Here is a 108,550-nt window from a genome sequence, read left to right on the forward strand (position 1 = left end):
GAGATAATTGTCATTGGACAATTGTCATCACGTGGTTGCGGATTGTCGGAGGCCAGTCCAGTTGAACGAGAAGATGTTTATACGGGGCCAACTATTGCCATGGCAGTAGGCAGCTAAAACATGGCCGACTGCTCGTCATCTGTTATGTCCGGTGAGAGAACTGACAAAAAACAAGACAGCACTACTGCCTACACCGTTCACACGGCGCCAATTGTCGCGACAATTGAGATTTCGAGTGGTGGGGGGCTCACCGGACACAGCTCATTGTCCTCAGTCTACTCCCGGAGACAACTGAATTTTGGGCCAATTGTGAGGGCAGTTGGCAAGGCAATTGGCCTGAAGTGTCTAGACGAAGACAATAATTTCATGCCAGTCAGTTGTCTTCTGACAATTGTCTCGCCAATTGTCATTGTGTAAACGCGGCTTAAAGGTGAATATTTTGATGAATGAAAGGTGAATGTTTTCTTTCTATAATTTGTCCAAACGAAAATGATAGTAACATACAGAAACAATAACAGTTTTGTATTAAATAGATATAAATAAAACACACTGTACAAGCAATTATTGGTAAAATTCGTATATATACAAATGGAAATTATTTTTAAATCTTCTGATGGAATCATTTAACAATAATCTATTGTGATTTTATTCTTTACAAAAACATAAATTACTAAATCAATACTATATTATTCCATTATTCGGAATTTAGTGAAAAGGTCTATTATGCATGACGAATAATTTTCTTTTGTAATATTTGAAAATATCTTCTTTATTTTTCTGTTGAAGTAAACGCTGCTTTACATATTTATTAGAAAATCAACAACAAATTTCACTTGATGTTAAAAAAATATCACCAACAGTTTTGATATTTTTGGTTTTACGATAAGAACAACTACATAACCATTTCACAGAGTTAATATGGCTTACAAACGGAATAAAGCTAATTCAAAAAAATGGAAAGAAAGCTTTAAAACTCAAGGAAAATTATTTTTCGAGAATTCTACATTACACGGTGTGAAATATGTCGCAGAAAGTGGAAGAAGTTTTATGGAAAGGTAAACATTGTTACAGTATCTAATGACATGAATACAAAGACCACAGGTAAATAAAACATCCTTAGAATATAAAGTTTTTAAACAGGTTTTTTCTTCAATCATTACGTTCTTATTGGTTACACTTTTTAACTTTTGGAGCAGCTGTTCTAATGGGTAGAATTTAGCTGCAATCGTGCTATTCTATTAGGTTTCTCAGCTAAGATATTCTCAACCAGCTTTGCAAAAATTAACGAAATACAAGTGAAAAGAAATTACGAACAACTATGCAATGAGAAAATGGACAAATCATAAAAAGAAGAATCACTTACACCATTTTCCTTCATGGCAGGCCACAATTTACTAAAAATTATGCTAATCCACCAGTCTCACCAGAACGTTAGTTCCTACTTGGTGAATTCAGTCATTTGCTTTTCTTGTGCAAGCCATTTCCCAAATAATTAGGGAGTTCCATACTTTAAATTCACCCTGTAGATTAAGAATAAAGAGAAAAACAAAAGCATTATTTTAAAAGTATAAGAAAAGTCCCTTATTTTTGTTCTTTAAAAAGATTTGTAGGTGCTTTTGAACAGATTCTACAGTCATTGACAGTCATGACATTTTTCACACGAAAATCACTATTATTTCGCTCATTTGTTTTTGAAATCTCGCAAAAAAAGCACAATTATTATACCTTCGTTTCGGGTGGTGCTACTATTTTTGCTTCAGCTTTGAGTACTAATCAATAAAACAATATTGGCCTCAAGAGTGTGCTCTCAAATTTCTAAATCAATGTTTTTGGCATCAAAAAAGTGGATATTTTCTGAGGAATTCGTCATGCACCTTGTAGAAATTTTGATATTTTTCCATCTTAAACAAAAACTAGTACATAATGATGGTATTAGATTTTTGTTTCGATACAGGACAGCGCAATTACTCTGCAAGGGAATCTAAAAATTGCATTCCACCTGCCGTTTATCATGGTCCAAATTGATACAGGGCAGTGACAAGCTGCTTATACGTATTTTGACCTCTTCAGGTCTCTTCAGAGCGGTAGAGCCACTGCTCTGAATCAAAACAAAAATCTTTCCCGTCCTAAAACAATAGTTATCAAAATAACTATTTACGGACATAACTACGCCATCTAAAAACAAAAAGAGAAATCAAACGATTTCTACCTGGCGAAACCCAATTCAAATTTTTACCACTGTGCTTTCTAAAACTTGCAAAGCAAACAGCTTGATAAATTACTCGTACTCGTAAAAACTAGTAGTTCTTATAGTAGTACTATACCACTTAAACAAATATTAATTTTTTCATTCTAAAAATATATTTTTAACAATCGTCATCTAGATTCATGTGGTTTACCTGGATCACCATCGGCATAGTAACAACTACAGTAATTATAGTTAATCTGTGGGAAAAGTTTCAAACCAATCCAACAATCACGGGATTGGATACGGATTTTCACAATTGGGATGTGGCTTTTCCTGCTATAACGATTTGCCAACATGTTCCAACCAGCGAAGAGAAGATCAGGGAGTTTATTGAAGTTCATCAACATAAGTAAGTTAATTATATGACGATTATAATAAATGAAATATTTGATATAGTCTATTTTGGCGTTTCTTAGACAAGACTTCTGGTCTGCGTTTACTTTGATATTGCCGTTACCTGACAGTAAGATATGACTGTTAAATTTTTTTTATTATCCAATTTTTATTGTTAAAGCCCAATCTTCAAAACCTATAGCATGGAATTTCGGTTTTGATTTTTGGCAACAAATGTGAGACATTTGTAATATCCCTACAAAATGACAAATTTAAACTTTCACATTACAAACGATGAGAATCGTAAAAAATGGCAAAACTCGCGCATCGTTTATTTATTTAACACTTTTATAGAAACTGACTTTAATTGTGGGAAAATACAAAAATTGTATAAGAAAGATGCACCCCTCACCTTCAAAACGCTTTTTGATTTTTATCGATAGGATACTCTGATCAAAAGATATGGAAGTTTTACAGTCAAATTGATACAACTTTCATTTAAAATTGATTTCGCTCACATAGCTGCGTCCCTTCAAGCGATATTTTTGAGAGAACGGTTTATTTTACACAAACAGTGTTACTGAACATTTTTATTCAAAAGTGTCTTAGCTACATTTTTTATTTAACACATTCAGTGCCAACCAATTATATTAGATGTTCGCCTGAGCCCGAAACTTAACAATGCTAATATGTATTTGAATGTAAGAGCTGGAATTTTAATACTAAAATGATACAACAGATACTGAACAGAACATTTATAAAAAAAAATATATTTGACACAAAAAAACAAACAAAATATAAAAATACAATATCTATAATTTTTTGTAATAATCTGCGAGGCAATTTTGTAAATAAAGCCCTGGTTCTCCTTCTCATGAAGAACAATACCTTTTGTTTGCTGCATTCCCTACATCTTCTCCTATGCGTTCTGTCCAACTTACCAGGTAAAAGCGTAGTGTCCAACTTGTGTGTAGGTAGTAAAGATTTTTCCAATAACAACGTCTTTATAACTTTCAAACTGTAATTATAATATGTAAAGTTTACTGTTAAACCTCTTCTGAATAAAAGAAAACTGTTGAAAAACATAATCGACAAAAAATGTATTCCGAGCTTCTTATACCATCTCAAAGTCTTCCTTTCACTTGAATAGTATGAAAGCATTTGATTCTGTCGACCAATGCCGGATATATTTGCGTTATATTTAGTTATAGCCTTTGGTTTCTGTACAATGTCCCCTCTTTTTGTTTGTCTCTATCATTTCTTCCTCAAACTCCGTTGACAGAAATATAATCTCTCTCTTGTCTCGCCAATTACCAACTGAAATCTCCTCAAGATATTTGGTAACTATTTCGTCTTTTTTAATATTTGCGTCGATAAAGACCTTCGGATATTGTTTTCTGTCTCTTCGGAGAGTACCGGTAACATAAGTTTTTTGCTCAAGCAATTTCCGACATAAAAGAACACTATTATAAAAGTTGTCCATATATAAAGAATGTCCTTTGTTCTCGAAACGTTTTATCAGTGACAATAGCACTTTTTCAGTATGACCTGCACTATACCACCAGTTTCACCTTGAACACCACTGTATACATTACCTTATCATCTGGTTAAGCTAATATGTACAATTTTATGCCGAACTTGTATCGTTTACTTTTTAAAAATTGGCGAAAAGACAGTCTTCCTCGCCACAGCATCATGGACTCATCTAAGGATAACGATTTTCCAGGGTAATAAATTTCATCCATTCGTTTATTGAAATAATCTTGAAGATTTTTGTAAATGACTACCATAACCAGGATCTCCCCTATGAAGTGCATTTGTTGAAAAGTGAAGGAACCTCATAATGATCATGAATCTATTTCTGCTCATGTATGTAAACCAGAAACAGCAAAGATTTCATCTTTTTTCCAATAGTCTTGTAGCCGATTAAGTTGTACATTTCCCATTTGGAACCACATGCCCAAAAAAATCTTTAACTCTGTTAAGGAAAGTGGTTTCCACTCGGTTATTCTGGAGTTTTCGAAAGTAGAATGACTTAAAAAATTCCTCTGCATAAATATTCGTTGGATCTACAGTGTAACTCATCAGTTACAAGCAAACTGAAAAAATCGTATGGGTTATTACTAACAGGTGGTGGTATACGAAAGCCAGGTATTCCAGTGAAATTAATTGTTTTTAAATTAGGAGTATTATTCCAGTCTGGAAATAATCTTTTTGAGGATATCATCATCATCGTCTCAGCCTCAACTCTATCGTTGTCAGCATTATCATCCGCCCCCGACCAAGAATCATCTGATGAAACTACTGGATCTTCCTATGAATTTTCCCACAATGAATCTGCTAATTCTTGAAGCTGTTTATCTGACAACGTTACGATCCACAACTATATAACAGATCACAAAATTCCGAAACCGCTAATGCACATATATATTTTAGACTAGGTATATCTGAACGGCCAACGAAAACAGAAGCCAGAAGAATAACTCTAACGAAGGCCAGAGCCATACCAGAGAACTACGAACTAGGAAATGTCTTCACAAGAGAACCTAACTCTGAGGAAGAAATACAGAAAAGAGTTATGTCTGGCAACCGCGCTGGATATGCTCTTACTGTGTTGTTAAGAAACAAAAAATATCTTGAAGAGCAAAACTAAGGACAAACAAGACCGTAATAAGGCCAATAGTGACATATGCTTCCGAAAAATGGGTCACAACAAAAAAATACCAAGAGTTTTTATTAATTTGAGAGCGCAAAATCTCGTGGGAAAAACTTAAATGGACAATGGATAAGAACAAACATCGAACTAACGGAGCTCTATCAAGAACCCAACATATTAGCGGCAATTAAGGTTCAAAGACTTAGATGGTTTGCATTTCCTTGCAATTTGCAGGGAATTCCCAGAATGGTACTACCTATTGCATTGGCAGGCAAAAGACGAAGAGGAAGACTTAGGTTAAGATGGAGCAACGGAGTTTAAGAAGATATGAGAAGTGTAACGTAACGAACTGGGAAAGAAAAGAGAGTGTTTAAAACATTGTGCAATATTGTGTGCCCTCGCTACACTCATATTCAATGACCAGCTAGCTCATCCGATCTAGATAAAGTTGACTTTATCAATATTTATTTTGGTTTTGTGTTTAGTTCAGTATATACGTACAAATTTTGTGTACCTAAATTACAAAGTGATCATTAACAAATTAAGAAGTGGGAATAACTTGTATATTTAAAAATAATTTTAAAACTTTTAGCTTTAACCGGTTATTGCGAAGTAAAAAACCGGTTTTCGGTTAAAACCGGTAGGTTTTTCCCATCCCTAATCCACACTGGTCTAATATATTATATTTTTTTAATATAATAAAAATATCAATTCCACAATATTCAACGATAGTTGTAGCAGCTAGACAGGTTTATTATTGACTTAACACAAAAAGCGGTAATTTGCTACTCGTACGACCAACCTTCAAAATATTATTGAACGATAAAAATGAGATGAATCACATGCATACACAGCAAATAATTAACATTGACGAATAAGAAATAGTGTAATTAATTTTAAAAATCCATTGGCCAGGTAAGAACCGCCTCCTGGAAACTGATTCATTTAAAATTAAGTAGGTGGATCATTTAATGAACTTTGGGTGAACGGTTATATTTTTATAGGACTCTTGTTAACATTAGAAGTAAAGGGCCAGAATTTCCGAACATTTTTAACACATTCTGAATTGTTGTACGGATTAGACTTAATCGATAAGGATATTGTATATTTAATAAAGTAGTGAGTGTTACATATGCATAACTTTATGATCTTTAAATGTTATATACATTCAATACATTCTGGTAATTTTTGAAAGTACTTAATTTGGAAAACAATTGTTTTCCAAAAAAAGATTAATGGATTTACAGTTTATCAATTTAACAGAATATATTTATATTACAAAAATCCAAGGTAGCTAAAGACTAAGCTTCAAAGACAGCACGCGTATGTGTTTTAATTTCTCGTAATGTTTGATAACGTTTCAAGTATTCTCTCTTATGTTTTTTTTTAGCCTCTTTTTATACAAAAAAAAAACGCTGAAATAGACTTACATTACATTACACGTCTGTAATGGACGAAAAAGTGTCCATTTTAGTCAAAGTTAGTTTTACAATATTAAAAAAATTAATTATCTTTAAACTAACAACTATTTTATTTCATAGAAATGAAACAGACATAGACGATTTAGACTTTTATATGAAAGTTGCTCAACTTTCAATAAATACTTGGAATCAGTTCTCGCAATCGTTCTCCCAACAGACTTTTGTAGACATGGCGACAGATATGAAAGAATTGATATATAATGTAAGTATTGTAGCGAGATTAAATAAAACGAGCGGTTCGAATTTATATAAATATATTTATTTATAAGTTCACAGTTCGATAGTATGTTTACAACTCCCACTCACTTATAACATCGTTACATATATTTACCAAAAAGTACTATTCTCGAATCTTCTAGGGTAGTCCCACCTAGGTAGTCCCACTAATTCGTTGTTTGACAAATGTATTTCTACAGCGCTCGATACATCGCGAAGGTTCTCGATGCCATTTCGAGATGCAACCGATACATAGGCCATGCTGAAAGCATATTCCTAGCAGTATAGTATATTATGATAGTAATAATATTATAATATACGCGGAAAATCTGTTCTTCTTTTCTTTTCCAGACTGTATTTTGCTATTAAGTCTTTAAAAACAAGTAGATATGCATTGAAAGAGTTTTTATATTGTTATGAAACAAAATGCAGCCTTTAAAAGCATATCAGTCTTACATTACTTGTTGTGTAACATAGGGGAGAGTTTGCCAATATTGTACCACGTAACATACTTATTTCGAATTTTAATTTAAATAATATACGTCACATTTAACTGAACGATGATTTGGATAAATAATAAACATTTAAACACACATCATACTTTTTGTTTCTTGATATAATTGATTTTGCAAACTGGTAGGTTGCAAGTGGTATAATTTAGAAAACTAGTTGGTTTTTTAGAAAACATGGGTGTCCTTAATTGTACCCGTAGTAACCTATATAGAAGAATTAGTGTATAATAAAATAAATTTTAGTGTGAATACCATTAATCATGTTTTGTTTAATACAATTTAGTTTCCAATATCAGAAATTACATTTTCATCATCTTTCCGAGTTTCACTGCCTTCGCGGTCATTTCAATTTTCAGCCGCACAAAAGTCATGATCTTTAAAGACCATCAAATGAATCAAGCCAGCTACGTGAAGTTGTGTAACACATAATCTGGGGTTAGAACGAAGCCACTTTTCAACTGATTGAGTGTAGCAGCCTTTGAAAGGCTTAAAGAATGATCTATCCAAAGACTGCACGCGATGGGTCGTATGTCCAGGCAATTGTAGCATTATTACACCGTGCTCTCTAGCACTCAAAATTGCTTCAAGATTCTTGAAGTGCGTTGTTTGCCGTTAAACGTTAAATATGCGAGTTGCATCAATATTATTCTTATCAACAATTTTTTTCAGAAGGCCGAAAAAGATGTAAACATTCCTTTTATTGAATCCTTTTGCGCGCATCATGGACATTGCTTAAGGCTCTCTCAGTGAGATTATGTCCTTATGACGAGCTTTTTTGAATTTGAAATTCAAGCCGTCGAACAACATTGATCGTGAGGCCAAACAGTTTTAAAATGTGTTCAACTAGCTCCTTCTCCAGTGCTGTTGGTAACACACTGCCTCGGCCAAAAACCTTTATTTCTTCATTTGCCTTGACATTGGCCCCTTTAAGATTACGGAGCAAAGTAGGCTTAGGGACTCCATACTGTCTGCAGTATTCATTTAATCCCATGTTTCCATTATGAAATGTTTGCAGAGCCCTGCTCATGTCATTCATATTCCAAGTCCCATATTTTTCTTTGAGCATCTAAAATACACAAGAACGGTGTGAAACTCGGCGCGGAACAGTATAGGAAACTTGCACTTTATGTAAATGAACTACGATTCCTAACCTAAAAATGGTCCGGCAAAGGGAAACAACTCAGTTTTATACACCTAAATATATGCTTGACTTATATTTATGAATCAACATGGTTTGCACATAACTTTACAGATGCTGTAATCCCACGTATGGAACTATAAAACTGTACTGATAAAATACATCACCATGAAATAAAAAAAATTCGATAAAACAAAATCGACAAATGTGAACGTTGTAAAACTTTAGCAAGTAACTCGTTCCACTATACGACATAAGAGCGCTTTGGCTTCCTCATAAAGGATAAATACAGCGGTGGTATAATATTCGATTCTTTATACAATTCAATAGCAGTGAGTCGTTTTTTGTTATATTCTATTATCTCTAGGTTTCTGCATCACAGTGTGCGATATTTTATGATCGTATTTTAGATGGTTTTTCTTCCTTTACTGATATGTCACCATATATTATTAAATCTATTTACTGCTCCCCTTTCTTTCTGCGATATTGTTTCTTTAATCAACGGGATGCCTGTTCCTTGTATGTCTATTGTTGCTCCAAAACTATGGCTCCCAGGTATTGATAATCTTTGCAGTTGTCAATTTTATCGTTCAGATCTTCGCCTAACATAAGGTTTTATACACAGATATTTTGTTTTACTTAAATTTATAGTCAGTTCCGCTTTTTGGGACCCCTCTTTTTTTCTTGGAAATGCATTTTAAGTCATCTTTGTCTTGTGCCAAGATAATTTGGCCATCAGCAAATTGCAAAGCATATTATGTTTCTGTTGTTGAGTGAAATAAGAGAAACATTGTTTAAGGTCCTTTTGCGTAAAATCCTTTTGTTACTTTGTTTCCCAATCTTATTTTGATTGTTATGTTTCCGTACATTTTCTTTCCTTTATTAAGATATTGCTTATATACGTTTTTTCTATTGCTTCTCACAGTTTTCCTACTGGTATACTGTCATAGGTATGCTTTTGTTAGATCTATAAAGATTAGGTGGAAGCTTCCTATTGTGTCCACTTTTTTGTCTTTTATTTGCTTTATGGTAAATAAATTATCTACACACGCTCGGAATCTACATTGTTCCTCAGCTTCTTGTTGCTGGTATGGATTTTCAATAAAAGTGTTTTAAAATACGTCATTTTCAATTAAATATTTGATAACTTTTGCAAATAATCTATTGAACGTTGATGCTGTAATTCCCTTGTAAAATTACTTATAGGCAATGCTACCTACCAATTTTAGACCCTATATAAATTCTATAAATATCAAACTATTTGAAAATAGTTGAATAAAAGACCGAATCACATAATATGTACGGTTGTAATATAGGAATGCTGAATGCTGAACGTGAGCCTTCAAGACCATATATATCATTCAATCTTCGCTTATCCACTGCTGGACATAGATCTCCCTCATAAGGCATCCCTAGCCTCTCTTGGCTAACTCTTGTTTCTTCCGACCCCGAATGGCGATTAGGTTTCCGAAGGCAGACGGGTCACTATATTTCCTTCTACTACAGCTCTAAAACTCGCCAACACGCTTGGCCAGCGCGGCGATTTAAGGCCAAATTTCCCCTCATGATGGACCATATATAACAAACCAACAAATCAGGCAAAGATCAGGAGTTCAAGACGTCATCGAACGAACCACGACGCTTAAGTGGAACTGCGCAGGGCGTTTAGCCAGAACACAAAATGGACGGTGGACAAGACGTATTATGAAATGGAGGCCCAGAAACTATAAAAGAAGCCGAGGACGACCACCGACTAGATGGACCTATGATATAAAACATGTAGCGGTAAACTGGCTACAAGCGGCCCAGTGTAGAGAACACTGGAAATAATTGAGGGAGGCCTATGTCCTGCAGTGGACGCGATTGGCTGATTGATGAAGATAAGAATACTAATACTGGGATTAAATCAAAAATATTTCATACACAAATATTTCAGAGTACCCTTCAACTTTGCATATTTTGGTACGACTATGAACTTTCTTCATCTGATTTATTTATTGCTGTTCTCCTTTTATATTTTTTTAAGCCTTGGGCCTGTTGTTCCTTCGTAAGGCTATAGTCCTACCTGAAACACTGAGCCAGCTATCTCGCGATCTGTTAAGACGTCTTCCAGAAGGTTTAGGAATTGTTAGTAGACGCAAAAATTGTCAAGTTGTTGTGAGCTACGTGAAATTGGCTGACTCGGATTTTCCTACATACTCTCACGGACCGCGACGATGTTTTCAACAAATCTTGCGTTTCGCCGATGTAGGAATGTTTGTTGCTTGTTTACTAAATCAGTGGACTCAATTTTTTTCACCACACTGCGAGTAATCCTCTCTGTACATATATACGTATTTTCCCATCTAATCTGATATCCCCATTCTCAAGATATCAAATATCTTGATACATTTTTGACAATTTGCAGGTATAAAATTGGTGAACAATGAACTAAATGGAATAAATAACGACAATTCAAGGTTGTTATTACTTTTTATGTACATATATTTTTTATAGATTTCAAACAAATGTGACGACGTATTCCAAACTTGTTACTGGAAATCCACTGCTTACAATTGCTGCGATATATTCGATTTCGTCTTTACAGAACATGGATTTTGCTATACGTTCAATTCTAAACATTACGATAAGCATTTTCAAAAGTAAGTTGTCCTAAACTTATAAAAATATTGTTTGTAGTTTGTATAAAAAGTGCTTTAATTCTTTCATGGACATAAGAAAATACTTACTACGATAAATATTCTTACCAAAAGTTAATTTGAAAGGTACGTTTTAAAATCTGATCATTTAACTTTTTATTTAGCTCCAATTTTTCAAAATTTTTTGGAGGTGGGAAATATTTTTCCCACCTCTAAAATCCCAACTGATGAAAAAATCCCAACTGTCACAATTAACATCAGGACACTTTAATAATATTTGGTAACGTGGCAGCACTGTTACCGTTTGGAAATTCTAATTCCCATCGCCCATAAAACAAATATTTGATGGTGGGAATTTATGTTCCCACCGCTCATGAAACGGTTAAAATAAAAGGTGGATCTCTCGTAATCTTAAGAGAACTGCTACTAGAAGATCATTGGTAATGACAGGAGCAGAGTTGTATCAAATATTGATAGCGTAAGTCATCACACATAAATAGAATATTTAGACCAAAATGATACGAATGTTCGTAATTTGATCTGTTTTGATTATTTGTGTTTTAGGTCTGCTGACTACGAATTTAAAAAGAAATATATTCAGGAAACAGATTTGAAGTGGTCATTGACGTTTCAAGTTAAATCAACTGCATCACATTTTTCTGTACGTATGTTTTTCAATATAATAAGGATATTTTTTAACACAAACTTTGCTACTTTTGATTATTGTCTTCTTTGATGATTTTATTAATATATAAATGGAAATTATTTTCCAAAAATATTTCCGTTACTCTTCCCCAGTTTTTGCTGTAATTTTGTTTGAAAATAAGACATTGCAAATGTTTCTACTTTGGTGATATTTGTCTTTTAGATATTTATAATAAACTCCAATGAAATCACAGGAATCGATTTTAAGCCACAGCATATATGGGATTTTAGAATAGACACCATTTTATTTTCTGTTAAACAGACATACACAACTGAGGACACATCTCAACTTAACATAAAACAGAGACATTGTGCTTTTGAAAATGAAGTGAAGATACAGGTAAGCCAATACCTATTTGGTTTATTATGAGTGTTGCGCAACCTTATCATTAATAATTTATATATTCTATTCAAAATACCAGCATAATGGCAAAGTTCTGAAGACTATTTCTTCTTCTTCTTATGGTGCCGTGCACCTATAGTGCGTTGGCGAATTATCTTAAGGTCAGACGTCTGTCTTTTGCGGCATGCAAAAGTTCGCCAGTGTTAGTTACGCCTGTCCAGTTCTTTATATTTCGCAGCCACGACATTTGTTTGCGACCTACTCCTCTCTTGCCCTCAATCTTTCCTTGGATAATTAGTTGAGGGATTGCGTATTTTTCCCCTCTCAGGATGTGGCCCAGGTATCCAATCTTTCGTGCCTTGATCAAGCTGAGCAATTCTCTCTCAGTATTTGCTCTTCTTAGGACTTCCTCGTTTCTCACCCTATCTGTCCATGGTATGCGGAACATTCTTCGCAATTTCCACATTTCGAAGGCTTCCAACTTGTTAATGGAAGATATTTTCAACGTCCATGTCTCCATGCCGTATAACAATATGGACCATACATAGCACTTAACCATTCTGTAACGGAGATTGAAGGAAAGATTGCGGTTACAAAGTAGCGGTTTAAATTTAAGAAAAGCTTGTCTTGCTTGTTCGGTACGGCATTTTATTTCTTGTTGAGGATCCCATTGGTCATTCACCATCATTCCCAAGTATTTGAATGTTTTCACTTGCTCGATTGGAGCATTATCTACGTGCAGTTGTACTCTGAAAAATGCGCCCTTTCTTATTGTCATGCATTTTGTTTTTCCAGCATTTATCTTCAGGCCATATGTTTTTCCTGTGGTGTTTATTTTATTTAGTATCAACTGCATATCATGTTCGTTATCTGTGATTATTGCGGTGTCGTCAGCGTAACGAATGTTATTTATCGGGTACCCGTTGACCTTTATACCACAATCAGTGCCTTCAAGTGCCTCTGCAAAAACATTCTCCACATAGAGGTTGAACAGCATAGGAGACAAAATACACCCCTGTCGCACCCCTCGTAAAATTTCGAATTCCTCTGTGTTTGTTGATTTGTTCAGCCTCACACGTGCCTTTTGATTCCAATAGAGATTCTGGATAACTCTTATATCTTTCTCATCAATATCAGCATTGTGTAGAATTTTTATTATTTCATCGTGTTTTACGGTGTCAAAAGCTTTTTCGTAGTCGAGGAATGTGATGACTATATCTTTTCGTTGGTCCATACAGTTTTGTACCAGGGTATTCAATCAGAATGATGCTTCGCGCGTCCCGTGTCCCTTCAACTATAAAAGACTATTTATAAACAATATATTGTTGTGAATCAGAGACTCATTATTGATGGGCGTTAGAGAAATTGAGAACTTCTTTCTTTACCAAAACATTCCACGAATTCCGATAAATAGATGACCTTCAAGAATTTTTGAAATTCCCGATTATTTGACCGTCGTTTAGCCAGCTTCATGTCGTGTTGCTCTTAATCTCTGAATCAACGAAACAACTCAACAATATTATTATTTTATTTACAATAGAGCTCTTAGGTCGAATGGAAGGGTGTTTGAGCGCTCTCTCATATTAAATCTAACCTATAATAATTTTAAGTTTAGTTTTCTTCCTTCAGATAGACGATACATATTCTTATACAGGCTGTACTACTGAATGTCGCATGAATAATGCTATGAAGCTTTGTTCTTGTATTCCATTTTTCTATACAATAGTTAATAAAAACTACAGACACTGCAGGTTTGATGAAATTAGTTGTATCAGTGAACATTTGGAGGAGATCAAATCTGTGGATAAATGCAATTGCCATTTAGGATGTCTGCATACGGTTTATGAAATTGAAAAATTGGACACTTTAATGTAAGTATAATAAACAAAATCTTAGCAAATCCAGATTATAACACTTTGTTTCACGTTCACATTCTTTTTATATGAATTTTATGAAGCTGATACAGTAAGCGCCACCTACACTGTAACGGGATTTACATGAGTTACTTAGAAAGCAACACAATAAAATTTGCATACATGAATAATTGTTTGAAATAATCATTTATTTGAAGCAACTGATGGTTTAGAAAACACGAAAATTCGAAAATATTTGGTAGAAATTAAATTTGGCCACGTGTTGATAGCTGAAAGCCGCCATATTGACAGCTGACAATTGTCATGTTGACTTCGCCAACTCAGTTGGTTTTATTATTAAATATGAATTCCCATCAGACTTGTTTATTTTCTTTTCCTATCGAAGATTCCTATCGAAGATTAATTTAATAAATTGTGTGTTTGCTTTACTACGTAGTTATTATTCAGCAGGCCATTGAAATTTGCAAATTTAAGGATTCTTTCTATTCCCATATTAATTTCATTAAGAAAGATACTTTGAAATAATCGATAAATCTGGATCATTTGACCCCACCAAGAGTTAGATTAATCAATAACTTGAACAGTCGATATCTTCTAGCAAGATTAAGGGAACCGGATATCTTAAAAGCCATTAAGCTACTGTTTTTGTAACGAAGAATTTACAAACACAAGCGTTAAACTCTTTTTGGCTTCCGAAGGACTTCCTACTAAGACTGAAGATCTATGAAAAATCCTTCTAGAATTTATCGATGCCTATGGAATTGGTCCAACTGAGGTGGAAGCTGATCACAGTTGCTAGGTACGATCGTCCAAGTTTAGCTCATGGTGGCACCCTAATTCGTTCTCCAAATAATGATTTCTCTTCGGTAACAAAATATGACTTTCTGTTGAATGAAGCCTTCTTTGAGTTTTCGTTAGTTTATAACAAGAATCTTAATCTATTCATTATTTGCATTTATAGCTCACCTGACTCTTCCGCTTAACTATTTTTTTAGAATCTGCTAAATTTGTTATAGGATCTGCCCAATAAAAGCAAAAAAATCTACAAGCTGCTGCTTGTACTACCAAAGTGTTCTTAGTCAATATATTTGAAACGTATAGTCATGTCTATAACAGACATACAAGATAACGATTTATTTGTCTTAACTTTTATAAACACTTTTAGGACAGATGAAGAAGAGGAAGGCAACTCAAAACTAGAAAATAAATTTGTATCTTGGCCAATGGTACGCTATAAAAGAGAGGTACTTTTCGGCTGGGTGGATCTATTAGGTACAATATTGTCGTTGTATATAGTGTGCCAATCTAATAGGGGTGAACATTATTGGAGAAGCAAATAATCATGATTCAAAAGATGTACTTCTTTTTGAAAGTAGCATCATCAATCCGGGAGTTTTTTTTGCAAGAGGGAGTAGCGCGTCCTCGTGTTCCCTTAGCTATTCCAGAAGTTCAGTGTTGGGACACAAGGAGTCACTCGTTTCCCCGGTGCAAACTCTTCACAAGAAAAAGTCTAACTGGGTCACCTCAACGTGCTCCTATAGACTGTGAAATGTAACATGCTTATCCATTACACTGCGAAAAACCCTGCCGCTATGAAAATGTATACCATAAAATAGGCGAAGAATCCGTAATAAACTATTTATAATCTTCGTAATAAAAAACAAGCGTTTGTATGGTATTCATTTATTTTTTGAGTGGAGAATCTTCTAAAAGCAAGATTTCCTAATATATACGACCTGATTGACCTGATCAATCAAATTTGTATTTTAATAATGATCACTGGCTATACAGTATTCCTTGGTTTCGACTGAGTCCTTATAAAATATGAAATTTTTTTAAGTATTATTAAATATTGTCTATGTCACATTTTGAGACATATTAATTAATTGTTTCTCTGCTATGGTTCAACCTCTCGACCTTGGCACTTTATATACGTTAGCAATTAATACTTATAGTCGGTTCGCTATATTTACGCGGGCTTCGGATTAAAAATTTTATTGTAAGTACCCAGTTTTAATTACCTGCTCTTTGGGGAAATATCAACTGGTCAAATGAAATGAAAAATAATAAATTTTTTTTAATTAAATAATAATGGAAAATCTTTTATATAATTGACAGTATAATAAGGAGAATTACTTCATTAAAGGAGTCTAATGTGGCTAATAAAAACCTAATTATAATTTTATATTACACTTCACACAGAAAATATGGTCTATGTATACTTGTAACTTGTATGTATGTAACTTGCCAACAAAAATGAAAATCAGTCATTATCATCAAAAATATCATAATCGTCATCATCATCACTGTCATCACCATTAATTGTTATTATGATTGGACTTATTTAGTTTATTTTATTTTCACGAGTCCACCAATCTTCTATTAGTTTCTCGCACCTGAATATACAGTTGCACCCCACTTCTGGAGTTACAATTGAAAGTGCCTTTCGCCAAGTTTCTCGAACTGCGTCGTCGCTATAACCGTTAGGCCCAATATGGTTGTCATAATATTGTTTTGCTATTCCCCATATATATTCGATGGGATTAAACTGGCAATGATACGGTGGCAGACGTAAAACTTGATGACCGTAACTTTCAATAATCTGATCCACAACAAAGGTTTTTGGTTTTGCATGGATATTTGCCAAGCGTAATAATTCTGATTTTAAAATATGTTGTGTAAATGGTATATGTTCCTTTGTCAACCATTCTTTAATTTTATTAACAGTCCAAGAATTCGTTGGACTTTTGTTTAATACTTCAGAATGGTAAGGTGCATTGTCTAAAATAATTACGCTGGGCTCACTTAAACCTGGGAGAAGTTTTTCATGTAACCATTTTACAAACATTTCTGTGTTCATATTATCGTGATCGTCACTTGATTTTGATTTAGATGAAAATATTAAATCAGCACCTTCTATAAAACCCGATTTCCCTCCTGCATGTAAAATTATGTGTCGCTTCCCTTCTCCATCAGTATGTTTGATAGACTTTACGTTATCATTTTGCCATATTCTCTTGGTTGCACCCCTAGAAAATATCCATGTTTCGTCTAAATATATAAAATTTGCCCTTTCTTCTTTAAATTTAGAATATTTTCTTAGAAAGTTAATTCTTTTATGCACAACAGAACTTCTTTCACAAAGGGCTTTTCTGTTATCCTCCTTTTGAAATTTGAAACCCAAATTATCTATCACTTGCCATAGACTTGTTCTGCCAATTTCGTCAAATTTTCTATCTTTTAATTCCGAGAGAATTGTATTTAAGGTCACATGTTCCTTGTTGGCTCGCATTCGATAAATGGTATCACAAATTTCAAATTTTTTTCTATCTGGAATATCTTTCGTTTTCAATGATAGGCGAGTTTTTCGGTGATCTTCTTTCGGCCGTTCATTATTGCGATTTTGTAATACTCCTCTTAGTTTGGTTTCACTAATTCCTAGAGCATCACATACGCGTTGTTGAACAGACATTGCCGATTTTAAAGGACCGCCATTTTCTTTTTCATCCGTAAAATACTTATGTACACTACAAATTAGATTATCTACATCTAACACACGTCTAGGCATTTTTAAATATTTCCACCAAACATACAATGTCAACACTGGCAAAGAATCAATTCAACTGCAATATTGTAACAAATTTATACCTACCCTAATGTTATTTTAATGTATTTTAAAATATGACCAATAATGCAGTTTTTACCTAATTTTCTGGGAAGTCGTTTACGGCAACTGGTTATCAATGAGTCATTAGCATAATTTTGTTAATCCGAAACCCGCGTAAATATAGCGAACCGACTATAACTGTTTGTGTAGTGTCTTTTGGGGGAATAGCAGGATTGTTTTTGGGATTTAGTCTTCTCTCCGCAGTGGAAATTTTGTATTATTTCTCCATAAGAGTTTACTGTACCACAAGGCAACAAAGAAAGACGGCATCTGAAGATAAGTTCAAAAAGTACAATGAGGTAAAGAATATTTGAATTATTATCTTTTAACTTGAAATTTTTTCTTTATTCTAATATAATATTGCACTATATTTTGTTGAATATATTTTATTTTATGATTCATTATAAATATTTTTGGTGTAACTCGTTTTTGATCTAACAATTTGACTATTTTTTTATTGATGCACATGTCTTTCTCGCATTTGTGCTCAATGCAACCGATATATCGCCAAGTAACGAGTTTATATTCGTTTTACGTCGTTAAAATCAAGCCACGGTTATTAGTGCAATATGCCAATGAATTATACTCAATGAATGTGAAAATATTCGTAGATTTGTTATGATGATTGAGTGCTCCATATATACGGAGCTTTTGCTAAAATGTTTGATCTTTTCAAGCCGTGTGCTAAAAGAATCGATTGTTGCGATAATTTCAGGGTTCTTTTAACATTATTCAAATAAAATTGTGTTGCTTCAGTGACTGCACGGTTTTTCTTAAGTTTTTCCACGAATTTAAATTGCGGTATCTTTAATAATACTAGTCATATGTTTCCAAGTATTTCTTTCACATTTTAGCTTGTTTTTTTCCTGAATTAACCTTTTTTTGTCATTTTTTAACATCCACCCTTTGATTTTTTGTTGTAATGTACGATATTTTGGTTTCATTTCACTTCTTAAATTTGAAAACGATTAAGTAAGGTTATGTTAGATTAGGTTTATGTGTCTTAGAGAAAGATTGGGGGACCTCAGAGGTCAGACGCTGTGGAACCCAGAGTATGTGTGGGGGTATTACCACCTTCGCATTTGCGGATGATCTAGCTATGCTAGTACAGGCGCGGAACAAAGACGACTGCGAAATTACTTGTTCGTGATAAGTTCTCTCCAGAAAGAGGTAAGGAGTCATTTTTGAATGTGCAGGTATACAGCTCGCTCCTAACGAAACAGATAAGTACTTGAATGGAAGCTGCGTCGAATATTTTTGGGTGGTTACCCGCAAGGTTTGGCAATTCCCAGAGAACAAGGTCCCTTCATGATGTTCTGTAGTCAGTCGTCCTTCACATGGTCCTAGTCTGGTGTGGGGCGGTAGAAATACCGGCTTACAAAAAGCTCATGGTGCGCGTGGACAGAATTATTCTGCTGCATGTAGGATTACCTTAGCAAAATAATGAATGTTTTGACTCTAGGATCGGAACATAGAAGAAAATGAAATGTGTGACGAGAGAGGATGCGGAAAGCTGAGTGAGATGCAATGTTGGATGTGATGCAGTGTATAAAGTCGTTAACGTGGGACGCTGGATAGACTATGAGCGCAAGTGTGTAGAGGAGGTGTTGTGACGCAGGTCGGGGTTTTTGTATTTGAATAAGGTTAGATTGTGTGGGGCAAATGGTGAAGAGAATGGTATCAATGAAAGGTAGTTGAAAGTGATCCACAGCTATATAGGGATGTCGCTGTCGAAGAAAAAGGAAGAATAAAAGCTAATTGAATTACAAGTAGCTTAAGCTTAAGATGTATAGATGAAGGAGCGAACTGACTCCTGAGAGTGCAACGACTGAAAGGGAGTGATTTCGCTGGAGGCCACTGGTCGCTGTGTTTTACGAATGAGAATATTTGAAGCAAACAAATAGAGCGGGAAGCGAAAGCTGATATCTGCTTTTCAAGTAGATTATCTACTAATCAATAAATTGACTATGATACTAATGACTTGACTATGACTATGACTTGATACTAATCAATAAATTAAATTTTAGTTGTTCTCATTCTTTGCTTGCATTGATCTGTGTAGCTTCTTTAATGTAACGGTATACTTTCTCTATATACTCGTATGTGTTTTATTGTAGTGTTTCATCTAGCCTTCTCTAATATAATGAATAATCTTGCACCATGTTGATACAGACTCGATAAGTTATTAATACTTGGAAAAGACGATGGCATAGAACGAATTAGTTTAGTGAACGAGATATAAAAATCGGTTCCAAATATTAAGAATAGCACAGAATCTAGTCAACAATATAATTTTTTCCAAATCTTTACACTTTTTAGAAAAAAAAAAAATTATATTTATAATTTAAATAAATACTTGTTTCAGAAATTTCTGGTTCCTGTTCCGGTATACTACAACCAGAGAAGATTATCTGACTTAGTGCTTTCGAGAATGACAAATGACAACAAATAAATTTGTTAAAAAACTTTGGGGCACAAATATTCATTGCATATATCTGTTTAAAAAATAATAAACATTTTAAAAAAAGAAAATAGTAAAATAAGTTTTTTATTTATCTGAAAATATTAAGATGATTTTTATTTTGACATTGTCAAAAAATGCGTATTTCTGGCAACAATAAAGCAGATTTTTTTGTGTCTAGGAAAAACTTTTTTATTTAAAAAAAATTAAATCACGTTAATAATAAATGAAAAAAAAAACATTAAAGCAACATGCAATGTTTGACCACTATATCAGGCTGGCAAATTGAGAAATGCGATCAAAGAAATGAAAAGACTTAAGATCAATGTATTAGGCATTCGTGTCATTAGAGGGCCTGAAAACAGAAAAACCGGAACAGAGGGAGCAATGATGTATCATTCAGGAAACGAGGCACAGGACCCAAATCATCGTTATGGTGTTGCTATTAGTGATAAGCAAATATGTTAATAATTTCGTTCCATATTCAACAACATGTAGGGGAGAGTTGGACAAAACTGGGTACCAGTCCAAAAACATACTGTATCTTATGCTATGTTAGAGTAGCAAACGTTTGCTGCTGATTGAAATATTCTCAAATGACTAAAGTTTGATATACCAATGTCAGTTTTTATTAATATACTTAAATTTTTTATTTTCTTTTATTTTAATGAAAATATTGCAAAATACTTGGATTTGTCTAACCGGTGTGATAAAACCGGGTATAATAGTAACTTAATTATCATGTAAAGAGACTGATGGGCAGAAAATAAAATATTTATTGATAATATGTGAATTAAAATCGAAAATCTATAAACAGAAGTCACAAATAAAAACTTCTACATCATTATAGGCAGTACAGGCTTCATGAGCTCATTTTGTTGCTTGATAAACATTTTATCCAGCCTTCCTTCGCCTTAGGCCCTTGTCCCACCAAAGATACGCAACAGCGACGCGACGGCGACACGGTTTCGATTGGCACAAGCAGGCGACATGGAGTGGTCCCATCAAAGCAACCTGTTTTATATATGAGGGTCCTAGTATCAAAGTCGGCAATCTCCACTTTTTACCAAAATTGAGTTAGTTACACCAAATTGTTCGTATTTTAAAACACTATACATAAATAAAGAGAATAAGAATCAAAAACGGCATTATCCGCCTATAAAATAGCATATAAATTTAGCTTAAGAATCAAACACGGCAATCTCCATGAACGGTTTAGAATCACAGTCGGCAATGTCGTGTTTGACCAATGAGAATCCTCGTAGTGACCATGTGATATACCACTAGGAGTCGTCTGGAGTCGCTGTCGTTATAATTTCTCGTAGTTTCTTTTTAACCAAGGTGCCAAGCTGTTTGTTTTTTATTTTGTTACTTTTTTAAAATGGAAACTATTACAACTCCTGTTGAAAACAACAAAGCTCGCAAACGAATTCGCAATCCGTCCACATGGCAGCAAAATGTGCGGAAAAAAATGAGGTACGTTCTTTAAAATTTAGTTGTAGTTTTTACTCGAAAGGTTAGGTTTAAGAGCACATGTCATCCGTATTCAGATTTTATTCATATAATTTTTTGATTTATTTTATTATTAAAACTATTTTACATATTATAAAAAACTAATAAAAAAACAAATGATTTGTTCAAGCTACTGTTAATTTTATAAGGTCAGTATTATAATTAGTTTTTTGAAATATGTTATCTTTTCAGGTACTCTTCATCACAGTTACCACAATTCCCTACTTGCGGCCACAAAACGAAGGCCTATCAATGTTCTTCTCTAACAATGAGAGATATCAAGTGTTTTCATGATGCGTTTTACGCAGTTAAGGACAAGCTTAGTCAAGATTCCTTTATTCTAAAATTTTGTACAGTTTAACTACCTAAACGTCACCGTCCAAAAAACTCTAGACATGAAGCAAAAACAACGTCTGTGAAATGCTTTGTACGGAATAGTGTAATAAAGCAAAATATTCCAGTGTGCCAGAAAGTTTTTTTAAACATACTAAATATTACGAAACATCGCCTCACCTACATTATGAAATCATTTTTAAAAACAGGAGAAGCACCAAAGGAAAAAAGAGGCGGTGACAGAAAAACTTCAAATTTTAAAGGAAAACAAGAATCAGTTCAAAAATTTATTAATACTTTTAAAAGTATTGAATCGCATTATTGTCGTTCTGCCACACGTATGCGCTACCTTTCTTCTGATTTGTCAATACAAAAGATGTTCCAAATGTATATTAATCAGTGTTCTCCAGAGGAGAGAGTAAAACCATCATACTTTAGAATGATTTTTAATACTAAGTACAACCTTAGCTTTACTACTCCCCGTACGGATATGTGTTCCCTATGCATTGACTTTGCAGAAAAAATTAAAAGATCTATGGATGAAGAAGAGAAGAAAAAATTGATTGTTGAAAGAAAAATTCATAAGCTAAGGGCTAATGCATTTTTTGAGTTGCTTAAAGAGTCACGAGATGATTTGATAACACTATCTTTTGATTGTCAAAAAAACCTTGTACTTCCTAAGGTCCCCGACCAAAGTGCCTACTACTCTAGGCAACTGTATTTATATAATTTTGCCATAGTCCAGGGAACCTCTCAATCAAAGCTTACTGAAAAAAATGTATTTTCGTATTATTGGACAGAGGACGAGTTTGGAAAAGGTTCCAACGAAATTTCTTCCGCCGTTTTTGACAGGCTTAACAAAATTGACTTTCAGTCTGAAGTAACCACCATTAGACTAATGGTAGATGGCTGCAGTGGCCAAAATAAGAACACTACGCTAATTGGAATGTGTTGCAAATGGCTTTCATCAAGAGCACCAACACATGTACAAAACATCGAGCTAATTTTTCCGGTGGTAGGCCATTCTTTCTTGCCAGCTGATAGGGTCTTTGGTAATATTGAGAAAGATATTAAAAAACTGGAAGTTATATCGCACCCAAAAACGTATTTGGAATTGTTTTCAAAAATAGCTACACTTACTCACTTAGGGCAAAATTGCAAAGTGTTTAATTTGAAAGAAACAATCTCAAGTGTTTTTAGACCCACTGGTACATGGCATTTTTCTTTTAAAAATACAAAGCGCTTTTTCCTAAGAAAATGCAAAACTGGAAATATTACCATTAGAGGAGAAATTAATTACAGAACTGATTTGCAAACATTTAAAAGTGTTTTAAAGAAAGGTTGTACGATCTATATGATTGACCCCGTTATTATAGAAAGTGGTCTGCAAAAAGTAAATTCACTTAAGCTTAAAGATGTTGATAAACTTCTCACCAAGCACTTTGGAAATACTTGGAGAACAATGGAAGAACTCAAATTTTTTGAAGATATTATCTTTAATAATAATCAACTAGAGCAGCTAGCAGTTCAGGAAGGAAGTGCTGATACAGTTCCAGATACTGAAAAAATGGAGGAAGCAACTTGTGAGTTCTTTGAAGAACTTCCTTCTATTTTAGTATAATATTTATATAATATTTTGTTTCTTAAATTACATTATTCTGAAAACAAAGCTGTTTTATTTTTATGAGCTATCATAAATAAAATTACCTGTAAAACTCTCCAAGGTAACATAAATACTTATTATGTTACTTTTATTATGTTCTTGCCGAATTTTAGTATCAAAACCGGCAATATACACCTCTTAGTATCAAAACCGGCATTCTCCATCATTTTTTTCAATTTAAAAAAAAACTGTTAATAATTTAGTTAATAACTTCTTCACCATTTGCTGTCATTTGCCATTGTCTTATATATTAGACTATATTTGTTTCGATATCACCTAAAATACAGCCGTATAATTGTTTTGCGTTTTACTCAAAAGTCAAAATGATGGAGATTGCCGACTTTGTTACTAGGACCCTCATATCTCTGTTACGAGCGAAGCCCGAAATGGACAATCCTAACATTGTACACAAATTTTTGTCCACTTCTAGCATTGTACCCCCAAAATATACAATGTCCGAAATAATCAAAATAGTTGTCGAAACGCTCATCGGTTCGAATCGATTATTATTGACAAGCGACACACCAAATCAAAAATTGAAAAATCGAATCGAAGAAGAAATAATTGTTCTACAATAGAGATATTGTTAGTGAAACATTTCAAAGCTTCAAGAGATAGATACATCACTATAATATAGGGAAGATGTTTGTAAAACATCTTAGATTTTCAAGAGAGATGTATGATAATTTAAAATAATTTAATTCTACGAATCCAAAAGTCAAAAACGCTGGTTAATTATGGATTTATAATCTCAGTTGATGCTTGTTTGTCGTTAATAACAAATGGGGAATAATCGTAAAAATCGATATGAATCGATATCTGATATATTATCTTAAACTTTGACGCATGGCTACTTATTGAAATTCGAACATTGTACAGCAATTCTTTTATACAAAGTCCGCCGATTATATATATTTCGGAGATTGTACAGTAAAGGGGTACAATGCTAGAAGTGGAGAAGATTTCTTGTACAATGCTAGGATTGTCCAATTTCGGACATTGTTCGTAACATTTCTACTACATTCAATTCAGTGAACAATGTCATCGAGTGAAGACGATGATGTGATTGCGATGTACTGGTACTTACGAAATAGAAAAAATTGGAAAAAGTTTGGAAAAAGGAAATGGTGGGTGCATCCTTTTATTGCAAGAAATCAAAAAAATAGAATGTTTGTTGCTTAAATTATTTTACCGAATGTCAAAAGAACTGTTTTTCGAGCTGGTTGAAAAACTCAGACCTTACGTCCAAAAGAAAGATACAAATTTCCGAAAAAGTGTGAGTGTTGAAGAAAGGCTGTTAATAACTCTAAGGTAAACAAATAATAATTACTTTTATTGCTGCAAATATGTATAATTTACAAACTTGGTCTAGCTAATTAATCTTAAGTAATCTAGTAATCTTAAGTAATTAAGTGGAAGGTCTGTTGCGTTTCTTCGTTAGAGAGAGGCCATGCATTTGACCATTGATTTCCACTGAAATTATTGTTGGGCTCACGGGAATAGGTGGTGCTAGTGTGGTTTGGCCACCGATTTTTGACATGAGGGTTGCTAGGCGCAGATAAAGGTGTGCTGGAAGTATACTCATTTTCGCCGTGGGTGTATGCAGTTACAAGAGGTGCAGGAGAAGGAGTTGTGCTCAGATTACTTCCGTGTGTCCATGAATTTGCGCTACCGGTGTGGAGAGATGAGAACGCAGATGAAGGCCTGCTACTAGTTGTAATGTAGCTGATTGTTCATCCGTTGGTAACTAAGACTGAGAATATAGTTTTAACTTTTTTACGACTGGAGATTTAAAACTTTTTTTGTCAGACTTATAAGAAGATGATGTTATTAAAGCAGCCTTTCCTCTTCTCCTTTTATCGTTGAATGCTTCCAGGTTGCCTTGAGGATCAGAAAAACCTCTTTTGGTGAGTCTGAAAAATCACATGTTAGAGTTTATCAGTAGAAAACACTGCGATCCTGAAGATTGAGACTGAAAAAAGTATGAAAGATTTGGATACCAATCAAAACTTTCAAAACTTCAGCACCCCACAAACTTCTGAAATTTATTTTATGTGAGGGAAACTGTGGAATGAATCACCTACAATGACGCCAAATCTAACTTACGTTCTTTCGCAAACATTCACCTTCGATACTGAATTAGAACCTGAACCGTAGGCGTGGACCATAAAAGAAAATGAAAAACCAATAGCTGGAACACAACTTTTTAAATATATAATTATGCTCAATATTATCTCGCTTGGAAATTGTTAGTAAATTAGTCCTAATAGGGGCACGAACCTGCCTCCAGACTCTATCTCATAGGTGGTCGGTAAAAATGTCGATAGTAAATTAATAATATCATAGGAATGTTAACAAAATAATAAATTATATGAATAAAAAAATATATAATAAAAAACTAAGCCTAATGGTTCGTTTTTATCGTATTCTTACGAGTATTCAAGTACCTGGTCAACTTCGGAGTACTGTAAAACCCAGAGAAATGAATAAAATTAAACACATTTGTAGTGATAATTATTCGTTGTAAACACTTTATAATATTGCTCTACTTTTTTTCTGGTAAAATGAGCAGAAAAAAGTTATAAGGCCCAAAATTTGTTCAAAAAATTTAATTATTTTTGTTAATAACTTTTTTATTTTCAATTTTATGATAAAAAATAATAGAAAAAAATCTAGAAAATTTACTTTGCTATAAACAATGTCTTATAACATTTTCTGCAGGGTTGCTAATTTATGAGATACAGGGCGAAATGTAAACTTAATCTAACTTTTCAATGGACCATACAGGTTTAGGCATGAACAGCGGATAAAAGGTGTGATAAAAAATGTGTCAGGTTTTGTCTCCGCCGTGTATGTTAATATAGGTCTAATTGCTGCTTTATAGATTCTTGTTTTTGTGTCTTGTCTTAGGTGTTTGTTCTTCCAAATTGTGTCATTAAGAGATCTCGCCGCTTTACTTGCTTTTAAGCTTTTTTTTTATACTTCTTCAATATCTCCGTAACTAGTTATACCGATTTCCAGATATCTAAAACTTGCTTCCTGCTTTATTATTTTTCCATCAATTTTGATTTGACATCGTAGTGGGTATTTAGATGTTGTCATACATTTGGTTTTTTTCTACTGATATTGTCATATTGTATTTTTTGGCTGTTGTATTGAAGATGTGAGTTAATCTTTAAAGCTGTCTTCGGTCGCGGCGATTAATGCGGCGTCGTCTGCATAACATATAATATTTGGATTTCTTTGTATTCTGTAACCCTGACCTTCACGTACTGCTTGTATTATTTCGTCCATTTTTATATAAAAGAGAAGTGGGTTTCACGAGTTACCCTGTCTGACTCCGCTTTGTACTGGTATACACTGTTAGTTTTCCACTTATCTTTGCCTGTTTTCGATTATGGAAGTAGATGTTTTCGATGGTTTGTATAATATTGATTGGTATGTTTCTTTTAATCAGTAGGTGTAAGACGATTTCGACTTGGATGCGATCGAAAGCCTTTGTCAGGTCTATAAAACATAGATATGCTAGTTTATTGTACTCGATGGCCTTTTCTGTGATTTGTCCTAGTACAAATACGGCGTCTACGAAGGATATTTCGGATCTAAATCCTTGTGATTAGATTAGAATAAGAAAAGTGGCCTTTCGGCCTATTCCACTGCGACCTTTTCAGATCTATTGTGGTCCTCTAGTCCTAGATAACATTCTCTAGCCTGAACCTTTTTATAAAGTCTAGTAGCTTCGAGACCGTACCTTCCATGTAATTATTTGCCGGTGGATTTTCTTCTCCTAATGCAAAGAACCTCACATTTGCCAGACTGTCACACTGACATAAAATGTGCTCTGCTGTTTCTTCTTCGAGGTGACAGAATCTGGACAGGTCATCATCTGATAATCCTTGTAGTTCATCTGATAAAGTTGTTAGTTTATTGATTTTGTTGGTTAGGACTTTTGTGGGAAGCTGAAGTGCGGTTTTTAGTAGATTTATACCTTTATAATTGTTGGAGTCTTCTTTATCTCCTTTTTTGAACATTGGTATCATTATGCTGTTTCTCCATGCGTCTGGTAGCTTGCAGTGCAATATTAATTTTTGTATAAGTTATACTTTCTCCCCCGTGTTTTAGAAGTTCGTTGGGTATTCCGTTTGGTCCAGGTGACTTTCTATTTTTGAGTGAATTTATGGCTATCTCTGCTTCCTGAAAACTGATTTCTATTTCGTGTCTTAATTCAGGTACATTATTGTGTTGATTATTATTTTTCTTTACTTCAAACAATTTCGTCAGCTATCTGTCCCATTCGTTTGGTGATATGTTATTGTATTCCTTCACTTCCGCCATTTCTTTCCGTTGGTTTCTTATGAATCTCCATAAAAAAAAAAACGATTTGTTACAATATACAAAACAATATATAATAATATACAAAATTTATGTATTAAGACATTCAAATGACATTGCTACATATCTCACTATTTCACCGGAAACACAAACATACGTAAAAAATAGTTTCCTTCGGGATCTTTTTCACTTTTTCGAATTTTACCATTTGTTGAGCTGAAAAGCTATAATTTTATTTTTACAGTGCCATCTATGGAATATGTTGAAAAATTTTCACCATGTTGTCATAAATTGACGTTATGACAAGTTTTCAATGTTCAAAATCAAATGTAACCACCAAATTCAAGTGAATAATTATTCTAATGTTGGAAAGGATACTATTTAAAGATGGATATCTAGATTTTGAAACACCCGTAGCTGTAGCATTCTTTGCGGTACTATGTCGGATTTTATATATAATTGTGAGAAAAATAATACCAGATAAATCGCCGGAATACGCTTGCAGAGTTATAAGTTTCATCCATGGATTCATAACTGCGTTTGTTGGCATAAACCAGTGCTTTCTCGTCGACAATCCATTCTATCATCCCTACTGGCGCACCACCTACACACAATCCGTTCTCTTAGCCTTCAGCGCCGGATACTTCATCCACGATTTGATATGGATGCTGGAGCACACACAAGATGAGAGGGTATTTATTGCACATCACTTCTACAGCGCGTTTTCTCTGGTTAGAGTGCTTTTCAAAGGTACTTCTGGAGCTCAAGCCAGCTGCTCTTTAGGAATATTGGAAATAACGAATCCCTTTTTACAAATGCGGTGGTTTCTGAGCGCGGAAGGCAAGTACCCCTCTGCGTTGTTTACTTCTATAGAAATAATGTTTTTCTCGGTGTTTCTCATCATAAGGATTATGATAGGAGGTTATTTACTAAAGATCGTATTGATGCATCCTCAAAATGACTGGGAATTTAAATTTATGTCATTATCAATGTATATTTTGTCATGGGTGTTTTTTGTTAACATGCTTCAATATATATTTGTTAAACTTAAGGATCCTAATAAAGATAACACGTAATAAGAATACAACTTATTTTTATTTTTGTGAAGTATGACTTTAATAATGAGTCTGCAATTGATTGAACAGAAAACAGGTTGTTTAGATCGATCTAGACAAGCTATTACATGGCGCGAAGTAACCAAACTGGAACAATACTACGTGGATTTTGTAAAAAACACAGTAAACTCTGTAGTTAAATGTTTAAACTGTGAAAAGTTCTACCATAATGGTTGCGCAAATCATCAAAAAAGTGTCGCAATATTCAAAATCTTCAAAAAGTCATAAGTACTTCTTTTTTCTTACACTCAATATATATATATATATATATATATATATATATATATATATATATATATATCTATATATATATATATATATATATATATATATATATATATATATATATATTATAGGATCCAACTTGTAAATACAATACATTTTGGAGACGGTCATCGCCGTATTCCCGTTATCCTCCGCCAATCCTCCAGGGCCAAGGCATGCTCTTCCTACAAACCAATCGAATCCATCGCTATTCTAACTCCTTCATTCCATGAGCGTCAAGGTCTACCCCTTTTTCTTCTTCCAGGGGGCTTATATCTGTGAAGTTTTTGGGGAAAAAGTTCGTCAGGCATTCTCAATAGGTGTCCAAACCATTTTAAACCTCTTCTTTCTATTCTGTCAATGACCGTTTCTGTAGCATTCATGTTATTTCTTGTAGATTCGTTAGTCTTTCTTTCCAACCATGATGTTCTAGCACTTCTTCTCAAATAATCAATTTTAACTGCCAAAAATCTTCTCTTCAGGTCTGCATGAATTGTCCTTACTTCAGAGCCATAATAAAGAACTGATTCAACCATGATTTGTCCTATTCTTTTTTTGTTCCTTTTGGAAATGTTGCGATACCACCATTAGGAGTTCAGGCATCCTACAATTTTGCATCCCTGATTACTTATGTGTTTATTTTTGGTTTCTCCCAAGCCGTTCTTATCAATGAGTGCACATTAATATTTAAATTTTTCCACTTGTTTGATTTAAATGTCCTCGTCTATCAGCACTTCAAACCCCCATTTTAATGTAATTTTTAATTTGTAACCCCCATTTTAAATATTCTCTATATAGACGCTTTATCATAAATTCTAGATCATAAGAATCTTGAGCTATGACGACTTGGTCATCCGCAAAGTTCAGGGAGAACAGTACCTCATTTCCTATGGGGATTCCCATTCCCTGGCAGTGGTTTCACCAATTTTGAAGGGCTGCCTCAATATATAAATTAAATAGTCTATGTATAGTATACTTCTGTGATTATTCCTAAAAGGTATGGACTAATGCCGAGTTGTTGTAAAGCTCGCCACAATTTAAGTCTTGGAACTGTATCATAAACCTTTTCTAGGTCGATGAAGGCTAGATATACTTCGGTACCAACCGCTATTCTTTTTTCTATTAATCGTTGGAGTATAAACAAGTTATCAGTGCAAGATCTACCGGGCGTAAATCGACTTTGGTCTTCGCTAATTAGATGTCCTACATCATCTTGTATTTTTCCATTTATTATCTTTCCAAACAATCTCCCGAAAGTAGGTAGGACACTTAATCCTCTGTAGCAGTTAGGATTTTTTCCATTAACCTTTTTAAAGATGGACACTTGGTGAGGGGTTTTCCATTCAGATGGTACTTTAATTTGTTGGCAGCATTGATTCATTAGAAAAGTTATTCGTTCTATTAGGAGTGGACCTTCTGCTTTAAGTAACTCTACAGCTATATTGCCAGGTCCTATAGATCGCCAGTTTTTTATTTTAATTAACGCAGTACGGATCTTGTTGTTAGTGGTATTAATTAAATTAATTAATTAATTATTTGTTTGCCTCTCCATACTGTATTTCTCTCCCATATATTCCAATCTGGTCTCTTGGAGTAAATTTTCAAAATGATTTTCCCACTTTTCTATAGGAATTAAGTTGCTTAAGGAGTTATGGGTGTTTTTCTTTAGATTAGTGATAGTTTTCCATGCTTTCGTAGTCTGAGAACCACCAATTAAATTTTCAACTTGAACACATTTTTGTTCCCACAAATTGTTTTTTGCTTCTTTTATTTGATTGCGTACTTCTCCGTTTTTCCTTTGTTTTATTTGTTAGCCATTTTTTATACATTTTGTTTTTTTTTCTTGTATCATTTTCTGTCATCCATGGTGATTCGTGGTGTTTTTTGTCGTTGTTCTCTGTTCCTAATACTCCATAAGCAATTTTTTTTATTATTGTTTTGAGGTTGTTGTATTCTTGTTCTACATCCATATTTCTTTCCAACTCATTTAGTTCCTTTTCTAATCTAGATTGAAAAAGATGTTTAATACTTGGTTAGAATAAAAGCTGCAATTTATATCTTCCGTTTTGTACTGTGTAGTATTGTTCCTCTCACTTTCGGTGTTCTGTTTGTAGAATTGTTTAAAGGGGCTCAAAAGATTAGCTAAAAGAAAGTAGTGATGTCTCCCACAGTTAGATCCTCTTTTTACTCTGCAGTCTTGGCACTTAAATTTTGATTTCTGTCTTATTATTATATAGTCTATGATCGACTTCTGTAGGAGTGAAGGTCATTCCCAAGTGTATTTATGAATATCTTTATGTTGGAATTGGGTATTCATTATTTTTAAACCAAAAAGTTGACAGAACTCAATTAAGCTGTCCCCTCAACCATTTTGACTATTTCTTTGTATCGTCCCACTACGTCATCGTCTATTTGAGAACCTACTCTGCCATTTAGGTCTCCTAACAGTATTACTTCTTGATAACTTTTTATTTTATCACAGATGTTTGATAACTCTTCATAAAAGGAATCTTTATCTTGTTGATTTGAATCGTCTGTTGGCGCCTAGATTTCAACAACTATTGTTTCGATGACGCACAATGTAACAGTTACTGTCAGAATTCTTTCAAAGATGTATGCATTGTCTTTTATATATATTTGTTAACGACTTTTTTATAAGAATTGAGACCTTTGATTTAGCGTGTACGTGTTTCTCTACTCTTGACCATATATGAATGTAGTCTTTAATCTGTTCATTTTCTTGGCCTTTCTTTTTGGTTTCAGAGAGCATATGATATCTATTTTTTGCTTCGTCATTTCAGTCAAAATTTCCATTGTCTTGTGAGTCATGCCTTGAGTGTTCCAAGTGCCCATTTTCAAAGTCCTTTTCTTTGTCAGGTGTCGTCGTAAGTTTCCATCCATATTTCGTGGCTCGGCGTCAGAATTTTTAATCAAAAGAGTTTCTTCCAGATGATGAGGAACTGATCTATAGCTCCAACCTCCAAGCTTGGAGGATCAGGATTTTCGGTTGGGGTTTATTCCCTTAGTCGACATGTTCCAGTTTTAAGGTGCCATAAACTCACCTTTCACCCTTTCTCCGCTGCTATATAACGCACATCCATTGTACGTCATATACCCGGTAATTACGCGACATATATCTGAGGACGTGAGAGTAGGATTTACTGGCAGAGCCGAGTTCTGATTACAGAACCCCAAACATTCTCGTTGGGAAACGGGTGGACATTTCTCAGAGTTTTATTGCAATATAAGAGTCGACATTTCATATTACCTCCTAGGTCCATAACCAGCCTTTAACCACCAATTTCGATCCTAGAGACAATGAAATCCAACGATTCCGGCATTTGGTGGAGAATATTTTATACTTTATGGATTTACAAGTAAAGTAAAAGCAATCATATACACTAAGTCATCTTATTTTTTAAAATATTATTTTAATGTACCTATCGTTTATACCAAGCATTTTTAATGCCATATAATAGAAATAGAATCAAAGCTCTAATAATTTCTTCCTACATTTTATTTTAATTCCATAACAACTTAAAATAAAAACCGAGCACTTTCAGACTTATAACACGTTTTTGTGAACCTACTAATAAACAAGAGAATATACTTGTATTACCTAGTTTCACAACGAATACACAATATTCTTATTATTATTTATTTTATCCTTCTGAAAAAAAAAACAGTTGTTCCAAATGATAAAATCTCACAGTCCATTTGTAATAAAAATTTAACATACTATCTAACTATTCATTTATCTGTAGCATTGGGGTTTGTATAGCTGAAGCCTTGGAACTGAGATTGGTCGATGGTCTCTAAAATTTGTACTTCTGTTATTGGCGTTATTTTCACAGCTTCCTTTGTAAAATTCGTGTCGAAGTACTGTGTATCTAACGGATGCCTCTGAAATAAACGAAAGGAATATTACTATATATTTTTAAACTCTGCTTAAAAATACTTTAACCCTTTCATTACTGTGGGGACATGTATATCCCAGCAGATTTTAAAAAATCTGCTGGCATCTGTTATTTCAACTTTAATGTTAACTAAACACGTGCATCAACAACTTGTAAATAATACAATTTTAGTAAAGAAAAAGGCTGCTCTGTTTTCTTAACCGATTATATATAATTTAGTTGCCGATTATATATATATATATATATATATATATATATATATATATATATATATATATATATATATATATATATATATATATATATTCGTATGAACTTTACACATTGCGGTTTTACATTAAAAAAATAATGACAATAACAGTAATAAATAAGAAAACACAAACATAGAACACATAAAATAAAAATTATAAAAGTCGAATGTTACAGCCTCGAAGCCAATCTCTTGCCTTGGAAGTGAGTTGGTGGATTTCTTGAAGACTGCCAGCGAACTTGGTGGTTGGCACTCGAAGGCGATGTGGTTAATTGTTTGTTCAACAGCGCTGCATTTGTCACATCCCGGACTGGCATTTATATTCCACTGGTTCAGAGACTTGTTACAAACTCCATGTCCAACTCGTATTCTATTAAGATTGCACCATTCACGACGAGGAAGAGAAAGGCGTCTGGTTTAATTGTAGGGTTTTCTATGAGATTAGCATTTCTGATGTCTGGATTCCATTCGCCCATCCAGTGCTCCTCAGTAGTGAAATCAGCCAATCTTGTAGCAGTTCTAGTAGGTGGATGTCTGGATTTCAGTCTTAACTCTCTTTGGTCTAGCTCAGCGATGTCTGTATTGGTAGTGCTGGGTTTTGTTGGCATTTTTGGACTAGTGTGTTGAGTGCGGCTAGTCGTCTTGTTGCTGGTGGAGCGATGTTGCATAAAGCTGGAAGCCATTGGGTTGGTGTGGGTTTTATAGTTCCCGTTATGTGCCTCATTGTTTGGTTTAATTGGGTATCTATGGCGTTTGTGTGATGACTGTTTAGCCAGACAGGAGCGCAATATTCTGCAGTAGGGTATACTAAGGACAGCGCGCTCGTTCTGATGACCTCTGCATTAGTTGCAGATTAACACAGGTTAGTGATATATATTGTTTATTTTTGATATTGTTTTTAACGATTTTACCATAATTTCTAAACGGGACTCTAGTGTTCTAGACGTTTTCTAATACAAACAGAGCTTCAAGAAGAAATTGAAAACCTCTCAAATATTTCTGAAAATGAATCCGAGGAAGAACTTTATGCTGCTCCAGAGTCTGATTATGTACCTGGTGACGGTTCTGCCTCAGATTCTGATGAAGTACCTGAGAATACTCCTGACCGTGTGGATGTAAACATCACTGCTTCCGACGAAGAAAGTTCTGATAACGCGTAAATATTTGAAGATGGGTCTGAAAGGCATGAATTGACTGCACGATCATCATCATCATCCAGCCCCATTTTCACATCCATTGTTGGATATAGGCCTCCTCCAAACGTCTCCAGTTCTCTCTATCTCTAGCTGCTGCAATCCAGTTTGTTTCTATTTCCTTAGGTCGTCGGTCCATCGGGTGGGTGGTCTGCCTCGACTTCGCTTGTCGGCTCTTGGTCTCCACTCCAATAATCTCTTCGTCCATCTTCGGTCTTCCATTCTAGCAACATGTCCAGCCCACCTCCACTTTTGTTTATTAATTCGCAGTATAATATCGTCTACACCAGTTCGTCGGCGTATCTCCTCATTTCTCACGCGATCTTTCAAGGTCAGGCCCAGCATTGATCTCTCCATTTGCCTTTGTATTACCCTCAGTTTTTCGGCAGTAGCTTTCATTAAAGTTAGGGTCTTTGCTCGGTAGGTCAAGACTGGTAAGATGCATTGGTTAAATGCCTTCCTTTTCAGGTGAATTGGGGTATTTGTTTTAAAAATGTCTCTCATCCTTCCATATGCCGCCCATCCCAACGTGATTCGTCCATTTAGCTCGCAGGTTTGGTTGTCTCTGGTTATTCTAATTTCACGACCCAAGTTTGTGTATTTATCGATTAATTCTACCTTGTTGTTATTGATCTGTATCTCTTCGCTGGGAACCAAATTGGTCATCTTAATATTGTTCTGAAGCTATTTTCTTGTGGCATTTTAAATTAATTACTATTTAAATGGGAATAAGCCACAATTAAAGGTTAAAATACGTTTATTTTAACTTTTATTTTTATAAACGTATTTTATCCTTTAATTGTGGCTTATTCCCATTTAAATAGTAATTATTATTGGTCATCATTTTGGTTTTCTTGAAATTTATCTCCAGCCCAGTTTCTGTAGTATGTCATTCAGTTCTTGGAGCATGTCTTTGATCTCTCCCAGATTATCTGACAGAAGCACGATATCGTCCGCAAAACGTAGATGGTTTAATCTTTTTCCATCGATGGATATTCCTTTCTATTGCCATGTTAGTCTTTTAAATGCATACTCAAGAACGGTAATGAACAGCTTTGGTGACATGGTACCATGTCACCATGACTGCACAATGGAATATACCAAATACAAACTTTTGTCTGAAATAAGAAATTCCTACCCAGAGAAATGGGATAACAATACTAAATATTAATCAAGGTTCTCGTCCTGTTGATCTTTTTCTAAAATTATATCCGCGTAGTTTCTTTATGCATATTGTTTCCTGTACATACCAAACAATAGCAACACCTCCAAAAATCATAAATATAAAATTAAACACAAGAAAAACAGATATGTTCTAAATGATGACAGTAATTGGTTGTACTATGGTTATGTGTTACATTAAAGTACCATCTATCTCACACTACTGGTCACAAAACGAATCACTTTCGAATTCCCTCATAAAAAAAAGCTATTTGAAGAAATCGCTGCTTATTCCTGCTATCTAAGTCCTACTATAATAATCCTAAAAGAAATCGTAATACATTAAAAACATACTACATCGATGAAGTAATTTCTTGTTTGAAACAAACTGTTATAAAGGCGAGAACTGAGAGTTCCCATCAGTCCATCGACGAATCAATGACTAAGTTCAAAGGAAGATCTGTCCTAAAGCAGTATCTTCCTATGAAGCCAGTAAAAAGAGGTATAAAAATATGGCAAAGAAGTGATTCTTTCACAGGTATATATACGATTTCAATATTTACTCAGGAAAAGAATCTACACCAACTACTGGAACTCTACAAGAATGAGTTGTTGAAACTCTAGCCAACACCATACGGTCACCAGATGTGTGTCTATGCTTTGATAGATTTTTGGCTTCGTTCAACCTACTTAAACACCCTTAATTTTCCATGTTTAGGAACTTATGTATATGGCCAATCGGGTAAATGTAGCCAAATTTGAAAATAACAAAATATTAAGGGGTGATATGGAGTTTTTAGTTTCATCCGAAGGAATTTTATTCTTAATTTAAATGGAAAGATACAAAAGAAGTGATTCTGTTGTCCAATTATTACAGTACAACTGTTGAAATTATCAACAGAAAGCTAAAAAATGGAGAAAAAGCTGACTTCACTTGTCCAGAAGCAATTATTTTTTAAAATAATTTTATGGGAGGAGTAGATCTCGCCGATCAAAACGTTAGCAAAATGATATGGACCGAAAATTCGCGAAATGGTGGAGAAAAGTTTTTTATAGAGATTAGTTATGTACGCTATTGTAAATATACATTCATAATGTTCTTTTTGTGTAATGTACTTTTTTCTTATTTTGGATACAAGTTTTTTTCTTTACTGATGGGATTTATTTATCCCACATTCAACACTAATGGGACATATATGTCCCATGTCCTTTCTAAGGATACAAGGACACGCAACCATTTAAAAAACCAATCGTTTTGTTAGGTCTCTAGGTATCAATGAATATAATTAAAGTCATTAAAGTCATTTTAAACAGTTTAATTTAGCTACAATGAAATCTGTAATGAAAGGGTTAAGTAATTTTTATCAATTTTAATATCCGAGCTAGAGAAAGATTTCATGTCGCTATTCCTAGATGATTTGTCTCGTTATGGTGCATTTCCTTTTTACTGTTTTCTTCTCCATTACTAGTGTTATCTGTTATCTCCGTTATTGGTTTTATTACCATGTTTATTTTTAATACTATTATTTAATTTTTCCCTACCTTCATTACTATAGCTATGCTCATTACCAATATTCCCCCACACATAATATTGCGCCTACTGTTAATCTGCCTAATACCCATATTCCCATCATAAGTCATATTATTAATACAGTATCATTTATATTCCTAATCCTCTTCTTATTACTACTTAAAAGTACTTGTCCGGCCTATTTAGAAATTCTTATTTCTCTATTCGGTTCATGGGGCCTCCCCTTGGTTCCTTTTATGCGGCTCAGGTAGTTTTTTGAACTCGCTATTTCCACTATTTTTCTTCTTTCGAGCACCATCTCCATTCCTTGCTGTTTTCTGTGATATTATCGTATCCTATTTTAATCATTTTTCCATTTTCACTTATCTTTCTCGTCTTCACTTATCTTCCATTTTTCTTTATCTCTTAAAGCTTTAATTTTTTCGTATTTCGAGTATTTTTTTTAAATATGTGTTATCTGATTTTTATCGTTGATAGTGATTCCATTTTTGTATTTTATCTGATTAATTTGTTGTTGGCCTTTGCTATTTATAGTTTTCACTTTATGCTCGTGTTTTTCTCTATGTAAAATTCATTAACCGATGCAGGAAGATTAAACATTACCACGTGTAGGCCTGCAACAGGGCCGCATTTGGGATTATCTTTTTGTTTAGTCAGAATATATATTATTTTATAAAATACGAAATTTATATTTTAATTTTGCAAAAGTGCTCGACAAAGAACCTGATTGTTTTAGTTGATATCCGACAATAGGAACCATTTATACGGGGCGAAAAACCCAAGAATTTATTTTTTTTGCCAACAATTTTATGTACAGAGTGCCTGCAAAAAAGTTTTATTTTTAATTTTTACTATACTTAGTTGTTTGTACAATTTTAAAAAGTTTCATAATAATAATAACAAAAAAAATACTCATTACTCAATTATGTTGAAATAATATAATATATATAATTATATAATTATTAATATGTCGTGACTCGTCACTGTTAAATTATCAAAATTGAAAATTTTGGGGAATGCATATGTAGGTACTATAAATATGTTATCAGAACAAAACGTAAAGTCTATAAGCTCTTATCTTTTGAAGATATTCTCTTCGCCACATCACAATGTCGTCTCTATCTAGTAAAAGAGCGTTTCTTCCCCTACGTTTGTATTGAAAATTAAGTTTTTCAATATTCGGTAAAATGTGGTTTTCGAAAAATTTGGCAAATCAGGGTCATAGTTCACCTTCTTTAAAACCTTATCAACGGTGGGTATTTCGTTGCTCATAAAAAAATTATGAACCAGACTTCTAATGGCATTTTTGTCCAAATCATCAATTTTGTCAAACTTCTTTTTCCGGGCCAGACATACTTTTGTTCCAGCGAATTGATAATTCGTTTTGTATTCCTTTATCACCGTAAACACATTTCTACCACAAACTTCAACTTTATTAGCTACTTTTTTCACAATATCTTCAACCACCAACCCGGGATTTTCTTGTCTTTCACATTTAAAAACATTTAAAATGATTTCTTTAACTTCAACGCTAAGAGGGCTTCTTTTACTTCGTTTTCGAGGAGGACTCCATGTATTTTCAACCAGTTCATCAGCAGAATCAGTGGATGACATTTTTGGTTTCAATGTCAGTTATTGAAATACGTGGTTATTGTTACAGTAATCACAATCACGTATAGATAGGGTCATTATACAAATAAAAATATATACTTAAATAGTTTTAAATCGCACAACAAATAATTGCTAATTCAACATTAACAGCATAAATATAATTTATTGTCCTTTAACCATCAAGATGACTAAAAATATACTCACAAATTGATTCAAATTACAAAATTTCAATACCGAAATATAATACCTACTTAAATCGTGTCCGAACCTGTATGAGTTCCGACGACGTCGGCAGTAACGAAATAAAGATGGACATTTCGGTTAGTTTTTAAATATTCTTGAAGAACTGTTACTGCATGTATGCATAAAATATTCATTAATTTTATGAATCGGATTATTTTTTACTTACTATGTATTCAGTGATAAAAATAATTTATATACTATGCAATAAACACTAATAGTTGAGAAAATAAAAAAATTAATAAAGTGTCATAATTATACTGTTACTTATCGGAACGAGTTAGACTCATTTGGAACATCTTTAACAATCATCTGTTAAATTTATCTTTGTTTATACGCCCTGCATCGCTTAATGAAAGTAGGTATAGAATATTTTTGATCTATTCAATATTGTTGTCTCTGATGTCCTGTCCTTTTTTTTTTCTTATTGCCTTATTAAATTCCTCATATTCTAGTGAATTTATATCCATACAGCTTCCGTCGTTAATCATCTGTTGTATTTCTTGCGTTAATTTATTAGTTTTAAGTTACAGTTTCATATTTTTTTTTATCGCAATAATTTTTTTTCTTATCCTTTCGTCCAAAGCATGTATGTCTTTTTCTTTTCGGTACTGTTTTTCATTCTTTATTGAGACACTTAAAAAGAAACTTTTTCCACACAGCTACCATATTTTATACTGCATAAAAGTAGATATTTCAAAAGTTACTTACCAAATTTGGTTTGAATGGTGGTTCCAGCTGTCGTGCTTCCAAAGCGTTCCAATCTAAGTGTCGGAAGAAATTGTGATCTCTAATAAGACCATGTGGACTGAATCTAGTACCTAGTCGTTTCGACTGATCTTTTTCTAATAACTGAAACAACAAAGAATAACATAATAAATAACGAAGAAAATAAAAAATTAAACAATGTAAATGAACAATTTTTAAGCCAATGGACAAATTATGAGTCTTCTAAACAATTTACATATGCCAGGAATAAAACTCGTATTAATACCGATTCCTGAGGATCATCTGTCACAACTGACAGCAATTTCGAACTCTCAGACGACATTTATTTGTGAAATATTGTTCTTGTTTAACAATCTTACCTAATGACTTCTATTTGACGTAGTTTTGTATGTGAAGATCCAAGATAAACTGGAATCTTTTATTTCCTATTCTCTTAATGAAGCTGTTAATACGGGATAGTTAACCGAGTCAATACTACTGAGATCACAGAAAAACTGTGACACTCTTCCTCTGTATTCAACGTGTTGGTGAGTATTATACTAGGGAATGAATGAACTGTTGTTATGGTAGAGTTTCAAACTAAAATCCATGCTGGTTGTTTGAGAGAGTCGAAAATCGATCCATTTTAAAATGCCCATCAATACAATATTTGCTACAGAGTTTACAGTATTATTACCAATATCTGAGATAATAATTTATAATATAATAGTCTCCCGTTTTATACCGCTGTCGCGGCTTTGGGAGTATAGCAGGGTAGTCTGCTATATCTAGGGCCTACGGTATACAGGGAAGGTAACATGGCCAGTGCTACGCTTCAACCGTCTATTATTACCCCTGGTTTTACCCAAGGTACTCATTTTTATTCAGGCTGAGTCGACCTGGGGCCTATAGACATTTTTAAAATGTCTAGATGTTCTCGCCGGCGGTGGGATTCGAACTCCGGACCACCGGCTTGCAAGGCAAGCATCCTACCGCTTGCGCTACGCAGGCCCTTACGCAGATAATAATTTACGCAGATAATAATTTGCCGCTGAATAAAAACCAGGTATACAGGAATTACGAAAAGGTATCACAAAAATAGCTTACCATTTATAAGGGTTTGGAGCCACAACACTTGTCGAACTACATATTGGCTTAGTAGAAAATGAAAATACAACAAAGTATTCTTTTTTATAGAAAAAAATAATCAAAGAGGGAGATAACGTTTTTTGCGCGTGGTCCTAAATCAGACGGAAACGTTAGGCCAGTGTTTCCCAAAGTGGGGGTCGCGACCCCCTGGGGGGTCGCCATGAGGTACTAGGGGGGTCGCCGAACATTTCCAAAATTAGACAAAAGCACCACTTTGTTAGATCATGTATTTTTATTTTAACAACGACGTAAATAGAAATTAACAATTAATTATCAGACGAAATATAAAACTAAATATTAAAGTCCGTAAAAATAAAAGAGTAAAACAAAGTCAAATATTATAATCTTAATGAGAGCTATGCGCCTGTTTCTGTGAAACTAATCTTTCAAATCTAGGCTGTGTATTTGAGATACACACAATTATTATATCATTTTCAAGTACGAGACTATTTCTAACTCTTGTTTTAATGGCAGTCATAGACGAGAAATTTAACTCACACAAACATGATGTTACAAATGGAACCAAACATTTTACAGCTTCACTCGCCAACTGGGGGTATTCCTGCATCTTTTCGGACCAAAATTGGTCCGAGTTCTGGGAAAAAAATTGGAGCTTCAACATTCCATCACTTGATATTTCAATAAGTTTTTCTTTCATGTTTATTGGTATTTTAACATGCTGAAAGGAATCGGCTAAAAACGGATTTAGTATCCATCTGCAACTGTCGTAACTGTTTTGAATTTCTTCGGGGAAATAATCACAGAGCTGTTGTTTTAAATTGAGCAAAGTAACATGCATGTCAGCAAAAACTTGTTCAAAATTTGTAGAACTGTAATTGGATACATTTTCCATAATTTCCTGAAGGCACTGGAATGAATCGAGTTGTTTTTTGCCAAGTGAGGTCGACCATAAATCGATTTTTCTTAGAAACGCCTTAATTTTATCTGTGGCTGTAATTATATTAATGTCGCGACCTTGTAAATTACTGTTCAACATATTTAATTGCTCGAAAATATCAGCAAGGAAACCTAGTTTCAGAAGCCAAATAGGATCGGAAAATTGATTTTCATATGGGGACTTCTCATCTTTCAAATACATTAAAAGCTCTGCTCTTAAGTAAAATACTCTTTTTAAGACGTTGCCCCTTGAAAGCCACCTTACTTCGGTGTGATAGAGAAGATTTTCAAATAAAGCACCCATGTCTTCGCAAATTTTTCTAAAAAATACGGGTCTGCAAAGCTTTTCCTTTAATGTAATTTACAACTTTAATGATGGTTTTCAAAACACAGTCCATTTCAGGAGGTAAAGCTTTGGACGCAAGAGGTTCTCGATGTAAAAAACAATGTCTCCATTTGGCATTAGGCATTATTTCTTGTAATTTGATGACAAGACCAGATTTATGTCCTGTCATAGCTTTAGCGCCATCTGTGCATATAGCAATACATTTCCCCCAGTCAATATCATATTTACTTGTACGTTTCACAAAAGTGTCGAGTAAATATTTTCCAGTGGTATTGGTCTCCAATGGGGAACAAAATAAAATATCTTCTTGAATGCCATTATTTGTATCATATCTTACAAACGTAATGAATTGGGCACAGTTAGATATATCTATGGATTCGTCCATTTGAAGAGAGAAGTACGTGCATTTATTAAGATTTTCCACAACTTGCGCTTGAATATCTTCTGCCATATCACTAATTCTTCTTTGGATAGTATTATTTGACAGAGGTATTGTATTTAATTTTGCAGCCTCTCTTTCCCCACATATTATATGTACCATTTCAACTGCTGCTGGAAAAATCAGATTTTCAGCAATTGTGTGCGGATTACTAGTTTTGGCAACACGATAAGCAACTTTATAACTTGCTAATAATGCTTTTTCATTAGTAGTGGTTGCCAAGGGAAAACTATTTTGCTGTTTGTGAAGGACGTTCAGCTTTCTTTCAAAGAATTCTACGGGCTTGTCTTTTTTATCTGGATGTTTGCTATTTAAATGTCGAAGTAACTTTGATGGCTTCATGCTTTCTTTTGACAAGACTTGTCCACAAATAACACATTGTGGTTTATTGGAAATAACGGTAAAATAATATTTAAGATATTCATCAATGTAGAATCTGTTTTTCTTTTTATTGCTGCTACTGCCTATGAATAAATGAGTGGGAGGAAATTGGGGGGTCGCGAACAAATTTTTTAGCAAAAAGGGGTCGCGGTTTAGATAAGTTTGGAAAACTCTGCGTTAGGCTATTTCATAGCGGGATTTTTTCAGTCAAACTTCTAAAGAATATTTACTATATTTGCAAATAATCAGAAATAACCGGCAACCTTAACGGGACTATCATATCAAAACGCGGGAAAGGTTATTATATCAAACCACTGTTATGTACAGAAGATTTACAAAACAATCATAAAATACAGAATATTTTAGGTACATCTTCGGTAGAGTTTCTAAAGAATTAGTTATAAAAGAATGTTATTTCAGTAAGTCGTATTTTTGAAAAGGTTCTTCGAAGGTTTAACGGTTGTCTTATATAGAGAAAGAAACGACAAATACTTTGGTGACAATTGCTAAAGGTGGTATTTTATTGGTACAGTCTAAAATATTTTCTCGGTAACTTTTACAGAATTTTAAATAGGGATATTCACTAATTTTTAAATATTGTTAAATTCAATAGGTTACACCATATATAAAAACATAGCAAACATAAAATTGTTTAAAAATATATATTTCTTAAGATAAATCAATTCTTAATTTCAATTCTGATGGAGGCTAGAAAAACGGCTCCTCGCAGCGAGGCTACGGTGTGTGACGTCAGCAGTCGTATCGACAACTTGTTGTGTATACGTATTTACGAAGTGTGACCAGTTCTTTAAGTATTTAATCACTGATAATGAAGCCAAATAAGTGGTGTTTTGTTCCTGGGTGTCTAAATACATCTAAAAACAATTCTGAGAAGATTTTTATTACAGTTCCAAACAATTTAACACCATATTCATATAAAATTGTCAAACCACAGGTTTTCATATCTGTACCTCGGAGGGATACAACACTATGTCCATTTTTCAATTTTGACACTTTTACAGACTAATAATTAACTTTTTAAACTTTATTTAAAGGAATAGAGCACTAGGTCCTAAACCATTTGCTGATAAAGAAAGTGACCTTTAAAAGAACACTAAGTCAATTTTTTTACTTAAAGGGATAAAACACCATGTGGACATAATATTTTGTCTCACTACGCATGTGAATTACCGCCGCGCATATCTCTATGATGAGAGGTAGACTGTTAGTGATCTAATAATAATACTTTTGCCATTTATGGTGTGTTTACAGTGGTTTGTTACTAATAATAAGAACAATGAACCATAATTCTCGTAGAAGGAAGATTCTTGAAGTACCTACTAAAAAGTTCTGCGAATTCTACTGCATTTACAGGTAAGCTACCTTTTTGCTCATTATTTTTAAATTATTAAAAAAACATAACCTCAAAAGGGTAATGTAGTGATTTGATACCAACCTTAGACTAGCAATATTATTAAATCTTTTACAAACAATATTATACGCCTTGTTTAATTTCAGAATCAAATAATACACCAAGCAATGATGTTTTAAATGAAGAGCGTATTATTAGAGATGCCTTGAGTTTTGATTACGAAGATTAGTCTGATGTAGACAAAAGTTCTGATAAACTATTCGTATTGGAAATGAAATAAGATCTGCATTACTAAAATGGGCAGATACCATAATTCCTGACAGTAACATAGAAGAAATCATACTACGGTCTTACAAATGTTACGGCCAGAATAAAAATGTTAGCATTAATACTTGTTTAAAAAAGTAAAAATTATCATCCAGAAGTTTCTACTAAATAGTAATACCCACATGAAGGCGGACACTGTCCTTGCGCTGATAGAGCGAAAGAGAAAAAACTTAACATTTCTATTTACACGCCCTGGGACTGGCAGCAATTATTAGTCAGACAAACCTCAATGAAATATACCGTACATACTATGGAACTAAAAGATTTTAAAAATTTAAGGTCTTTGTATGATGTCAAAACATCTTAAAATCCGCCTTTGATTAATAGAAAAGAGACATCAACAAACAACAAATTCTTCTGTCAAACTGTGTTTAACTGCAAGTTAAACAAAACAGCATTGGAACTCTGTTTTTAAAAAGTAATTTTCATGACGAAAACCAGAAGATTGACCTTGTTAGGTTTCGAAAGCGACATCTTACATTGCCAAAAGATTTGCAACTGGTATCACAAAGTCCAATACTTATATCACAACAAAAGTATAACGATCTATTGGCATTACTGTCAAATGTTCCTACATTTTTCCATGATTTTTATCATAACTTAAAGCATACCTACTAGTAATACTAATAGTGACTATTTGTATTTGTAAAGGAAAATTGTATGGTTAAATAAATTTTGTCAGTAAAAGTCAAATAGGATTGTAGTTGTTATTGAGTACCCCATACTAACTCTTACAGTACAATAACTTTATTAGATGGATACAACACCATGTCCGTTAAAAGGGTTAAAAACACAGGAACAAATTTGTTTTTAATTATAACAAATGTATTATGTAAATAACAATAAACAGAATGTTCTAGTAAAATATTGTTTCGATATCTCAATAAATAGCTGCAGCAATAATACTTTTTGGTGAAAAAAAGTTTAAAACTGCTCTTCTCTAAAGTTTTAAATATGAACATAGTGTTGATTCCTTCCGAGGTACAGATATTTGCATTTATTATTTTTCTAACTTGCATAATAACTGCCTTTTCTAGTTTTTCCCTCTCTTTGTAGCAAACACCACTTATTGCTTCATTATCACTGTATAAATAATTAAAGAACTGGTTACACTTCGTAAATACGTATACACAACAAGTTGTCGATACGACCGCTGACGTCACACACCGTAGCCTCGCTGCGAGGAGCCGTTTTTCTAGCCTCCTTTAAAATTAAAATTAAGAATTGATTTATCGTAAAAAATATACATTTTTAAACAATTTCATGTTTACTATATTTTTATATAGTTTATAATCTATTGAATTTAACTATATTTAAAAATTTGTGAACATTCCTATTGTGTATTGTGAATTTAATATTGTTTTTATGATGTTAAGTCAAAATACCTTTACTATAATTACCTTGGTTAAAATATCTGTCGCGTAAGTAGAGAGCTCCTTTGGAATTACTGGCTTTTCATTACAAATCGACCAAAAAAGTTCGTCTTCATCGCAACCGCTAAAAGGAGATTGACCGAGGAACATTTCGTATAACAGAACACCAAATGACCACCAGTCTACCGCTTGATTATAATGTTGTCCTTTGATAATCTGTAAAAAAGAAAATCGGACGCTGTATTGTGAGCGAATTGGAGCAAATACATAAAATTTAATAATTGTTAGTTTTCCTGTGCCCGAAAGTACGTACGAATTAGGAGTATAGTTTAAAAAGTAGGTACAAATAACAGATAAAAAGAAAGACGCTTTCAGTTGATTTTATTATAACTTGGACGACTCCGGTTTGGTCTCTACAATTTACAACTGTAGCATTACCTCTCTCTTGTTTTAGTAGGTAAATAATGTTTTACTGGGGACCTGAAGATGGACTGAAATTTAGGAGCCCGAAACCGACCTTCCAAATTACAATAAAACCAATTATAAGACTTTTTATTTTTTCTTTTTACCTTTTGAAAATAAACTTCTAGAAATTACCTTTTCTTTGTGTTATTAGTACATACCTCTGGAGCCATATAATCAGGGGTTCCACAGAACGATTCAGCCATCCTATCTAAAAATATTTGAAGCTGGCACATTCCAAAGTCTGCCAATCGGGCGTGCCCATCAAAGTCCAATAGTATATTATCTAATTTAAGATCCCTAAAATGTAAAAATATAGCTTGATGTAAGAAACAAAAAAAGAAATTAAATTTTATAACTACTTCAAAACAAATTTCCAAATATATATTTATATATTTTCTGTGGTATTCCGGGTTATAGGTACTCCGCATTAAATAATTTTCGACTCACACCATATTCGGAAGATATTCTAGGCGACTACCAATGCGGCTTTCGTGCTGGAAGGTCAACTATAGATCAGATATTTACCATCTGAGAAATATTAGAGAAAACTGGGAATTCAACCGCGATGTTCACCAAATTTGCATAGATTTCCAGCAAGCATATGAGTTCATAAAAAGAAGCAATTTGTGGATAGCAATGTTAGAAATTTTTCCTCTACCGCAGAACTGCAGTAGAGGAAAAAAGGCAAGCTAGGCTTAACCAACTTCAAAGAAATACGAGAAATAGCAGTGAGATTTATAACGAAAAAAGAATACAAGCGACTAGAATATGCAGAAGAAAGAAAAGAGAGGCTATGAAAAAACAAGTACAAGAAATCGTAAAGCATAACAACAGACGCGAAAGCAGAAAATTCTATACTTAAATGCATAAAAGAAAGCACACAGTCATTTAGACCAAAATTAACGATATGCAAAGACAAGGACGGAGAACTACTAACAGAGAAGCAAAAAATTATAATGAGATGGAAACAATATTTCGAAGAAAATCTAAATGCAGACAACGAAAATGATCAGAACGAGACAATATATTATACGGCTGAGCTGCACATCGAAAATCCAAGTTATGAAGAAGTAGTTCAGATAATAAATAAACTAAAAAATAATAAAGCACCAGGAACGGACGGAATTTCGGCAGAATTATTAAAGCATGGAGGATCCGAACTCTGGGAAAGAATCCATTACCTAATAACATTAATATGGACGAAGGAGCAAATGCCAGAGGAATGGACAGTTGGCCTCATACAGCCAATATATAAAAAAGGAGATAAGAGGGAATGCCAGAATTATAGGCCAATTACATTGCTAAATGTAATATACAAAATTCTTTCTGGTATAATCTACAATAGATTATTAGAATACTCCGAAAATATAATTGGTGATTATCAAAATCGATTCAGACCAAATAGAGCCACTACAGATAACATATTCATACTAAGAACGATACAAGAAAAAGCTTATGAATACGACATAGACCTATATAATATGTATATAGACTTTAAACAAGCTTTTGATAGTGTGAAAAGAGACAAAATGCTGGAAGACCTTTGTAATCTAGGTATACCTAAGAAATACATCAGCCTCATAAAAATGACATTGCAGGGTTCAAAAGCCGCAGTCAGAGTAGATGGAGAACTGACTCCCTTGTTTAACATCAACATGGGAGTAAGACAGGGAGATGCCCTATCAACCATGCTATTCAACCTAGTTCTTGAGGCAGTCATCAGAAAAACCAATATAACCGGCCATATAAACACCAAATCAGTACAAATTACTGCATATGCAGACGATGTAGCCATCATTAGTAGGAATAAGCCACGACTAATGGAAGTGTTCAAACAAATTGATCCTGAAGCAAGTAAAAGAGGTCTCAAAATTAACGAAGCAAAAACGAAGTATATGACAGTCAAAAGAATAACTGACAATGAAAATAATATCACAATAGACAACTATACTATCAAACGAGTGGATGCCTTTACATATCTCGGCACAGAAATCAATCAGAATATCTCCGTAAGTAGCGAAATTAATGCACGTATTTCCAGCGGGAATCGTACATACTATGCTAATAAAAGATTGATGACATCGAAATTATTAGACAAAAGAACCAAAATGACTATCTACAGAACACTGATTAGACCCGTAGTAACCTATGGATGTGAAACTTGGGTAATGACGAAAAAAGATGAAGCCCAACTCAGGACGTTCGAGAGAAAAATACTGAGGAAAGTATCTGGCCCGGTACAACAGGAAGATGGCACATGGAGAATCAGGAGAAACGACGAGGTTAATGAGTCAAATGAAGGTTATGACATTGTAAGATTTGTGAAAAGTCAAAGACTGTCATGGCTGGGACATGTGCAGAGACAAAACGATGCAAAAACAACAAAGAAAATGTTACAATGGAAGCCCATAGGAAGGCGAAAAAAAAGGAAGGCCCAGAACGAGATGGTTGGATGACGTGGAAGACGACCTGAAAACAATGAACATAAGACAATGGAGAAGAAGGGCACAACAGAGATCTGAATGGAAGGACATAGCCAGACAGGCAAAGACCCATCCAGGGTTATGATGCCAAAAGAAGAAGAAGAAGAATGTTAGAAATTTGAATAATTTGAATTAACGCAAATGTACGTGACAGACTCATATGCGCAAGTAAAGATAGGAAGCAGAACATCGATGCCATTTGGTATAAATTTAGGACTTAGGCAGGAGGACCCCTTGTCACCGTTGCTGTTCAATTATGCTTTAGAATATGCAATAAGTAAAATATCGTCTGAGCTGACAGGAGGATTTGCTGATCAAGGATCAAAACTGTTGCTGGCCTTTACTGATGATATAGATGCATGCATTCTACAAGAGACAGGAGGAGGAAACAGTTAGTCTGGGTCTCCGAATAAATAAAAAAGAGACGAAATACATGGTAGTAATCAAAAATCCAAGACCAAGAGTTAGGCAGAACATTGGCCCTCAAAGGGATGAATTCACAGGGTATTGGAGAAGACGCCGCAATGCTGAATTGGTGACTCTGTATGGAACTGAAAACATAGTTAGACATATCAAGGCAAACCGAATAAGATGGCCAGGTCACGTGGTACGATCAGAGGATCACAGAGTGTTAAAGACAGTGTTTTTTGAAAGACCAGATGGTAGAAGATCAGTAGGCCGACCGAGAAAAAGATGGAAGGATGATGTTGTAGCCGATTTATCTGGAATTGGGGTACAACAATGGGAAATAGAAGCGCAAGATCGTAGAGGATGGAGGGCCATAGTGTATGCGGCGAAGATTCACCCCGAGTTGTAAAGCCATTGAAGATGAAGAAGAATAAATAATTTTGGTTTTGAATGTGACGCATCTGGCTGGTGCTTGAAGTACACTGGCTTTCACTCTTTCACGTTTGAAAAGCGGTGTCATCGCGTGCCTTGGTCGTGGACTAATACGCACTCCAATGCGCACTGCCCCGCCTCAAACCTCTACAATTTTCACTAGGCAGGCAAGTTACAGGCCAAGGCACACACAATTTTTCGACACGGTAAATAATCGTGCAGGCATCCTCCTCTCAGACCCGCTCCTTAACCTTCCCCTACACCGATTTCGTAACCGTGAACCGACTTTTATGGGCCCCATAGGCATATCGTCCTTACGATCTGATTGATATACTAGGCGACGAATGCATTAGTGACGACCCGATTACCTTCCTATACTGGTTAAAGAACAGGTACTAAATTCTCTACCCCCTAATCCTCCTCAAGCAATAAGAGACTACAAACACGCCGACTGGAACCTTTTGAAAGACTTTTTGTCAGCTAATATTCCACAGTTAGCTGAGAAGCACAGTTAGAGAAACTCCTTGATTAATTAATAATATCCCCCCATTAATATCCTGGAGGCAACTCCACTCTATTATCGCCGTAATCACTAAATGTTCACTTCGAGCTTGCTAGACAGGGAGGGATCGATTTTTTGTGGTTTTTAGATGCCATTGCACAATTATACCTGTCTATTGTCAAGGCTACAGCAACAGCTACCCTCCCGCGATTCATAACATTTATACACTTATTAATTAAATTCAGTCACAATTCAAAACCATATAATTTATTAATAAGATTCTGACAAGGACCACTTTAGTTCAACAACCCTTTCACCTACATCGCAGGACAACATCCAACGAAGCGTACCACCGGCGAACCCAAAAGCAGCGACAAAAGCCAACACCAATAAAAACAAACAACGTCCTGAAGAGGCGCTCCGCTTATAGCAGGACAATAAAATCGCCAACTAAGAAACCTCATAATCAATATACCTTTTTATTTAATTTAAAAGACATGCATTAAGAGATTAATATTTATTAAATGCATAATAGAGATATTAAAAGACTTACCTATATATTATCCCCCTATTGTGGAGAAATTGAAGACCAGAAATAATTTCTGCTGCATAAAATTGAGCTTGTTCCTCGGGAAAACTACCTCCCGTCGTTATATGAAACATCAAATCTCCACCATTTAAATATTCCATCACAAAAAACAGGTGAGACTAAAATAAAGATGCGTTTTAATATATGTACAAAACAGTTTTCCTTTTTCAATAAAATGTTTGCATTTATGATTATGTTTAAGAAGTATTTTGATACGGTGTGATAGGTGAGTGTGTGTGTGCGCGCACGCAGAAGAAAGGAAGAGCTTTAAGGAAACAGCATTAATTTTTATCGGTATATAACCTTTCGGTCATAGATTTTTATCAGAAGCTTTTTCAATTATCTATTCTATGTATTTATTTATCGTAATGCAGAATAGTTTGTCAGGTTACTGTGCAGTTAAAAGAATATTTGGTAAGAAGTATACTGTACTTTCTAATTTTGACGGATATCAACCAGTAGAACAATCCAAATTTAGAAAAGGTTACAGCACCTGTGACCATCTATATACTTTAAGAATCATAATAGAAAAGACTAACGAATACAATCTCCCATTATGTCTGGCTTTTATAGATTATGAAAAAGCTTTTGATAGCGTAGAACTGTGGGTAATAGAAGAAGCATTAGTCAACAACCGGATCTACTCCAGGTACAGAATATTAATACATAATATTTACGAACAAGCTGAAATGACAGTGACGTTGGGTAATGGAATCGAAACAAGACCAGTAAAAATCAACCGAGGCGTAAGACAAGGAGACACAATATCTCCAAAATTATTTACAGCTGCCCTAGAAGATATCTTTAAGTCAATAGACTGGGAAAACAGAATGAAAACTGAAAATGAATTTCAGCAAAACTAAACTAATGTCAAACAAAGATGGCCAACCTATGATAAACATCCAAGGGACAGTAATAGAACAAAAGTAAAAGATGTCTGTCAAAACGACAAGACTTCACAAATAATTAAAGAAATATGTATTCAGAACAATAAGAAATTTGAAGAAATTTCTAAAACATTTGATAAAGTAGAAGAGAAGATCAAACAGTTAGAGAGCATGATAACCAATACAAAATTGCTACCACCAGTTAATACAGTGGCCTTATATCCGGTAGTGAAAGAAGAATCACCTAGAGAGGAAACGACACATCATATGCGATTCAAATTGTCACCATTTGATGGAAAGTCTTCTTGGTACATATACCTTAGACAATTTGAAGCTATTGCGACAGCCAATCAGTGGACAGAACAAGAAAAGGCTGTTTCCTTGACTGCTGCTTTACGAGGTGATGCTGCAGATATCCGAAGATTGATTCCTAAGGCAGCTAAACTGAAATGGAAATGGGCTGGACATAATGAACGTCTTAAGGATGGCCGATGGAATAAAGAAATCGGGAATTGGCGGCCATATGAAACCAAAAGATCACGAGGAAGACCGCAAATGCGCTGGAGCGACGATATTAAAAGAACTGCACGATCAATGTGGAAACGTCTTACAAGCAACAGAGATGAATGGCGAGAATTAGGAGAGGCCAATATTCGGCAATCCAAATAGAGAGAAGGGCTTAAAAAATACTGTACTTTTATTACATTGCGGTTGCGGTTTTACATACTGCATAAGCATACTATTGAAGTTATTATTTTTATTTATTTAAATACTAAATTTTGTATAATATAATTCAATTTTGAAAAACCGAAGGACGCTTATGTTAGTTTTGCAGACAGACACCTTATACCCTAGCACAGGGACTGGATACTGGCTACTATCTCAAATATATAGCAGCAAGTATTGCAGGAGGTATTACTGATTAATTTGTGGATTTACAATGCCGTATTTGTTAAATTCAGAATACACAATAATCTACTCTACTTTACACATAACTTCGAAATATTAATTAATCAACACCTGTCGCAAGTCCCATTAAATTTCACATACATTAAAGAGACGTGTAATTTAATATGAAAATATATCCAAAATTACTTGCGTGGTCCAACTAATTGAAAAACATTCATTTTAGATTTAGTTGAGACATAATATTTATATCAGCAATTTGTCATCGATTTAATAAGTACGTAATTACGTACACCGTTGTAATTTAATAGAAATAAAAATCATCGAATGAAAGTATAAATTTAGACCCGGAAGAATTAAAGGAATGTTATTGTTAGATGGGTTATAGATTAATTATAGCCGGTTTTAAATGCAGTGGCAAGAATTTCTCAAAACAATAATGCATTACCCAACGGTCGGCAACAGGCGGACCGCGGTCCGAATCCGGACCGCGAAAGGTTGAACTGAGGAATGAGGATCAAACTGCGGAATATCGATTGCCGAGTCAATCAACTTCAAAATAAAACTGCTTATAATTTTCAAATAGGAAGTGAAATGATAAATAAACATAATAACAATTATGTATAAGTGATGAAATATTGTTTTATAATAATATTGTATGTTTACAATAACTGAAATATATAAATCTGGGGAATTCTGTTCAAAATCTGGCAATTTTTAAATCACAATTTGGGAAATAAAATTTATAGGCCTGGCAACGCTGTCGCCCACTGACTGACAGTTGACAGTCGCTCACTAGTTGGTCAGTGACGTACACGTAGCGCAGTACCGTTAATTTGTTTTGTGATTACTTGCGTTTTCGTTCGTTTTATAAAACATCTTTTTGTACCTACGTTTATATGGATCCGAAACGGAGAAAAGTGGACAGTGAAAACAGGAACTTTCTGGCAGAATGGACTGAACAATATTGTTTTACACTGCCTGGTAGGCCGCAAGCGGTTCCGGTGTGCCTTATATGCAATAAAACTGTCGCCTTAGTTAAAAGTGGAAATTTGAAGCGACACTAGGTAACAACTCAACATCAGTTCCACAAAACTTTCCTCTTGGCAGCAGACGCATAAAGAAAAATTTCGGGTATAGCTTAATTCTTACTAAAAAAGCACAAAAATCCTAGTTCACTGCGTGAGCGACCAAGAAAAATCTACAGAGGCAGCGTTACGTGTGTGCTGGATACTTAATAAACACCAAAAACAATTGTCTGATTCTGAGATAGTGAAAGAATGTACGCTGACAGTAGCTAACTCACTTTTTGAAGCAAAAAAAGATGTTGCCTCAGCAATTCAAAGCATCTCACTGTCAGCGCGAAGTAATATACGAAGAACTGAAATTTTAGCTGCGGATATTAAAAACTCTCTTCTTAATCTTTTATAAAAGGCACCTTGCTACGCCATAGCACTTGACGAATCATGTGACATTATTGATGATGAACAAATGTCTGTTTTTGTAAGATTTCTTGATATTGAGTATTGAGTGTTAGATTTTTAGGGAAGAGTTGCTAGCAATATTGCCGCTGAAAGGCAACACTCGAAGAGAAGATTTATTCAAGCTTATTGATGAATTGATTTCAAAATCTAACATCAGTTATAATAAGATGATTTCGCTTTCTACTGATGGGGTCCCAGCAATGATTGGCAAAGAAAAAGGTGTAGTAAAGAGGATCAGCGATAAAAATTTAAATTTAATAACATATCAGTGCATAATAAAATAATAACAGTCATGGAGAGTTTAGTGACGTGAATTAATTGTATGATATCTCATTCTGCTCTTTAGCACCGATATTTCAAGGAGTTTCTTTCTGAATGTGATTTAACATATTTTAACTTACTACAACACAATAATGCTCATTGGTTAAGTAAAGGTCAAGTTATTAAACGTTTCTGGCTAATAAAAAAACATGTGATCTCCTTCTTACAAAATATAGATACGCAGGGAGCCAGGGCACATTTTGAGTATATAACAAACAGGTGCAACATGCTGGTTGTGGCTTTTCTAAGAGATATTTTAAAATATTTGAATGCTCTTAACACAGATTAACAAGGAAATGGAAAATTAGTATGTGATCTGATATAAAGCATGTCTGCTTTTCGTCGTAAGCTGGATATCTTTGAAAAAGATATTACACAACAATAATTCATTCATTTTCCAACGATTCTTGAATATAATAAAAATAAGGAGTAATCCAAAGAAGACAATGCCGTGTTTGTAAAATTTCTGGGTGATCTTACGAATTTGCTTCAAGATTTCAAGACTTTGCACAGGTAAGCAAACTATCTTTATTTCTAAAATCACCATTTGAAGTTGATGCAGCGGCAGAATGGACAGATGTAGCTTGTAAGCTGTTTAATCTATCAAAAGCATTACTTCAAATGGAGATTATTGAATTACAAGAAGATTCGTCCTTGCACGTTTATAAATCGGTATCCGCCGAAGAATTTTTGGCAAAACATGTGCCAGCAAAATATGAAAATTGCCGACAACTTGCAATCAATTTGGCCACTATGACTCGAGAACCAGACCACAAACAACTAGCTCAAGACCGTCGGTGCAATTTTTCGCATTAATTTTTGTTTTATCATTAAGAATGTACCAAAATAATAAAAATCTTGTCATTAAATGTTATCATTTTTTTTTTCTGGATCTTGTTCAAATTTTCTTCTAGTATCCGGACCCCACATAAAATTACTTGCCGACCCCTGGGCCCTAACCTAACAATCCCAGAATATGGTTTCTTCTTCTTAACATGCCATACACCAAAGTGCGTAGGCGACTATCTCATTACTAGAATTCTGTTCTTGGCGGCGTGACACAGCTCGCCTGTATTGTGTATTCCTGTCCATTCTTTAATATTTCTTATAACGATAATTGTAACCACGATAATTGTTTGCGGCCGGCTCCTCTCCTACCTTCGATCTTCTCTTGTAGGATTAACTGTGGTATTTCATATTTTGCTCCTCTCAATATGTGCCCAAGGTAACCAATTTTGCGTTTTTTAATTAATTCAAAGAGTTCTCTTTCCACGCCGGCTCTCTTAAGGACGTCATCGTTTCGAACTCTATCCACCCAAGGTATGCGCATCATTCTTCTCAATGACCACATTTCAAATGCTTCAAGTTTGTTGATAGATGTTTTTTTCAAAGTTCACGTTTCCATGCTATAAAGCAAGATGGACCATATGTAGCACTTCACCATTCTGTAGCGTATTTCGAAATTTAGGTTTTGATTACATAGGAGCGGTCTGAATTTCACAAAAGCTTGTCTTGCCATTTGTATTCGGGTTTTTATCTCTTGTTGTGGATCCGATTGGTCATTGATTGTGGTGCCAAGGTATTTAAAAGTTTTCACGCGTTTTATGCGATCGTCACCTAAGCATATTATCGGGTTTTCTGGAGGGTTTCTGCTAATGAGCATATATTTCGTTTTCAAAATGTTGATTTTGTCACACCATATCAAGTAATAACTGCTGATCTTCCAAATTATCAGTTATAATCACTGTGTCGTCCGCATAGCGTAGGTTGCTAATTGGTATGCCGTTCACCTTAATGCCTAATTCCGTGTCTTCTAATGCTTCCGCAAATATATTTTAAACATATAAATTAAAAAGCATCGGAGAGAGTATGCAGCCTTGGCGTACACCTTTCCTGATTTCAAATTCATCCGTATATTGGTCTTGATCAATACCCACCTTTGCCATTTGGTTCCAGTATAGATTCTGAATAATTCTGATCTCCTTCTGGTCAATGTTGGCCCTATGTAGTAGTTCCACCATGATATCATGTTTAACATTGTCAAATGCCTTCTTGTAGTCGATGAAGGTGAGGTAGACATCTTTTCGTTGATCTAAACAGTTTTGTATTAAGGTGTTCAAACATAAAATTGCCTCTCTTGTTCCTAGTCCTCCCTTAAAACCGAATTGTGTTGACCCGCTAAGTTCTTCTAGTATCTTGTACATTCTTGAGTGTAATATCCTAAGGAAGAATTTCAGCAAGTTATTCATTAAACTGATTAAGCGGTGTTCATTACATTTTGTGGCATTGTGTTTTTGGGATCATCACAAAGGATGACTGCAGCCATTCTCGCGGAATGTAACCAGTATCATAAATTCTATTGAACAGCTTTACCAAGATTTCGATATTCTCCTCGTCTAGTAGTTTTATTGCTTCTATATTAATTTCATATGGACCTGTTGCTTTATGCATCTTTGTGGTTTTAACTGCATATTCTATTTCACTTCGCATTATTGATGGCCCTGATAAGTTTTCGGAAGGAAGTTTGCGCGTTGGTTGTGTTGGTCTTTCGTCATTAAAAAGTCTCTGCGTATTCTTTCCACGCCATTGCTATCTCCTCTTCTGAGTCTATGTATTCGTTTCTGTCGTTGCGTATTCTTGTTCTGTGGTGGCTTTTGTGTATATTCGATATGTCTTTGATCTTCCTATGTAGTACAAAACTATCTCCTTTTTTCTGCAATTGTTCTATTTCGTTGCACCTTTCCACCATCCAACGTTCTTTTGCTTTCTTAATTTTCTGGCGAATTTCTTTGTGCATCTGTTTGTATTTGTCATGATTACGTTGTTGTTTATGTTGCCTTCGCTTTTCCATGAGATCCATAATTTCGTCCGTCATCCATTCGTTATGCTTTCTCTTTCTGATCTGTGTTTTAACTTCCCTGTTTACTGCCAGAATCGTTCCTTTAATATCATTGACCATCTCTTCGATATCATCATTTTGTTCTATTATTTAGAGAATATGGTTTACAATAGATCAAATTGTTGAAGACAGGAACAAAATTGACACCATGTACTAATATTATTAATAATAATAATATTAGATTATATTTGGTAACATTTTTTTATATTTTAATTAACACGGTTTACAATATTATTACTCATTGATAAAGATTGTTTAAAACGGTTATTGTTAATAGTATTATTACTAAAATAACTAATGAATAGAAAAATGTTAGAAAATGAAATTAAAAATAAAAACAATGGAAAATGTAAACACTTTTATGCAGTTATATGCTGCTGAATGTGGGAACTCTAGCTCATTTGACGAAGGTAGAGATGGAATCTGCCTGATTTGTGAGAAAGATAAACAACTTTCTAATAGACAATTGGAATAACTTTTAAATAAATAAATATTTAAAAAAAAATTTATGTGTAGCTTAAGGGTATTAAAAGACATTTTTATGTAACTTTTGTTATTATTTATGCCTATTTTTTATGCTTATTGCTCCTATAAGTTTTTGCAGATTTTGGCAATCGTTTAAATAAATTATTAAGCAAATTTAATTTAGAAGATCTCATATAAATCGCTTTTTTGTAACCTTTCAAAAAAACAAAAATAAAAAATTTTATTTAAGAAAGAAGTCTTGGAAAAAATTAAAAATAATAATTTTTCGGTGATTTTGCTATAAAATCAATGTTTAAACAATGACGCCGTTATTTTAAATTTTTGACATAAATCCATGTTTTCGTACTAAAAATGTTTTCAAGGATTCGTTCTGATTATTACCTTCTAATTACCTTACATTTTATTTTTTGTTTATTGGACCAATAGTGTAGCCAACTCTACCGAAGTATATAAAAGAAGATCGGGATACCTTTAAGACAACTTCTATCGACATACTAAACAATTTTCAATGTATTGTATCTTTTTGTCTAAAATGAGTATTCTGCTATAAAAGATTCTCTTCATTTGGCAGTTGTATCATTTTTTATGTAGGCAGTCCGAGTAATTTACTGACGAAAACCGTTCCACTCGCTGACGTAGATATTAACAGTTGTTCCATACATCAATTCTTATGATTTATTTGTTTCATGAAATTCATATTTATAAACAAGCTGTGGGATATTATTAACCGAGTGTAAGGTGGTAGACATAATTTTTGTATAATTTTAAAAAGCCGCGGTTATTTTACTCGCTGATTCGCTGCATTTAATGATCCAGCTATTTTGTACCGACACATACTTCACTCATTAATTCTACATGACCGTGAATTGTCTGAGTCGTCGTCTTAAATCAAGTGGGTTCTATAATTAGACAATAAAAATACTATGCGGAATAGAAAGCGATTATTTCATCGAATAAATAAATTTTGCTTTATAGGCAGACGTCCAAATTTATAAAAAGATATTTTAATATAAAAAAAAACGTTTGTTTATTTTTCAGCTATGATCTGTTTTTTGTTGTTTTCAAAACATAAGGTAAAACTATATAAATATAGAATGTGGGATATAAATATACACGAAAAAATTTAAATAGATATTAAAAATGTGAAGATTTTTCGACAACTTTGTGGCCTGGGAGAGAAGAAGTTTTTTTACGAAAAAAATACTCCATTTGTTCACGAATTCTAATTGCATCTACTAATGTGAAATTTGGCATAATATGTATAGGAAATAATATGTTCATAGAATAAAAGTTTTATGGTGCCTTTGCTGATTGTAAGCTTAGGTATAAAAATTTAAAATAACTTAGATGTATCAACATGTAGGAAGTTATTTTTTTTTTAATTGAAATATTGGCATTTTTAAATAAATTTAAAAAAAAATACAGTGTCCTACTATCTTAGAACCCCATTTAGCTTTTTTTTCAAACATTCACCAGTGCTTTATTTATAAATTTTACAAAATGTTACAAGCACTATTTGAAAGATTAAATGTTCAAGTTTTGACAAAAAAAAATTCAAAACGATTCCTTTGAAAATGAGCCATCTATGATGCGCCAAAAATGAAGAGTTTAAAAGCGAAGCGATTTGGAGCCTCTCGATTTTATTCTTATACAAACTGAATTCATACCTTCAAATTTATAAAAGTCGCAATATCTCCTGTTCGAATCAACTAAAATTATTGTTTTTTTTTTAATTTGGGGTACTTTGTTACATAGATTATAAAAAGGCAATTAGTTAGTTTGTGAATTGTTTATTCAGTTACGTTATGAATATGTTATGTATTCAGTTTTAGAAATAATAAAATCGAGAGAGTGGAAATCGCTTCGCTTTTATACCTTTCTTCTTCGTGGAAGGCTCATTTTTAAAAGAATCATTTTGAAAAATTTTTTTTCACAAAACTTGCATTCAAATCCAAAAATACATTCAAATAATAGCATATGACAACTACAGTTGCTCGTAATAAAATAGCATGAAAATGAATTTTAAGAAATGGAATCCATAACCAACAGTGAAATATATATTATATAGGTATACTCAAGCTCATCTGTGTCATAGGCTTGACGGATTAGGGTACTTTCGTCTTTCCTAATAAATTTCTGAAGTTATTTTAAGCTTTTGACCAGGAGAACGGTATCATCGGCATAATGTTTGTTATTAATTATGATTCCATTAATTTCAGTAGAGAAAGAGACATTTATGGTTTATAAAATGAGTTACATTTATAAAACACAACGGGACACAGCACAAACAAAGTACAAGATACATTAAAATACTAATTATAAAATTTTTATAAAAACAAAGCTATCAATTAGCGCAACTGTCCTCAAAAAATTACTCGATACTATAGTAACATTTAGATAATATAAACTTATTGATTGCTCTACGGAATACAAGGAAATTTCTTAAGGATGATTGTGATCTAGAAGGTGAAGTGCTTAATTAAAATCTGTTTTTCAATTATTGAAAACCCTTTTGTGTTCTGCCAACCGTTTGTTAAAGATTCTATCCGTTTGACCGATGTAAGTTTTCGGGCAGTCGCCACATGTAAGTTTATATATACCCACTGAGATGTAATTTCTTACCTCTGTCTGAAAAGTGCAAAGTAAATGGCACAAAAATGGATGCCTGGTTCCTAGAGCTAACACTTTTCTTTCAATTAAAGTGCACTCAACGTCATTGTCTTCAACAATCACATCTTTTTTAAGGCATTTTACTGCATAGTAGTAATCAGTATCTGTTAGTTTGGCTAAGAGTACCTGAAACAAAATTTTACAGTGTAAACATCACATTTTAAACAGCATATAATAGAATAATTTAAAAAATCGGCCCTGCTTTCTGTTAGATGTAGACTAGGGGAGACTTGCCCACTACCGGAGACCTAAGGCTTTTCGAAAATAAATTATTTTAGAACCACGTATAAGAAATAAAACTGCAATAGGTATTTTAAAAGTAAACATGTTAACAAATAAAATAAGTTTATTTTTTGTTGTGCTACACAAACACTTGCCCAGTACTGGACACATTAAAAACGAGTTAATCGCATTGGTAGCATATTTAATAACTTTTTATATTTTGTGAGTTATCTAAATATTTAACCTAATCTGGTTCGGACATGTTAAAAGAATGCCAGAGTACAGATGGCCTAGGAGAGTACTGGAATGGATCCCTCCTGAAAGAAGAAAGAGAGGACGACCACGGAGAAGTTGGCGCAACGATATTGATGAAGCAATGGCGGCAAGAGACTTAGAAGAGGCAACTGCATATGACAGAAAAAGATGGAAATTGGGGGCGGAGAAGCGGCGACAGCCGTAATAAATCCGTTATTATATATATCTAAATATTTTTGAATTTTATTTGCTTACAAAGGTTCATGTTGCGCAATTTCTACACTTATAAAAAATAGACTTTCTTGATCCATGCACGCCTCGTGCGCCTATCCCTTGCATGTAGTGCACTCTACCCAATCTTTATTTGTAGTTTCTCCACAGATAAGACACTAAGTAGTTTCTTCTTCTTTAGTGTTCATTTCTAAACTTCCACTACTTGGTATCGTTGACGTGAAAAGTTGTCTATTCACATCAAGACTCTTATTTTGTTTTTTTTCTTTGTTCAAGCTGTTTGGTTTGGTTTTTTTGTGTCTGGTTGCATTCTATTTGGTTTTTCTGTGCTGCCTTTTTGATACTCTCTTGTGATTCCTTAAACATTTTCTTCAACATAGTTTTATAAGGAGATCCAGTCAAAATCTCACTCTTTTTACTTCGTCTTCTTCTTTGAATAATTTTCTTCCTAGCCTCTTTTGTTACAGGAGAAATTTTGTCAGTCACAATTTGAAATAAGGGAAGCTTGAGGCTTCTAATTCCATCGCAGAATTTAGAAGTGTTGGCAATATCTAAAGGCAGAGCTATCACAGTAGAGCTATTTGATGTCTAAGATGTTCAGGAAGAAAATACTGAAACTTTGGAACTGCATCTTTTGGATAAAACTGCATCAAACCTGTCTGTTAAAGCCAATGGTAATGTAGATAAAGGCATTGTTGTGCAGGAGAGTGTGTCACTGTGTGCTTCATTGTCTTCTGAAAAGTAAGCTGCAGCAAGATAGTCTAGATCTGTAAAAATGGTCTTCTGCAATGGGTACAAACAAGCACATGCAAACCTAGATTTTGCAAGTCTCATTATACAAATAGCTTGAAAAGCTGTTTTAGCCAATCCAGCAATATCACTTTAGGTTATTTTCAACAAGCAATATTAATTGTCGGTTGTGCGATGTGGGTATTTCGTCGTATGCTGAAAATTCCATGGACCGACTGCGTTAGAAATGAAGAAGTTTTAAGGCGTATGAATAGATAACCTGAACTCACAGAAATTGTCAAGAAGCGTAAAGCGTCTTATTTTTGACACATATTGAGACACCACATTTATAACTTCCTTCAGCTTATTATAGAAGGGAAAATAGAAGTCAGACGCGGCCCGGGTAGACGACAAATGACCTGACTGCGCAACATCAAAGATTGGACAGGATTAGACTTTCAAAGTTTAATAAGGAAAGCCCAAAATAGGAAAAACTTTGCAGAGGTCATCGCCAACCTTCGCTAAGAAGACGGCACCTAAAGAAGAGGAATATTAATTCAATCAATTTGCACAAGTCTCATTGTACGCAGCCTTAAAGGGTCTCATTATTGCTCGGTCAAAAGGCTGAAGTTTGTGGGTGATGTGAGAGGGTAGACTTATCATGTGAACATTGTGGCCTCTCGCATATATAATTACGTGTAGTTCCATGTAAGAACTGTGGCCATTAAGTATAAAAAGAACCACACTTTCCTTAGTGGGATTCACTTGAGTAACACACATTTTTAGGCAAAGCAAAAATGAATTGGCTGGGATGCAAAGCAAAAATGAATTGGCTGGGATCCACCCACTTTGTTTACAAGCAAGAGGACTTTCCTCCGGAGCGTCCTTCTTTAACTCTTCTATTTTATTTCTTCGATTTTACTAACGTGTTTTTTTTCTTTCTGTGACAGAACTGTTGAGACATTATCATTAACCACAGAAACTTACGTCTCATCGCAGTTACACACTATATGGCCCGACATGATGTTGAGGTGTAGGTTGTTAGGACATTGTTAGATATAATATAATCTCATAAAGTTTTCATTAGTTAGCTAATCAGATTGCAATAATTAAAAATGCCGATAAATATTTTTTAGAAAAAAATTAAATATTAACTTAATTCAATGAATAAAATATCAACTGATCTAAGATGAATCTAAAGTACTAGAATATGCTTTAATAGAAAAAGGTGATAACATATACTTACTTTACCAAAACTTCCCTTGCCAAGTACTTTAAGGAAATCAAAATCATCTACAGCATATTTTTTAAACCTAGGAATGGTTGTAGCAGGTGGAATTATTTTATCGGTAGGTGGAATAAATACTTCTTCTGCTATGTCCGGTTCGTTGGTGTTCGTGGTCACCGCCTCCCTTTGAGAAACTGAAAATACAAAAACAGATGTCAAAACGACAAAATTAACAGTATACGAGGTCTGGCTATTAAATAACGAGACTGCTTATGAAAAAGAGTTTTATTTTAAAAATTATTCTACAATAGAATGCTCTCCCTTAATATATTCCGCTTCCCTCGCCACACACCGTTCCATTCGTTTTTTCTACTTCCACTAGTTAGAGCTTTTAGGAGCTCCGCCGTTTTTCGCTTCACCTCTTCCATCGACTCGAACCTTATTTCTTTTTAGGCAGACTTGATCTTCGAAAACAGGAAAAAGTCACAGGGTGCTAAATCAGGCGAGTACGGTGGGTGTTCGAGCACTGAAATGCATCTAACGGCCAAATAACACTTCACAGACAGCGCGTTATGGGCAGGTGCGTTGTCCTAGTGCAAGATCCACGGCTTGTTTTTCCACAACTCCGGCCGTTTCTTACGAACTCGCTCTCGCAGCGTTGCCAAAACTTTCAAATAGTAAGTTTGGAACCAATTCAGTCATCATGATGCCGTTAATGTCGAAAAAAAAATTATTAGCATGGCTTGGATGCTTGGTGCATGGATTGTCGCTTAGTTTCAACATCGTATTTGAATATCCAGGTTTTATCGCAAATGGTGATGCTTTCCATTAATTCAGGCTCTTCATGTAACCTCTCAAGAAAATCTGAGCAGATCTGTTGACGGACGAGCTTTTGGTCAGGGGTCAAATTTTTTTGGACTAACTTCGCACAGACTTTCTTCATGTTCAATTCGTCATGCAAAATTTTTCTGACAGTTTCTTTATCGGCGTTTACAGTCTCAGCAATCATCCGAATGCTCATACGACGATCTCCTCGCACAATTTCATTTATTTTGGTCACTGTTTGCGGAGTTGAAACAGAGACAGGTCGACCTGGACGTTGGTCATCTTCGGCGCTCTCTCGGCCTTCAGAAAACCGTTTATACCATTCGAAAACACGCGCACGAGATAAAGAATTTTCCCCATAGGCCTCTTTCAACCAATTATAGCACTCAATCGGAGTTTTTTTTTATTTAACGAGAAATTTCACATTAATCCGTTGCTCATGTTTTTCCTCACACATTGTTATCCGCACGAGAAAAAAACACGTTCTTTTCTAACCTCTACAGAAAAAATATTACTACAGCGACAAAAACGTGTTTTCGTACTGAACGAGTAGACGTAGACACTTCCAGCTATCCAATACTGCATTCGTTTTCTACTCTTCCCCTCTAGGACGCCTTCTGCGCGCGCAGTCTCGGTATTTAATAGCCAGACCTCGTATAAGTAATATACTCTAGTCATATATGGTAGTACCTGTTGAATGAATGATAAAATAACGCGAGAATAGGATAGAGGCAGGAACGTCAATGAAAATTGGGACCATTCTTTAGAAATAAAATGTAAGATAGAGAAAGCAAGATCTGCATTTCAAAAAATGGCTAAGCTATCCAAATGCCATGATTTATCAGTCCCCATAAAAATCTGGTTACTACGATGTTATATTTTTCCAATACAGTTGTACGGAGTTGAGTCGTGGACTCTCACAGACGCTTCTGCAAGAAAATTGAGACTGATAAAATCAACCCTGGTATTCACTAACCTGCTTGCTTATGTGCCTTTCTCGTTTACTTTTTATGACTGGCGAGTACGTTATATGTTACATTAAGAAGAGTGATGCGAAAACTATAGAGGTATCACCAGACGAGCGGAAGAACCCGGAGAGAAGAGTTCAAGACCAAAAACAAGCTGTGAAACTAATATCAAAAAAGAATTGAGCTCGAAAAACTTGGATGAAAGAAATAATGTGCCTAAACAAAGATAGTAGATATGGCCAAATAAAAACCTTTCTTACAACCCAAAAATTTGCTAAATCGGCTTTTTCTAAGTGGAAGCCATAATTTTAAACGAAGTCTAAGCAAATTTTCTTTGATATTTTAAATTTAAAACGGTCACGTAAAACGATCTGCCAAAAGCAACAAAACAAACATAGAGCACCTTGACACTAACATATTCAACGGTCTGTGTTGTCGTTGTCTCAATTTTACACCGCGTCCTAACTAGTTAAGAGCAAGTCAAACAATTTATCATTTCTATTTTTATCTGGGTTTGGCCAAAGCCGAACTTCGAAATTCTTTCCGAAAACAGCAAATTATTCCAACTTACCTGTATTGTATTAAGATATTTACAGAATATTTAAAAAATTTAATTTATGGTTTAAAACTCCGCAATTGCAGGTCCCAAGCCTGAATGAATTAATGATGTAAAATATAGGCATGTACAGCTGGTTCCTAAAAAAACTGATACGACTCTTAGTAAGATTTGATCATTTTGAGCAGTGTATTTGATTGGTCTGACATTATATTATATTTATTATGACAGACAAATAATAAAATAGACAAACAACAAACAATTAATTACATATGTTAAATTATAAATTGTAATAATTATTAAGGTATAAATTTTGATATATTGAATTCCTGCATTTTATAAGAGTATATAAATGATAGTTCTTACATAAAATAGGATTGTTGTTATTATTTTTATTATTATTAAGGAATAAAACAAACGACTTAACTCAACAATATATTAAAGCAAGAATTGTAACCAAATTAAAAGGGGCACTGGGCACTATCAGAGGCAGTAAAACATTTTAACAAAAGCATAACCACAGTTTTTCTATTTATAAAAAATGGAGAAAACAAGAAACTCCCGAAAGAAAGCGATGGTCTGGAAAACCAAAGCTATACTAAATTAGGGTATATAAAAATAAAATTAATATTTTGTAATATCTCCATCAGCATTGATAACAGCTTGTAGTCTTCAATCCATCTGGGTGAAAGGAACTATGAAATTTTGTTCTGTTTAGAGAGCTGTTCCCAAACCTGTTGTATAACGTGCCACAGCTCTTCAGTATTTTGAGGTATAAAATTACGCTGATACAACCGTTTTATAACAACCCCCCACACATTCTCGATTGGGTTTAAATTTGGACTGTAGCTTTGCCATGGTAAGGTTTCGATGTTGTTATTCTGGAGCCACTGGTTTATTATTTGCAATATGAACAGGATAATTATTTTGTTGGAGGATCAAATTATTTTCTGGATACAACTGTTCCACACAGGGAAACATGATGTTTTCTAGAATATTCAGATAAGTCTGCCCAACAAACCTGCCATCAATACGCCATACCATTCCCATTCCTCTAGATGAAATCCATCCCCGTACATTGGCGCTAAAATTACGTACATATAGAGGATTAAATCTATTATTATCTGGTTTATACACTCCAATTTTGTAGAAGATTGAAAAATTTTCTCATCTCTAAATATTACCTTGTCCCAAAAATCTTGATTTTGTAGCTGATGATTTAAAGCAAATATAAATCTTGATTGCTTCTGTTGTCGTGTAAGAGCTTGTTTTTACAACAACTGAAATTTTACAATTAAAATTATTAGAAATATCTATTTTTGGAGCATCACAATTTGTACTCGTTTGCTTAAACACTTGATTCGAGGTATTGGATTGATTTTCTGGTCCGCCAAGTATACACTTGGATACAGCAATCTTATTGCTTATTGACTCTTCAATGTAAGATTCTGCAACAGATGGCGATTTCCATCCACCTAAACGTTTAACTTTTACTAGATCAGCTCCAGAATTTGCGAACATGGTAGCTGAAGAACGACGGAAACAATGCCCCGTGTACATTTCTGAATTTGCAAGTTTCAAAAAATCTGCAATCTTCTTGGGGATATTATATATAGTGTTAGTCCCTACCGGTTGAGTAGTGCACTTTTGCTGTCGGTAATTTACAAAAAACTTACTGTGAGGTACGTATTTGGGGCGCAAGGCAATATACTTTCTCACAATTTCCAAGAAACTCAGTCCACTTTTCTTGTCAGTAATACAAAACGACCTTTCCTGCTTGGTTTTAGTATCAGGTAATGAAACGATTATCACCGATTTTCTGTCATCCACGTTAAACACTTTTAACTTGTACAATTCATCGGACCTAGTCGCTCCATGCACACCAAAAATAGCAATAACCTTGATCAACAAATAGACGTCATCAGGAGCTTTTGTCAGAAAATTAATAATGTCATCTGACTCCAGGATTTTGGACTTTTTAGCTTTGTATCCTCCACTCAGGTTTTTTAGTAAGGTAATTAACTTGCTGAATTTAGAAATGTCACAATTTTCATTCACCAACAACGTACGCTTCAGCATCGAATAATACGACCATAATGACGATGGCATCGCTTTCTTCGACTTTTTAGAAAAATACGCCAGAAGTATTTTTTCACTCACACCATTGATATTTTTAATGTTTTTCCACTTTTTAAAAGACTGGTATTCTTTCTCATACATCATCCTAGATTTTTGTGCCAACAATAAACTTTCTGCTTCCAACGTTGCATTTTCTACATCTGATGGCAGGTTTTCCTTTTCTTGTGTCAATTCTTTTCCGTCCGTTTCGTATTTATTCACTTTGTACACAAAACGCAACAATATTCTCCGCAAAAACCAAAACGTAACAGTTATTTGACATTTGTTGACAGAGTAATTCATATCCCTAGCAACGGAGCAACACAATTGCGATTTTTGAAATTCTATTTTTCACCTGAACTTGAAGTCTTGCTATAGAAAAAAATGTTGTATGCACACGACGATAAAATCGCATTATCTTCTCGAGCATAATTAGCGTCTCGACTGACGTCTCGACGCTAAAAAACGCTCTCGAAGATAAAGTACAATTTTATCGTCTTGTACAATAAATAACTATTAATTTATTTATCCCTGAGGCTAAATATTTAAACTATTGAACTTGCTCTATTAATGATGCTAGACACATTTAGCAAATTTCATAGGATTTTTAAAACTTAAACTATCTCAGAAGTTAAATGCATATTTCGTTTTCATCGAAATTATTTACAAAATAAACGTTTGAAAAAGGGGTATTTTTTTTACTTATAAACAATTGTAATAACTTTTATATTTTTCAAGCTATAGACTTATACGTACAACCATTGGATAGCTGGTAAAAAAACTCATTAATAATACATTTAAAAAAAACCTCCTATGACCAATAGGAACGGAGTTAGGGACTATTTTTTAAAAAATACAAAATTTTGACTTAATTTTGGCATTTAATTAAAGGAAATGCCTTATTGAAAATACAGACAAGCTTTTTTTAAAAAATTACTGAAATTATAGTCCACGTCCACAGAGGGAAAGTGCCATCCAGAAGTCAAGCACAAATTTTGGAATTTACGAAAGTTCTGGGCTGAAAAAATCCTACCTAAACTTTGGGTTTTCGAGGATTCTTTGTTAAGAATGTTAAACTTGGTATATACTGCTTCATGGTCAGAGAGTCCTGCATTAATAATTGTAGGACGTATAGATGTACAGAGAATGTATAGATTAAGATTCTTGTTATAAACCAATGAAAACTAAAAAAAGGATTCATTCAACAGAAAGTCATATTTTGTTATAGGAGAGAAATCAATATTTGTAGAAAGAATTAGAGTGCCACCATGAGCTGAACTTGGACGATTATACCTAGCAATTGATATATTTTTCTACAAAAAAAGGCTCGTTGACTTCAAGCCAGTGTTTGGTAACCGCAACTATCGGGGGAAATCCTAATTCCTCTAGAAACAAAAATAATTCATCTGTTTTATATCTTATAGAACGAATATTAATCAGAACCATGTTAAAGTTGTCATCACTATAATAATTTGAGGTTTCTAGTCCCACAGAACGCGTCATATTATTTAAACATTTCGTTTTGGAGAGGCAACGGAATAGGTAGTTTCAGTGACTTTCCCTTAATTTTTGTAGGTGAATAATTCTTTCCGAAGTGCGAAAGGACCTAAAAGCAGCAAGATCAGCTTCCACCTCAGTTGGACCAATTCTATAGGCATCGTTAAATTCTAGAAGGATTTTTCGTAGAACTTTAAACTAGAGTTTAACGCTTTTGTTGGCGAATCCTTCGTAACATACTGAAGCAGGTTGGTCGTGTAGAAAAGCAAGATGTAGTTTAATGGCTTTCAAGATATCCGGTTCCCTTAAGCTTGGGAGAAGATATCGACTGTTTGAGTTATTGGTTAATCTAACTCTTGGTGGGGTCAAAGGATCCAGATTTATCGATGGTTCCAAAGTATCCTTCTTAATGAAGACTGGTATGTTATGTTCTAATTTTAAATTAATTGTAATTTGTTTAGTAAAAAAGAGAATAAATCAAACTATTACAAAAATTGTGGACTATTTTTTGTGATACGTAAATAAACATTTTAAATAAACAAAATATGTCAATAATAATAAATAATGTTAAAAAAACTACAAACAATAGATTATTTTGTTGAAATTTAAACAAAATGCATCCAGAGGACTTTTTTATGACCGGTGTAGTAGACCGTGTGCGACTACTCATACACAAAATTAAACTGCGTCTACCGAAAATTTAACAAGTACCACACAATTTAATAAACTGATTTAATCTATCAATTTGTTGCTAATGGCCATTTGATGGATGTGATTATCTAAATAAAAGAAAATTCTACATCGTAAAATTTTGTACTTGGCAAAAAACTTGTTACAACTTTTTAAATTAAAATGAGCCTTTCGTTTTTGTTCCCTTGGCAATTCACGACATACTAATAAAACATTTCCAGGAAAATAACAGTTTCGATGTAAGATTTATATGTTTTATATATCGCTTTTACAAATACAGTGAAAAATAATAAATCTTTATGAAATATACTGAAGGTAGGAAACCGACGACAAACTTATATAACGTCGACTAAATTTATGCATGTATATATCTGTTTTTAAGCTAATGACTAAGAAAACTGTAATTTATGGACCAAATTATTTTGTGCGTATCTTTGTCTAATGAACGAACTTTTAGACATTTTATATAAATAGAAATAAAAAATATATGGCTTATATTTAACTAACTTAACACGTGTAATGACAAGTGGCGTAAGACTAATTCTAAATAGTATTAAATAAAATAAATGCATTTGAGTTTAGATTTCGTTGAACTATATTTCTGATCTTGTTGACGACATATAAGTATATTAATAATATAGTTTAATAAAACTAGAAATAGAAAAAGCTCTGAAGAGATTAAAAAAGGTGCAAAGCAGCTGGACCAGGTAACATTTGTCCATATTTCTTTAAAGAAGAAAACTTAAAAATCCTAGCCAAACTACTTTCTTTATTAAAAAAAAAAGACCTAAGCGGTGCCTTGGTTATTTACAACTATTTACAAAAGATTAGACTAACTATAAATAGTATGAAGTCAAAAAAAATTGAGTGGAGTGACTGTAGATGGCAATTGAATGAATCCCCTGTCGCAAAATCACTAGTCCAATATAAGCATGTACACTGGTAGTTTCACGTATTTGTTTTTATTTTCTTTATCTTAATATATTTTCTATACCTTGTATTCTGCGTTTCCTTGTGTGTAGATCTTGAAGTATTTACTTATTTTTGAATGATGGGCTGATACCCTTAGCACTCTCACTGGACAATTGAGTTTATTTTCATGGGAATGACATCTAATTCCTTCCTCGTTAAATATTTTTGTTAGAGCTCTGTATACTTCCGGGTCTATGAAACTAAGTTTAATTTCTTTGTCATTCTAGATATATCCAATGTAAAATGGATAAAACAGTAAATTTTAAACTTTGGTATAAATAACACTTCTTACATTTAACTTTAATTTGCTTTGTTTAATTTATATTTAAATGGGAATAAGCCACAATTAAAGGTTAAAATACGTTTATTGACGTTGCAATTTCCACTTCGGAAATCGTTCTCAAAATACAAAAGTATTTTAACCTTTAATTGTGGCTTATTCCCATTTAAATATAAATTAATTTAAAATGTCACAAGAAAATAGCTTCAGAACAATATTGCTTTCTTTAGTTTATTAAAAATCTACTACAGAATCATTGTCCATAAGATATAACTAAGCATTGAGAACTTGATACAGTGCGTTGTTTTAAATTAGATATAAAAACTATAAACATAGATATGTATCATATTTTTGTCGATTTTAAAGCGGCATATGACAGTGTCTTAAGACCAAGTCTTTACAATGCTATGAATGAGTTGGGAATTCCAAAAAAACTCATATGTTTGATAAAAGTGACAATGGCGAAGATGCTATCAGCAGTAAAAATTCAAAACGACTCGTCAACCCCATTTGAAATACATAGGGGATTAAGGCAGGGAGATGCGCTGGCGTGTCAGCTTTTTAATGTCGCCTTAGAAAAAGTTGTACGAGACGCTAATTTAGATAGCAGGGGAACAATATTTAATAGATCAGTCCAAATTCTAGCATATGCAGACGACGTGGACATTATAACAAGAACCAGGGCGAGAACTGCGGAAATCCTAACCGAGCTAGTAGCAGCAGTATAAATCAAAATAAAACCAAATTCATGACGACTAACACAAACACGAGAGCTGAAAATATTGACGCAGATTTAATCATCAATGACCAAAACTTCGAAGCAGTCAAAGAGTTCATATATCTAGGGACATCGGTTAACCCCAATAATAACACATATGAGGAACTAAAAAGGCGAATAATAATTGCAAACAGGCGTTATCATGGTCTATCAAAGTACTTAGCTAACAAACGTCTGTCTCAAAAAACTCGTATAAGGCTGTATAGAACACTGATAGTCCCCGTTCTCACATATGGATCAGAGGCATGGACGCTAACTAAAACAGATGAATCCGCTCTATCGATTTTTGAAAGAAAGGTGCTACGTAAGATATTCGGAGCGGTCTGTGAGAACGGAATATGGAGGCGTAGATATAACTTTGAACTGCAGAATATCTACAATCATACGTTTGGTGGTAAAGATATTACCACTATAATTAAGCGAAACCGTCTGCAGTGGGCAGGTCATGTAGCCCGGGCTCCTGAATCGAACATGATAAAAAAGATTCTAACAACGAAACCCGTGGGAATGAGAAGACGGGGTAGACCAAAGCTGAGGTGGATGGACGGGGTAACACAAGATGCCGAGAAGATCGAAGTCGTCAACTGGAAAATGCAAGCAAGGGACAGAACAGAATGGCGTAGAAAGCTTGAGAAGGTCGATGCCCTCTTAGGGCTGTAACACCAAGACGATAATGATGATGATGATAAAAACTATAAATGGCAACACTGCGCGCCGTCGACTTTACACGAAGCTCCGTTGCCCCGTCGCCAATAATTTGTCATTATACCGTGGTTGTTTAAATTTAAAGCAATGAGAGAGTAGATTTTTAATTTATTTTTGTAAACAACATGTCTGTTTATATGCCCTATATAAAGGTTCAAATAATAAAATGGTTTTATGGTGGTAATATTGGACAACAGTGTGTAGATTTATTTTCAAAACAAATGACAAATTTTCTGATGACAAAAGTGTCATCAGAAAAAGTTGAGCAAAGAGAACACCGGGATACACAAATTTGTGCAATAATCGAGGTAGATTCAACACGTCCAAGTAGAAGTGTTGCTAGGGAGTTAGATGTTAACAATGTTACTGTAACGAAAGTGTGGAAAAAGCACGGTTAAAATAATTGTAAATATTCGAAAACGCAGCAGCTTTATCCAGACGACTACTTTCGAAGAATGGAGTTTTGTGAAACTCTAATAACGAAGGCTAATGATAAACCCAATTTTATTAAAAACATTTTATTTACTGATGAATCTTCTGTTTCGTTAGTAGGGAGACATAATCCTTCCACTACGAGGTATGGGGCGCGGGAAAACAAGCACAGAAGTGTTACTTACCAAACTCAACGTCCTCAAAAAGTTAACGTAGACCACATAATAGGTAAATTTTTTATTGACGTCAACTTGAATAGTAGAGTATACCTCGATTTGTTACAGAATCATGTTCTTCCCACTATTCTCAATCTTCCTGATGTAAATCTGGAGAATGTTTGGTTCTATTAAGACGACTGTTCAGTTCACAACGCTCGCACAAGGAGTACTTAAATAATCTACTTTCCCGAATCGAGTTATCAGTGGAATGCGCGATCTCCAGATCTTACACGCATGGACTTCTTTTTTTGGGGACATTTAAAAAGCATCATCTACGATCATTCTGAGGCTAGACCGCAAAAAATTGGATGAATTAAGAAACCAAATAAGAGAAGTCTCCAATTCTATTACAGCAGGAACTCTTACATCTATCCGCAGAAGTTTTTATGACAGATTGGGATACTGTTCAGCCGTAAAAGGTTAAATATTTGAATGATTTCTGTAGGGCATAAAGAATTATTTCTTATTTTATTAGGAACTATTTTTTATTTTCAATGAGAGTATATATATTTTTTTTAACTTTTTCAAGAAATGCGCTTTTATTTTAAATTTAACCACAAAAAATTGTTCACATTATTAAAAACCGATACAAATGCACCGCCTTATATTGATCAGTGTATTTTATATTATTTGTTATGTGTTATTAAATGGTTTTCTCGTTTTCTGTCTAGGAGTCTAAATGTCGGAGCAGAGAACGAGGCAATGTTGCCGATTTTAGCGCTTTATGTATTAGCAATATCTAATCCAAAACTGAACGTACTGTATCACTAAAACAGCTATAAAAATCATGTTCATTGTTACTCCAAATTAGAAACGGTTATTTATTTGAACAGTATAATACAGTATAAACTATCCGGGTAATTCTAGTAGTATCCAATATTCGCGTTTTAACCGTACCTTTAATATGATTTTTGATTATGATTTTACTATCATATTTCTCATTATTATCTATAATAATCGGAAGTGGTTTTTTATTGGCCCGTTGTTTTATTCCCTGGCTTGTTTGTGTTGTTGAGTTCTGTGGAAATTTCTGCGGCGAATTCCCCTTTTTTCTTTTATTGTTGTATATCACCAAGCCAACACATTTTTCTAGTTCCTCTTCATCTGTATACTAAGAGTGTTGAGATTCTGAATTTCTTCTAGCCAAACTATTTAACACCATCTATAATAGTGGATATATTTCTCCAGATTAATCGAGCGCAAAAAGATGTGGTGACTTTCGGTTGATCGATGTAATGACCAAAGTATTCAGATTTTACATAATCAAATCCGTCAAAAATTCGAGCAAGATCTGAGTGAACTACAGATGGGTTTTCGAGAAGGGTTGGATCAGTCTTATTACAGCAGTGTAGAAATTAGCGACAAGAAGTTTACTTAAGTTATCATAGATTATTCCAAAGCATTAGGTTCTAAACAAAATGTTTGAATAGAGGAAAATTTATCAAAAATTGTTGTCCATCATCCATAGTAGAAGGCACTCGAAGAAAAAGAAGTGAGAATGAAAAATAAGGATGTAGGACGAAAAGATATAATCAACAACATCGTGTGCATAAAATTCGTAAAAAAATGTACTTTAAATATAGGGCGTAGAAAACTATCTTGCCGGTACATGGTTTCAAAAGTAAATAAGAAAAACTTATTTTAAACTAGTCTGCCACACGTGGTAGGTATAAAAATTTTGGCCACATCCAAAATAAACTTGGCATAGAAGTATTATATGCATTAAAAATGATTGTTCCTCAAATAGGTTTAGTAGTAATGCTCTTAAATTATTATTTATGGGATATAAAAGGTAGACATTTATTGTATATGTTTCGGTACAAATTTTAAATATTTCCAACATATTTTCCCTTAACTTGAATACACTTTTTTCGGTCTTTAAATCATTTACTAACACTGCAAAATATCATTCAAAGATCAATAAGTAAAAGATGAAGCAGAAAGTAATATTTTTGTAAAAAAAACTATAATATTGTTCTGAAGCTATTTTCTTGTGGCATTTTAAATTAATTACTATTTAAATGGGAATAAGCCACAATTAAAGGTTAAAATACGTTTATTGACGTTTCAATTTCCACTTCGGAAATCGTTCTCAAAATACAAACTAATGTTTATTAATTGATATTTTACTAAATGTTATCGTTGTAAATGCCATGTCACTTCATTAATTAATTCATATTAAATTCGTATTAAATTCAAAGTAGTCCTGGTTTATGCAAATTTCAAGAAGATGTAAAATTTCAGATGTAATGATTGGATTTGTACTATTTTGGTCTAAAAGGTTTTTTACTAGAATAAAAGTTTCTGTAAGAGGAATACTAGGAAAAAGATTTTTTACGTCAAATGAAATTAATCTGGAGTTGTTAGGTAATTGAAAATGTTTTATTTTATTAACTAGTTCTATTGTATTTTTTATGGTAAATTTAGGAGAAAATTTAGTGTGTTCTAAAATAATCTCTAACAGTTTTTTTGAAAGTTTATATGACGGAGCTGTATAAAAAGGGTTTACTATTGATTTTGAATTTTCTAACGCTAGCTTAATTTGTTTTTGATACTTTTCTGTCGGATCTTTGTGTAACGTTTCAATATTTTGATTATTTAAAAATTCTATTGTTTTGTTATTATATTCTATTTTATCTATAGCAATAGTAGTGTTACCTTTGTCTGCTTTTGTAAAGCAGACAAAGCTAACACTACTATGTTGTTTTCTATTGATTTATTTTTAATTGAAATGGCTGTTTTATTCTCTTTGTAACAGGAATTTTTGGTTTCTCTACCCACATGTGTAATAGATTTTGCAATTATACTTTTTTCGATATTGTTAGCAGTTTTGTTAAATGCTACTTCACATTCACATACTATATTAAAGACTATAAAGTGTAAACGCATGCCAAAAATAGATCACTTGAGAAAGGCAATCAGCCGAAACAGCTGTAGTGTTAAGATTTTATAATAAATGTTGTGGAAGTTTTGAAAACAAATTTTTCAGTGTTTTATTGTTACTTATATTAAGTGTTCAAAATGTGCTCCATCTGCTTCCTAACCGTAATGCATCCTATTGCTAAACTATTATCGTACTCATTAAATGTGTTGGATAAAATTGTCCTATATTCTTCAAGAATTTGTTGTTTTAAAATGTAAATACTGTCGGGTGCTGTAGCGTAAGCTTTAAATTTCAAATACCTCTGCAGAAAAAAATGTAATGGTGTGAAGTCTGGTGACCAAGCGGGCCATTGTATAGAACCTCATCATCCAATACATTTACCACGATATTTTTCAGTCATCTTTGTAACGTCTTACTGCATCATAATAGTGTGCAGATGCACCATCTTGTTGAAACGTTATTTCCAAGTTGCCAAATTCATCTGGATTATCTTCCAGAATTTCAAGAATTAACGTCTGAATTGCATTTTGTAATATCTCCAGATAAACTTGACCGGTTAAGTTAGAATTAAGAAAAACAGGTCTAACTATTTAGTTTCCTCAAAATACCTACCACAACATTTACTTTTTTTGGAAATTGAGTATGATTTTCACAAAAGACGTGAGGATTGGTGTCACTCCATGTGTTTGTTAACGTTTCCATTGAGGGAAAAAGTACTTTTGTCACTAAAACAATTTGTTTTTATGTAATCGGGCTGTTGGTTAATTTTATTGGACAAATTTTCACAGAATTCTAGTCTTCGAAAGGGATCATCATCTGGAAGTTGGTGCACAATTTTTAATTTGTATGGATGAAATTTGTTTTTAGACAACACTCGATGTACTATTCTTTGATTGAACATAACTTAGGCTGTAAAAGAAGTAGGGTTTCCTACCATTTATGAGATGCCATCCAACTAGATCAAAACATTCTATAATATGAACTATTTTTTTTCTTAATTAGATGACTTTAGCAAAGACCAATTAGACAGACAATTTAATTTTTTAACAGACTTTTAGAGAGAAAAGATAGACATTCATACCATCTAGTGCATATTATCACAGAAATTTTCTGTTGGAAAAAAAAATATTTTCCAAAATGAAATCAATTAGTATTTTTTATTTTATTTTTACTAAGCGGCTTTAAATCGAACAAAAACAACTAAATACTCTTTTGTAACCATAACAATATATTAAAAACAAAATAAAATAATAATATGAGCAACAGTATATATTAAGAACACATGTCAAGCTATTATTGTCTTCATACCGTAGATATAAGTCATACCAAGCTTAAAATATTACAGTTAGTACTATCACAAATGTGACAGCGCATTTTTGAACGAAATGTTTACTTGTACAACGCGTGAAAAGATTTGGTAATTAATGACTTCCCAATTTTAACAACTTACCTACGTTTCCCGAACAAAAATGATTAAAATAAACTAATTGTTATCACGTGCTGAAGCTACCAAACAACAGAATCTGTTTGAATGTTCGTGGATTTTTTGCTAAAACTACCTTTTTTACAACTACTTGAAATTAAAGATTTTTGCAGTAATTGCAAAATTACCATTCATTCGTTTCTTTCAAAAGTTTCTTTTTAAATATAAGAAGCTCATAAAAATGTCTTTTATTTGATTATATCACTTAGGAGTCATGTAAGTCAAAAGGACTAATACTTCGTCTTATCTGTACAAGTGCTATTAAAATCTTAGTCTTCTTCCATTTGCTCAGTATTATAATGGTTTCAACTACCAGACAGTGATTGGAATATATATTCTAAATAAAATACTTTTTAAAGGCAGCATTTGACAATTTAGCTGCTCCTCCCACTTGATTAAGAATGAGCTTTTAGCTTTTAACTATAAGCTATGTAACAATAACTAAGTATACTCAATACGCGAGAGTCGTAATTGATCGAATACGAAACTAACACTACTAATATGCGAGAGTTAAACCTCTAACAAAATAGCCACCAGCTAAACTGGGATACAATTTTATACTGACTACTTAAAATTCTGATTTTCAATACCTGACTATTGCCAATAGATTTGTGGGGGACAACATCGATATTTCTATACAGGGGTAGGTAAAACCCACCTTTTGAAGTCTTTCTAACAGGGAAATTTTGGGAATTGGTCGGAGTAAGTTAATCTGTGGGTAAAAATATCTTTTGAATACATTATCGGCTTTCGTGAGAATCTGCTGGAGAATTTACCTCGGTAGATTTTAAGACATGTAAGTTAATTGCTACCAGTGGCGTAGCAACACTTGGATACATTTCTTAGAGAAATTTATCCAAGATAAGTCAATCCTCACAATCTTAAGTAAGTTGTTTATTATTGTAGAATTTCCAGGCTACCGGTTTCGAGGCATACAATATATGCCCCATCATCAGACCACAACACATAGATCTTTGTTTTAACAAAAACTAAATGCTACTAAACAACATGAAACAAAAAATGAACACCTAATACAAAGCAGTAGTTAAAACAACATTTAAAATTCAAAATTGAATTATTCAAGCAAACCACTGTAACTTAATTAACCCATTAATGCCCAGCGTTGCGTTTTCGCAACAGTTGCCATAGCCCCCTATGGCGTCACCTTTTGGAAAATGACATGACTTATTCGGACAGTCAAAGTTTAGATTTATTTCACAACAGTTTCCAATATATGTCTTAATGGGAATAGGTCGCAAAACTTAAAATTCTACTAACAGGTGGCATATTGAAAGTTGTAGATTAATTTTGACTTCCTGTGAATACGTGTTATTAGTTAGTAGTGAGTCGTTTGTGTATAAATTAACTAAATAAAAATTTGGTTTTTGATAGCAACGTATTTTTAAATCATTGAAAATATATATATATATATATATATATATATATATATATATATATGAACTAGAAGTATTTGCTGATAACGTAAGGAAGTAAACGTTAAATAGTGGGTTTGCAGCAATAAAAAATGAAACGAGTACTCTTTTAAATTTTTATTCCAAGCTTTCGGACATTGGTTATGTCCTTCATCAGGGAGCTACAACTGTGATGAATAAATTGTTGGCGTTGGTATAATTAATTAAAAAATGTTTCTACTTACAAACTTAATGAGGTTGTATCAACGAAGATGTATTATAATGTTGATAAAATTTATCAACATTATAATACATCGAATTTTACGAAAATTGGTATGACGAAAAAAATTAGATGTTTTTATGTAGGTGGAATGACAACAGCATAGTTACTTTGGCATCGAATTACCGTCAAAAGACGCCAGTTTATCAAGCGAACAGATATTCCTTTGCTCAAAGCAAAAAAATCGAAGTAACACAATCACTTCTTATTCGGGCTTATAACGAAAATATAGGAGGAACTGTTGCGTATTACAGAACAAATATAAGATCCAGGAAATGGTATTGGCCTTTATTTATTTGAGGTCTTGATGTCTCCATTACGAAATGCTTGGTTAATTTACCGTATACTGAGACACATGTTCGGAACTCCTCCAAGAAGACCTGGTCCATCTCAATCTTCCATAAACATTACACAATATGTTCGATTCGACAACATCGGCCATCTTATTTCTACCAAAAAAAAAAAACGAACCCGATGCGTCCTTTGTCACTCAACAACCAATAAAAAATGTATTAAATGTAAGGTTGCCTTACCTGAAAAATGTTTTATTAAATTTTATAGTAATACTCAATAATTTTTTATATTATTTTAATGTCAGTTTATTTAAAACTCTTTTATTTTTATTAATTTTGTGACTTTTAGTGCATAAATTTTTCAGAAATTAAAAAAAATAAGCATAAATAGTTCTGGGTATGAATGGGTTAAGTAAGAGAGTTGGTACTATATATACTGTAAATTAAATGTAAAAATAATTTAGTGAGAAAATTGACATAATTGACATACAAAATATTAAGACATTATTGGCATTGGTTGTAACCAGTCTGATGGAAACTGTACACAGTCAGTCTATGTATAGTTGAGTAAATTGATATAGGGTATGAAAATTATATTTGAATTATAAGCACAAAGTTAAACAGATTATATGATAAATTATATTAAATTGATATATGTAGGTAGGGTGGCATGTTTTCGACGCTGAAATACCTGAGGGTCTTAAAAGTACCCTTGTTTTGGACGCTGCCGGAAGAATTATCGCAGGTACCAGATATTAGATATAATTAGGGTTTAATGATGGTCATTGAAATTTACTTAGTTACTAGTTATTAGTTTGTCGGAGAATAGTGAAAAGTGAACATGGAAATTTCAACGTTAGTAAATAATCATGGTAAAATTTTGCTCAAAGTGAACAGTTTTACTTTTTCTCAAGATAAAGTACTAAAATCGGGAGAAACGTATTGGAGGTGCGTAAAACGGTCGTGTAAAGCGAAGATATTCACGAAAGGGCCAGAAAAGTTAGTGATCCGAAGTAATCTAGAACATAATCACGAGTGTGATATCAAGACGCTTAATAGACAGATTGTGCGTAGCAGTGCCAAAAGGAAGGCTAAGGATAATTTGACCGAAAGGCCGTCCAAAATCATACATAGTGCGTTGAAAGAAAATGTAGATTGCTTTAGCCACATGTCTGTTAAAGACGTTAATTTAATACGAAATCAAATATACAGTGAACGGCGAATGGCTCAACCGAAACTGCCCAAAAGTAAAGAAGAAACTATTGCTGCGGTAAATATTATGAATATCAAAACACTTAAAGACGAGAATTTTATATTTGCGGTTGAACTAAGTTCTAACATTATCATCTTCTCGTGTAACACTAACATGCGTTTTCTGTGCGGCAGTGAAACGATTTATGTGGACGGTACATTTAGTTACTGTGCTTAATATTTCAAGCAATTTTTTACCATACATGTATTTATCAATGGACATTATATACCATTGTGTTATTGTTTACTTCCCGACAAATCGGAACAAACCTATATAAAACTATTTAATATTTTGAAACGCAAATGTGAAGTAATTGGTCTAAAATTCAATCCAAAAATCATTTTCTCCGATTTTGAAATTGCTATCCACAATGCTGCGCGTTTTGAATTTCCAAATGTGCACATTAAAGGGTGCCGTTTTCATCTTATGCAAGCTTGGTATCGTAATATCGGTGGTTGTGGCTTAATTCGGGAATATAAATTGGCAGACAGTGAAATATCTAAATGGCTGAAATATATTTTTGGGCTGCCATTTTTACCTCACTCAGAAGTCGAAGAATCTTTCATATATGATTTTATGGCTATTCAACCAAAGGATTCAAAAATTGAAAAGTTTTCCGACTACTTATTGGACAACTACATTGGCGACCACGCAACATTTCCGTCGAAGATGTGGGCTGCGATGAGTGAGAGTTTACAATTAACAACTAATGCTTGTGAATCGTTCCACTCGCGTTTTAATGATAATTTTTACCATGCTCATCCAAATATTTTCCATTTTATTGATGTTTTAAAAAATTTTCAAACTGAAACTTACATTAAAATTAATAGTGTCTGTAATAGTGAAAGTAATAGACTTAAAGATCCAAAGAGTAGAAAAAAAATTATGTTCGTTAGAAATAGGATACATGAGTATCAAACTAACTGTATCGATCGATTCCATTTCGTAAAATGTATGTCGTATTTATTTCAAAGTGACAAATAAACTTTATCAAGCTTAATCTCTAGAATTTTATTACCTGACTTTGCATTTACATTTCAATTACACCCAGCGTCCAAATCATGTATGCAGAAACAGGTAATTTTATTTTTCAGTGTCGAATTTTAAATTTAGCGTAAATTTGCACGCCCTGTAGGTAAGTCTTAATTTTGTCATATAATATGTAGGTCTTAATTCTTTGTGATTTGTTAAAAGCTCTTTCTGTGTAGTCAGAGTTTATTATTTTTATCTATTTATATTAGGACTTTCCCGCGGTAACTTGTGAGTTTTTTTTTTTTTTTTTTTTTTTTTTTTTTTTATTCAGTTTGATGGCCTTGGCCGAGCCAATTAGCCAGACAAATTTAAAGACAAACAATTTTTACAATCAGAGGAATTTTTTACAATTAGAGGAATAAACATATAATCATCCGTACAATCTAACGTGCAATTAGTAATAATTAGTAATTAATAATTAGTAATTAGTAACTAGTAATTAGTAATTCTTTTTTTTTTCTTTTTTTTTTCTTTTTTAATTTTTTTTTTTTAATTTTTTTTTTTTTATTTTTTTTTTATATATATATATATTTTTTTTTTTTTTTAACTTGTGAGTTAACGGAACATAAAAGTGAGATTTGTTTTTTTTTAAGATAAATGTTAGTTATAGTTTATTCGTCTTCCGGGTTTGGACCGTGTCATTTGTGAGTGACCCAAAAGTGGGTTCATCTCGACGTTTCGCTACAATTGTATGTAGCTTCTTCAGGAGAACAAAAAAGAAAGAAAAAGAAACTACTCTTGGTAGTTAGTATTCGCCTCTGGTTGCGTTGAGTAACTGAGTTACCGTTGCTAACTACCCATCTTCCTGTCTTTGTTTCTTTTTCTTTCTTTTTTGTTCTCCTGAAGAAGCTACATACAATTGTAGCGAAACGTCGAGATGAACCCACTTTTGGGTCACTCACAAATGACACGGTCCAAACCCGGAAGACGAATAAACTATAATTCTGACTCTGGCCGTGGAAGCCTACGATTTCATTTAAATGTTAGTTATTTTAATTTCTAAGTATTGTCTGTCGATTTAATTTTTTTCGGTAAAACCAGAGTATTCACTATGGTTATGCGAAAATAATTGTATTTTTAGAACTTTAGAAAATATTACATATCTTAACACTCACAGGAATATACAGTTTACTTTATGGATATAAACTCATCAAGACAAAAACCGAACCCACTAAATTGCAAAGCTATTAGCAATTATGTTCGTCTGTAAATCTTAATAATGTTTAGATGAGACGCCTGTTATTGTAGAATCGTGAATGTTTTTGGAAATAACTAATTACCACCATAAGTTTAAAAATCAGACTAAATCATAAAACGGCTAAAAATAATAACCATCTGGCTGTAAGTAAAAAAAAAACAGATCATTGGCAGAGACGAATTTTATGTTCGATATTTTACAGTATAAATGATTTTGTCAAATTTAAACAGTTCCGAACGAAAGTTAAGGGAAGAAGATTGTTGTTATTCTATATTTCTCACTACCTTGTCGTTTTAGTAACAGTAACAATTTTCCGTAATGTATGTACCAAATTCCAAATAAAATTAAAGATACTGCCAAATACCGTGAAACCCATAGACGAATTAGAGCTGAGATAAGAAAAACTAAAGAGAAATGGTTCTCGGAGAGATGCGAAGAAATCGAACAGTGCGAAAAGGTATACGACTATCACAATATGCATAAGAAGATAAAGGAACTCACAACAAAGAAAAGCTACAATATTTTATCGAAAGGGCTATGCGATGATAATGGAAATCTACAACTAGACCCCGACAAAATAGTTAGAATCTGGGAAACTTATTTGAAACAACTGTTTAATGATGACCGTCCTAGTGGGTATACACTGAGCAATGATGATACTGGCCCTTCTATTCTAAAATCAGAAGTGGAGAATGCTATAAAGGGTCTTAAAAATAACAAATGACCAGGCAACGATAACGTATACGGGGAAGTATTGAAAATGCTGTGCGAAACAAACAGTCAATTTCTAGACTCACTCGTCAGACTCTTTAACAATATTTATAACAGCAGGGAGTTTCCTGAAGACTGGCTACAGTCAACTTTTGTTGCCATACCGAAAAAACCAAAAGCAAAGTCTTGTGATCAACATCGGATGATAAATCTAATTAACCACATTTCGAAGGCATACACCAAGGTTATTTACAACAGAATAAGCAAAAAATGCGAGGATAACATTGGAGATTCGCAGTTTGGGTTTCGGAATTCTCTTGGGACAAGAGAAGCACTTTTTAGTCTACAGGTACTCATCCAGCGCTGCAGAGATATGAACAAAGACGTGTACATATGCTTTATAGACTACGCAAAAGCATTCGATAACGTAAAGCACGAAAAGATAATTGCAGTTCTCCATAAGATCGGAGTCGACTACAGAGACATTCGAACAATAGCGAGTCTCTATTGGGGCCAAACAGCTAAAGTGAAAGTAGGATCTACATTGACCAATAAAATTGAGATCAAGAAAGGGGTACGACAGGGCTGTATCTTGTCTCCTATTCATTTTAATATATACTCAGAAAAAGTATTTAAGACAGCGCTGGAGGAAAGCACAGAAGGCATAAAGATAAATGGAGAAATAATTAATAACATAAGGTATGCTGATGACACTGTGATTCTAGCAAGTAGCATGGAGGAACTGAGTTACCTAATGAGTAAGATACAAAAAACAAGTGCACATTACGGATTCAGACTAAATTTCACAAAAACCAAATGGATGTTAGTAAGCAAAACCCAACAACCACCACAGCAACTGATATTAGACAATGAAAGAATTGAACACGTGGATTCGTACATCTACTTGGGAACAACAGTTAACTCAAATTGGGATCAAGCGAAGGAAATACGTATAAGAGTAGAAAAGGCAAGAGCATCGTTCACTAGCATGAAGCAAATTTTCACCTCTAAAAGCCTCACCCTACCTCTCAAAATTCGACTTCTGAAATGTTATGTATTTCCGGTTTTGTTATATGGAATGGAGGCGTGGACAATGACCGCAACATTGATGAAAAAAGTAGACGCCTTCGAAATATGGGCTTACCGACGTATATTACGTATATCCTGGACTGAGCACGTGACCAACGAAGAGGTACTACGCCGGATAGGTAAAGAGAGAGAGGTAGGAATAAGTATAAAGAAAAGAAAGTTGGAATACTTGGGTCACGTTATGAGACATAATAAATATAGAGTACTACAACTGATCGTTCAAGGGAAAATAGACAGCAGAAGGGGTCCAGGGAGGAGAAGACACTCGTGGCTCCAAAACTTGCGGCAATGGTTCGGATTGTCAGCTGCTGAACTATTCAGATCTGCCGTAAACAAAGTAAGAATAGCCATGTTGATTGCCAACGTTCGGAACGACAAGGCACATGAAGAAGTATGTAAGCACTTGGTGCCTCCTTGTCCGTGTCTTTCACTGTTTTGCCTTTCAACGTCTGATTTTCCCTTTTAACACGTTGCATGCTAATCACGCCTATGAGCGTCAAGATATCGCTTCAGTCATATACCGCTGACGCACATAGGAGTTTTTAATATACCTAATATATATATATAACAAAATGAGCGCCATCTTCAAAAGTCACAACATATCCCTAGATACAAAAATGAGACATTTGAGATGCTATGTTTTCTCTGTGTTGTTGTACGGGGCGGAGGCATGGACGCTCACAGACACCACTATTAAAAAACTTGAAGCATTTGAGATGTGGCTTTATAGAAGAATGCTGAGAATATCATGGACAGCAAGGATCACGAACAAGGAAGTTCTAGAAAAAATGAAGAAGGAACCAGAGATTTACGATCAAACGCATAAAATTGCAATATCTGGGACATGTTATGAGAAATCAGCACCGTTACTCCCTGCTGCAGTCTATATTGCAAGGTAAAGTCAAAGGTAAGCGAGGATCCGGTAGAAGGAGAATATCATGGCTGCGGAATTTAAGAACATGGTTTAAGAAAACCTCAACGGAGCTGTTTCGAGCCGCAGCGAGCAAGGTCATGATTGCCAATATGATTTCCAACATCCGAAACGGATAGGAACCAGAAGAAGAAGAATGTTGTGTATTTTTTAGCATAAATACCCTTGTGTATAAAAGTTTACTTTTTGGAAGAGTTTGTAGAGGAAACTATCTGTTAAACTCTTTATCAAGCGGTTGTCAAAAACATTTTCTACCTTTCCTTCTACTACCAATAGTTCCATAGTTCCCGTTCTTATGGCTAAAGTAATTTAGGTATTCTCGGTTTACTTTTTTATTAGCCTGTCATTTATATGAAGCTGTTCCAGAGGTGACAGGTTGGTCCTGCCAGACCGGCCACGGCATTTTTATACAGTGTGTAAAAGCCAAATGGAATAAATTCATTATTTAGGTTATTGTACATATTTATAAAAAATCCCAAAACACGTCAAATTTAAATTATAACTTGACATTCTTTAACGTGAAAATGCAACCCCTACCTTCAACCCATTTAGAATGACAGGTACAACCCCCAATTTTTAAAATAGGAAGTATAGGCTTGTGATATATCGTTTGAAAGGTCTTTTCATTCTCCATTCAAAAATGTTGTCGCTTTTAAGTTTATTAAGATTAATTAAGATAAAATAAATTAAAATCATGTGGTTACCGAAATTCGCTACAATATAATCAAAAACTAAAATGTAATGCAAAACGTAATAAAATGTAGAACACGAAAAAGAACTATGATTGTTAATGAAGTAGATGTTCAAATTGTTCACCGCGAACGTCTTGGCAACATCCTAATCTCAAATAAAACTGTCTTTTAACATTATTTAACATAACAGGCGTGATCGACCTAATCGCAAGCGTTATTCGTTCTTTTAAGTCATTTAAATCAGAAGGTTTAGTTTTGTACACATGGCTCTTCACATATCCCCATAAAAAGAAATCTAATAATGTAAGATCAGGTGATCGCGCTAGCCATTCAATCGATCCTCGCCTCCCTATCCACCGATTGGGAAATATTGTATCGAGGTACTGCCGGACATTAAGTTGGTAATGTGGTGGTGCTCCATCCTGCTGAAACCATATCCTATTCGCTGGAACTTGAGTGTTTCCTGGATTAGGATATAAATTTGCCAACGTTGGATTGACATCATTTTGAAGTAGTGCCAAATAATTGTTGCCATTCAAGTTGCCCTCAATGAAAAAGGGACCAATGATATTGTTTCCTACAATCACTGCCCAAACATTAACCTTTTGAGGGTATTGAGTGTGTTCTTCTCTCATCCAATGAGGATTTTCCGTGGCCAAGTAGCGGCAATTTTGCCGATTAGCATGACCGTTAAATGAAAAAGTACACTCATCAAAAAACATAACGTCTTCTAATTGGATAATATTGTTATCCAACATGTCCATCATTTGCTCACAAAAAAAAGTTCTCCTATCAAAATCGTCTTCCATGAGTTCCTGAGTAGGTATCATCTTATAAAGATGCAATTTATTTTATTTTAATATGTTTACTATCGATGTATGGCTAGCATTGAATGTAGTCGATGTCTATCTACTCGATGTATGTGGATTTTCCTGAAACTCAAGCAACACATCTAAATTGAGTTCATCACTCAGTGCATTGGCAGCTGCTTTTTTTATCTGCCTTACATGACCAAACTCGCGAAACTGCTTCTCTATTTTACTTATTGTTCCTTGGGAAATAGGCTGTAAATTAGGACATTTCTCATGAAATAGGCGAGTTACTTCCTGTTGTGTTCGGGTGTTATCTCCGTAACCAATCATTTGTAAAACTGTTATTTTATGCATTTCCGTTAATCTAACCATTTTTCAGAATTGAATTGAACGAACTTTTTACTTAAATTAAAATACTGACAACTTAAATAAAACAATTTACTAATGCGTGTTAAAATAACGGAAATTCTTTATACTTGTTTCATGGTTACCATCTAAAAACCACATTGCTATGGTTTTTGTTCACTTTCTCATTATCAAGACCTAAACGGGAAATAAGTTTTGAGTATATTTTAGCGAATTTCGGTAACCACATGATTTTAATTTATTTTATCTTAATTAATCTTAATAAACTTGAAAGTGACAACATTTTTGAATGGAGAATGAAAAGACCTTTCAAACGATATATCACAAGCCTATACTTCCTATTTTAAAAATTGGGGGTTGTACCTGTCATTCTAAGGGGGATGAAGGTAGGGGTTGCATTTTCACGTTAAAGAATGTCAAGTTATAATTTAAATTTGACATGTTTCGGGATTTTTTATAAATATGTACAGTAACCTAAATAATGAATTTATTCCATTTGGCTTTTACACAATGTATACATAATGGGAAATACTCTGTCTATGTCATTATTATTTCTTTTTCTCCTTTTAGAATGTTTCCATTACCTTCTTCAATTTCACTTGTGTTTCAGTAGTTTCTTCTCGGGTGCTGTATTATATCAAATTATTTTCGATTTGCTTTGTAAATTGGGGTTAACAAATAATATTGTTTCTGGTAAAATTATTCAAAGAAAAGCAGTAGAAATTTCAATTGAACTAAGCATTGATATCAATGCTTCTATTTCTTCTAGGCTTGAGAAATTTTGAAAGCGACAAAATAGTTGATTCAAATTTATATATCACGAAACAGCTCCGGAAAATTACTTAGTGGTTTCTGATTGAGAGGAAAAACTGCTCAATTTATTGAAGCGATTTCCACCGTTAGATATTTTAACGCAGTTGAGTCGGGATTGTTTTTATTTCAACGAAAGCTTTATCTAACATAACTTATAGACTAAGAGAAGAAATGATCACTGCGAGTAAGGCTTCCAAAGATCGACTCACAATAAGTCTGTTTTGCACCAACACAATAAAAATAAAAAAACAAAGAAAAGCCACCGGTAATCAAAAAAGAAAATCTTTTCCCAAGTACAAAAATGAATTCATAAAATTATTTAAATTTAGATTCTGTATTATCCTTATTTTGCCATATCAAATTTATTATATTAGTATATTTTCTACATTTAAATTAACCTTATCCTATTTTTTGCTATTAGACTTTTTAATTTTGGATAATTATTATATTAAACTTTGATAAAGTAAAGGCAGATATCGAGCACAGTTTTATTAATTAAATCTTTCCCAAGTACTTTCGCTCCCTAGAGCATCTTCAGGGACATTTCGTCAATTTTGGGCAATCCAACAATCGTAGAATGTCATAAACATAAAATTAAACACAAAGTTGAACATAACACTACACTAAACAAGGACAAACAGTTTAAAATTATTTAAAAATTATTTAAAAAAGTCGAAGCTACATTCTGGTCGGCAACAGGAGAGAGAATTAATTACTATTTAAATGGGAATAAGCCACAATTAAAGGTTAAAATACGTTTATTGACGTTTCAATTTCCACTTCGGAAATCGTTCTCAAAATTAAACAAATTTTGTTTTTTCTTTTAATTTCCGAAGTGGAAATTGAAACGTCAATAAACGTATTTTAACCTTTAATTGTGGCTTATTCCCATTTAAATAGTAATTAATTTAAAAATACCACAAGAAAATAGCTTCAGAACAATATTAGGAGAGAGAATCTCTCTTTTATAAATAATTTTTATGGAAGTGTTGATTTAGCAAAAACGCTTTCACAAAACCATACCTTCTTCACAGGAACTTTAATTTCCAAGAGGAAAGGTAACCTTAAAAAAGTTTTAGAAGCTAAACTAAGACAAGAGCAGACAGTAGAGCAATACAAAGATGGCATTTTATTAGGAAAGTAAAGAGATAAAAGAGAAGTTATGTACATATTCACGGAGTTTAAAAATGATCTTATCGAAATTGAAAACAGAAGAAACCAAATAAAAATAAAACCCCTACCTATATCCAAATATAATGAGTTTTTGAGTGTTGTTTGAATAGCTACACACAGAATCCCTAAAAAAGGACTGGAAATGAATGAACGGAAACAGGACCACCTATACTAGTGGTAGAAATAAGAGCAGCTATAATATCATTACAAGAAGGGAGAGCTCCAGGACCAGTCGGAGTACAGTCTGAATTTATTCAACTTCCTAATGATGAATCTTTAAGAATACTATGTAAAATCTTCAATAATATCTATGACACAGACAATATTCCAAAAGATTTTCTAGTGTCAGAATTTATTACGTTACCAAAAAAACAGGAGCGAAAAAGTGCGGAAAATATAGGTTAGTAAGTCTTATGAGCCATACACTAAAACTTTTTCTTAAAATTATACATCGCATGCGAAGAGAGAATACAAGACACACAGTTTGGATTCATGAAAGGCGTAGGTACGAGAGATGCACTATTTAGTCTACAGGTATTATTCCAAAGATTCAGAGATATGACTTGCGATATCTACACCTGCTGTTGACTACCAAAAAGCATTTGACACCATATATGGTACTGGTACAACTATGGTACAACAAAAGCCCAAATAGATGATAAAGACTGGCGTATAATACAAAATTTATACTAAAACCAATCAGCCACAATAAGAACAAATCTTGGAGATGAACCGACGGAAGCGATCCAAATTCTCCGAGACGTTAAACAAGGATGTATACTTTCACCTATATTATTCAACCTATATTCAGAAGAAATATTTGGAAAATGGCGAACATGGAATCCTTTTAAATGGAGAACGCCTAAACAACATCCGCTATGCAGATGACATCGTTATTTTTGCAGACAATTTAAACAGTTTACAGCAACTAATAAACAAAGTAAATGAAGTAAGTGATAGATTTAGACTACAAGTGAACATATCAAAAACTAAATTTATGCTCATCAGCAAAAATAAAATTAGAGACATGCAACTGCTTTTCAAGAATACACCAGTGGACCGAGTAAAACAGTTTAACCATCTTGGAACAATGAGATCACTTACAACAAGTAAAATATCGAATACAGAAGGCTAGGAGTGCATTCAACAATATGGCCAAACTCTTTAAAAGCCACAACCTTAATCTGGAGATGAAAGTAAGGCTCCTACGATGTTATACCTTCTCGATATTATACTACGGAGTTAAATCCTGGACACTCACTGAAGCAATGGAAAAGAAACTTGAAGCCTTCGAGATGTGGCTATAAAGAAGAATCCTGAGGATATAATGGACGGACCAGATAACCAACGAGACTACTACGAAGAATAGGGAAAGAAAGAGATATACGATTAAAAGAAGAAAGTTAGAATATCTCGGACACATAATGAGAAACGGCACTAAATACAGATTACTGAAAATAATCCTTCAAAGTATTCGGAAAGCGAGGAATTGGGAGAAGAAGAATATCATGGTTAAAAAACCTGAGGAAATGGTTCTCCACAACAACAACTAATCTATTATAGCCAGAATGATCGCCAATATTCGAAACGAATAGGCACCAAAAGAAGAAGAAATTAGACAAACAGACTGGAATAAAGAATAAAAAAAATAATTAATTATTATAATAAAAAAAAAGTTAAAATAGAAGATCACAGATATAAAAAAAATATGAACTAATTGAACGGAAATATAAAATTATAACAAAATTTTTACAGAAAAATGTACTTTTGAACTTACCATTTAGTTTTTCGGGAACCGTAGATCCGAAGCCCGAATCATTCGATCGCAAACTAGCACTAGTGTCTTCAGTCGACGTATTGTCTTCACTATCACTATCATTACTGTCATTGTCTTCAGACGTCGTCGGTACCATAGCGGCAGCATTGCTGTTGCGTTTGCGAGGTCTGGGATAATGTCTTCCCTTAATTATCTTGGGTCGCGCGAATATTTCTACAGGACACTCATCGAACTGTTCCGGCTTAGCCCAAGGATGCATCCATTGCGTTAGACGATTGGACTGAAGAGGTACGAACGCTTCCTTCTTTTCTTCTTGCTCGGGCTCAGGCTCCGGTTCCGGCTCTGGTGGTGGAATAAATACCTCCAAATCTGGATCGTCCTTGGTCGGTTTTTTTAATAGTGATCGTTTGGAGATTATTTTGATAGATTCTTTCTTTTTGGCAGCTTCTGATGTTTCTGCTTCTTCGCAATCCTTATTTCTTTGGTTTGACTTCAACATATTTGTTGATTTTTCTTCAGTTGTATCTGGTGTTGAAGTTAATTCTTCTGTAACAGTCGTTGCTTTGCTTGGAGGTTCTTCAACGCCATCTTCTGCTACACTAGTCAAATTTGGACATTTACTAATATTCTTTTCATGATTATTATTCTTTTTCTTCACTTTAGGCTTTAGTTCTTTTATAGTTTTACAATTCTGTTTAACATTTTGTTTCTGTATGATGATATTCTCTAAACCAGTTTCTGTTTTTGGAATAGCAATGATTCCCTTGTTCAATTTTTCTTGCTGCTTAGCTTGTTGGACATTAATAACAGCGTTAACTTTAAGCTTTTTTTCTGTTTTAGGTGGTTTTTCTACTTCTACTTCTACTTTATCGACTCGTGCTACTAAAGTCTTCTTAGGAACAACTATATCTTCAACACTCCCAGTGATAACTGGTTTTATCTTGAATTTAATTTCTTGGATTTCTACATTGGATATATCTTTCGGTGTCTCTGGTGGTTTTGAGTTATCTTTTGCTTCTATTTCTTCTTTTTTGTTTATTGTAGAGCTTGTGTCATATTTTTCTGATATCGTTTCCCGATTGTCTTTCTTTAATACCTCGACAGAACTTTTAACTTCTGCTTCAGCTTCTTTTGCTTTTAATTTTTGTTCGTTTAACATTTTTTTATTCAAAATATTTGCCTTCAACTCATTTGCTTTTTGTTCGACCTGCAATTTCTTTAATTTTAAATCGACTTCTTTACTTTCAGGTTTTACTCCAGTTGAAATAAGTTTACTGCCTGAGTTAATTTTCTTTTCTTGTTCTTTTATGACTGGCGCAGATTCTTGTATCTTTAAGCCTACTTCTTTTCCTTTTTCCTTATATTTTGATTCATTTGAAAGTATTTTGCTATCTGAATTTATTTTTTCTTCTTTTTTTAATACTGGTGCAATTTCTTGTAGCTTTGATGTAACTTCTTCTCCCTTTTTCTTTAAATTTGTTGGGAGTTTTGTAGCTAATGTAGTTAATGGTTTAATCTCTTCTTGACTGTCTTTGTTTTCTGTAGTTGCTTGAACATTTTTTGTTGAATCCACTTTATCCATCTCTTGCTTTAATTTTGGCTTTAACTTACTATCTTCAGTACATCCACTGTCCTTCAAATTCTTCTTTAAAACATTTGTACCATCAGTATTGGTTTTGTGTTTTACAATTTTATCTTTTTTGGATAAAATATCTGGTAATGTCAAATCTCTCTTTAAAGCAAATGCATCGCTTGTTTTTGAATCTTTTTTCCGTTTTCTTATATTTAAATCTGACTTACTTTTGTTAAGTTGGCCACTGTCTCTCATAGTATCATCTTGATCAATTTTAACAGGTTCTAAGTTACTGGTAACTTTGTTTTTGTCGTCTTCAGAAGCAACTTCGATATTTTTTACTTCATTTTCACTTTTCTCAGAAGATTCGAATTCATTATTTGAACTGTTGTATTTAAAATCTGAAAGATTAACAGAAACTACTGATTCGTCTGAACTCTCGGTTTCTTCTTGGCTGGACAATATTGAGTTAAGTATGTTGAGGTCTTCCTGCGAGATTTCTGTGGAAACTCTTCGAATGTCCTTCAAAAGATTTTCACTCGAGAAAGATCTGCTTTGGCGTCTTTGGATTTCTACAGGTTGTCCTGGATTTAGATCATCGGAGATGTTTTCTAGCGTGATGGCAGTGCAGATATCACGGAAGCTAGAGGTCTTTTTGGGCAAATATTTCTTTGGTGTTTCAACAATGGCAGCGATGTTTTCTTTGCTTCTGCTACGTATTAAAAATTTCTCTTTAAGTATCTCACCTTTTGTTTTCTTTCTTGTTTTAACTTCGTTCGTTAGTTCATTAGGTTCAAAGTTGTCTCTCCATGTCTTGAATGCCCCGATTTCTTCTTTGACTGTATCGGCGTGAACAGTTCTGATTCGTACTGTTGCTCTGTCTCTTCTTATTGTTGGTTTCGGCTTAGATTCCTTAACTACTTCGAGTGGTTGTTCTTGAATGTATGGCTTAGGTTCTACTTGCTTTATTCTTGGTGTTTTCTTTTCATACTTCTTATATCTATTTACAGAAACATCAATATCAGCTGTATTTATTACCTTGATTGGTTTGATGGTCCTCGAAGATATATCAGTAGGATACGTTAACTTTGGAGTATTTAATCTTCTATAAGGCGAACTGATTTCCGATATCGTAGAAAGATGAGGTTTATAAACACCGGGATATCGCGATAAAGGTTTTGAATAATTTATGTAACTAAGGGACGAGCTATTATAATGGGGAAAGCTGAGAGCACTTACAGTTGGCAAACTGTATAGTTCAGAGTAATTCGGCATTTTTTAATCGACAGATCCACAAATATATTAATTACACGTGATTGTGATTTGTTGGTAAATGTCAAAGCACTAAGTATTTTAAACGGGATGACATTTATCGCGGTTTTAATCTCCGCAAAACATCTTTTTTAATTTTTCGTTACTGCTCGAAATATTGTCCAAACACTTTTGCGAAATAACCGAAATTATTGCCTCTATTTACCGCATTAAGTCTCAAGAAAAACTAACAATTCGTGTGGATCTTTCTAAAATTACTATTTTTATCCCGTTCCTAATGACGCAGGCTAGTTGTAGCATGTGGTGCCAAAAACACCTGTATTAGTATATTTTTGTTCTTTACTACGAACTCTAACTGGCCGTAGGTACCTATTCTAATGTTGGGATTCGGAAATAGAATCTGCAATTATTTCTATATCAATTTAATCTTGACCTTCCCTCTTCCTGTCGCATTTAAGAACGATTTATAGGTCGATATTTCTTGGAATTATTTAGTAAATTTACGATAGGAATGGACTTGATAATCTAGACCAATAATATTATTATCTAGCACGTGAACAAGTAATTTTCGAACGATCCTATAACATTTATAAGATACAAATTATTCAAAATATCATACTTCACTCTATAAAAATATAATTTATTGCAATTACCATAAATATATCCCAAATATATCAAAATCAAACAAATAATAAATCAATGTCATTCAGATGTGTTTGCGAAATTTAAATTTCTATTCTTATATTGTAGGTAATGAAATATTCACTTTGTTGGCATCTAATAATTCTAATAACTTTGCAATTTTCTCCTGAAGAAGTCACAAAATCGTGACGAAATATTGCGATAAAACATTTCCTACTGACCGAATTGTTGATATTAAAAAGCACTAGTTAACACAGTACGGGCGAAAATAATATGAACATATATAGGGGAAAGAAGGGCAAAAGGGGGTAGCTGCCTAAAACGGAGTACCCCTTTTTTCAATATCAGTTGCTCCATCTATAGGACGTTAATGAAATTATATTATAGACGCCTGTTTACGGCTTCTATCATAAAGCAGATATCGTTAGTTGTTAGTCGATTGTTGTGAACAATATAGACTACAAGCCCATGGGACATTTTTAAAGGGTCATTTGACCCAGGATGAATCACATTATAGCATAAATCAATACTGCAATATGTAATAACTTAAGAGACTATGCCGTCAATTTTTATTGGTACAAAATTCCTTGTGAATTAGATCGTTTTTATTTAGTTGAAACATCAAAACCATTAAATGTTAGAATAAGTGATAAAGATCAAAACATATCATACTTATCCAGAATAGAGAAGCATTAAGTCAATCTTTAACTCTTCAGTAATTACGCCATATATATAAAAATTCTAATTTCGTTATGGAGGATCGTATATAGAAAGAATTTAAATGGTTAAATTAAAAAAAACCTCTTCTTCTTCTTCTTCTTCCTTCTTTTATGTAGGCTTTAAAACCAGTTTCTTCTTCAATATTAGCCTCCTAAATTGTTTAAATTGTCGCAACATCTTTTTCTTGGTCTGCCAATACTACTTCGTCCATTTGGTGACTTATCTCGTGCTATTCGTATTATCATATCCTCTGCCATTCTACTAATGTGTTCGTTCCACTCCTGTTTCCGTTTTGTCACCTATCCATTTATGTCTTCTATATTGCATGCTCTTCTTTTATTTTCGCTTCTCTCCCTATCCAACAGGTTTTTCCCTGATATTCGTCGAAGTATTCATCCCTGTTATTTCTAGTAGTCGTATCTCGACGATAGTGTCAGTTCTTGTCTCGGCCGTGTATGTTAATATAGGTCTAATTGCTGCTTTATAGATTCTTGTTTTTGTATCTTGTCTTAGGCGTTTTTTTTATTTTATTTATCCGCATTAGCTACTGAAGTTATTAGCGGTAGGTTTATGATACAAATAGAGAAAAAAAGGTACATTTTAAAAGTCATGACTTACAACAATATGGTACAAATTGTACATGTATGTACAAGTAACAAAAATTAAATCAAAATTTATTATAGAGTTTACAGTAATTTAAAAAAGACAGAACTTCATTGAATTTTGTAATCAGTGCTTCTTTGAGGCTGTTGGGTATCTTGAATACCGCCTTGGATGAGGTGTACTCTGTACATTCTATTATTATATGGTTGACTGTGAAAGGTGTTTGGCATCTTTGGCAGACTGGTAGTGGTTCCCTGGAGATTATGTAGCCGTGCGTAAGTCGTGTATGCCCAAGCCAGAGTCTGCTGATAATTACCTGGTCTTTTCGTTTTGGTGGTATAGGAAGATTTTTTGAAGATACGTCTGGTTTGATGCCTTTAAGATTTGTGTTTGTTTGATCCCATATTTCATGTCAGATTTTATTTACATGAGTCTTGAATAAAGTTTTAGTATCTGATATTGGTATACCTGTTGTAGTCAGAATGTTCACATTGTTTATTGCTTCAAACGCTGTTTTGTCTGCTAGCCCATTACCAGTTATTTCGACATGTGATGGGACCCACATAAATGATATGGTTTTCCCAGAAAATTGGAGCTGTTGTAACGTGTCTTTATTTAGGAATAGATTGATGTGTGTATGATAAACATGTTTAATGGCCTGTAAAGAACTTAATGAATCCGATAATATTAGTATTTGTTTTTCATTTGTGGTTTTACAATGATTTAGTGCGTCAAGTATTGCTTGGAGCTCTGCGGTATAAATACTACAGCCGTCAGTTAATCTAGTGGCTAAAATTACGTTTTCTGATACAGTAGCAGCTGCTACTCCGTTGCAATCTTTGAGGGCATCAGTCAAGAACAATTTTTAAGTGGAATATTTGAGTAAATTTGCATGATACTGAAGCCTGACCTCAGCAGAAATGTGTGAATGCTTATCCTGATTAAGTAAGGAGAGGTCTACTATTGGTAAAGAAACTGTCCAGGGAGGTGTCTGGTATATTTTTATGTCTTAGGTGTTTGTTCTTCCAGATTTTTCCATTAAGAGATCCCGCCGCTTCACTTACTTTTAAGCTTTGTTGTACTTTTTCTTCAACACCTCCGTAACTAGTTATATCTATTCCCAGATATCTAATCCTTGCTTCCTGCTTTATTATTTTCCCATCATTTTCGATTTTACATCATAGTGGGTATTTATATGTTGCCATACATTTGGTTTTTTCTGCTGATATTATCATATTGTATTTCTTGGTTGTTGTATTGAAGATGTGTGTTAATCTTTGGAGCTTGTCTTCTGTCTCGGCGATTAATGCGGCGTCATCTGCATAACATAATATTTGGATTTGTTTGTTCTCCATTCTGTAACCATGACCTTTACTTACTGCTTGTATTATTTCGTCCTTTATTATATTAAAGAGAAGTGGGGTTAACGAGTCACCCTGTCTGACTCCACTTTGTACTGGTATACACTGTGTTAGTTTTTTATTTATTTTTGCCTGTATTCGATTAGGGAAGTAGATGTTTTCGATGGTTTGTATAATATTGATTGGTATGTTTCTTTTAAACAGTACGTGTAGGACGTCTTCGATTTGGATGCGATCGAAAGCCTTTGTCAGGTCTATAAAACATAGATATGCTAGTTTATTATACTCGATGGCCTCTGTGATTTGTCTTAGTACAAATACGGCGTCGACGCAGGATCTTGCGAATCTGAATCCTTGTTGTACATCTGATAAAGTTGTTCGTTTATTGATTTTGTTGGTTAAGACTTTTGTGGTAAGCTTAAGTGCGGTGTTCAGTAGATTTATACCTCTATAATTGTTGGTGTCATCTTTATCTCCTTTCTTGAACATTGGTATCATTAAGCTGTTTCTCCATGCGTCTGATATCTTGCAGTGCAATATTAGTTTTTGTATAGGTTTTGTTATCTCTAGGGTTATACTTTCTCCTCCGTGTTTTAGAAACTCGTTGGTTATTCCGCCTGGTCCTGGTGACTCTCTATTTTTGAGTGAATTTATGGCTATTTTTACTTTCTGAAAACTGATTTCTATTTCGTGTCTAATTTAGGTACGTTGTTGTGTTGATTACTATTTTCCTTTTCTTAAAACAGTTTCTTTTTTTTTTTTTTTTTTATTGTATAATGGCTTTGGCATAGCCAATTAGCCAGACTATTTGTGGTAGTTACAATTTTTGATTTTATTATCTAAGCCTATTTATAATATAAATTTACAGAAAGTAATATGTTCGTATACACATTCAATTTTTGACATATTTACAATTTTTAATTTGAATACCTAAAACTATTTATAATTTAAATTTACAGGATGTTATGTATTCGTAGATACATTTTAATATCTGCTTATTATTTGAAAAAATAATTGTATTTAAATTGACAGGCAATGAACAATTTAGCCCAATTAGTTTTTCATACATCATGTTGATACTTTGTTTGTACTGTCCACACTCCAATAGAAAGTGCTGCAGATCTCCCACTTTACCACAGGAGCAATATGGGTTATCAGTAATACCTATGCTGTGTTTGTATGCAGGAGTGAGTGCGTGGTTTGATCTTATTCTGTTTATTGTTTTTATAAATAACCTATTTGTCTCATATTTGAACCATCTCTCATTGGGTATTAGTGGTTGGCAAGCTCTAAAGTTTATTCCAGTTGTACTTTGGTTGTATAAACGTTGCCATCTTTGTTTGCAGTTGTTTCTACTGATATTATCTATGTCTGCTACTGGAAGAAGTATGTTGTTTATATTATGTTTGGTTAAAGCTGCAGATTTAGCTAATTTGTCGACTTCTTCATTTCCTAATATTCCAGAGTGTCCTTTTACCCAACAAATAATAATCGAGCTACCTGCGGAAATAATATCATAATGTAACTTCTTTATTTCTATCTCAATATGGTTTAGGTTTTTTGTGGTTTTGATAGAAGTGAGTTTGTCCATAATGCTTCTACAATCAGTCAGAATGATATAATTATTCATACCAATAGAGGCTATATATTTTAACGCAAGAAATAAAGCTGATAGTTCGGCAGTATATATTGAAGCTTCATTGGTCAATCGACATGATTCTTTGTAATCAGAATTCCAGTGATATATTGCACAACCCGTTTTATTTTGAATTTTGGAGCCGTCAGTAAAAATATATTGAAATGCAGGCCACTTATCTTTAATTATTTTATTGATCATACTTCCTGGAAGATTTGAATCCATATAATATGTTTCTATTACCTTAGAGAAGAGAGTCTTAGGAGGTTGTGTATAAATTGGTGGTATTTTATTTTGATACAATTGTTCTTCAAATATTGTTAGTTTCCTATAACTTTCAACGTATATGGGAGTTTTTTTGTTACGCCAATATTTATGGCTTAAGTCTAATATATTCAAGTTACGAATATTTTTTAAATAGCTGGAGTTTTTTGATATAGCTCTAGCTACAAACTTATCTGTACAAAACTGTCTGCGTAGTGTAAGGGGTGGCTCTTTAGCTTCAATTTCAATAATACTAATAGGAGTAGATTTTAAGTAACCAAGACATAGCCTCAAACATTTATTTTTTTGGGTTTCAATTTTATTAAGATGTCCTGTTGACGCAGACCCATATAAATGACAACTATAATCGAAAATTGGTCGAATCATTGAGCGATAAAATAGCAATGCAATATTCGGGTCAGCTCCCCAATTGGTTCTACAAAATGCTCTAAGGATATTCATGGAGTTTTCCGATTTTTTTATAATAGAATGAATTTGATCCTTCCATAACCATCCAAATATGTGCCTAGATATTTTACACAATTTTTGATTGGAAATTCTATTTTTCCTAATTTGAAGTTACCTTGGGGAGTTTGGCGTTTTTTGGAAAAAAAACAAATTTCAGTCTTTGTAGTTGATATTGATAAGCCTAGAGAATGGTAATAACTTTTTACACAATCTAGTGTAGATTCGAGTTGACGCCTACAAATGTCAAGGGTAGTATGGGAGGTATACAACACAACATCATCTGCAAACTGCAATATATTAGAGTGTGGAGGTACTATCTGTTCTAGATCTATATTATACAATGAAAAAAGAAGTGGACTTAAAATACTACCCTGTGGTATACCTATATTCGTTAGCCTTGGCGCTAAAAGTGTCTCATTTATTTTTAAGTAAGTCTATCTATTCTTGTACAAGGATATAATGAAATCTGAAATTTTAACTGACATTCCAAGATATAACAATTTCTTATGTAGAATATATAAATTTATGTTATCAAATGCAGAGGTTACATCTATAAATGCTGCAGCTGTTGATTCTTGATTTGTGAAATTGACCTGAACAGAGTATTCAAGCCGATTTTTGATTAATCTCTCTAGAGTTTTTAGTATAAAAGAACTTAAAGATATAGGTCTGTAAGACTCAACGTTGTTATCTGGCTTTCCTGGCTTCTTTATAGGCAATACAATATAGTCCTTCCATGTTTTGGGAATTAAATTCTCATTTTGCCATATATTGTTAAAAATTTGTAATAATAATGATTTGTATTCTGTGGGTAAAAAATATAACATAGAGTATGATATACAGTCCATCCCTGGAGACGAACTATTATTTTGTTTGAGTCCATAATTTAATTCCCACAATTCAAATGGTTTTTCTAGATTGGAATATTCTCTGGAAACGGTGACTGTAACTTCGTTTATTTGATTGGGTACCCAAGGAGGTGAAATTTTCAAGTGGAAATCTTCTATCCATGTAGCTTCGCAGTTTATCGGGAGTTTATTGGACTGTTTTCGATTTTTGTAGCGATGTACTTTCTTCCAGACGTCGCTGATTGGACTGTGGGAGTTAAGGCTTTCGCAGTAGTTTATCCAACTTTGTTTTTTTCTATTTTTAAAAATTTTCTTTGCTAATGCATCCAATTTTTTGTATTCAAATAAATCATGAATATTGGGATTTGTTTTATAACGTCTATAGGCTGTTTTACGGTTATTTGCAGCTGTTTCGCAGTTATTATCTCACCATGGTTTTGGAATCTTTTTTGTAGGATATATTTTATTTTTTGATACTTTTGGAATAGCAATGGATGCGCATCTATTTATTTCATTGACTAATTCTTGATAAGTTTGAGGAAGTATTTCTGAAGAAATGTTGGATGAATACAGATTCCAATTTGCTTTATTTAGATTCCATCTTTTTTGTGTATTGTTACCAGGTGGTGTTGCTTGTTTGGAATTTTCTAAAGAGATATGGTCAAGGGTAGATGGTCAGAACCATGTGGATCTTGAATAACAGACCAAGTTAATTTAGATATAATGTCCTGGGTGCAGATTGTTATGTCGATTGCTGATGGACTGGAACTCAGTGCAAGAGTTGGAGAATCATCATTTAAGTATAATAGATTACATTGTTCTATCGCCTCTAATAAAACTTTACCGTGAGTATCATTAGTTTCGCATCCCCATGCCATATTGTGAGCGTTGAAGTCCCCTCCAATGATGAATGGCGGAGGAATGTGTTGAAAAAAATGGATCCATTCTTCAACTGTTACTCTAATACTTGGTTCTTTGTATATGGATATTATATGTATAGGTTTATTGATACAAGAAAGTTTAACAGCCATGCATGTGTAAGTAAAATTATAGTTATCTAATAAATTTATTTCTTCTGCAATTATTTTATCTTTTATTAAAATTGCTGTACCTCCATAGCCATCTGGGCGATCAGATCTAAAGCAATTATAACCAGCGAAGTTATAGAATTTTCCTGGTTTAAACCATGTTTCTGATAACATGGCCACATACACATTTTTTGAATAAGTAAGGCTTCTAAATTTGGTTTATTAGAAACTGCTGAGCGGCAGTTCCATTGTAAAAAATTTATAGGACTAGTTATGTCTGAGAAGATGACGTTTGTCCATGTAAGTCTTCTTGCAAGATCGATGCCGTACTTAAGTATTTATTAATTTGTTGTATAATCTCTGTTTTTGATGCGTCTAAAGTTTTAGTGAGTTTTAATGAACTAATTATATTAAGAACCAATTCTAAAATTACATTATTTAAATCTAATGATACTCCCTGTGTCTGCAAATTTGTTGTATTTCTATTCTCTGTATATTTAGAGGTATTATAAATACCACCTTTTTGTGTAGGGATATTTATTGGGGAAATTATTTCTTTTCTAGCTGATTCCAAAGGATCGGGAGTACTTGGACGTTGTCGTTTTAAATTTGATTTTTCTGGACTACTGCTGGTATAAAACATTTGTGAAGAGAACTTTTTTGCGAACGAACCAGTTTGATTTGGAGTTACTTGATAAGACTGATCATTGGTATTAGAGTTGGTTGTCAAAGAAGAACTATTATGTCTGGCGGCGATATTGGCATATGATTTTTTCGGTATTTGTTTACAGGCATCAAAGAAGTTTAAATTTAATGATGACATTGTATTCTTGATTTGTTTTTGCCTAGAGAACTCAGGGCATGCACTTAGGTGTGTCGTAAAATGATTACCTTGACAACTGAAACAGGTAGGAGTATATATATTTACTGTACAATCTTTTGTGTTATGAAAATCATGACATTTATTGCACCTGGGACGTGCTTTGCATTGAGATCCAAGATGTCCAAAACGAAGGCAAGAGAAACATAATAAAACTTTTTGAACATATGGTTCGACTTCTTTAATTACTTTATTAATTATGATATATTTTGGAAGAGTTTGTGCTTTAAAATTTACAATACATGATTTGGTTGGAACCTTGTCTATTACTGTTTTATCTTCGATATGTTTTTCTACCTTTCTATTTATTCTTCTAACTGAAGCTACTTCAAACTTACAGTGCATATCGTATTGTTTAATTTTATTTTTGATGTATTCCTCAGAAAATTCAGTATCTATATCTCTAATTATACCCTGTCTATGTAGTATAAACTTCGGAACGTAAACATCAAAATTTTTGTTTGTAAATAATGAGCAAGTTTTTTGATTGATTAAAAAATTGGCCGATTGATAGTCTTTAAATTTAATTCTAATTCTATTCTTGCCTATTAAATCAATACTAGTAATTTTGTTATCTAAATTTGGAAAATTTGATAGTATAATATCACCGATTTTGATGGCATTTATCTTACCTTTAAAATCAGGAGTATTATTTTCTATATATACATGAAAAGGACCTGTATCACTGCTCTGATATAGAAATTGTTCTCTTACGTTTTCTGTAGAATTATTAGAAGTTTTACTACTTACAGTTTCTCCGTTGTTTTTTGAGTTACCGTCCCAGGTGTTGTTTATATTGGATTTTATTTTTTCTATATTAACATCTTCCTCCATCCGGCTAATATCTGGAGGTTTGTCTGGTGGTCTCCCCGCATAATCCATATCAACGTTTTAATAACTTAACACTTTAACACTTTGAATCTATCTTACACTTATTAACACTTATCGTATCCAAACAGTAACCCCCAATGGGGGTAAAATAAATTCAAATACACTGAACTTTTATATTTTTCTTAGTCACAAATTGTTTTACAAAAAACTTTTCACTTTATATAGAGATAACGTTAATGAGCTTCGAACGACAAAACAATTTCCTCGTACAAAGGCCACAACTGGAATGTAAAACAGTTTCGTCAGGTATCTTTCCCAATCGTTTCTTCTTCTACGGCACTACAGCCCAAAATGAGCCTTGGCCTCCTTTATTTTTTGCCTCCACCCTTGTCTGTCTGTGGCTGCTCTTCTCCATACACGGACTCCTAAAAGTGCTTGTGCGTCGCTGCTTACTGTGTCTTCCCAGCGCTTTCTTGGCTTTCCAACTGGTCTCTTTCCCTGCATTCTGGCGTTCAGTGCTCGTTTTGGTAGCCTATCCTCTCCCATTCGTATCACATGTCCGGCCCATTGCAATCTTTGTATTCTAATGAAGTCTGACAGGGGTGTTTCCTTATACAGTTGATAGAGCTCGTTGTTATATCGAATTCTGAAGATTCCGTTTTCCCTCACAGGTCCTAGTATTCTCCTCAGTACTTTTCTTTCGAATGTGTCGAGTTTGTTTTTGGATGTTTCTTTCAGGACCCATGCTTCGCTGCCATAACATGCTATTGGCCGAATTAAAGTTTTATAGATTCTCATCTTTGTATTTCGGTGGACACTTTTAGACCGAAATATATGGGAGAGGGCAAAATAAGCTTTGTTTGCCTGCGTTATCCTTTTTCGTATTTCTCCATCCTCTGCTCCATCGGCATATATTTCTACTCCCAGGTATGTAAACTTTCCAACCGTTTCAATGTCATCTTCATGCATAATGTTTTGTGGGATTATATTTCTTCTCGTCTGTACCATTATTTTTGTTTTTTCTGTGTTAATTTCCAGACCTAGCCTTTTCGTTTGTGTTTTTAACTCTGCGTATGCTTCCTGTGCTCCTGTTGATGTTCTACTCATAATATTAATATCATCGGCGTAGGCAGCCAGTTGAACCGTTTTATTGGTCAGTAGGTTTTCTCGTCCAGTTTGCATTTGCCTAACCGCATACTCCAGTGCCAGGTTAAACAATGTTGGTGCCAGCCCATCTCCCTGCTTTAGTCCCTGCGAGATTTTGAAAAAGTCTGTCCGGTTGTTTTGTATTCGTACACATGCCTGAGTTTCATCCATTGTGGCTTTAATGAGTCTAATTAGCTTATGTGGTATTGCTAATTCTGCCAATATATAGTATAGTCTGTCCCTTTTGACTGAATCGTATGCCTGTTTGAAGTCTACAAACACGTTGTGAACATCAATGTCGTGTTCCCACGATTTGCTCAAGACCTGCTTGACTGTAAATATTTGATCCATTGTCGATCTTCCCCGTCTGAAGCCCGTCTGGTATTCTCCAATAATATTTTCTGCTAGTGGTTGGAGTCGCTGGTTTATAATATACGTGAGGACTTTATACGCTGTACATAGTAGAGAAATTCCACGGTAATTTTTGCACTGGAGTTTGTCTCCTTTTTTATAGATTGGGCATACTATACTTTTCTTCCATTCGTCTGGTATTTTCTCTTCTTGCCATATTTCTTTGATAAGCGCGTGGATATGACTTGATAGGTGGTTGCCACCTACCTTATACAGTTCTGCTGGAATCTCGTCAACTCCCGGGGCTTTATTGTTTTTCTGGGCCTTAATAGCTTCGAGAACTTCCTCTATGGTTGGAGCTTCTACTTCAACTTCGTTCTCTTCTACATGGTTCGTACCCATTTCATCTTCCATATCTACTTGTGTTCCAAGTAGGGTCTGAAAATAATGCTTCCAGGTTTCTGTGACTTTCTGTTGGTCACTGATTATTTGCCCACTTTCATCTTTGCATAGGCTTGTTTGAGGTTTATATCCACTTTTTATCTTTTTTAGGTATTCGTAAGCTCCTCTAATTTCGTTTTTTTTGAAATTTTGTTCCATTTCTTCTATTTGTCCATTTTCATAAGCTCTCTTTTTGTTTCTGCATATCTTGTCTGCTTTTCGTCTTGCGACTTCAAATGATGTTCGTCTTTCCCGTGTTCTTCTTGTTATGTACATTTTGTGCGCTTCGTTTCTTTCTTCTATCGCTTGCCTGCACTCGTCATCAAACCATGTTCCTCTTCTCTTCTTTTTCTTGTTTCCCACGGTGGACGCTGCTGCTGTCAGCACTGCTGTTTTGATATTATTCCATTTGCTCTCTATGGAGTGCAGTTCTTGTGTCCTTAGCTCATTTGTGACTTCTTGCTCGAACTTCTCTCTACATTCCTGAGTCTTCAGTTTTTCCAGGTCTAGTTTGTTTGTTCTTTGTTGTCTTTCGTTTCTTTCTCTGTTAACTCTGCACCTAAATTTGGTTTGCAGTAAAAGATGGTCTGATCCACAGCATGCTCCTCGTCGTGTTCTCACATCAGAGATACTACTGGCTGCCCTTTTGTCTATCATCACATGGTCAATTTGATTGGTTGTGGTTCCATCTGGTGAGATCCACGTCATTTTGTGTATGTCTTTATGTGGGAAGCATGTGGAGCTTATAACCATGTTTTTACTGGTGGCAAAATTTATCAAAAACTCCCCATTCTCGCTTGTTTCATTGTGCAGTGAGTGTTTTCCTGTTGTGCCATAGAACTGCGGTTCCTTGCCTATTTTGGCATTCATATCACCCATTATAACCTTAATGTCATTTTTTGGCGCGTTGTCATATACTATCTCCAGCTGTTGATAGAAGCTTTCCTTTGTATGTTGCTCTTGTTCATCTGTTGGGCAGTAGATGTTTATCATAGTAAGGTTGAAGAAGTGGGTGCGAATTCTTAGTTTGCATATCCTTTCATTCACTGCCTGGAAGTCTATGATTTTTGACTTAAAAACATTATCTACCACAAATGCAACTCCACATTCTTTGATTCCTTGTTCTTTGCCACTATATAGAATTGTGTGCGTTTTGGTGTCCCTGACACCTTTCCCCAGCCATCTTGTCTCCTGAAGAGCAGTGATCATAAGATTATATCTTTTTAGTTCTTGTAGAAGTGCAGTTTGAGCTCCTGGTCTATTTAGCGTCCTCACATTCCAACTTCCAAATGCATAGTCCATGTTTCGTAGCTTTAGTCGTTTCCGAAAGTTCCCCTTGTTCCGAGGCAAATGTTTAGGTTTCATAACAGTGTGTTTTTCCGGGAGTGGGTTGTTAGCCCACTGCCCAACCTTCCTCCTTTACCCGGGCTTAGGACCGGCAATGGTGACTCCTGAGCTACTCAATCCACCCATTAGTCACCACAGGCGGAGTTTTCCCAATCGTTTGCTGGTATGTTATTGTATTCTTTCAATTCTGTCATTTCTTTCCGTTGGTTTCTTATGAATCTCCATATTTGTTTTTGTCCATCGTAGAAGTCACTTTCCATTCTTTTTATAAACTGTTCCCAGTGTTCATTTTTTGTTCTTCTTACCAACTACTTTGTTTTCTTTCGTATTCTTCTATAGCTGTCTCGGGATTCTGGAGTATTTGATGTTTTGTACTTCGTATAGGCCTCTCGTTTCTCTTTACATTTCTCTTTTATTTCTTTTCTGAACAATGGTGTATTGTTGTTGTTTCTTTTGTTCAGTATGCTATAACTTTTGCTTTTTCCTAGAGCTTCTCTTGCTGCTACTTCAATCTTGTTTTTAATTTTTTCCCAGCTCGCGTTTATATCTTCGATGTCGTCTATTTGTTTCAGCTGTTTCTTCTTTGCTAGCCTCTTTTGGTACATTCCCCTTGTAGAGTCGTTTCACAGTGATTCTACATTGAATTTTTCCTCGGTGATTTCCTGTAGAAAATGTTTTGGTGTTATTTTTATTCTTATTTTTGCTAGTACCTACCAGTTTGTGTTCACTCCTTGCATCTGCTGAGTTTAAAGTTCGGATATCTAGAATCTGCTTTGGATGGATTTTTCTATCAGTGACTGTAAAATCAATCATATATTTTTGCCCCCTGGAGTTTTCAAATGTATATTTTAACTGGAGCTTATGGTCGAAAAATGTATTATTGATTCTCAGTTCGTTAAAAGCACAGAGATTAGCCATGAGTTCTCCATTTGCGTTGACATGGTTTTCATTAAATCTTTGTTTTACTCCTGGAATTATTTCATTTCCAATTCGTGCATTAAAGTCACCCATAAGAATTAAGGGGTTCTCCATGAGGTATTTTATCCAGGATGGTTTGCAATTGTTCGTAGATTGCCTCTCGTTCCTTCTTTAGGTTTGCAGTCCTCGGTGCTATAGATAGATATGACATTTAATTTATAATTAATTACGTCTACGAGACATTTATTTTCGAGTAATTACTATTTAAATGGGAATAAGCCACAATTAAAGGTTAAAGTAAGTTTATTGTGGAAATTGAAACGTCAATAAACTTACTCTAACCTTTAATTGTGGCTTATTCCCATTTAAAAAGTAATTACTTTAAAATGCTACAAGAAAA

General features: G+C 33.8%; 3 protein-coding genes across 3 annotated transcripts; 2 read left to right on the plus strand and 1 right to left on the minus strand.

The window, feature by feature from the left end:
• Positions 1-709: 709 nt before the first annotated feature.
• LOC140450029 (sodium channel protein Nach-like) lies at positions 710-20,312 on the plus strand. Its single transcript, XM_072543451.1, has 10 exons — positions 710-1,055; positions 2,385-2,597; positions 6,779-6,920; positions 11,081-11,226; positions 11,788-11,884; positions 12,092-12,268; positions 13,901-14,142; positions 15,311-15,417; positions 17,963-18,111; positions 20,178-20,312. The coding sequence occupies exons 1-10, from the start codon at positions 919-921 to the stop codon at positions 20,262-20,264; spliced, it is 1,497 nt and encodes a 498-aa protein (XP_072399552.1). The 5' UTR covers positions 710-918; the 3' UTR covers positions 20,265-20,312.
• Positions 20,313-28,399: 8,087 nt separating this feature from the next.
• LOC140450031 (TLC domain-containing protein 5-like) lies at positions 28,400-29,194 on the plus strand. Its single transcript, XM_072543452.1, has one exon. The coding sequence runs from the start codon at positions 28,476-28,478 to the stop codon at positions 29,187-29,189; it is 714 nt and encodes a 237-aa protein (XP_072399553.1). The 5' UTR covers positions 28,400-28,475; the 3' UTR covers positions 29,190-29,194.
• Positions 29,195-33,136: 3,942 nt separating this feature from the next.
• Positions 33,137-94,897, minus strand: LOC140451486 (uncharacterized). The gene is made up of 8 exons (XM_072545313.1): positions 91,822-94,897; positions 63,603-63,778; positions 60,872-61,045; positions 51,231-51,385; positions 47,011-47,149; positions 46,415-46,603; positions 40,107-40,247; positions 33,137-33,395 (listed from the first exon to the last, which is right to left on the minus strand). The coding sequence occupies exons 1-8, from the start codon at positions 94,667-94,669 to the stop codon at positions 33,243-33,245; spliced, it is 3,975 nt and encodes a 1,324-aa protein (XP_072401414.1). The 5' UTR covers positions 94,670-94,897; the 3' UTR covers positions 33,137-33,242.
• Between the last annotated feature and the right edge of the window lie 13,653 nt (positions 94,898-108,550).

The sequence above is a fragment of the Diabrotica undecimpunctata genome, chromosome 9 (assembly GCF_040954645.1).
Source record: "Diabrotica undecimpunctata isolate CICGRU chromosome 9, icDiaUnde3, whole genome shotgun sequence".
Classification (NCBI taxonomy): domain Eukaryota; kingdom Metazoa; phylum Arthropoda; class Insecta; order Coleoptera; family Chrysomelidae; genus Diabrotica; species Diabrotica undecimpunctata.

Excerpts from the sequence above, each read along its gene's own strand:
- LOC140450029 (XM_072543451.1), top strand. The coding sequence starts at position 919 with ATGGCTTACAAACGGAATAAAGCTAATTCAAAAAAATGGAAAGAAAGC. Across the intron at positions 6,921-11,080 it reads TGAAAGAATTGATATATAAT|ATTTCAAACAAATGTGACGA; the intron begins GTAAGTATTGTA and ends TATTTTTTATAG. Across the intron at positions 18,112-20,177 it reads AGTTCAAAAAGTACAATGAG|AAATTTCTGGTTCCTGTTCC; the intron begins GTAAAGAATATT and ends TACTTGTTTCAG.
- LOC140450031 (XM_072543452.1), top strand. The coding sequence starts at position 28,476 with ATGTTGGAAAGGATACTATTTAAAGATGGATATCTAGATTTTGAAACA.
- LOC140451486 (XM_072545313.1), bottom strand. The coding sequence starts at position 94,669 with ATGCCGAATTACTCTGAACTATACAGTTTGCCAACTGTAAGTGCTCTC. Across the intron at positions 63,779-91,821 it reads GGTTCCCGAAAAACTAAATG|TTTCTCAAAGGGAGGCGGTG; the intron begins GTAAGTTCAAAA and ends TTGTATTTTCAG. Across the intron at positions 40,248-46,414 it reads CGACAGATATTTTAACCAAG|TTATTAGAAAAAGATCAGTC; the intron begins GTAATTATAGTA and ends TTGTTGTTTCAG.